This window comes from Phalangium opilio, unplaced genomic scaffold (genome assembly GCF_054372755.1).
Source record: "Phalangium opilio isolate 3A_F unplaced genomic scaffold, DU_Popi_V2 ptg000009l_1, whole genome shotgun sequence".
Taxonomy (NCBI): Eukaryota; Metazoa; Arthropoda; class Arachnida; order Opiliones; family Phalangiidae; genus Phalangium; species Phalangium opilio.
Genome location: NW_028324146.1, coordinates 6,739,951 through 6,884,129, shown reverse-complemented (window position 1 = coordinate 6,884,129; position 144,179 = coordinate 6,739,951). Strand labels below are relative to the sequence as shown.

At 38.2% G+C, this 144,179-nt stretch overlaps 7 protein-coding genes and 1 long non-coding RNA gene across 18 annotated transcripts; 5 read left to right on the top strand and 3 right to left on the bottom strand.

Moving 5' to 3' along the window:
• Positions 1-32,839: 32,839 nt before the first annotated feature.
• LOC149713582 (uncharacterized) lies at positions 32,840-43,669 on the bottom strand. Of its 3 annotated transcripts, none has more exons than XM_089849029.1 (3): positions 35,993-43,669; positions 33,700-34,936; positions 32,840-33,596 (listed from the first exon to the last, which is right to left on the bottom strand). In XM_089849029.1, exon 1 carries the CDS (start codon positions 42,476-42,478, stop codon positions 39,866-39,868), a length of 2,613 nt encoding a protein of 870 aa, XP_089705155.1. In that variant the 5' UTR covers positions 42,479-43,669; the 3' UTR covers positions 32,840-33,596; positions 33,700-34,936; positions 35,993-39,865. The 3 variants fall into 3 exon arrangements, with proteins under 3 accessions (XP_089705155.1, XP_089705156.1, XP_089705154.1); XM_089849030.1 differs by having other exon boundaries at positions 33,700-38,966; positions 39,057-43,669; XM_089849028.1 differs by having other exon boundaries at positions 33,700-43,669.
• A 539-nt stretch (positions 43,670-44,208) lies between these two features.
• LOC149713581 (uncharacterized) lies at positions 44,209-45,634 on the top strand. The gene is made up of 2 exons (XM_089849043.1): positions 44,209-44,547; positions 44,617-45,634. The coding sequence occupies exons 1-2, from the start codon at positions 44,209-44,211 to the stop codon at positions 45,373-45,375; spliced, it is 1,098 nt and encodes a 365-aa protein (XP_089705169.1). The 3' UTR covers positions 45,376-45,634.
• Positions 45,453-46,562, top strand: LOC149713580 (uncharacterized). Its single transcript, XM_089849042.1, has 2 exons — positions 45,453-46,280; positions 46,338-46,562. The coding sequence occupies exons 1-2, from the start codon at positions 45,453-45,455 to the stop codon at positions 46,560-46,562; spliced, it is 1,053 nt and encodes a 350-aa protein (XP_089705168.1).
• A 378-nt stretch (positions 46,563-46,940) lies between these two features.
• LOC149713579 (uncharacterized) lies at positions 46,941-49,325 on the bottom strand. 4 transcript variants are annotated; one of them, XM_089849032.1, is made up of 4 exons: positions 48,928-49,325; positions 47,832-48,865; positions 47,205-47,768; positions 46,941-47,118 (listed from the first exon to the last, which is right to left on the bottom strand). In XM_089849032.1, the coding sequence occupies exons 1-4, from the start codon at positions 49,172-49,174 to the stop codon at positions 47,038-47,040; spliced, it is 1,926 nt and encodes a 641-aa protein (XP_089705158.1). In that variant the 5' UTR covers positions 49,175-49,325; the 3' UTR covers positions 46,941-47,037. The 4 variants fall into 4 exon arrangements, with proteins under 4 accessions (XP_089705158.1, XP_089705159.1, XP_089705157.1 ...); XM_089849033.1 differs by having other exon boundaries at positions 47,205-48,865; positions 48,928-49,050; positions 49,132-49,325; XM_089849031.1 differs by having other exon boundaries at positions 47,205-48,865.
• Positions 49,326-49,333: 8 nt separating this feature from the next.
• LOC149713578 (nose resistant to fluoxetine protein 6-like) lies at positions 49,334-59,380 on the top strand. Of its 6 annotated transcripts, none has more exons than XM_089849037.1 (14): positions 49,334-49,866; positions 49,959-50,063; positions 50,185-52,643; positions 53,965-54,179; positions 54,308-54,463; positions 54,824-54,917; positions 54,985-55,077; positions 55,326-55,497; positions 55,737-55,816; positions 55,882-56,055; positions 57,304-57,427; positions 57,626-57,800; positions 58,254-58,396; positions 59,128-59,380. In XM_089849037.1, exons 3-14 carry the CDS (start codon positions 52,468-52,470, stop codon positions 59,284-59,286), a joined length of 1,761 nt encoding a protein of 586 aa, XP_089705163.1. In that variant the 5' UTR covers positions 49,334-49,866; positions 49,959-50,063; positions 50,185-52,467; the 3' UTR covers positions 59,287-59,380. The 6 variants fall into 6 exon arrangements, with proteins under 6 accessions (XP_089705163.1, XP_089705162.1, XP_089705165.1 ...); XM_089849036.1 differs by having other exon boundaries at positions 49,334-50,063; positions 50,185-50,791; positions 50,859-52,643; XM_089849039.1 differs by having other exon boundaries at positions 49,334-50,063; positions 50,185-51,090; positions 51,262-52,643.
• A 22,644-nt stretch (positions 59,381-82,024) lies between these two features.
• On the top strand, positions 82,025-82,881 carry LOC149713577 (uncharacterized). Its single transcript, XM_089843961.1, has 3 exons — positions 82,025-82,229; positions 82,294-82,613; positions 82,671-82,881. Exons 1-3 carry the CDS (start codon positions 82,188-82,190, stop codon positions 82,879-82,881), a joined length of 573 nt encoding a protein of 190 aa, XP_089700087.1. The 5' UTR covers positions 82,025-82,187.
• A 30,752-nt stretch (positions 82,882-113,633) lies between these two features.
• On the top strand, positions 113,634-114,644 carry LOC149713576 (uncharacterized). The gene is made up of 3 exons (XR_016369280.1): positions 113,634-114,210; positions 114,300-114,405; positions 114,472-114,644. It is a non-coding gene; the product is annotated as an uncharacterized LOC149713576 (long non-coding RNA).
• A 9,875-nt stretch (positions 114,645-124,519) lies between these two features.
• Positions 124,520-126,406, bottom strand: LOC149713575 (zinc finger BED domain-containing protein 4-like). Its single transcript, XM_089843960.1, has one exon. The coding sequence runs from the start codon at positions 126,404-126,406 to the stop codon at positions 124,520-124,522; it is 1,887 nt and encodes a 628-aa protein (XP_089700086.1).
• Positions 126,407-144,179: the final 17,773 nt, after the last annotated feature.

The following is a 144,179-nucleotide window of genomic DNA, read 5'->3' as shown; positions in this document are numbered from 1 at the left end:
ACTAGGGTTCTTGAGAAATAAAAGGAGAGGTCTCTAAAAACATTACGTGGAAACTCGATCGCTCATTGGTTTAAGGCATCCATGGCGATTCCTTTTACAAACAAATTACAATTTTTCAAGAATTTTTATGTCGTTTCATTAGTCTAATGGATTGATAGTCTGTAAGTTTCATTCTTTCTTTAAAATATAACATATTTTTTTCAGATTGAATAAATAACGTAAATATATAATGAGCGACTTTTCATAAACAGGGTCATGGTATCCTGTCGACAGGTAGTTTAATATTAGATATAAATTGGGGTTCGAAATGTAATTGTGACAATTTAACTGCCGAAAATAGTACTATAATGTCCAATTCCATACTCGTTCGACCATAATGACTTCAAAATATTTCATTACTATTAAGGATCCTGTTTTCGAAAAACGTTTCTACAATTCTTTTTCGAATATAACTATGCTGTAGTTCTTCAGCGCCACACGGGTTCGGAACGCAGAGACCCAATCTGAAACCACTGGATTCCTGAAAAGACATATACTCCCTATTTTTAATTTTTTAACATTTGAAAACGTCAAAACTTTGTCCAATGAACTATTCGGAGTAGGCCTAGGAATCAATTTTTCGTCAATTAGATACAGAATTATCATCTGATCGGTACTCGGTGTTAAAATATTCTAAAATAGTAACTCGTGCTATATCAGATTTTTACTGATCTATAGTTGAGATTAAGAATCGTAGCTGTGTTTCAAAATGACATCAAGACTCGCGTAGTTTTGGTGCAAAATGAGTTATTCAGAAAGCTTAGTATTAATATAATTAATAATTGATGAAATCACAAGTATATATATACTAAAAAAAGTCTCGATCTAGCAAGCGTTATCGTGCCAAGTCATAACCGTTTCCCCAATTTCCTATCCCCTTTTTAAGCCGTCTAGTAGAGGGATGTTAATACGAACTTTGGTTAAAGACAACTTAGACAAGAACAAAACGGCCAGTTGTTAAAAATAAGTCAATAAAGGCCGTAAAATAATTTTTTTTAAATGGCGTAGCTAAAACTGAATGTGATAGAACTTTTCGATGTAAAAAAAGGGGCAGACCGCCCTCAAAATCTAGACATACAAGGATCTTAACACATTTTCGTCTCTGTGCACTCCCTTGATACAAAGACTACAGGGCTGGCGCCAAAAAGCGAAATGGAAGGCAAAGTTTTAGGCCTACCTCCTTGTCTTTCCCTCTGTGCAGAACTGCAGACTGATACATTTTGCGCGCTCGCAACTTTGCTAAAGTTTGCTTTACATGTTTGCAAGATCGCGTAACTGTCCACATTGGGTTTTCGCTACTTTGCGTCCTCACCCCGCGAAGATACAAATTTCTTGCCACTAGTCCAAGAATTTTGTCCCATCGCGAGAAAAGCACCAATCACAGACAAGAGGAAAGGTGGGCTGTGGAGGGCTTCAATTAGTTTCGTTTTCGTCACTTTTTCGTGGCGAAAGCAGCGTGCAGCTCAGTCCAGTCACTATTAATAAATATGGACATTGTAGATGATTGCTCAAATTTCATTGGCTCTCAGAATAGGAATAGCAAAATGTTTCCGTGTATCTGAACAGTAGCTCAAATATTTTTCGTGATCTGTTGCAAAGATGCAAATAGACGAAGGCGCGAACACTCGAGCGCGAGCCTAATGTGGACCAGGCTTTAGTTACATCGAAATGGTCTATTGGGCTACGTTGGTAAGGTGGCAACCACATACGAAGGTGTGACACCGAAACGTTTTGTTATAACATGTGCTTTTGATGAAACATTATCTGAATTTGTAGTACCCCGTTTACTTCTGTTCCAAACTTGCAGTATCTCCCTTTTAATCCCGATGGAAATTCTGTGGATTTTGGCGCTTTTACTCGTACACATTCATCAAAACTTCCACTCCAATAGATGTTTCCTAATAAAATCCCACTCGGTGGTTTACCAATAGAATCCAACACTGAAGAAGAAAGAAACATTCTTGTTAGCTGTCAATTCTGCTTCTATGTCATACTGTCTAAGCTACCCGGCTTTAATTTAGCGTATTTATATACAAATTTCAAATTCAATTAAACGATGCATAATGAGGGATTATTCACAAAGCCAGAAGTCCATTAAATTAGCTTAGGAAGTATCCAAAAGCGGGGTTTGGAACTCCCCTCTTTTGTGTAACAATACTGAAGAAGGGCGACACATTCGCCACCTAGCGATAACGTTTCTCAGATCTCCAGTTTAGGTGCGACTCGTACGGCAAAATTTTCCCTATTGAGAAAAAACTATTGGCTGAAAATGAACACTGCATATCTAAAGGCACCACAAACGCCCTCTTCCACTGTAAAATTGAGTCCTCTTTAGCATAGAATCAGGAGAAGGGATGGGGGTATGAATTTTGGAGCACTCAAGGTCATTCAGTTTTTACAACTCTTCATAAACCTATTGAAAGTAAAAAACTATTTAACGACCGTGGCCGTTCCCTTTTTACCTCTCCGTGTGACGTAGTCCAGGAGAGGTTCTGTAACGGCCGTGTCTGTGTATGTGTGTGTCTGTGTGTCTGTCCGTTGTTACACCCACGTGACCGCGTTCGCAGTTTGCGAATCCGAGCAAACGTGTTCGCCATTTCCGAACTGCTTTCACAGTCACGGAAATGGCTCCTCTACTCTAGTTCTCACACCACCATCTTCTGGTCTTTGTTCATCCCACACGGACACCAGTCTGTTCTTACTGACTTCTAATCACCACCATCTTTTGGTCTTCGTCCATCCCACACGGACACCAGTCTGTTCTTACTGGCTTCTAATCACCACCAGCTTCTGTTCTTTGTCAATCCCACATTGACACCAGTCTGCACTGTATCATTGGCTTCTACTCCATTATCATCGTTTGGTTTTAGGATATACGCGTCGATCAGCTAGGGTTACGAGAAACGTCTAGCCTCCCTAAGGCTAGCCACCAAAAGTTTTCGCAAATGCGCTTTTTCCTTACTATTATAATGGAAACGAATCGTATATATACCACAAAATTTGAAGAAAGCGGGCAAGAGGGGTACCCTTCACTTTAAACGTCAATATTAGCAAAGTTTGAGATGATAATAGGTATAACTTTATTTTAAACGATTTAACTATTATTAATGTTAATAATTGAAGATTAAAATAATTATATTTATTTAAATATTAAAGATAAACCTCTCGTGCAAAGAGAGAGATTATCATCACCTCCTATATCTATCAAGGCCCGTGCATGCGATATATTTCCTTCATTGCCTCCTTTATCTATCAAGGCCCGTGCATTTCGATATACTTTTCAAAACAACAACCAAAATGGGAAGCTCCTCTCAGAAACATAATAATTTCTTTTCTCTGTATATGAAATGAAAATATGGATAATATTGCGCTCCTTCTTTAATGGTATGAATCCTTGCCTGTCTATTAATATTTTACGTAGGAGTAATACGTTTTTAGCGAAGTCTAGAGGATAAACATAAGCGAGATTGTTTCGGGAAAAATACTGCTTCCACTAATGCTTTCCAAAGCGCGGGAAAGGATGAGGGCAAAAAGGTCGACGTTTTCATTGGATACTTAAGTTTATATAATCTTCTCGACACGGAGAGGTAATATTTTGGTTTTCCCAACTTGTTAGTTTTTTATAAAGCAAACAATCTACCCTTTAGAGATCCAGCGTTCATGGGCTGAAGGAGTCACGCCCCGCTCACGTCAAGAAAGACTTCCCTAGAGAGGAGCTCGAGATTTCTAACAGTTTTGGGAAAGGGGAAAAATTTAACCATGGAGTTAAAAGGAGTTCTTATCCCAGCAGAAACGTACACGTTATACCAGCTATTGTAATTGTTTACTTCCTTGGCTAATTTAATGGACTTCTGATAAAGCTATAATAAGACGTTCCTAACGGGATCAAAGGCTAGGGGGTTGCAACCTTGCAACTAAAAGATTTCTAAAAACGTTTCCATGGTGTTGCTGATTTTAATCATGAAATTTCACCAAATTCTTTAACAAATTGTGTCTGTTTTTAAGAATAAACATGCAAACCACTCTCTTTACTGTAAACGAAATTCTAACCATACTTAAATCACAATGTTCTTGATTTTTTAACGATGGTTATGTTTTGACTTACTTTGCAGCACCCACATACTCTGTATATTCGTTGACATATATTCTAGAGATTTCATGCAGTTCAAGACTTTCTGGGGTATCGCAGTATCAATCTCTTCCGCATTTATTATTTTACTTCCGAAAGCTTTTGGAGGAGATATCTTTGGTACGGATCTCATCAACGAGGAAATGATCTTGTTCCTTAGGTTAACATCGTCGAATATTTCACTCATAACGTAGTTGACGTTATTTATACCATCTTCCATTCCCTCGGACCATTGAATCGATGTACTTGTAATAATTAGGCAAATCAGAACGGAGAAGCCCATATTTACCTAAGTGTAAAAAAAGCCTTGTATTATGAACACACGAAATACATCGAGGACAGTTATCGTTTGCTTTTGCGTAATATTCGAAACTCTGTTGTGTCATAAGTTTATCATGCCTCTAAGTACAAAAAATATTGGTTACGACTGGGCATTTTCCGCAGGCTACTGTGACGTCAGAAGTCGTATAGCGCCAAGATCCGAAGACAGAAAATTTTCAAATTCCTGTCGCGGTGCAGCCACCAAACGGTCGAGACGATCAGATAGTCGGTTTCAGCCCTGAAACACTCTAAAAGGGATAAAAGAAATGCTAGCCTAGGCAATGTAATTTTGTATTGAAGTTTAGGTGATAAATGATACGGAGAGAGTATAGGATTTCATTACAGGGAGCCAGACAAACACTATTGCCATAGTAGTAGCGGCCATTTCTTTACTTAGAGGAATGATAAACTTATTATAAGTGTCATATTAAAATCTTTTTACTAAAGTAATTTTGGTGAAAAAAAAACCAAGATAAGAATTTTTTCAAATAATTGATGTTTTATAATCATGTGTTCAAAAGTGAAAATTGAATATTTGTACTTCAGGCATTTAATTTTCTACACTTATCTCTCACTTTTTCCCGTCTTTGTTTACAAAGACAGTTTTTATTAATTTGTGTGTGATTTAATTATTAGTCTCTAAGGATAAGTGAAGAAATACTATTACACATTCTTAACAAAGCTCTATAAGTGTTAGTGTGTACAGTCGCCGCAATTAAAAACTTTCTCTCTCGCGACGTCTTGTTTCAATCATAAGCCGCAAATTATTGATCTGATACAATGGGTATAAAAAAACGTATCTTATATTGTTGTTTCAATAAATTTTTTACTAAGCGTTTTTTTTTCACTCTCCACTTTCCATTTCCAACTGCTAAATAGGGGGTTTTGAATGATTGGGATGATTTTAAAGAGAAGGTGAACAGTTGAGCATAGCTCGTCCGAATTACCGATTGACATTCCAGTAAAGGGAGAGTGATGTTAATTGCAATTTTCTGAATACACGTCCCCCACGGAATCAATGCCTTGAGCCATATTTTTATGGATAGAGATCCCCTTTAATGTTGCACAAATATATAATCAACAATTGTGGAATGAAACTTCAAATTTTCCTCCGGTGAAGATATGGCCACGGGTGCGACATTCTGTTCCACTATGGTTCGCAAATGCCAGGGGGTGGAGAATGATTTCTATCTAGATTAGTGGGCGATTCTTGATGTCAGTTTCAACATAAGTCTGCACGAACGTTTGGTTGAAAACGGCGCATTTCGGAGAGAACCATCTAGAAATTCAATGGCCAACCAATTCCCTCAATATGTCACCCATTGAAAACCGCTTGGTGGAGGAAATACAGGTTCACTGAAAAGGAGAATACCCTGATTCAAAGCATAGCATGGGTCACAAAGTGGTGCCTACATTTGAGGAAGTGGTTGTGTTCATTGTATTCAACTAATTGGGATTCGCCATAACGAAGATGACGAACCTTTCTCAAGAAACACTTTATTTACAATGCGAAATTAGCATTATACTAAAGTTCCACTAGTCTTAGCAGTGTATCCGATGGCAAATTATGGTCTTTTTGAGAATCAATGGAATCTGCTGAGCTGCACGAAGTATTAAATCCTTGAAGGTTAAGTAAGGACGCAATGTAGAGTGTGTATATATTTTATTGAGAACTACCCAACCAACATAACAAGTTAAATAAAGAATAAAGACACTTTGCTTATTACTATCGAACATTTATTCTTAATTATGAACATGGTTAGGATAAATACATTTATGCGTTTTCATTTTTAATTTCATTATGCGATTAATATTTGATCATCTTACCGTTGGCGTTTACAACCTGTTGCATTCTCTGCGGCATTGATGAAAACAGATTGTTTATATAATCGGGCCGCTCACCAACCTCTTCCCATGCGGCCTGGATGATGGTGAAAAGTTCGTCCTTATCATTGGGAATGATATTGTTCTGGGATACAATCCTTTTCATAATCGCCCAGACGTTTTCGATTGGAGATAAGTCGGGTGAATTTCTTGGCCAGGTAATTAGATCTATTTCCGGATGATTCTCCTTCAAATACGCCATGGTTGCACGTGACTTGTGTATACTCGAATTATCTTGTTGAAATATAAATTTACCGTCCGGAAAATGATTGTCTACAACATGAGGGAAAAACGTATGTTCCAATACATCAATATACTTATCGGAATTTAGGTGCCCTTCTATTCGTGCTAAGGTGCCAATTTCATGTTTTGAAATATAACCCCACACTGGCACAGAAAACCGTCCGCTATTCCGGATTGAATGAATGTTAGCCGCATCATATCGGGTCCCTTTCTCTCTCCACACTCTTACGTGATGGTCCGTAGATGAACAAAATGTTGATTCGTCGCTGATGACAACTTCATCCCATTCGTTCCTCCAGTGCAGGTGAGCGCGCGCAAATGCTAGGCGTTCTTGTTCGTGCTCTGGTTTGAGATATGGCTTCTCCGCGGCGATACGACTGTGTAGCCCAACGTCACGTAATCGGTTTCTAATCGTTGTTTCCGACGCTTCCAATTCCATGATGGATTTTACAGATCGAACCGTGGTGGTAGGATTATTCACAACAAGAGCAGCAATAACGTCGTCTTCTTCTGCAGTGGTAAGGCGTGGAGTTCCAGGTCTTGGTTTGTCGGTCAATCGCCCATTTTCACAATATAATTCCCAATGATAAGGACGAACTTTTCACCATCATCCAGGCCGCATGGGAAGAGGTTGGTGAGCGGCCCGATTATATAAACAATCTGTTTTCATCAATGCCGCAGAGAATGCAACAGGTTGTAAACGCCAACGGTAAGATGATCAAATATTAATCGCATAATGAAATTAAAAATGAAAACGCATAAATGTATTTATCCTAACCATGTTCATAATTAAGAATAAATGTTCGATAGTAATTAGCAAAGTGTCTTTATTCTTTATTTAACTTGTTATGTTGGTTGGGTAGTTCTCAATAAAATATATACACACTCTACATTGCGTCCTTACTTAACCTTCAAGGATTTAATACTTCGTGCAGCTCAGCAGATTCCATTGATTCTCAAAAAGACCATAATTTGCCATCGGATACACTGCTAAGACTAGTGGAACTTTAGTATAATGCTAATTTCGCATTGTAAATAAAGTGTTTCTTGAGAAAGGTTCGTCATCTTCGTTATGGCGAATCCCAATTAGTTGAATACAATGAACACAACCACTTCCTCAAATGTAGGCACCACTTTGTGACCCATGCTATGCTTTGAATGTGGGTATTCTCCTTTTCAGTGAACCTGTATTTCCTCCACCAAGCGGTTTTCAATGGGTGACATATTGAGGGAATTGGTTGGCCATTGAATTTCTAGATGGTTCTCTCCGAAATGCGCCGTTTTCAACCAAACGTTCGTGCAGACTTATGTTGAAACTGACATCAAGAATCGCCCACTAATCTAGATAGAAATCATTCTCCACCCCCTGGCATTTGCGAACCATAGTGGAACAGAATGTCGCACCCGTGGCCATATCTTCACCGGAGGAAAATTTGAAGTTTCATTCCACAATTGTTGATTATATATTTGTGCAACATTAAAGGGGATCTCTATCCATAAAAATATGGCTCAAGGCATTGATTCCGTGGGGGACGTGTATTCAGAAAATTGCAATTAACATCACTCTCCCTTTACTGGAATGTCATTCGGTAATTCGGACGAGCTATGCTCAACTGTTCACCTTCTCTTTAAAATCATCCCAATCATTCAAAACCCCCTATTTAGCAGTTGGAAATGGAAAGTGGAGAGTGAAAAAAAAACGCTTAGTAAAAAATTTATTGAAACAACAATATAAGATACGTTTTTTTATACCCATTGTATCAGATCAATAATTTGCGGCTTATGATTGAAACAAGACGTCGCGAGAGAGAAAGTTTTTAATTGCGGCGACTGTACATAGCAGCTGATAGCGCGTAGTGATGGCCCTATTTTGAACAATTTCTCAACGGTTTTGTAAGTCAGATTTTTCAGTACCGAATAAAACAGAGTGAACAATAGATGGAATTTTAATCTACAAAATTGAGCCATTAAGTATTCTTTTGAAGGTCCCAAACTTAAGTTATGACGATTTCAAGAAAGCGTTATAAATAAAACTACTCCAAGTTAAGGCTGCTGACTCTAGTTATAGAGGTATGGGCTCCCAAACATTTGTCCCTAAAACAAGGAAATGGTCAGATATGGGGAGTAAATAGCTTTACGTTCCAGCGTACGCACAATTCTACCCACTTCTTAGTATACATTGTTGCTAGATATAGGTTAGATTGAAGACTATTACTATACTGGCATTTATATTGCCCGAGTGGCTAGTCATTCGCAAAAATTTTGCACACCTGATTTCCTATTTCTGAATTTTTGTGGGCATTCCGTTAATTACTGAATGAATTCCTCGATTTCCGTGATTAAGATTTTCTTAGGTGATTTCGATAATCCTTACAATGATTTCCCGTTATTTCCGCAGATTATTTGTGATTCCTGTTTGATGTCCAATGAATTCCGGTGATTTTTTAATGAATGCCGTGATCACCACTGCATTCTTCGTGAATTACGATGAATGCAGTGATTATTTCTATTTCAACTAATTACGATTTTAATTTTGGATTTTCGAATTCCTCGAATGATTATGTGTGATTATTTTACGAAATGTGTGATTACCGAGGATATTACAAATGAATACTAGTAAATCATGTGAATATTTCTGATTTTCTCAAGATTTAATGTGATTTCCAGTGATTATCGGAGATTTCTGATTACCCACAAGAATGATTGTGATTACTTTTGATTTTTCTAAGAAATCAAGAAATCAAGTAATCGATTTCTACGGTTTTGTACACTTGATTATTTAAGTGACTAACCCTCTCGATATTGCCTTGTTTGAGAGTCCGTATCTCTGATGAAAAAACCTTGTTGACACTTTCCAGTCGGTTTAATCCAAAGAATACACTTATTTTTTTATGGCAGACTTATACTAATCTAAATTTTTCAAGCTAAGATTATGAATATGTTGAACATTACGAAATAGATCTTTTATTATAATGATTAAACGTAAGAAATCAAACTCAAAAGGTACTCACTTGTAAGAGAAGTGCCGGGAGAAGTTTTTGAAAACGCTTGAATTTTTTATAAATTTTCACCTATGCTGATACGTTTTACAAGTAATAAAGCAACTTGGTATATGAATCACACAATCTAAGCGCGAGTTTACGTAAGCAAATTATCCTTTACGAATTAGTTATTCCACTCGTGTAAAAACCTGTACATTATTCGGCGCTTTGAAAAAACTGTGAAAACTCATTTTCAGTAAAAAATCGTATGGTCGGATTTCATATTTTAAACGAGAAAAATTCGAATTCTTTTTCAAATTAGAATTTAGAAAACTATTTTTTTAACAAATTTCTGATTAAATTTGGCTAAATTGCCTATAAAACGCTCATTAAAAGTGATTTCATCTCAATCGAGCTATAAATAAGATTTTGGTGTAATTTTAAAAACCACTCAAAATCGACGTATCTCGGCGCGATAGGCACATTTTGAGATTTTTTTAATGTATTTTTAAACTTCCTAGAGACCGTAGGTGCGTTAGTACTTTTATACAGTGGTCAGCAATGTATCACACAATGCATTGCATTTACCTGTTAACACAAATTTATCCTAATGTCCCTTAGCATGATAAACCCTGATTTAATTTTAATAATGAGAAAACCACAGCATCTCAAAACCATATCTTAATTCTTAATACAAATAACAATTAATGTTTCTAAATCAGATATACCCACAAAGAGAATATGATTTTTGCCATATATTTTATATAACTAAGGAATATGTATATTTCCCGGATAGATTCAATTGGGATTTTTATTCAGTATATAAATACGTCGTTACACATTACAAAACACCCCTGGCTTTATGGACACACAATAATAATTGGCTCAGGTCTATACAACTTTCCCATTTTCATTCAATTCCTCATATTTCGGTTGTGTTTTGATTGATCTGCAAAGCTTGATTATTCTCGTCATTGGCAATTCGACGAGTAATATCAGAAAGAAAGATAAAATATACGACAAAGCAAAATATCCGAAGAAATCACTGAACTGAAAAATTAAGAACATATTAGCCGGGTGTAATCATAACCATAGCTATGCCTCTTCCTATTGTTTCACCTCTAAAAAAATTCTGCTAGGACTAAAAATTCTACTAGACGTGATGATGTGCGTGATTCAGTGTGGGTGGACCAGGGAGAAAAGAGGTAAGATGGAGCCTTCGGTGGGCGATTGGTTTGTGCTGGTGAGTAGCACCATTGCATCACAACTAGCTTCTTGTTTTAAAACAAAGGGTGCCCCTTAAAGATAATTTTTCAACTACACAGTGGCTAAGCTTGGTAAAGGTTAGTTTAGCCAAATTTAGGAACCAATCAGACCTAATGCCCTGGATCTGATTGGTTTCTTTCTTTGGCAAGATAAAATTCGTGCACAGAAGGTTGGCCAGAATGCTAGGCGTGATAATGCCTGTTGCTTTAAGACACAAGGGACACCCTACTGAAACTCTGAGGATGCTGGGAGGACTTCGTTGCCTTAGGTGGGGTACAGTCTTAAACGTTGTACGTATGGTGATTACTACTTCGTCTCTCTCTCCTTCAAGGGTGGACTAGTAAAGAAAGCTACTGAGATTATAAGCATCTTCCATGTAAACAAGAAGGAAAGATGGTGGGCAAAGAATGTCCCTTCCATCTTGTTTTTTGGGGCCTTAGATTGCCCAAAAATGACAATGGATCAACCCCCTTGTATGCCCAGACACGGAGTCAAAGAGGGTCAAAGAGTGAAGAGCTTAGCCGTTTCTATATCTCAAGGGCACCTGCCTCGGAACCAGACCTCACGTGATCCGTTAAGAATAAAGTTCAATAGGGCAAATAAGAAAATACCGTTAGGGAAGTGAGTCCTTCCTCGGGATTGTAAGCAAATTTCTATCTTTCGTGCTGATTGCGCATGTACGGAACTGTACGACAGAGCCAGTGTTCTGTACCAGTTTAGAAAGGGGGATGACGGAGAATTTGGTCTCTTTGAGACCCCTTCCATATATGCTCACTGCTACCGATACTGAGGGTTACTTACCCTTTATTTAACATTGAAAACGCGTATTGGAGCTTGGCTATTGTTTTAAAGCTAAATCTAAAAGAACTTGGATTAATTTGATTAAATGTTCTTACCGTTAAGCCATAACTAAAGTGATTAGGCGCGTCAGTCTCAATCTTGTACATCAATATTACAATAGGGTGAATCAAGTAGGAACAATATGTCAGCCGGCTTAAAGGAACCCAAACTTTCAAGGAAAGAAGGGCATTGACTGAGCCTGCATGGAAAGAAAATAATAATTTATTTTTAAGCTTGACCGTTCCCGGGCATGATAGTGTTCGGAATTCTACTCTCGTTTAGGTTAGCCGCGCGTATTTATCTTTACTAATATTGTTTAAACCTAAATCTGGCCATCAAGGAGGTCATTTGTTATGATTTAAGCAAAAATCGTTTGACTACACTGAATTGGTGACGTTTGTGAATTTCAGAAATTCATTGTTGACGTAAAACTTACTAGTATAAATACTGTATAAAAGTTTTTCTTTCATTCACGCGAATCTTTTATACCTCTGATTAAACTTACCGTGAACAATTTTGGCGAAATCTATGGTGTTATACCATGGTTCAGACTTTTACGAGCACTTTTCTCCAACCAATTTGTCAATCATAAAATACCTACCTCCGTGATTTGTTGAACAAGCAAAAATGACCCAAGCGACTCCAGTGGCCCATACACTCCTCGAAAATGTATTAAACAGCGTGTTTATTATTGGTCCATGGTCAAGAAAATAAAGAATATAGACAGGTAGAAGAAGAGCGAAACAAGAGAGTGTCCATCCAGACAGCATTTGCTTCTGGTAATTTAAAAGAGACGTTAACAGTCTAAAACAATTCTTCACTCATCGCATCGAAGGATAACTTTGTGAACTTAATTCTGGTATTGTAGAATACAATATTAAAGAAATTAATGCTTCAAGTAGAAAATATGTTAAATTGCACTTGTTCCAAGTTCGGATTCTACTTTCAGGATAATAGTAAATGCGTTAACTTACTCTGCTCAGTGTGGTCCCTGATTTTTCAACAAATAACAAAACATATCCTAACAAAGACCCAATAATGTACGTTGGAATACGATATTGTGGTTTAATGTAAACAGTATCAAAGTAATTATGTGCTCTAAAAAGGAAATTAAAATGTAGATCAAAATACTGAGAAATTTTGGTAATATTTAATAAACCGTTTATGCAACAATTTTATTTGACTTTGGATTGTTAGATCGCTTTTCATATAACAATTCTTAGACCTTGTGGGGATTGGTGTATTGAGGCAGAAATAGGAGGGTTTAGTGTCTGGGGTTTGAACAACTTGTTTTCTTGAGACGGAAAAGATCAGACCAACACCTTCCTTTGTGGACAACCCCAATACTGCCAAGGGGTGACTTCACCATACAAAATTATAGACCTCTAATAATAAATACGTTTTGGATTTAGGGTTTTATTGTATGCAAATGAAATGGTACAAAAGGTGTATTGGTGAATATGCCTAAATGGAACAAAATATTTTAAAGCACAGTCCTACGATTAGCCTTAAAATTAAGGCCTCAAATTGCAAACTCTAATCTGTTTGGTAAACACCTCGATGTATTTACCATCGTGCTGGAGGCGCTGTTGAAGACGACTGTCCGTGTCTTGCAAGCACTAAACTTAGTAATGACGCGGGATGTCCAAGTAAATGTCTCCAGTGATGTTTTCATCGAAGAATAGGGGTCCGCTAATTCGGTTTCCAAGTTTGCCCACCCAAACATCTACCTTCCATAGCATTTGATGGTAATTGTGTCGAAACCAATTAGGATTACTTTGGATCCAGTGATGTACGTCATCCCTGTGAAATGTAGCCTCGTCAGAAAACAGTACTTTTCTGAAAAATAATGGTTCGTCTTCATTTAATTCAAGCATGGTAAGACAAAGGTCTTGCCGTCTTAGGTAATCCTCGTCTGTTAAAGCTTGATGGAGGTGGATATAATAAGGCCGGTAATTGTGCTTGCAATTGTATTGCAAGACATAGACAGCCGTCTTGAGGAGAACATTTACGTTGAGGTGCTTAACAACCAGATTAGAGGTTGAAATTTTGAGGCCTAAGTTCTAAGGCAAATCGTAGGACTTTTCTTAAAGACCCTGTAGTTGAGGTCTATAATTTAGTGTTGTGACGTCATCCGATGTCAGGATCATTTCCTCTTAAAAAAGGAACTTAAATGGTGGTCTTTTGGTCCACATGAATGATGTTCCGTCTAAGCTTAACCCCAATATCAAGTGTCCCTCCTTTTTTGGTCCATAGTCTTCTAACTATAAATGTGTTGAACCTACTTGCGCAAGTTTGACGATATGTCAATAAGCACTCCGTAATATTTCGTCTATTATAAATGTAGCCTGCCGCTGTGAAATCGTTTTCCCAGGTTACAAAAAATGTAGTGAACCACGAAACAAGTATTATCGTTAGAGCGATAACAAAACCAATTTTTCTTTCGAACGTCTTGGGGCTATAGTAAATACACGCCACTAAAACCACTTAAGTGTCGAAGCATCTTCAAAAACAAGCGAACAAACCTTTTTAAGTATATTAAAAACAATGGAGCAATTACAAAGAATTGGACGTCACAGCAAAGGTACCACCCCCAAGTTAAGCACTAAAAATATAAATCATTCATCGGTATATATGAAACCAGTGTGAAATCGGTTAAATGCACTTTCGCTATTCCATGAATTATAAACTCTACAAAACTAGTCCTGACCGACTTATACCAAGTATTCTGTCTTAACCTTTTCGATATTGCAGTGGAGTGCTTTTACAATGCCTATTATCGTTTCCAAACTCATAGACAGACCCGAAGGCAGGTTTTCAAATATATAATTTGGTTATTAATTACTTGCTGTTCCATTGGATTAATATTGGAGATGTAGAGCAAACTCTGCCACCAGTTTTTATAGCATACTTCCCTCTGATGCTCGAGATAATTCCAATTTGCCGTAGTTCCAAAAAGTGGTGGCAATGCGATGAAGCAAAATAGAACCATCATGAGCGCCGGTGTCAATCTGTAAATGACAAGGTCAAAAATCATTTGGAAATACTCCTTAATACTCCGTTCCATTTATTCCATAAATTGCTTTCCCCCACTCTATTCGGGAAAGTAGGGCTTTCATACAACCGGGATGCCAGGCCTTTTGTGTGGTTTCTGATAGGAAACCGATCTCCATGATTATAAGCACTGAGCACATTTAGACTTGGCTTTTAAAGTTGCGAACACGTTTATCTAGCCAAAGCATAGCTCACTCGATCAGCGCTCGCGGACGCTGCGCTGCTCGCGCCATACCATAAATTAATTTATATTTAATATAGCGCGAGCAGCTTGCGTCGTGATGCGCGTCATCGAGTGGTCTATGGCTACTGCTACGAGTGATAGCCGGCTTCGGGAATCAGGAGATGAAGCCAAGGCATAGCCGATAGCCGAAACGCGGTGCACGTTACCAGCCTGCCGGTCCAACTAAATGTAAAATCCACAAAATAGTGAAAGCTTGACTAGTCCATTTAGATATTTTTATTTGATCTTTGTCGACTATTACGGTTTTCCTACCCCCATTAATGGAACGGTGTATTGTGGTTTCCAATTTGCTAAGGTAGTACAGCCCTGAATAATGATATAGGGTGTTTTTGAAAGGTCCATCACAAATTAAGGAGCGTGTTTATTGGGTCCAACTGAGTGGAAAGTATCTAAGAACATGGGGTGTACAACATTTCGTTGTGGAGATATCCCTCCGCCCAAACATTGGCCGCTAAAACATGGAAATATCCAACAATTCAGAGTACGACTTTAAACCGAGTAAACAGCTTGTTTAGAACTATTGGACAATTTCAATAGCCTTCAATCAAAAAACGTTTTGTACCTTTGCTCAGTAGAAAGGTATAAAATGTGTAAAAGTATGCCCACGACGGTAAAGTCAAGAGACGGTAGGTTGGAGAGACCACTTTTAGGAAGTATTTTACTGGTAAAATGATTATGATAACCGCTACGTGATTTTGAATTGGAAATATTTCTTAATTTTACCTCATATATCTGAGAATGTACAGTTTGCAAATATTCCATATTGAAATTTTGACGGTTTGTTCTTTCAAGAAAAGGTACGAAGTAAGAAATCCACTGGTAAAGTGAAAACCATTACTGAACATCGAACGCTAAATTACTTAGAATTTAATATTAACTCTACCTCATTAAGAAGAAAGTATCAATAGAGAAGCTTCCGTGCGTAAGCACACTAAAATGTGGCATAAATAACTTAATATACATATCGGGTGAGTTGTCTGAAAATTATAGAAAATTTTTTTTAGTTATGTCAAGGATAGATTAAATATTAGAAGCAGAAATGGAGAACAGAGTAATCTGGGCGCGCGTCAAAGTCCCGGACCCCTTCCACGGGACGGAGGGGTATGAAAAAGGAGGCGGATCATAGCGATAGATGTAAAAAGGAATTTCGTATTTTCCGCAGTCCCCATCAGCAACGTCATCAAAACGTAGTTTAAGCGAGCCAATAAGATAATTTAAACTTTTTGTTAGGTGTTAGAGGGAGGGGCTCTATGCTGAACTACCAGTCGGAATGAAGTAAGTACTAACCGTTCTCCATTCCTACTTCTAAAATTAAATTTATCCTTGGTTATGTATTAAACAGTTTAAACGTACCCATTGATGTGAAACCAAACATGATCGTATGACAAGCTATAACCCAGGCCATGGTAATTGTGCGAATTCCGTGTAAGCAACTGAGATCGCTAGACCTATTTGATGTGTCGAAGATGATACTTGAATTCTTTATTACGGAGAAGCATTGTATGATTTCTTTATACAATTTTAAACGTTATAAATAAGATGAGGAACATAAATCTTTCACGAGAGGAATTGTGAAATTTCCTCGAACAATATTGCGATTCTTTTCAAAATTAAACCATCATTTACCACTATATTTTCTGACTGCGCTTTGTTGTTTGGACACGTGTTCCTGAAGTTTTGTAGAACCAAACGTTTCATTATCGGGAGTTGAATGAACCGAAAGGTTCGGGAGCGTCTTAAGCTCAATATTACGTGATTGGCTCAATTTGAAATCCACAAATGTACCCACGATCAGTATAACAACCAATGGAAGTAGAAATAACCTGCAAAGTGGGACCTAGTTACGACACGTCGAATTATTGAAAGACATCTTTCGTGGAGTGTTATTAATTTATTTAGTTATTATTCAGCGAATAGACCATTTAGATGTATCTAAGAGGGAAAGACACGGGGGTGGAACCACAGACATATTTCATAGAGTATTATCAAAAGTTTACAAGATATGTTCCTTAAGTATGAAACTGCCTACTAGGCTCTCCTATGCTAGAGAGCAACTGAGAGGTAGTTTGAATTCCATCGCAGGCCATTTTGATAAGTCTGTACTAAGTCTCTGACAGCGTCTTACCAGGATCTATGACGTTTCACCTACGTCACTTCATGACAAGCTCTCAGTAACCAGTGACAAACTAATGAATCATATCTTATAAACTTCTGGTATTATTAATGATAGCGAATACCGCTATCCAGGCATAGAAAACCACTTCAGGCATCTTTCTGCGTTTCAAAAAGATGAACTTTAGTATAAAGTCTTCCAGTAATAAAAGGCAGGAAGTTACGCGATTGGTCAGAGGTACTTATTTAAAACAATCCGTGAAATTTCAAACTAATTGTAATTTTAAAATCATTCGATGTTATTTTTTGATGTTAAACTACGCAGATTGGTCTTATGGTGGCGAATGTATCGCCCTTCTTCAGTATTGCTACGCAAGGTAAGGGAGTCCCTAACCCTGCTTTGGGATACTTCTTAGGCTAATTTAAAGGGCTCTGCCAAGAGTTTGGACTACGCCTGACCCTTTTTGTTTTCGAATACTCTTTTGAAAATTAACTACTCGTTCCCGAAGTGCTCAATTCGTTCAATGAACAAAAATGACGAACGAAAAATTTGATACTGCCAAAGGCAGAACTGTCGCACTACTACTATCAGAAGTTTATGGCTTCTTATCCTGGGAAGTATTGGACTCTAACCACATCCGGAACCATCTCTGTTAGCCAACTTCTTATTAGGTCCGTTCACCGCGCCACCTACGGCATTTCCCTCGTTTTGAGTTGGCAGGCTGATTTGCGCGCCAGCAGCGGGCAAGAAACGAAACTTTAAGGTGTGTCCTGTGGTTTGAGGTAACGAATCAGAAACGGTGACAAGAACAGCAGTTTTAATAGACTGATAGAAATTCCGGTCTAACTAGTGTGGGGGTCCTAGGCCCACGGATTGTAATGCATTTTCATAGAGTTCTAGCCAGACGGCTTTTCAACGATTGGTGCTGAAGAAGTTTTGAACACGCCAAACAGTTTGAGTGCCACAGCCTCTCGGCGTGGGATTTTTTTCAGTAAATTAGATAGTTTTTTAGTGGGGAGGAAACTTTCGACCCTCTTTTACGATTGCCATAGGCAATTTTGACTTGCAGGGATGGATACTATATAATGTCTTAGTGTCCAATACTTCCCAGGATAAAAAGTCATCAACTTCTGCTACTATTTCTATTACTACTATTTCTACCACTATTACTACTACTACTACTACTACCACTATTTCTACCACTATTACTACTACTACTACTACTACTACTACTACTACTACCACTATTACTACCACTATTACTACCACTATTACTACCACTATTACTACCACTATTACTACCACTATTACTACCAATATTACTACCACTATTACTACCACTATTACTACCACTATTACTACCACTATTACTACCACTATTACTACCACTATTACTACCACTATTACTACTACTATTACTTCCACTATTACTTCCACTATTACTTCCACTATTACTACTACTACTACAGGGCAGGTCAAACTAAGAGCCTCATCGTAGATATCCATCATACGATGTGGTTAAACATTCGAGTTTTTCGTAGTCCTGGAAAATTGCGTTAATTTACGGTTTACTTACACGCATATGATTGTCCGGAAAGGTAAAGATTCATCAACTGGAGTGCATACAATATCATGCGTAGATAAAATATTCCCCAGAAATGAAACTGGGAGAAAGCTTTTTAGTACTACAACTGGACTACTACCTAAAAAAAGGTTATTAACATAGAATATGTTCCTTAATATCATGATGTTGTCTCATGTAGCAAGCGAGAAATAGATGTAATTTTTTTTGGTAAAGGGAGAATGAAACGACCAATGACAAATTATTAAACTACTGAATTAAAATATTTTTTAATATTAGTAACCTCAGGGATAGATTTAATTTCAGAAGTAGGAATGGAGAACAGAGTAATCTGGGTGCGCGTCAAAGTCCCGGGCCCCCTTCCAGATATAAATTTCTGTTCGAAATGTAATTGTGACAAAGTGACTGTCGAAAATAGTACTATAATATCCAAGCTCGCTCGCCCATGATGACATCAAAATACTTCATTACTTTTAAGGATGCTGTTTGCGAAAAACATTTCTCCTATTCTTTTTCGAATATAACTATGGTGTAGTTCTTCAGCGCCACACGGGTTTGGAACGCAGAGACCCAATCTGAAACCGCTTGATTCCTGAAAAGACATATACTCCCTATTTTTAAGTGTTTAACATTTAAAAAGGTCAAATCTTTGTCCTATGAACTATTCAGAGTATGACGAATTGAATTGAATCAATATTTTTTGTCAATTAGATACAGAATCTGATCGGTACCCGGTGTTAAGATATTCTAACATAAAACTGATGCTATATCAGTTTTTTCCTGATCTATAGTTGAGATTAAGAATCGTAGCGGTAGATTCAAAAATGACATAAGTTTTTCTCATAATCTATACTTTTGATGAAACATTATCTGAATTCGTAGTACCCCGTTTACTTCCATTCCAAACTTGCAGTATCTCCCTTTTAATCCCGATGGGAATTCTGTGGATTTTGGCGCCTTTACTCGTAAACATTCATCGAAACTTCCAGGCCAATAGATGTTTCCTAATAAAATCCCACTGGGTGGTTTACCCAGAGAATCCAACACTGGAAAAAAAGAAACATTCTTTCTAGCTGTCAATTCTGCTTTAATTGAGTGTTTTTGTATACAAATTTCAAATTCAATTAAACGATTCATAATGAGAGATTATTCATAAAGCTTAAATAAGACGTTCCTAACAGGATTAATGACTAGGGGTTTGCAACCAAAAGATTTCTAAAAACGTTTCCATTGTGTTGCTGATTTATATCAAGCAATTTCACCAAATTCTTTAACAAATTGTGTCAGATAATAAGAACAAGCATGCGAACAAAACAAACCACCATGCACTTTCTTTACAGCAAACAAAATCCTAACCATACTCAGACCACAATGTTCTTTTTAACAGTGGTTATGTTTTGAACTTTTGACTTACTTTGTAGCACCCACATACTCGGTATATTCGTTGACATATATTCTAGAGATTTCATGCAGTTCAACACTTTCTGGGGTATCGGAGTATCAATCTCTTCCGCATTTATTATTTTACTTCCGAAAGCTTTTGGAGGAGATATCTTTGGTACGGATCTCATCAATGAGGAAATGATCTTGTTCCTTAGGTTAACATCTTCGAATATTTCACTCAAAACGTCGTTGACGTTATTTATACCATCTTCCATTCCCTCGGACCATTGAATCGATGTACTTGTAATAATTAGGCAAATCAGCACGGAGAAGCACATATTTACCTAGGTGTGAAAAAACGCCTTGTATTATGAACACACGAAATACGACGAGGACAGTTATCGTTTGCTTTTGCGAAATATTCGAAACTCTATTGTGTCATAAGTTTATCATGCCTCTAAGTACAAAAAATATTGGTTACGACTGGTCATCTTCCGCAGGCTACTGTGACGACGGTCGAGACGATTACTAATTGGGTCAAGTGAAAAAATCATCCAATGGAATAAAGGAGATTTTTACGTTTCGTATAGGCAGGCATGGGTGGTGGGACGAATTTTCCTCAAGCAACACCAAAATCCCTCTCTCTCTTGTGAGATAGTCGGTTTCAGCCCTGAAACACTCTAAAAGAAATAAAAGAAATGCTAGCCTAGGCAATGCAATTTTGTATTGAAGTTGAGGTGATAAATGATACGGAGAGAGTATAGGGTTTCATTGCAGGGAGCCAGACAAACACTATTGCCATAGGAGTAGCAGCCATTTCTTTACTTAGAGGCATGATAAACTTATGATAAGTGTCATATTAAAACTTTTTTACTTAAGTAATTTTGGTGAAAAAAAAACTAAGATAAGAATTTTTTCAAATAATTGATGTTTTATAATCATGTGTTCAAAAGTGAAAATTGAATATCAGTACTTCAGGCATTTAATTTTCTACACTTACCTCTTACTTTTTCCCGTCTTTGTTTACAAAGACAGTTTTTATTAATTTGTGTGTGATTTAATTATTAGTCTCTAAGGATAAGTGAAGAAATACTATTACACATTCTTAACAAAGCTCTATAAGTGTTAGTGTGTACATAGCAGCTGATAGCGCGTAGTGATGGCCCTATTTTGAACAATTTCTCAACGGTTTTGTAAGTCAGATTTTTCAGTACCGAATAAAACAGAGTGAACAATAGATGGAATTTTAATCTACAAAATTGAGCCATTAAGTATTCTTTTGAAGGTCCCAAACTTAAGTTATGACGATTTCAAGAAAGCGTTCCAAATAAAACTACTCCAAGTTAAGGCCGCTGACTCTAGTTATAGAGGTATGGGCTCCCAAACATTTGTCCCTAAAACAAGGAAATGGTCAGATATGGGGAGTAAATAGCTTTACGTTCCAGCGTACGCACAATTCTACCCACTTCTTAGTATACATTGTTGCTAGATATAGGTTAGATTGAAGACTATTACTATACTGGCATTTATATTGCCCGAGTGGCTAGTCATTCGCAAAAATTTTGCACACCTGATTTCCTATTTCTGAATTTTTGTGGGCATTCCGTTAATTACTGAATGAATTCCTCGATTTCCGTGATTAAGATTTTCTTAGGTGATTTCGATAATCCTTACAATGATTTCCCGTTATTTCCGCAGATTATTTGTGATTCCTGTTTGATGTCCAATGAATTCCGGTGATTTTTTAATGAATGCCGTGATCACCACTGCATTCTTCGTGAATTACGATGGATGCAGTGATTATTTCTATTTCAACTAATTACGATTTTAACTTTGGATTTTCGAATTGCTCGAATGATCGTGTGATTATTTTACGAAATGTGTGATTACCGAGGATATTACAAATGATTACTAGTAAATCATGTGAATATTTCTGATTTTCTCAAGATTTAATGAGATTTCCAGTGATTATCGGAGATTTCTGATTACCCACAAGAATGATTGTGATTACTTTTTTCTAAGAAATCAAGAAATCAAGTAATCGATTTCTACGGTTTTGTACACTTGATTATTTAAGTGACTAACCCTCTTGATATTGCCTTGTTTGAGAGTCCGTATCTCTGTAGAAAAAACCTTGTTGACACTTTCCAGTCGGTTTAATCCAAAGAATACACTTATTATTTTATGGTAGACTTATACTAATCTAAATTTTTCAAGCTAAGATTATGAATATGTTGAAAATTACGAAATAGATCTCTTATTATAATGATTAAACGTAAGAAATCAAACTCAAAAGGTACTCACTTGTAAGAGAAGTGCCGGGAGAAGTTTTTGAAAACACTTGAATTTTTTATAAATTTTCACCTATGCTGATCCGTTTTACAAGTAATAAAGCAACGTGGTATATGAATCACAAAATCTAAGCGCGAGTTTACGTAAGCGAATTATCCTTTACGAATTAGTTATTCCACTCGTGTAAAAACCTGTACATTATTCGGCGCTTTGAAAAAACTGTGAAAACTCATTTTCAGTAAAAAATCGTATGGTCGGATTTCATATTTTAAACGAAAAAAATTCGAATTCTTTTTCAAATTAGAATTTTGAAAACTATTTTTTTGAACAAATTTCTGATTAAATTTGGCTAAATTGCCTATAAAACGCTCATTAAAAGTGATTTCATCTCAATCGAGCGATAAATAAGATTTTGGTGTGATTTTATAAAACACTCAAAATCGACGTATCTCGGCGCGATAAGCACATTTTGAGATTTTTTTAATGTATTTTTAAACTTCCTAGAGACCGTAGGTGCGTTAGTACTTTTATACAGTGGTCAGCAATGTATTGCAGTTACCTGTTAACACAAATTTATCCTAATGTCCCTTAGCATGATAAACCCTGATTTAATTTTAATAATGAGAAAACCACAGCATCTCAAAACCATATCTTAATTCTTAAATACAAATAACTATAACAACAGTTAAGGTTTCTAAATCAGATATACCCACAAAGAGAATATGATTTTTGCCATATATTTTATATAACTAAGGAATATGTATATTTCCCGGATAGATTCAATTGGGATTTTTATTCAGTATATAAATACGTCGTTACACATTACAAAACACCCCTGGCTTTATGGACACACAATAATAATTGGCTCAGGTCTATACAACTTTCCCATTTTCATTCAGTTCCTAATATTTCGGTTGTGTTTTGATTGATCTGCAAAGCTTGATTATTCTCGCTATTGGTAATTCGACGAGTAATGCCAGAAAGAAAGATAAAATATACGACAAAGCAAGATATCCGAAGAAATCTCTGAACTGAAAAATTAAGAACATATTAGCCGAGTCCGAACATAATCATAATTATGCCTCTTCTGTTTCAGGTCCAATTCTTTTTTACCTAATTCTATTTTCACCGTTTATTGATGTACTTGATTCAGCGTTTGTGGATTAATGGAGAAAATAGGTCAGATGGAGTGCAAACCAAAGTCTCCCACTGTAATCTTTTCGTACGCCCCTATACCCTCCGGTAAATGATTTCAAGTGCTGGCGTGAAGCTGAAGCACCATTGTATTTGTGTGACAACTAGCTTCTTTTTTAAAAGACACAGGGAGCATTCTCAACGTTTTCATACCATACGACCCTACCGAAACGCTGAGCATACTGGGAGGATTTTGTTGCCGTAGATGATGGTACAACCTTCTACGGTGTAGGTTTGGTGATAACCACTCCGTCCCTCTCTACTTTAAGGGTGGACAACTAATCTAAGCTACTGAGGTTATAAGTCTCTTCCATGTAAATAAGAAGGAAAAACAAGGGGGTAAACCTTTGCCTTTCACCTTGCTTTTTAACGCCTGGGCCCTATAGGCTTTTTGGGTCCTCCCTTACAAAAATGTTCTTAAGAATTCCAAAGGCCATTCTTTGGAACCCTATGGAGCCCTTGGGATCATTTTCTAAAGGAACAATTCCCAAGGACTTTCTTTGGAATTTCCTAAAGAAGTCTTGAGACAAATGTCCAAAGAATGTCTTGGGATTATTTTCCAAAGAAATTCTTAAGGAATTCTAGAGATAAATTTCCAAAGAAGGTATAAGGTTTATTTTCCAAAGAAACTGTTTAGGAATTCTATAGATTAATTTCCAAAGAAGGTATAACGAATATTTTGCAAAGAAATTCTTTAGGAATTCAAGAGGTAAATTTCCAAAGAATGTATAAGGTTTATTTTCCAAAGAGACTCTTTAGGAATTCTAGAGATTAATTTCCAAAGAAGGTTTAACGAATATTTTCCAAAGAAATTCTTTAGGAATTCTAGTGGTAAATTTCCAAAGAATGTATAAGGTTTATTTTCCAAAGAAACTCTTTACGAATTCAAGAGATTAATTTCCAAAGAAGGTCTAGGGTTTGTTTTCCAAAGAAATTCTTTAGAAACTATTGAGATAAATTTCCAAAGAACATTTAGAGAATATTTGCCAACGAAATTCTTCAGGAATTCTTGAGATCAATTTCCAAAGAACGTATGTGGAATATTTTTCAACGAAATTCTTAAGAAATTCTTGAGATAAATTTCCAAAGAAAGTCTAGAGTTAATTTCCCAAAGAAAGTCTAGAGTTAATTTCCCAAAGAAATTCGATAGGAATTATTGAGATAAATTTCCAAAGAACGTCTATAGAATATTTTTCAACGAAATTCTTAAGGAAATCTTGAGATAAATTTCCAAAGAAGGTCTGGGGTTAATTTTCCAATGAAATTCGTTAAGAATTCTAGAGATGAATTTCAAAGGACCAGATATATTTGCAATTATGCTTTACATATAATTATCTCAAAATATTTTTACCCAAATTGTTTAGCTAAAGTTTTCCTGCATAGACATTGACTTGATAGCTAAATAATTAAAAACGTTTCACAAAGACTTGTCCCGTAGCTTAGGCTCAGCAAGCGCTGAAATGGTTTATCATATTTAACTATTTTCGTTTTTTTTTATTTAATAATTCGTGAGGTGTTTATGCAAAGGATAAATTAAATTAAAAGTAAAATACGCGTAATTAAAATCGTAATGTTTAGATTTACAGGGAGTATAAGCTGGCAGCAAAGAGGGTAGAAAGAAGGGGAGTTGAAGCTAGCGGCTTTGTCAAAGCATTTTGGGTGTTCTCGCTTTTCTTCTTTATCTATTTGTTATATTTCCCTCCTAATATCCGGTTCACTGTATTTCAACCAATAAGAGGGCAGAGAAAGATGCGCGCGCACGCCGGAAGCTTAGATGTAAACTTTCGAAGCGAGAACACTCCAGCTAAGCCTTCTACTCCCCCTCTTTCTACCCTCTTTGCTGGCGGTCGAAACTTAGGCTTTTGAAAAGTAAAATTAATTCTTTTGTGACATGTTTTATCTTTATTTCGAGCGTAATTGGAGTCCCAAATAAATATTTTTTAAAAAATATTGTAGATAAAATTAGGTTAAACGTGTTTCTGGTACTCAAAAAACTCTCAGTGAAAATACATTATTAAACTTAACAACAACATCTGTGTCTACTGCTAGGCCATTGAAGCCTCCAAAACCCACTTAGTACCCCACACATTTGCACAAGGTTAAAACTTTCTGCCGTTTTCGGATGTTTTTAAGTCGATTAAATGTCTGACTTTATAAGCAGTTTCGCACTGCATGCGAAAACTGCCCGTGCTATAAGGGGTGTTGTTCAGCTTATAAGAACTGCACTCCCTGCATTGGGATATGGTTCTGCATGTGAGAACTATCCTCGTTTCTAGATGGCTAAATTAATTTACCAAATAATCTTCCCTATATTTCCCAAGAAAATTCCAAATATATTTCTCAAGAAAAGTCCAAATATATTCTCAAGAAAATTCCAAATATATTTCCCAAGAAAATTCCAAATATATTTCCCAAGAAAATTCCAAATATATTTCCCAAGAAAATTCCAAATATATTTCCCAAGAAAATTCCAAATATATTTCCCAAGAAAATTCTTAACATATTTCCCAAGAAAATTCCAACGATATATCACAAGAGAAATCCAAAGATATTTCCCAAGAAAATTCCAAAGATATTTCTCATGAAAATTCTTAACATATTTCCCAAGAAAATTCCAAAGATATTTCCCAAGAAAATTCCAAAGATATTTCCCAAGAAAATTCCAAAGTTATTTCCCAAGAAAATTCCAAAGTTATTTCCCAAGAAAATTCCAAAGTTATTTCCCAAGAAAATTCCAAAGTTATTTCCCAAGAAAATTCCAAAGTTATTTCCCAAGAAAATTCCAAAGTTATTTCCAAAGTATTTTCTAGAGAAAAAGAGGCCAATATTCCCCAATTTCCCAACGAACTCCTTAAGGATTTGTAAAGAAATTTCCCAAGGAATTTTCTAAAGAGTTCTAAAGAAGATTTTTGTAAGGGCTGAGAGTGATCAACCCCTTGTATGTCCCTTCACGGAGTAAATACAACAAGAAGAGTGGATGAGGGAAGGGCAGATCTGTTTCTGTATCTCACGCACACCTATCTCGGCACAAAGCGGAGAAGCCAGACGTCACGTGATTCGTGAATAAGGAAATTCAAAGGGATAAATAATAAAACACTGTTAGGGCAGTGAGAACTTCTTCCGTGGGTGTGAACAAATTTCTCTCTGTTGCACTGATTGCGCATGTACGGAACTGTGGGACAGAACCAGTACCGGTTTTGAAAAGGGCTGACAGAGAATTTGGTGCTCGATGGTCTCAATATTGAGGGTTGACTATTCCCTTTTTAACACTGAAGAGGCTTATTGGAGCTTGCCGATAATTGCTATCGTTTTTCTAGCTAAGAGATGTTGAAATAATTTGATCGAATGTTCTTACCAATATTCCACCTCTAAAGTGATTAGGTGAGTCAGTTTCAACCTTGTACATCGATAATACAATAGGGTGCATCAAATAGGAACAATACGACAGCTTACTTAATGGAACCCAAACCTTCAAGGAAAGAAGCCTATTAACTGAGACTAAAAATAAAATAATAATTAATATCAAATGTGGATGAGAGGGAAAGTATGACAATGGTCATAGAGTCTGTGTTAAAAAACGCGGACATCATAGTTTCGCCAATAACTACTTAGTTTACTAGTGACTGATGGACTTCCAAACTCGCGATTGAAAGTAGTTCAGACATTTATGCTCCTTAGTTTAACCATAGCCCACTCGATCACGTGCATCACGACGCAAGCTGCTCGCGCTATAGCTAAAATTACTGAGATTTGTTTTAAACGTATCTATAGTTTTATGTGTTTTTCTATTGCTTCGATAACCTTACTTAAATCCATATTATACCTTCAAATACCTCTTAAAACATTACCAGCTACTCTGTCCTGTCTACAAACACAAATCGAGGAAGTTCTAGCACACACAATAGCAGACGACGGTAACTGCGTAACCGCGAATTAACACAAGGCCTATTTTAAGGGAGTGAATATAACGCGAATAAAACGGTCAACCACGGCGAAACTCTGATGACTCGCGACTTTTTGGCCATTTTCATACTTTTCCTCTCATCGACCTTTGTTAATATTTAATCTTGACCGTCACCGTAAAAGTGCTAAAGCCTGAATCCGGCAATTATGGAGTTAGTGTTTAACTATAACAGAACTACCTACCTCCGTGATTAGTCAAACAAGCATATATGACCCACGCCACTCCAGTGACCCATACACTCCTCGCGAATGTGTTAAATAGCGTGTTTATAATTGGTCCATGGTCAACAAAGTAAAGACCAAAGACAGGTAGTAAAAGAGCGCAGCAAGAGAGTGTCCATCCTGACAGTATTTGTTTCTAATAAGTTAAATGAGACGTTAACAGTTTAAAATAATTTTTTTCATCGAAAGATGATTTTGTGAACTACTGCTAAAGTAGAATACAATATTAAGAAAAATAATGCTTCAAGTAGAAAATATGTTAAATTGCACTTGTTCCAAGTTCGGATTCTACTTTCAGGATAATAGTAAATGCGTTAACTTACTCTGCTCAGTTGGTTCCCAGATTGTTCAACAAATAACAAAACATATCCTAACAAAGATCCAATAATGTACGTTGAAATACGATATTGTGGTTGAGTGTAAACAGTGTGCAAGGAATATTGCCCTCTAAAAAGGAAATTAGAAAGTAGATCAAAATAGTGAGAAGTTTCAAGTAAATGTTGAATTAAATAACATATGGTTGCATGAACATTTAATGTTCATGCAGCCATGTTATTTGATTTTGGCTCTTTGGATTCCTTTTCATGTAACTATTATTAGGCCTTGTGGGGATTCGAGTATTGAGGCAGACATAGAAGGGTATAGTGTCTGGGGGTGGACTGGTAACTTTGTAGCCGTATCTAACGTCTTTGGGTCTACGTCCACGTGGTTCCGTCTTAACTCCAATACCAAGCAGACGATACTAAGCCCCGCCTTCTTTTGGAAAGGGTCTATAATCCTCGAACTATAAAAGTGTTGAACCTACTTGAGAATGTTTGATGATATGTCAACCATCAGTCCGGTTATATTTCGTCTATTATAAATGTAGCCTGCCGCTGTGAAACCGTTGTTCCAGGATACAAAAAATGTAGCGAACCATGAACCAAGTATTATCGTTAGAGCGATAACAAAACCAATTTTTCTATCGAACGTCTTGGGGCTATGGTAAATACCACCAGTTAAACCACCGAAGTATTAAGCATGTTCAAAAACAAGCGAACAAACCATTTTAAGTATATTAAAAACAATGGAGCAATTATATAGAATTGGATATCACAGCAAAGCTACTCTATACTTGAGTTCTCACACCCAGAAGTGGATCATATTACAGCTCCCTAGAAGTACTGGACGATATAACATAGCCGTGCATCAGTATTGTCTCCTAGCACTGAAGAGAAAAGGGTATATGCGAAACGCAGCGGCGAATTTGTGGACTAAACCAGAGGAATGATTTTGGCGCGAAGTAATTTTTAATAAGCGGGCTGCGGGCGAAGCAAACGGAAGTAAGTGGTAGCCAATGAGGAAAGGTTCGAGAGAGAAGAGCGCGGAAGGAAACAAGTTGTTCCATACAAAGTCCACTTTATTTTTCCGATTTTAAAAAATAATTGGCGGTCTATAGGTATTCCGCACAATTTTTAAACGCTTGTGTTGAAAAGGAAATTAATTTGAGTTCAAATGATCAAAATAGCCTTCATCATGCTATAATATTTTTAATGTATCCCTAGTACAGCACTGAGCTAAGCTTTCAACGATCGATTTAAAGGTTTTTAGCGGGGATAGTTGGACCGATTTATTACTAATTAAAGGTTCTGTGCGTCGACATAGAAATTTGTTTTCCTTTTTTAAGTGTGACAAATTTTTTCAATGCTTTGACGTTTTCCGTTTGCGAAAGATGCTGGTCAATATTTTCAGTTCTACAAAACGTTTTTTTAGTTGCTTGCGGTTAAGTGCTTTTAATATCACATAGATCGTGTTCAGATGTCTCTTTAATGTGGGCATGCAACCATTGCAATTAGTTACATTGATCCTAACATAAGTCATTCTAAATCAAAATTGTAACGCGATAATAAGCTTCACACTAATCACGACACTGATGGCGGTCTGACAGCCATTATCATCAACCGGAACTTCCGTAGGTTAACCTAACTCAAGATCCGGGTTAATGGGAAAACTATACTTGTAAAACTGAGCTATAGATGGCGGGCTTGGGTGTCTTGGAAGAAAACGCTGTTTACAAAAGCATAACCTACGTCCAGTACTTATAGGGAGCTGTAATATGATTCACTTATGTCACACCACCATGTTTGGTCTTCGTCCATCCCACATGAACACCAGTCTGGTACTTTTCTGGCTTCCAACACCACCATCTTCTGTTCTTTGTCAATCCTACATTGACACTAATCTGCACTTACACTGGCTTCTAACACCACCTTCCACTGGTTTTCCGTCTATTTCACATAGACACCAATCTGTATCATTGGCTTCTACTCCATTATCATCGTTTGGTTTTAGGATATACGCGTCGATCAGCTAGGGTTACGAGAAACGTCTAGCCTCCCTAAGGTGGGATCGGCCACCAAAGGTTTTCGCAATAGCCCTTTTCGTAATTTTATGCACGCATGCGCTTGTCGTGCGTCGTGGATAAAATATCAGACGACGCCATCGGCCTACGGGGAAATAGCTGGAATTGTAGATAACGGAGTAAATTTGAATCTAAACTGTGATAAAATAAAAATATTGGAACTTAAAGGGATACTTTCTTTTAATTTCATTGCAATAAATCCCTATAAGGTTAATTTATTTCGATAGATAGACAAATAAGGATTCTGAAAATATATATGTTTTTATATTTTAGTTTAATTAATGATTTTTAAATTACGATTAAAAGATCCAAAATGCTCTTGTTTTGCGATCATGAGGGCACCTGGTGACACAGAGCCGAACCACCGAAAAACGTTAGTAGTTCGTCTCTACCAATTTCTCCGTAGTGTTTTTCCTACTGGTAGGGGGATTCATTCTGTGAGCGCAGTATGATACAGATTGACGGGAATTGGTATGGCTGAACACCAAATTCTTCTACTTCAGAAGAACTACCCTCAGATTCGTTTATTATAAATTGTTCCGAATTTTCTGAATCCAAAGAATCAGAGTTCGAACTTTCATCCTCAGATTCAGGACCGGAATGATCAGAAATACTTTCTCGTCTGACATTCTTAAGCATATAAGCAGACGACGATTCACCAGGCAAGCTGACCTAGATTCTCGTTCCTACTACTTTTTACTCCTTAAACGACAGTTTTCATTCCAACTACTAACAACCAATCAGAGGCCGAACTTTACCTACGTAGGTAATGGGTTGAAAATGGTGGCCGATTTTAAATCTGGCGTTCAAAATTTCAATTTTTATTCACGTTTATTTTAATTAATAAATTTTTATCGCGATTTCTACTGACCCCCATGTTTTTAGGGGTGGTTAATTTATAGAAAACCAATGTTAGTGTGACCAACTCAGATAAAGCCGATTCTATCCCTTTAAAGAAGTTTGTAAAAATATGGGAATTATATTTAAAACACATGCTCATTGAAGCTTTGAAAAATGATAATATCGAAAATATTTCCCTTAATAACCAAGGCTTAGTGTCGGCTACATAAATAATGTCGGTATCCAAGCAGCGCCGGGCAAAACCACGAGAGCAACCCCTCAAAAAAAGAGCGCTTTCCCCGCGAGGGCCGCCGATTCCCGACCAGGGTCCGATACACACTAACGAAATGCATGTTACATATCCCCGTCTTTGGAGTTCCAACATTTTCGATTTATAACTCGTTCTCCTTTTCACAGCAATTATGTGAAATTTAATTTCCACTGTTTTACCATCCCTCTTTACTTTATACGACTGATTCTTGCATCCCACCCACTACCACAAGTCCACAACACAGCATCCAGGCATAGTGCAAAGGCTTAAGAATCATATGAAAAAAAAAATAATTGAACAATGCTACAAAATTGAACTAACTAAAAAACCACTGGCTTAAATGAATTTTATTACACTTTTTTTCCAAATTTCTAAGAAAAAAAAATCAAGAAAATGTATTGAAAATGATCAGATTTAATGGCAAAGTTGATGCCTCTAAAATAATGAGGAAATACGCGGAAGCTAAGACCGTAGTCTGCTATTTTATCCACGTTGTTACTAACACGCATGCGCCTCGAATTTTCCCTCACTTTTACCCTCCGACATGCGAAAAGGGCTATTGCGCTTTTTCCTAACTATTGTAATGGAAACGATTTCCATATATATACCAAAATTTGAATAGAATCTGGTAAGAGGGTACGCTTCAATTTAAACGTCAATATTATCAAAGTTTGAGAAGATAATAGGTATAACTTTATTTTAAACGATTTAACTATTATTAATGTTAATTATTGAAGATTAAAATAATTCAAAATAATTATATTTATTTAAATATTAAAGATAAATCTCTCGTGCAAAAAGAGAGATTATCATTGCCTCCTATATCTACCAAGGCCCGTGCATGCGATATATTTCCTTCATTGCCTCCTACATCTATCAAGGCCCTTACATTGTGATATATTTCATTCATTGCCTCCTATATCTATCAAGGTCCGTGCATTGTGATATATTTCATTCATTGCCTCCTATTTCTATCAAGGCCCGTGCATTGCGATATATTTTTTGCCGCTTCTTTTTGTGAGTATTTGATTTTTGTACGTAAAATGGAGGAAGATAATGTTGAGAGTAAGGATGAAATGCGGAAGCGCAAAGCGCGGGAAAGGATAAGGGCAAAAAGGTCGACGTTCTCATTGGATACTTAAGTTTATATAATCTTCTCGACACGGAGAGGTAATATTTTGGTTTCCCAACTTGTTTTTAAAATCCATTGGAAAATCACGAAAACTCAGTTTCGATATATAAATATTTTGTCTTGTCGAGCTTGTTCGTCTGGTTTATGACATCACTATGACGTTGAGGAAATAAGCGCGGGAATCCTATACGCGTCTCGAGCTCTGTCCATGCTTCTCCCCTGTCTAAACTCTGGGTCTGATAGCGGAGAGAGTGGCACCATCTCGCGTGTGTGACGTCAAAAACAAGAAAACGTTTTAGCCTTTCTTAAAAAGTGGATTTAAAATAATTTCATATGAAGCATTTTCAAATGCATATTGCCAAATATCCAGAAATCGGAGAATTAAAAGCTTAATATTTTTGAATTCACAGTAATTAGTTCTATCTTTTGCTATATATATCAGAGGTTTTTCAAACAAAGCTTCTCATACCCTTTAATTATAAATTAAAATCACATTTTGATTAAATTTAAATCATAATTTGATGAAATTTAGATTTTAATTGAATTTGAATAAGATTTTTCTAAAACTTTAATTAAATTAAAAGAAATTTTCAAATAGTTTTTTTTAATTTGAAAGAAGTTTTTCTAATAGTTGCATTAAATTTGGACAACATCATGCATTAAATAAAATTGGATCGGATCGAACTTTGAGTAAAATTGAATAAATTCCGATCACATTTAGTTTCAAATAAATTTTTAATCGTTTTTTTTTTGTTATCGAATTCAAGTATATTAATATTCGTTTATTTATCAAATGAAGACTTTTGTATGATCACAAAAAAGCCAATAATATTAGGGAAATACAAGCAGCCGGCAAGTATGATTGTCCTGATTTCGATAGTTACTTAGGATTACTATGAAAGAGTTCTGTAACATTGCTTCTTCCATTGTGTAGTGTTGCCGAGAAACATTGAGAGGAACCACCGTGGTCTTCCGCCTATTTTTCGCGGAAATTGCTTTCCGAATAATTTTAGAAATATGCCGCGAGTGCCGGAAATAAGATACTCCCGTGTTCCGCACACCCAACTCTCCCCCAACCTTCCCCGCTTCCATCATCTGGAATGGAATAGAAATACGGGCAAGGGGAAGTATTGGAGCGATTGGGACGAAATGTAGATTCGGTTATGGCAGGATTGCCACAAGTCAGAGATAATCAAGAGAACCTGAAAAACAGGGAATTGCAAATTCGGAAAAAATTATGAGGAAGAAATTGTCGGGGAATTTAAAATAGGCCAAAAATGTCATGGAAAGTTCAGGGACTTTTACCTCTCTGAGCGACAATGACGTCACGGAGAGGTATAACACTGGTCGTGTCTGTGTGTGTGTCTGTCACCGCATTGGCAGTTGCCAAATCGGAGTAAACGTATTCACAATAATCTGACCGCGTTCGCAGTAAGCAATTTTTGGCTTCCACTCCCATCGACAGGATTAAGACGTGTACGCGGTGATCGGATAGTATTAGGAAAAACGTCTAGCCAACCAAATGTTCGCGGAATTGCGGGTTTACTCATTTTTTATTGTGAATCTATCGCCTTATATACCCTTAATTTACCAAACATTGCTAAAGAGCCATACGCTCGATTTCAAAAGTCAAAAATAGCTATGTTTAAAATGATTTTGGGAATAAAGTTTCTTAAAACGATTTAACTAGTACTAAGGTAAATTAATGACGACTAAAATAATATCAATTATATCTATTTAATTATTTAAGAAAACCTCTGAATTGCGTCTCGACTAGGAGAGGTTTATTTTGGTTTCCAAACTTGTTATGTTTACTCTGTCGTCTGCGTGATGCACTCGAAAAGGCAGTTCACGCGACGCCATGGATATGGCAATCGTAAAGGGTACTGGTAAAAGTGACAGCTTCGATAGTTCAAAAATCGTGGCAGGAGGATCGTTTTGACGTTCAGTAAATGGCTAGGGTCGTAGATGGACTGAAGGAGTTGTGAAATGTATCTTATAATAGTTTGTGGAAGTGTAGAATCATTTTTAAACTCGTCGGAATGTCTGTCAGACCCTACTTCAACAGCTATTCTTGAATCGTTTCTCGTCCGAGAATTAAATTCACAGGCCACGCCTTAAAGTTTCCTTAGTTACCCAATGCCGGTAAGGAGATCACTCCTTAACACTCTTGGTCTTATACTTTCAATGATAGAATTCAGTAACTTTTGTCTCCACTGTGTAGAGCCTCGACAAATAGTCGCTCGAAACATTAATGTAAAGAAATGCTGGCTTATAGTTTTGAAGCGGTTTAGCTCGAGTCTCGAGAGACTGCCAGTTGTATCTTTATTGGTCTTTGCAGTTTTTCTGGATTTTCTTTCGTCTTTGCTCTTTTTAAGAAATCCACCTTTTTCGTGTCCAGACAAAATATACTGATGGGTATTATCGAGGATACTGGCGGAACTCGGAAGCGAAGTGATATAAGTTCATAAACTTGATCTCTGATTGGTCGACTAAGAAACTAGAGAGGAAATAAGATTTCGAGTGCGACGTTCACATCAAACTGGAAATATACAAAAGAAGGTTGGTTTTCATACATACAAGAAGCCATCATATAATTACTAAGCATTTGACTAGGAATCTGATTGAACATACACTATCAACGAGATATACAAGGCCCATGCATAATAAAGTGGTGGAGAAAGTTTAGACAAAATATTTTAGTTTTCATAATAAAATAGGTAATTTTTTTTAACTTATTTATAGGACTTTAAATGGCAAAACAATGATGTCATATTGGATCCTCTCTCTCGCTTTAAATATATCGAGCAAACGTAAAACACAATTCTCAATGTTTAACTTTACTAGAACAAATAAATCCAATTCTTAAATTTACTGTTATAATTCCCTTCCTTTTAAAATACACGAACGAAAAATATCACCTCGCCACAATTCTCTCCCATTCACTCTCCCTTTAATGACGATCGAAAAATTTTATACTTTCTAATAGCGTTTTCCTTTGGGTCCTCGCGGAGCGATCCCAAGGAGCAATAAAAATGATAGTAGTAGTTTTGAGCTTCGTTGAAGACTGTTTTTGGAGAATAGGATCTCCTAGTTTTATTCCTCCATGGGAGCGCTCCGCGAGGACCCAAAGGAAAACGCTATAAGGCAGTTCTCTTTCACGACGCCGCCGCCACCACCAACACCGCCAACAAACGCCGGGTCAAACTAAGACCCACATCGTAGATGTTCATCATACGATGTGGCTAAAAAGGAGGGAGGCAAACCGCAGTATGGACACATACAAGGGGGTTGATACATTTCCGTCTCTGCGCACGGTCATGATACAAAAAGACTACAGCGCAGGCGCCAAAAAGCCCCCTCCCATGTCTTTCCCTCTTAACTACAACGAAATGATCTATCTCGTATATTACTTTTAGTACTGTGTTAGAAAACATGGGTATTGAACTACGAAACTAAGATGCCCTCACAACCACACCTATCTATTAACTAATGGGAAAATATTGATTTTCGTGACTTGTTTTTACGTGTGTTTGAACGAGGTATTTCTTTGAAACATTTTCCTGATTTTTTTTTAAGCGAAAAGACCCGGATAGACCTTTATTTTTCTTTGACTTTTAGATTTGGTACTTTCAGGGTTTTTCCTCGTCACCGCCTGAACATTTTTATTCGTAAGTGCATGCCCATCAATGCTACCTTGTTTTCGAATAGAGCTGGTGCGTTCTTATATTCGGCGAGTCACCAGCGAATATTTGCCGAGTCTATAGTATAGGGGGTATGCTGCTTACCCTCTGCAGGCAAAAACAAACTAGAAATAAATCATTGGAGAAATCAAGATTTGAAACGACTTAATTTGTATTTACTCGTTTTGAACATGTTAAAAGCGGCCTTTACGATTTATTTTGAAGCTAGATGGCTATAGTGAAAATATCTTAATAGCAATGTCGATCCCCATTCATTTTTCCTATGGAAACCTTAAAGGAGAAGTTTTTAAAATATCTAAGAGTGGTTCTTGTGATTGAGCATTAGCGAATGCAATCACATCTCATTTGAAATACTTTAAATTTTTTTAGGTTGGGAAGTCACGATTAAATCGAAGGGCGTGTTCCTATTTTACATATTTTCAACTATTTCAAACTATCAAAACAATTTTAGTCGAAATGATACACTACTAGGCCTATACCTTCACAGATCCCTGAAGAGCCTATTTTCTTGCACAACTGAGAGCTAGAGTCAAGTATTAATCATGTTGGAAAATATTTTCTTCAAGTGGAATATTGGTAAAAAAAAAATAAAATAGATGACGAGTAGATATTTTATAAGTATGTCTTTAATATTGAAAATTTGAATACTGGACTTCAGCAAATTCATTTTGTCATCTTATGTTTTATCTTCAATGCTTTCTCTACAAAGTAAGTTTTCATTAACTTTTAAGATCTTAAAGGAGCACTTACGCCTAGAAATCTCAAGTCTTTCGTTGTGTTCCTTTTTATCGCTTACTTTTTAAATCAAAGTGTAAAAGTGCCTTTAGGGTGAAAAGTAGAGAATTGAAGGAGTTGGTGAAATGGTAAAAGAAAATCAATAGGCAAGCTCAGAAAATGCTATTACGCGACTCCAAGTCCCTCGAAAACGAAAAATTAGAGAAAAAAATTGTAATTTCCAAACTTTTGGATATAGAGAAAGTTGGCTAGGATGAAGTGAATTTGTCGAAAATTTTTAAAGGTCGCTTTTATACACTTTCAATTTAAAATCAATGATCCTTTTGAAGATTACGCCTCGAGCCTTCACCCTTTTCTCAATTCAACCAACACCATCTTATAAAAATTCCATCGAAACTTACTTTAAGAATAATTTCAAGGACCCCAACAAATATCGGTGGACTTTTGACACTCGACTCCCTACGTCACCTCATCGCAGCCAAATGGCTATGTATAGAAAATCATAACGCAGTAACTGCGTGGCTTTGAATTATTTCTAATCTAGAAAATATCTGTTATTTAAGGTAATTTAAGGTTGATGTTTTGACCATTGACCCATAGCAGGGAACCCTTTTTTAAAACCTATTTTTTAACAAGATACATTTTCCAACATATTTGTTGTTTTTAGTATAATATATAATGTACTTATCCCTCCACGTATGGGACTAATTATCTTTTGTTTTATTGGGCAACTGGCATATTAGCGTCTTTGCTATCTACTGTACTTTCACGTGTCCACTAACGAATTAAATATTTCCCAAGTTCCTTAATTTTATTTTCCCAATTCAATTGATTTTTATAAATTTTAACACAAAAATAGTCATACCATGAACAATTTTAGTCCTAAAATTATCCTATATAGTCTTGTTGACCCATGAATTGTACAAGACAGGAAAAAAAACCTATTTTTCCTATATGACAAAACTCCATTTCATAGCTTCTTCAATAATAAAATTTTCCTTTATTTCAACTAGGCCTACTGGCATTTTTCTCTGTTATGTCACTCATTTCGCTGCATAGCTTTGAACAATGAGTTCTCCGATTAAATCTTTTAACTACTAAAGACTAATGAGTAAATTAGGGTCCTAGCGAAACTGGTGTTCAGCTTCTTAGGGAGAGCAGTTTGTCTTCGAGCTGCATGGGCGTGCCAACTACGGGGGCAGCGGGGGCAAAGGCCCCCGCTCAAATTTTCAACTCTATGGGACTTAAACATTAGGCAGCCATTTGTCCCCGCTAAAGTAAAAAATGTTGGCTCATGTTGGCACGCCCCTGTCGAGCTGGGCTTTGACTGTCAGTCAGTCAGTAAGAACTTTTACTTAAAATTAAAGATAAAGATAATTATATTCCAAAATTTCCCTGCAGCCATTAAAGAATACTTGAAATATTTCAATATTTAATTTTCTGACCTATTAAGTTAATGAAATATTTGGTAGATTGAGGAACAAAGCCTGAAAAAATAAAAAAACACATTTCGCAGTATTGTATCGTATACATTTCGACTGAATTTTAAAATGGTGTCCCATAAAGCAAGGATTATTTAAAATTTTTATTTTAAATAATCCTTGCATAACGTAACTAAGACGTCTCGATGGGCTGACGAACCACACCAGGTGTCTTTTCTTCTAGTATCTTAAAAACCGTAAAGGTGAAAGGGAAACTGGACCCTTTATGGGTACATAATCCATTCTTTGGAGGAGCGATAGTATTTTAGTAAATCAAGGTCACTCAAAAGTTAAGTGAGCACTGATGATAGTAAGGTGAGAAGAGGAAGAAAATTGTATTAACATATTCCTCTAAGATCATTTTCCCCTGTCTTAATGCATCCTTTTTATGCTGGTCCATTTAGGACTATGACTACACCTGTGCAGAGGATGCTGGAGTTTTATCCGTTTTATCGTGGAAGCGTCTAACGTTTATCTTTGAAAATAATCTTTTAAAAGATACGTTATTTTTGGGATCCACATACCTTGGGCCATTATCGATTCGCAAACTCAATTTTAAATGAGAAATACACGGTTATTTGAATGATGTGGTTAGGTAAATGCGCTTCCAGTTAAGTTTGGAAAATTGTTTTATAAACCATTCCATTAAATACTGTAGGAGAATAAATTGCTTAAATTGAGTTGATTCCAAATTAATTTTTCACGTTTTTCAAAATATTTTAACTTGAAATCAGTCGCTTACCAAATATTTGCACCTAAGTTTCTCCAGGCTAGGTTTGGTTCGTTTGGGATAGAAGAATGTAGGTTAGGGTTAGTTAGGTCAAGTCAGAAGGCCCGTTCACATTACCCAACTTTAGTCAGCTGACAAATCATAGACTTGTCAGGCCGACTTGTCACCCGATTTAGTCTAGTCAGGTCACTCGTTCACACCACCCAACCAGTCGGGCCGACTACCTTTGAAACACTAGAGGACGTACAAAGCGGTACATAATGATAGGAATGATTTGTTTTGGATTATAAATGAACTCATATTGTCGAATAAATTCGACTACTTTACGAGCATCAAAGCTATTCCCACTAAATTTCTGCAGTTCAGAACATAATAAAGATCAATAATATCAGAAGTAATACATTTTAATATAAATTTATATACCCCATGCACCGTGTTTAATAACACTCTGGGAAACTTGCCTACTATATTACTTCTGATAATATTCAATGAGGAACAACCATCAAAACGTAAAAATTAACCCATGTTAAAAAATGGCCAAGGCCCGAAAAAAATTTTCAGGCTTTCATCGACAATTAAATAATGGGCGATACTCTCGGTTCTCTCTCTCGTGTCTCGAGCTGAAAGAAAACCAGCACGTGTCCCATGACGTAATAGCCAAGGCTTATTGTGATTGGTTTACTCCCTCTCTGACTTTAGTCGGCCCGACTCCAATCGCCTACCTACCCGATTAAAATCCGAGCTTGAACCTGACAATAGTACGGTTGGGTAAAACGTTCATATTGCCTGACAATCTGGCCTGACTGGTCAGATCGGCTTTGTCAGCTGACTAAAGTTGGGTAAAGTTGGGTAATGTGAACGGGCCTTAAGTGGGCTAAAGATGGAAGGCCAAGACTAATTAGTAACAATTGATAATCATAAGTGAGATTTCGCAAGAAGAACGTATGGGCGTATAATATAAATTTCCGTTGAACCGATTCTATTCTTTGTCGTAAATAGGAACTACATCCACTCCATGCCAATGAACCGTAAACAAGTCGCGATCGTACTAGACTGAGGTAGAGCAGTTTAAAATGTTTTAACGATCTTAGAGACCGACATAGTTTTAAGGACACGCCTAGAGTTCGGCGACAGCGATTAACTGTAATCGTCACTTGCTCGCGAAAAAGCAAGGCACGATCAAAAATAACGCCTAGATCATTTACCTGAAATTTCTGGGGGATAGTTGTATTTGCAATGGTGTATGTATTGCAGATTTCTCTGCCCACTCTCCTCGTGAAGGTTACCTGAGTCGATTTGGTAGGGTTAATTGGCAAGTTATTGGCGTCACACCATGAAGCAATAGAGTGCAAATCACTTTGGAGTTTAGTGCAATCTTCGCGAGAGTTAATAGATTTACAGATTTTATGGTCATCCGCGAACGCGATTAGCATGGAGGATTTAACTGAATATTGTAGATCGTATATATATATGTTGAACAATAAAGGGCCCAAGGATGAACCCTGTGGTACACCGCATGTTATAGGGTAAGTAAAAGAGCTTAAGGCACCATTACATTTAATCATGTTTGTACGATCACTTAAGTATGAGCGAAACCACCCAATAAGTTCACTGCCTACCCCCAAGATTCGCATCTTATCCAGCAGATAAGGATGCGAAACACGGTCGAAAGCCTTAGTCAGGTCGAGATAGATGACGTCGACCTGGCCACGATTTTCCACCAATGGGGCCACGTAATTCATGAACACAGCATGATTCGTGTCCACACTCCTACCCGGCACAAAGCCATGTTGACTTTCAAAAGGAAATGCACTAAACCACTCTTGCAGTTTAGCATGTACGAGCATGTCAAATAATTTAGCAAGGGTGCATAAAAGGGAAATTGGACGACAATTTTTAACGTCGCATGCAGAGCCCGATTTATAAATGGGGGAAACCACCGCTTGTTTCCAAATAGTGGGAAAGACCTGTTTACTTATCGATAAGTTATAGATATGAGCAAGTATTGGCAGTAAAATGTCGCCGCAACCCTTAATAATAAAAGCCGGTATCCTATCTGTTCCTGTAGACAACTTATTGGGCAGCTTTAAGATTGCGTTGTAGATGTCATTTTGCGTGAAAGTAATTGAGGACAACGGGTGATGTTCAGTATTGGACGAATCATAAGTGTAACGATCATGGGAAGGCGTGCTATCAATTGAAATACGTGAGAAATGATCGCCGAAATTAGTGGCAAGTATGTCTGTGTCAGTAATCATTTCGTTATTAATCTTGAGGGAGATAAGATGCGTCTTATTCTTAATGTTCCCATTAACGAAACTCCAAAATTTCTTAGGGTGGGCCAATGCTTCCTCACAAACACGTTTACTCTCAATATTTCTGTCACGCTTTGCAAATCGTCTAACTAAAGCCCTTTGTTTTTTATAATTTATAAAATCAGGTAGGAAAGCAGAACGCTTATATTTTCCAAAGTGGTACTTCTTTCTACGTATAGCAGTACGCAATTCAGAGGAATACCACTTAGGAAACGCAGACGAACTATTACCAATCTGCATAGGTATGGCAGCATCCATAGCGCACTTTAAATAACGTGGTAATATGGTAGCGCAAAAATTAACATCCTGGGAATTTAAAATGGTCAGCCAATTGGAATCGCGCAAAGTGGTGTAGAGTTGGTAATATTTCCCTTTCGTGAACTTATAAAATTTTTCCGGCGTGTTAGGCTGAGGACATGACGGAATCACATACTCTACCAGAAAGGGAGGATGATAGGCATCCGGGGCAACAAATGGATCACACAAAGATGAAATATCTAAGTTATTAACATTGGCTAGGCATAGGTCCAAAATATTATCACAAGAGTTCTTTAACTCATTAAATTGCTTGAGGTTATAATAGTAACATATTTCAAATATGTGACGCGCCTTATTTACAGTAGGGGTGGTGCAGCCCAGAGTGTCGTGAGTCGCCCAGTGCACACCAGGTAAATTATAGTCACCAAGAAGCAATAAATTAGTATCCTGGTCTGGTAAGTCCTGGAGAAGTCGTTGCCTAAACGTGGAGTAATTAGCGTCATTGGCCGATGGGGGAAAATAGACCGCACCGATCAAGAGGGACTCGTCGGAGCGCAACTTAACTTGCGCAAAGACGCATTCCGCGACGCCCTCAAGATCATGGCGCCTTATACTAACTAGTGACTTCTTAACGGCAATTAAGGCGCCACCACCCCGAACGTTTTTATATTCAAGATCCGGTCTATCTGCTCTATATACAATATAAGTATCAGGAAAATAGTTGGCATAAAAGTGTTCTTGGTTAAACCATGTCTCTGTTAAACATATAATGTCAAAGTCAAGAGAAATCGCATTATCCATAAATTCACTAGCCTTGGTTCTTAAGCCGCGGACGTTCTGGTAGGCAATCGACAATGTCATTATTGCTGGATCGTTGGAGACGACGGAGGGAGCTCACTACTGTGCTTGTACGCGTCACGGAGTGGCCCACCAAAGTCTGCGATTATACAATCCACAGGCCAGATATCAGGATCAGAGAGTCGGGAGAACTCATCTTCGTCTGAGCAGGTAACATAAAAAGAGGAGTGAGAGGCGTTGGGATTTTTCGGCCGCAGACGGACGCATATAGCCGACTGAATTCCCTCGTCCTCGACAAGTGTTTTACACAAGTCAGAAGAGAGCAGAGCGGGGTCGAGCCAGCTGACGAATAGGGCCTTGCGTTGTCGTTGAGGCTGTCAACTCGCAGTTTTTATTTTGGAGTTTACCGCTGAGCCCGATTTTGTTGGCTTGCGGACGCGCTGTTGTGGCTGAGATGTAGGTGGAAACACCACGGACTGTGGGCGTGGTGGCCCCGAAGTTGCTGATGTAGAGGGTGGAAGCAATCCAAGCATAGGGAAATGCGTGGCGGCTGCAGTGAAGGATCGCCCCTGAGGGAGCGTCGGTGGAGTGTCACGCCGGATGTTGGTATTGGATTCACGGAGCTCAGAAAGCTCCTTCTGCAACTGTTTATTAGAGCCTGTTAACTCGACAACTTGAGAATCCAAGGTCAGCACTAAAGTTTCGAGGGCGTCCATTTTCTGCAGCAATTTGTCCAAAATGGAGTTAGGTTCGCGAGTTAGACTGTCCGGGCGGAGCAGGTTCGTGAGTAGGTCATTGATATCAGCAACGGAAGAGCACGAGCAGTGGGAGCAGGGTTTCTTAGGACCAGGATTAGAGTCACTGATGTCATCGTTGTAGGCTGGAGATAGGTTACCTTCCTCAGATAAAGAGCTGAGTGACGTGCGTGATTGTTGCCGACTGCGCGATAAGCGGTTCGATGACTTACAGTTCGTGCAGGTAAAAGAGTCCCCATTGCAGGTCTTATGAGCACGCCTTGTGCAGCCACCAGAGCAGACCACAATAGCCTGCTTGCCAAATAGAGGTTTATTACAGCTAATACATGGGTCCTTAGCCGCAGGCATCAGTAGAATTAAGAATAATCGAGCCCGAAAGGCTCAAATCGAAAATAGCAGACGATGCTAGTAGAATTAGCAATTATTGAAGTAGGTCTGGTAGACAGTTATAGGAAATACTGCATCACAAGTCCGGCGGAATAAACGGCACGACTTAAGGCGCGACTATGGCAAACCGCTGCCGCGAAAAAATTTCGAAAAACTGCGAAAAAACGAATAAAAGTTAACTTAAGTAAAAATTAATTTTAATTACCGTTAACGAAAGACGTTATACGACGCTAGGTGCAAAAAACAGGATACAGAACGAACAAGGGACTGTAAATTAGGAGCAAAAACCGGAGCGCGAGCGAAGCGGCAAACTTATACTCAACGCGTCGTCTGCTAATAATAGTAGTAATAGTAGTAATAGTAGTAATAGAATAGAATAGAAGTTTAATGTGCATAAAAAGAATCACGGGGATTCACGGGATTATAGAGTAATTTCAAATGAGGAGGGGCCTATTTTGTCGTCTGCTTATAGACTAATGCAAGTACTCAATAAGATACTTGAGGACTAATCACTTGTAAAAATAGTATATAGTCTTTGGCAGCCGCCATTAGGAACGCGGTATGTGATTTTGTTTTGATGTTATGTTTTACTGTTGTTTTAGACTCCAAGCTCGGTTTTTTTTTTGATATTTTTCGATTAGCTTGTAAGAAATGGACATTCCGTCGCAGTCGGCGTATATAGATGGTTTAGAAATTCACGTGAAGAAAAGATATTTGCTTAAAATAGCATGCTTAAATGGGGTCGATCCATACACAATTAAGAATAAAGATTGTTATATGGTGAAGCCTGATCAACAGGACACTTTTAAGTATTTGCCGCCCATAGCCTTTTCGGACATTTATTGTTTTTTAATTGAGGGAATATCTCCTTATACCAAAGAGCAACTAAAGAACTATAAAAGCCTTACTGGATATAATCAATTTGTAAGCGGGTTTGTGAGGGACGTTATGGTCAAGACATTTGATGAATACGTACTAGTCAAAGGCATTGTAAGTATTTAGTTTTGGTAACGCCTATTGTTACATAAAATACTTTCTGACCTAAACATTCCATCCTAGGTAATGCACTCCCAAAGGCTAAACGAACCTCCTCTGAAACCATGGATTGTTGTTCACGCTAGTTCTGCGGCTATTTTAAGTGGGCATTGTAACTGCATGGCGGGACTTGATGAGTCCTGCTCACACGTTGCGGCATTGCTTTTCTACATCGAGTATGCTGTGAGGTTCAGAGAAAGAACCACTGTAACAGGTGTCAAAGCGTACTGGTCTGTGCCCGTTATGAAAGAAGTTGATTATGTTCCAATTGCTGAAATGAACCTTGATTCTGCTGCTGCAAGGAAAAGGACCCTCGATGATCATCTTGAGACAGTTGCCGATGTGAAAAATAACAGCATACAAGGAAATTCGACTAAAAAGCAATCGTGCATTTTAGTTCAAAAAGTAGTGCCTATGATAACAAATGAGGAACACAAAAAGCTAGCTGATAAATTGTTTAGCCGTGGGGTAAAGGGATCTTATTTTAGTATTGATAAAAACTACCAGGCTGATTACATACCAAAATGTATCAATGAAGGGTTCCCTATTTTATTAAGTGAACTTTATGATGAAAAAACAAAGGGGTTACCCTTGGAAGATCTCGTAAAACACTGTCAAAATGTAAAAATTGATTTTACTATTGCGCAAGCTCAGAAGGTTGAACGTGAGAGTAAACTTCAAACTAAGACTAAAACATGGAACCATTTCCGTGCTGGAAGAATTACAGCCTCAAATTTTTATCGAGCATGTCACAGCAATCCTGATAGTCCATCAGATCTTTAATCTCGGCAATCTGCTACCCAAATGCTGTTAGATTTGAAAATGACGCCACAAGGTGGGGTATAACCAATGAAGAAACAATGAGAATGGAGTATGTAAAAGTGATGAAGGAAAAACACGTTAATTTCAAGTGTGATCTTGCGGGACTTTCCCTGAATCCTCGATATCCGTATCTTGGAGCTTCGCCCGATGGTTTAGTTGGTTGTGATTGTTGCGGTAATGGCCTTCTTGAAATAAAGTGTCCTTACACCTTAAAGAACAAGTCCTACATGGAAGGGTTTACAAACAAAAACTTCTGTCTAACCGAACATTCCAAAATCAATCGGCAGCACCAATATTATTGGCAAGTCCAAGCCCAAATGTTTGTCTCAGAGAGGCAATTTGTAGATTTTTGCGTGTGGACGAATATTGATTTTCATATTGACAGAGTATTCCCTGATGAGAGTTTTTGGGAATTAGAATATAAAAAAGCCGAAATATTTTTTAAACGTGCTATTTTACCACAACTGATTGGAAAGTATTTCACTGATGATCCTGCACAGAAAGCAAATGAACCGAAAAAAAAGCGTGGGAAAAAGAAAGTCGCATCAGTCGAACCTTCAGTCTCTTCAGTTCAGGGAATTTTATCATCTGTTGGCAAAGATATCTTATCTCCAAGCAAAAATTTAAATCAAGTTCATACTTTCCCAAATAATATTGTCGGCAAACCCCAAATCCGAAAATCAAAAATGGTTAATAACCAAGAAAATAACAATGGAAGTCCAGTTAGTAAAGATAAACTCCAGGGAAACAATGGGATTCAAGATAATGAGGTGGCCAAAGATATTTTATCTCCAAGTAAAAAATTCCATCAAAATCTTGTTGCTCAGAAGAAAACTGATGAAAAACCCAAAAATAGAAGAAAAGTGGTAACTAATAACCAAGCAAGGAACAATAACAGACCAATTGATATTGATAAAACGCAGGATATACTTGAAGATAAAGTGGATAAACTCCTTAGTTCCAACAATGAGTCGTGGTGTTACTGTAAAGGACCTGAATCAGGACAAATGATATTCTGCGAGTCTGGAGTTTGTTCTTTTCAGTGGTTTCACGTTAAATGTTTAAAACTCAAGAAAATCCCCAAAGGAAAATGGATTTGTCCTAACTGTAGTGATGTAATCAAGAACAGAAGAAGACTGAATTTTTAATGAGTTCCTACTTTTTACCTAATTAATTGATTAGGATATAATACCTATTTAAATGAATGTGATAAACTAGCTTCCAAACGTTCAACATAATGTGATTACGAAACTAGCTCACTAAACCAACTACTTAGTTTTAAACCAGTTAATTAGAAAATGCATTAATTAGAAAAACTGAGATTTAATTTTGTGATAAAGAATAACTGCCTGAAATTTAATTTTGTGATAAAGAATAACTACCTCAAATTTAATTTTGTGATAAAGAATAACTATCTGAAATTTAATTTTGTGATAAAGAATAACTACCTCAAATTTAATTTTGTGATAAAGAATAACTATCTGAAATTTAATTTTGTGATAAAGTATTCAGTTTAAAAGTTCAGATGGTTGAAAAACTATACTACAAATAGCTTTATTAGTGGATGTTCCTATCAAACAAAAAAATCTTGTTTACATAAGGAGTTTGTTTAATTATTAAAATTTACATTTGGCAAATATAATTCCTATTATTATTATTATAATGAATAATATATTTTTTTAAAATTAACCGGTTCATTATTCGCTAGAAGTAACAAATTAAATTATTAAGTATTATTATTATTCAATGGAAACCACCGATGGAGTCAAATTAGTTAATGCACAACATACTCTAGCAATTTTGTCAATTGTGGCGGCTGATTCCCCAGGAGCTCGTTTAAGAAATTCAACCGGAATTTTGGAATGTAATATTGTATACTTCTGACGAAGTTGTCCTATCACTCTCTCTACGTGTATTCGCACATTGGCTAGCTTCCGAGTAGCTTCAACATCATAAGGGTCTAATTGTTTTTTACCATTTACGAAGGTCGGGTACTTTATGCTCGCACAATAAAGGCCAACAGAGTCATCAATGTCGAAACCTCTATCAGCAAGGATCAAATCGCCCGGTAATAGTTTTTCTAAAAGGCCAGAGCGTTCAGTTAAAAACTTGTCACTAACGCGACCACCCCATCCATGAGAGAGGAAACTTATAGACCCTTGTGGAGTTATTCCAATGAGGAACTTGACAGTATTATGGTGTTTATAGTTTGACCAAGTTTCGGCCCGACTTTTAACACTGGATGGCTTATCGGAAAAAACTTCAAAACAGTCTATGATTACAGAGCATTTTTTGCCAAATTTCTCGCGAAAGCACATTGGCATTGTCGCTTGTAATTCTTCTCTTTCAGGCCACTTTACAAATTTAAATAAGCGATTATACAAAGCGTTAAGTGTATTATAAAAAAATCGTCCTACCGAACTTTCAGAAATTGAAAATCTATATGCTAGTTCTTTGTTAGTAGAAGCTAGCCTTAATTTCATCAAAGTTAAAATTAACTGCTGAAATGAGCTTAGTTTACAATTTTTAAATAAATATGGTTCCATTTCCTCTAAAATATCATTAAGCTGGTCGGAAGATTCAAGGCCAGTGAAAAACAGAACTTTGTCCTTATCACCCTGAAAGAAAGACTGACTCAATTGTAGCTTTTCTATTTTCTCATCTCTCTTTTCTATGTCACAAGTTAGTTTCCTTATTTCCTCATCAGAACTTCTAATCATATCATTAACGTCTTTAAGTTGAGTTGTCAAAGCTTCAACTAATTCTTTATATTCTTTAATTTTAAATTCTAAAGCTTCCGCTTCAAACTTCGGGCAAACCCTTAAAATTGTTTGTCCGCAAAAGTCAGTTGTATTTGGCTCTATCTGACAGCAGATATCAACACCAACGGACTCTGTTTGTCCCCAAAAATCAACACCAACGGAATCTGTTTGTCCACAAAAATCAACACCAACGAACTCTGTTTGTTCACAAAAATCAACGCCAACGGACTCTGTTTGTCCACAAAAGTCAATGCCAGTGGCCCCTAATTCAGGTTCACTTAATTCTGTCAGCCCAGAAATATCTGTATCTATTACCTCCATACATTCACAAAAGTCAGTTTCATCTTTGTTAATATTTTGTGAAGTACGCGCAATAATATCTGATTCGGATTTATGGCTATCGTATTTGTTGATAGACGACAAGTTTTCCTCAAAAGCAACTGAACGGGAAAAATTATCCAACGGTGTTGATGTTGCTTCTGGTTGATGGGATACTGTCGAAGTACCCCTCTTTGGTGTTGAAAAATGTAGTCTTGACCTTTTAATTCTTCTTTCGTAACGTGCCACTTTAGCGGGTGTCTGAAACGTGGACGTATCTGATAAATATTGACTATTTGATTGACTATTTATATCGTCAAATGATGGTAACCAGTCTGGATTAGTTTTATCATAAAGTTTGGCTGGTTGTCCTATAATAGGCGTTAAAATTAACATATCTGAATGATTAAATGATAATATTTTGGCATCTTACCTGAATAAAAATGCCTCGAGCAAACTTTTAGCTTAGACTTAGAAGCTAAATCAAAATCGCTAAGCCTTAGCTTGATAATCCACTGTTTTCGTCTTTCAGTAGATAGTTCTTCAGTTTGGGTTCCTTGTCCAGATATTACCCCAGGAATACAATAAAATTTAATTTCCCGAGTGTCTTCGATGCTTCTAAATTTTCGCTTTTCACCTACGCAATCTTTTACACAACAACGCTGATGTTTCCTGCTCATTTTTATCGTTAGCGCGAAACGCGGTTCTAATGGCGGCTCTCTTGTTTACGTTTGAAAATCACATGGCGCCACCACGCGCCACCATCATTTCATCCCCTTCTTCCCCCCTCTACGCAAATGATGACGTTGCAGCCAATGCCCAAAAAATTACTCTATACACTGGGTGACTGGGAAGGGGTATATACATATATTAGAAACTATTTACAGCAAGTTAAGGAAACAATTAAAAAAAATGCCAGGTTACAATGATAAATGGAATATTTACAAAATTAACAGAATGAGGAACTATTACCAGTAAATTGAGAAAACATAAATAATATTTACAATTCAGAGCGAAATACACAAAATCTAACAGAAAAACCGTGAAAATTTTAAGAAAGATAATCAAATTACAGCAAGTTGAAATAATATTTAAAGATTAAACAAATCAAATTTAAGTTCACAAAATTTAATAGAAAAAATATCAAAATGTTCAGTAAATTTGTTACACGTGGCTTGCATTCGAATTAATGGGTTTAAGGTAATTTTCGGTAAATAAAAGGTGGAGCGGTTTCGCGAAGTCTGATGGACTTGAAAGTTCAATTTTTCTAGAAGGGCGGGGAAACTTACAAAGTGGTGGATAAGTTTATATACAAATTTTATTTCATTAAGATTTAAAAGACAGCGCAATGTAGGAAGAGCGAGAATTTCAAGTAGGGTTATGTAATCATAATGAGCTTTGGGTATAAAATACGTATGACAATATTCTACGAATTTTCTCTGAATGCGTTCTATTCTGTCAAAGAGGTGAGCGCTAACGCCACCCCAAGCAACCCATCCCTATACGGCACGCGAACGTACAAGGCTTAGGTATAAAACTCGGAAATGTACAAGAGAGCCAAGTTTACGGGTAAGTTTTAGGGCTACACCGAGGGTACGCCTACATCTATTTACAACTCCATGGACATGGTCAGTAAAAAGGAGATTAGAATCAAAGATAACACCAAGATCTTTGGTCTTATCTTTGATAGGTATGACAGAATTATCAATAACGTAACGAGTGGGAATTGCTCTACTTATGCGTCGAGTGTAGGTAACATGAACTGATTTTAATGGATTGATCGGTATATTATTATGAGCACACCATTGGGCCACAGCGTCGATATCCCTTTGCAAAAGCAATCTATCATGGTCTGAATCGACTATTTTAAAAATTTTGTTATCATCGGCAAATTGAAGCAGGTTGGAGTGGATAACTTTGAACTGAAGATCATACAAATATATGTTAAAAAGTAGAGGCCCCAGGGACGAACCCTGTGGGACTCCACAATTGGCGGGATATGAAACCGAAGTCATAGAACCATTGCACTTGATAACATTAGTACGACTGTGTAAATAATTACAGATCCAATCCAAAAGTACACCGCTCATTCCATAAGTAAATAATTTATCCCGTAAAAATCTATGAGGAACTCTGTCAAACGCTTTGGCAAGTAAATCACGTCGACTTGACCGCGAGTCTCAACCACAGGGGCGACGAGGTTCATGAAAGCAGCGTGATTTGTGTCCACGCATTTGCTAGGGACAAAACCATGCTGGCAATCATTAGGGAACATGGTAAACCAACGCTGGACGTGGGTATGCATCACCTTATCAAAAACCTTAGCTAGGGCACACAATAATGAGATCGGGCGGTAATTCTTAGAGTCACAAGCGGAACCAGATTTAAATACGGGTACCACAACAGCCTGCTTCCAAAGGGAAGGGAAAATGCCAGTTGAAAGTGATAAATTTAAAACATGTTTCAACAGAGGTAGGAGGATATCCCCGCAACCCTTGATGACAAAAGGGGGAACACCATCGACCCCTGTTGAGAACTTAGCCGGAAGTTTAATGATTGCCTGGTGTATGTCAGCGAGTGATATGGTCTGATTAGAGTAAGGATGTGTAACTAAGTGAGAGGCATCAAATGTGTAAGTGTCGGCAGGGTTCGTATTATCGACAGCAATAGCTGAAAAATGGGTCCTGAAAAGTTCCGCAAGCGTGTGAGGATCAGAGACCAATTCCTTACCCCGTTTTAAAGCAAGGGAATTGGTTCTATCCCGAAGGTTGCCCTTGACAAGTCTCCAAAATTTCTTTGGATGCGAAAGAGCATCTTGGCACGTCGACTTGAGCATAACGGCACGATCACGAGCGAGAAGTTGTCGAGCAATAGCACGAAGTCTACGAAATTCAATACCATCAGTGATCGCACCAGTACGCTTCATTTTCCTAAAGAAGTACCGCTTTCTTCTGAGAGTCAGTCTAAGATCAGAAGAGTACCAATGGGGATATTGCGATTTGCCGTGCTTAGGTTTTTTAGGGATTGCCAGATTCATGGTATCAACGAGACGATTGGTAATAATATCGACACAGTATTCAACATTTGTGGAAGTAAGAACGTCTGTCCAATCATAATCGCGAAGGGTGGTATAAAGGAGATGGTAGTCCCCTTTAGCGTAGGCAAAGGCAGAACCCCGAGGTGGAGACTCAGGGCCAAGGTCAACGGTAAGTGTAACAGAGAAAGGCGGGTGAAACTTATCAATCTCAACAAATGGGTCAGCAAGGGGGTCAACTAGTAATCCATTAATATTAGTTATGCACAGATCTAAGAGATTAACTGTGCTAGAAGGAATGTTAACTTGGGTCAAATTAAGAGTAAAGCTTAAATCAAAAATTGGGGCAGCTTTAGATCCTATGAGGGAAGAGCAGCCCTGACTGCTGCAAAGCGTCCAATTAAAATCACCAAGTAGGATAACATCGGTCTCGGAAGGGTCAATGTCTGTTAACAATCGGTTAGTGTACTGTTTATACTCTAGGTCGGATAGGCTAGGGGGAAAATATGTAGTACCAAGAATTAACGAACGACGGGAAGCTAGTTGAATTTCGACAAAGACGCTTTCGGAAGTAGACTCAAGGTCATGCCTCCGATGGCAAAAGATAGAACGTTTTACAGCAATCAGGGAGCCCCCACCCCTTACATTTTGATAGAGAGGGTCAAGGCGGTCGGCACGATAAACAGAGTAATGGGACGGAAAGTAATCACAGGAAAAATGTAAACTGTTCAACCAAGTTTCTGTTATACAAATAATGTCCAAGTCCAGATGAGCAATGTTATGTAAAAATGTCGCAGATTTAGTACGAAGTCCGCGAACATTTTGGTAAGCTATAGAAATTTCAGTCATAGAGATTAATCAGTAGGATGTTCAGATGTAGTAGTAAGTTCAGAGCTATGCTTGTAAGAGTCCCGGGGAATACCATTGAAATCAGTAAGTATGCAATGTAAAGGCCAGATAGAGGGATCCGAAAGTTTTTCAAAACTCAGTGGCATCGGTACAAGTCACGTAAAACGAAAAATGGTCTGCGTCAGGGTTCTTTGGTTTAAGTCGAATGCAATGTGCTGTCAAGATACCAACTTCATCGGCCAATGTCTCAACCAACTCATGAGAGAGTAAATCTTTGTCCAGTCTACTGACAAATAATGCTTTAGGGGCACGACCACCAAGGATGATAGGGGGTGGATACGAATTCTGAGAGAAATACGCGCCGTAACTCCGGACGCGATTGGGTCTGGTGGGACGCTAAAAATGGGGAAGGAATACTCGGGACGAAAGGCAGGTGGGCTACCTCAGAACTAGACCCTACTTAGCGCCATCGTCTTGGCCTAATTTTGCATGCATATTGCCAAAGTTATTTTAAACTTTTTTCTCATAAATAAAACTTGCAATTGAAACATTAAATTTTATAGACAGTTAATATTTAATAATTATTGTTTCGAAATTGTTCCTAAAATAATAGTGCACGTAGATGACGCTGCAATAGGGAAACGCCGGTAGGGATTTATTTGAACGCACTGGGCGTCACCTAGAGTTGTTACTTCCTATTTCAAGGACGATTGAAAAGATTAGTCATTTGATGAAAAATATGGAATTTAACTACTAACGCATTGTATTGAAACCAAACATGATTTTACTATGTTTGAAAAAACTTACATTGATTATTAAACCTTTTCTTCTTTCGCGCATAAAAATGATCATTTTACACCATAGTTAGAAGTTAAAACATTATTTAATGAAATATTTGATCTTATAATCCCTTCAATTCAATCCCCCTTGAAAGCGGAAGAAAGAACTCTAGCTGACGCCCAGCGCGTTCAAATAAATCCCTACCGGCGTTTCCCAATTGCAGCGTCAACTACGTGTACTATTATTTTAGGAACAATTTCGAAACAATAATTATTAAATATTAACTGTCTATAAAATTTAATGTTTCAATTGCAAGTTTTATTTATGAGAAAAAAGTTTAAAATGACTTTGGCAATATGCATGCAAAATTAGGCCAAGACGATGGCGCTAAGTAGGGTCTAGTTCTGAGGTAGCCCACCTGCCTTTCGTCCCGAGTATTCCTTCCCCATTTTTAGCGTCCCACCAGACCCAATCTCGTCCGGAGTTACGGCGCGTATTTCTCTCAGAATTCGTATCCACCCCCTATCATCCTTGGGACACGTCCCCCCTTAGTAATAGTAGTAATAGTAGTAATGAATGAATGAATGAAAGAGAAGTTTATTGTGCATAATAAAAGTTGGTTAACAACTCACGGGATTATACACAGTTTGGATGATACAAAAAACACAAAATTCAAATTATACTACAGGATAATAGTAGTAATAGTAGTAAAAGTAGTAGTGGTAGTAGTAGTAAATAAATTATTAATAAGACTCTACGTTAAATTATTCAAAGACATCTTTCTTCTTCTTTATTCTCACTTTCCAGGTTTCTTCTACTTTTCCTGTTTGCTATACTGATCGTGGGTACATTTGAGGATTTCAAACTAAGCCAATCCTGTAATATTGAACTTAAGACGCTCCCTAATATTTCCGTTAATTCAACTCCTGATGATGTAAAGTCTAGTTCTTCGAAACTTCTAGAACACGTGTCGAAACAACAAAGCTCAGTCAAAAAATCTGGGGGTAAAAAAGTCTTTACAGGTAAACTGGGTTTAATTTTGAAAATAATCGCAATATTGATTTAGGAAATTTGAACAATTTCTTCTCTCGTGAAAGATTTTTGTTCCTCAACTTATTTATAACGTTTAAAATTGTTAACCCAATTTTAGAAATCATGCGATGTTTCTCCGTAATAAAGAATACAAGTATCATCTTCGACACATCAAGTAGGCCTGGTGATCTCAGTTGCTTACACGGAATTCGCGCAATTACCATGGCCTGGGTTATAATTTGTCATACGCTCATTTTTGGTTTCACTTCAATGGGTACGTTTAAACTGTTTATTATATAACCAGAGATAGATTTAATTTTAGAAATAGGAATGGAGAACGGTTAGTATTTACGACAGTCCGACTCATAGCCCAGTATAGAGCCCCACCCCCAACATGTTTATCTTATTGGCTCATTTAAACTACATTTTGATGACGTTACTGATGGGGACTTCGAAAAATACGTAATTCCTTTTTACCTCTTTCGCTATGACCCGCTTCTTCTTTCATACCCCCCGTCCCGTGGAAGGGGGTCCGGGACTTTGACGCGCGCATACATAACTCTGTTCTCCATTCCTACTTCTAAAATTAAATCTATCCCTGACATAACTGAAAATAATTTTCTATAATTTTCAGACAACGCACCCGACATGTATATTAAGTCATTTATGCCACATTTTAGTGTGATTACGCACGGAAGCTTCTCTATTGATACTTTCTTCTTAATGAGGTATGAGTTAATATTAATTTTACATAATTTAGCGTTCGATTTTCATTAATGGTTTTCCCTTTGCCAGTGGATTTCTTACTTCGTACCTTTTCTTGAAAGAACAAACCGTAAAAGATTCAAAATGGAATATTTTCAAACTGTACATTCTCAGATATATGAGGTAAAATTAAGAAATATTTCCAATTCAAAATCACGAAATGGCTTTCATAATCATTTTAACAGTAAAATACTACCTAAAAGTGGTCTCTCAGACCATGAAACTTGGGATTGGCTTGGCATTTCCGACGTAGGCATACTTTTACACATTTTATACCCTTCTTCTGAGCAATTATTCAGTGCTGTACTACCTTAACACATTGGAAACCACAGGGAGTATTGCCAAATAATTTTTGAGCTTGTAATTTACAGGTTGACACCGGCGCTCATGATGGTTCTATTTTGCTTCAACGCATTGCCATGTGCACCACTTTTTGGAACTACGGCAAATTGGAATTATCTCGAGCATCAGAGGGAAGTATGCTATAATAACTGGTGGCAGAGTTTGATTTACATCTCCAATATTAATCCAATGGAACAGCAAGTAATTAATAACGAAAACTTGAATCCTAGTCTATGAGTTTGGCAACGATAATAGGCATTGTAAAAGCACTCCACTGCAATATCGAAAAGGTTAAGACAGAATACTTGGTATAAGTCGGTCAGGACTAGTTTTGTAGAGTTTATGAGAAACGTATTGTAATTCATGGAATAGAAACAAACCATTTAACCTATTTCACTACGCTGGTTTCATATATCCTGATGAATTATTTACCTTTTCAGTGCTTAGGTTGGGGATGGTACATTTGCTGTGACATCCAATTCTTTGTAATTGCTCCATTGTTTTTAATATACTTAAAAAGGTTTGTTCCCTTGTTTTTGAAGATGCTTCAATACTTGTGGTTTTAGTGGCGCGTATTTACCATAGCTCCGAGACGTTCAAAAGAAAAATTGGTTTTGTTATCGCTCTTACGATAATATTTGCTTCATGGTTCACTACAATTTCTGTATCCTGGAACAACGGTTTCCAACCGACAGGCCACATAAATAATAGACGAAATATTTCCGGACTGTTGATTGACATATCGTCAAACGCTCGCAAGTAGGTTCAACACTTATAGTTAGAGGTTTAAGGACCGTTTCCGAAAGGAGGGGCGTAGTATCGTCTGCTTAATATTGGGGTTAAAACGGAACATCATGCATGGACCCGATGACCTTAAAAAGGCCTACAAAGCTACCAGTTCAACAAAGTACTTCTGTATGAAGCCATATACAATGAGGAAAAGATCCTGAAATCGGATGACGTCACAACAATATATTATAGACCTCAACTACAGGGTGTTTAAGGACAGTCCTACTATTTGCCTTAGAACTTAGGCCTCAAATTTCAACCTCTAATCTGTTTGGTAAACACCTCAACGTATATGTTCGGTGTGTCTACCATCGTGCTGGAGGCACTATAAATATCCACCTTCATCAAGCTTTAACGGACAAGGATTACATAAGACGGCAAGACCTTTGTCTTACCATGCGTGATCTAAATGAAGACGATTCATTATTTTTCAGAAAGGTACTGTTTTCTGACGAAGCTATACATTTCACAGGGATGGTTTGGTAAACCGGCATGACGTACATCACTGGACCCAAAGAAATCCTAACTGTTTTCGACACCATTACGATCAAATGCTATGGAAGGTAGATGTTTGGGTGGGAACACTTGGAAACCGAATTAGTGGGCCCTTATTCTTCGATGAAAATACCACTGGAGACATTTACTTGGACATCCCGCGTCATTACTAAGTTTAGTGCTTGCAAATGTATTGCAAGACACGGACAGTCGTCTTCCACAGCGCCTCCAGCAAGATGGTAGATACGTCGTGGTGTTTACCAAACAGATTAGAGTTTGCAATTTGAGGCCTTAGTTTTAAGGCTAATCGTAGGACTGTGCTTTAAAATATTTTGTTCCATTTAGTCATATTCACCAATACACCTTTTGTACCTTTTCCTTTACATACATAAAACCCTAAGTCCAAAACGTATTTATTTACGTCCTGTATTAGAGGTCTATAATTTTGTATGGTGAAGTCATCCGTTGGCAGTATTGGGGTAGTCCACAAAGGAAGGTGTTGGTCTGATCAACATACCCGGGGTCCGTTTCAAAAAAAAAACAAGTTGTTCAAACCGCAGACACTATTTCTGCCTCAATACACGAATCCCCACAAAACCTAATATTAGTTATATGAAAAGGGATCTAACAAGCCAAAGTCAAATAAAATTTTTGCATAAACGGTTTTTTAAATATTGCCAAAATTTCTCAGTATTTTGATCTACATTTTAATTTCCTTTTTAGAGCACATAATTACTTTGATACTGTTTACATTAAACCACAATATCGTATTCCAACGTCCATTATTGGGTCTTTGTTAGGATATGTTTTGTTATTTGTTGAACAATCTGGGAACAAACTGAGCAGAGTAAGTTAACGCATTTACTATTATCCTGAAAGTAGAATCCGAACTTGGAACAAGTGCAATTTAACATATTTTCTACTTGAAGCATTAATTTATTTAGTAATGTATTCTACTATACCAGAATTAAGTTCACAAAGTTATCCTTCGATGCGATAAATGAAGAATTGTTTTAGACTGTTAACGTCTCTTTTAAATTACCAGAAGCAAATGCTGTCAGGATGGACACTCTCTTGTTTCGCTCTTCTTCTACCTGTCTATATTCTTTACTTTCTTGACCATGGACCAATTATAAACACGCTGTTTAATACATTTTCGAGGAGTATATGGGCCACTGGAGTCGCTTGGGTCATTTTTGCTTGTTCAACAAATCACGGATGTAAGTATTTTATGATTGACAAATTGGTGGGTGAATAGTGATCGAAAAAGTCTGAATCATTGTATAATACCTAGATTTTCGCCAAAAATGTTCACGATAAGTTTAATCAGAGGTATAAAAGATTCGCGTGAATGAAAGATAAACTTTTATATTTGTATTTATATTAGTAAGTACGTCAACAACGAATTTCTAAAATCCACGAACTTCACCAATTCAGTGTAGTCGAATGACTTTTGTTTTCATCATTTCAAATGACTTCCCATATACAGTATATAGTTTTTTATAATTGAACAGTATCTCCCTTGATTTCCGAATGGAGGTTTAAACAATATTAATAAAGATAAATACTTTATGAATATTGTTAACTAACTTTAACCAGAGAAGAATTCTGAGCACTATCATGCCCGGGAACGGTCAAGCTTAAAAATAAATTATTATTTTCTTTCCATGCAGGCTCAGCTGATGCCCTTATTTCCTTGAAAGTTTGGGTTCCTTTAAGCCGGCTGACATATTGTACCTACTTGATTCATCCTATATTAATAACGGTGTACAAGGTTGAGACTGACACGCCTAATCACTTTAGTTATGGTACATTGGTAAGAACATTCGAACAAATTAATCCAAGATCCTTTAGGTCTAGGGTCTAGCTTTAAAACGATAGTCAAATATTGGCAACCTCCAATAAGCATCTTCAATGTTAAATAAAGAGTGAGCACATATAGAAGGGGGGTTGGTCCATTATCGTACTTGTGTAATCTCAGGCCCCAAAAAGCAAGGTTGCTGGCAAGTCCTATCAGCATTCTCAGAGTTTTGGTGGGGTGTCCTCTGTCTCTTAAAGCAACAGGTGGCTCCATTACCACCCCTAGCATTCCGGCTAGCTTTCTGGACACGAATTTTATCTTTCCAAAGGCGGGAACCAATCAGACCTAGTGCATCAGGTCTGATTGGTTCCTGACTTTGGCTAAACTAACCTTTACCAAGCTTAGCCACTGTGTAGTTGAAAAATTATCTTTAAGGGAACCAACGGAGCCACCCTTTGTTTTAAAACAAGGAGCTTGTTGTCATACAATGGTGCTACACGCCAGCACATAACAATCGCTTACCAAAGGGTAGGAGCGTGCTCAATGGGAGTCTTTGATTGCCACAGGTCGCCCATCCTCTTTTCCACTCCCTCTTACCTCTATTCTCCTTGATCCATCCAAGCTGAATCAAGTACATCAATCACGATGAAAATAGTGTTAGCAGACTTTTTTTCGTGTTGAAACAATAGGAAGAGGCATAAATATGGTTATGATTGGACCCGGCTAATATGTTCTTAATTTTTCAGTTCAGAGATTTCTTCGGATATCTTGCTTTGTTGGATATTTTATCTTTCTTTCTGGCATTACTCGTCGAATTACCAATGGCGAGAATAATCAAGCTTTGCAGATCAATCAAAACACAACCAAAATATGAGGAATTGAACGAAAATGGGAAAGTTGTATAGACCTGAACCAATTATTATTGTGCACCCATAACGCCAGGGGTGTTTTATAATGGTTCCCAACGTATTTAATCAATAATATACTGAATAAAAATCAATTAAGTCTAAAGGGGTATTATATTAGTAATATTAATTAACGGATTTATATAAGAAGAACGTTGAACGTAGCAAATTCACTACCCATCCTCCCATACTTTATTGAGAAACTTCGTCTGCTTATATTTTGACTCCACCCACAAATTCTGTATATAGCGACTTCTAGAGATCGAAAATGTCATTCTTATCTCTATTTTCGTCAGAGCTGTGCTAATTAATTAGTTAGCTAATTTAATTTCTAATTAATTAGCAACATTTACTAATTGAAAATGGTAATTGAATTTTAATTACCTTAGTGCTAATTGAGAAGTAATTCTAATTAATTAGTATGAATAGGAAAGGTAATTATCTAATTAAAATGTAATTAGATTTAGGATTAACTAATTAGCCAATTTGATTTTCAATTAATCTTTTAATTTAGTAAAAACTAAAAATCGAGGATTTAACTCTTGATTCATCTATTATTTGAATATGAAAACGGCCTTATTATATCGATGAGGAAACCTTAGTGCTACTCTAAATATTTCAGCTCCTCAAAACATGAGAGAATACTAGTACTAGTAGAAAATTTCGTAAATCGTATCTGTCCCATTTCGAAATTTCGACTGTTTTTCCTACTCGAATTTATAGCAGTGCCCATGGATTTACTACTCAGAGTCCATTATAGGAACTGTGGCAAGAAAATGAAGAAATGAGACAAATTTTAATATGACGGAAGGCTCTAGGCCTGCCTCACTTTTCGTGAATAATTCACGGCTTCCGTACCCGTTTTTCAATGGCATTACCAAAGTACTAAATCCACGGGCACTTTTAAACTTTAATGTTTACTTAAGGTTTACTTTTTTTCCTTAATTAGACAAGTAATTAATTAGTAAATTAGTAATTCTAATTAATTAGTTTGATAAATAAATGGCTAATTTCTAATTGAAATTAATTAGTTTCCATGTCTAATTGTTAATTGGCTAATTAATTAGTTCATAAATATTTACCTAATTGCTAATTCTAATTCAATTAGTAGTCAGCTAATTAGCACAGCTCTGATTTTCGTGGTTAAATATTTTTATCCGATATTGCGCCAGTGGTAAAAAAGCAAAGTGGACAACAATGCGATATAACTCCCGATTTAGTGGAATTAAGTTTTAAAGTTAAGAATATAAATAATTGATGTTTCATTTTTACCTCTCCGTGTGACGTAGTCCAGGAGAGGTTCTGTAACGGCCGTGTCTGTGTGTGTGTCTGTCTGTGTGTGTGTCTGTCTGTGTGTGTGTCTGTGTGTGTGTCTGTGTGTCTGTCTGTCCGTTGTTACACCCACGTGACCGCGTTCGCAGTTTGCGTATCGGAGCAAACGTGTTCGCCATTTCCGAACTGCTTTCACAGTCACGGAAATGGCTCCTCTACTTGAGTTCTCACACCACCATCTTCTGGTCTTTGTCCATCCCACACGGACAGCAGGCTGTTCTTACTGGCTTATAATCACCACCATTTTCTGTTCTTTGTCAATCCCACATTGGCACCAGTCTGCACTTACACTGGCTTCTGACACCACCATCCACTGGTCTTCCGTCTATTCCACATAGACACCAATCTGTATCATTGGCTTCTACTCCATTATCATCGTTTGGTTTTAGGATATACGCGGCGATCAGCTAGGGTTACGAGAAACGTCTAGACTCCATAAGGTGGGATCGACCACCAGAGGTTTCGCAATTGCGCTTTTTCCTTACTATTATAATGGAAACGAATCGTATATATACCCCAAATTTGAAAAAAGCGGGCAAGAGGGGTACCCTTCACTTTAAACGTCAATATTAGCAAAGTTTGAGAAGATAATAGGTATAACTTTATTTTAAACGATTTAACTATTATTAATGTTAATTATTGAAGATTAAAATAATTAAAAATAATTATATTTATTTAAATATTAAAGATAAACCTCTCGTGCAAAGAGAGAGATTATCATTGCCTCCTATATCTACCAAGGCACGTGCATGCGATTTATTTCCTTCATTGCCTCCTATATCTATCAAGGCCCGTGCCTTGTGATATATTTCATTCATTGCCTCCTATATCTATCAAGGCCCGTGCATTGTGATATATTTCATTCATTGCCTCCTATATCTATCAAGGCCCGTGCATTGCGATATATTTCATTCATTGCCTCCTATATCTATCAAGGCCCGTGCATTGCGATATATTTTTCAAAACAACAACAAAAATGGGAAACCCCAACTCAGAAACATAATAACGTTTTCATTGGATACTTAAGTTTATATAATCTTCTTGACACGGAGAGGTAATATTTTGGCTTTCCCAACTTGTTGAAGTATCTAGTTTTTGTTCAACATCAATTACTTAGATTCTAAACTTTAAAACTTAATTCCACTAAATCGGGAGTTATATCGCATTGTTGTCCACTTTGCTTTTTTACCACTGGCGCAATTACGGTAAAAAACACTTAACCACGAAAATAGAGATAAGAATGACATTTTCGATCTCTAGAAGTCGCTATATACAGAATTTGTAGGTGGAGTCAAAATATAAGCAGACGAAGTTTCTCAATAAAGTATGCGAGTATGGTACAACAGGCTAAAGCTACGATCCAACGTTCTTAGTACATAAATCCGATTTTAGCCATATCGTAGTATACGATAGGCTCTTAGTTTGACCCGAGCCGTAGTAGTAGTAGTAGTAGTACTTGTGGCCGGAGTTTTCGCTTTCGTTATCGTCAGATTTTAGCTTAAAAGGAACTTTATATTACCACAACCCACCCATTGGGGTAACTGGGCTCGGTTAGAGATTTAATTTTAATTAAAAATTTTTCAGGTCAGACTTGGGAATCGAACCCGGGTCGCTGGCGCAATAGACAGACATTCTACCATTGAACCATGGAGACTTGATAGAAAGTTCGAGTTTTTTATTATTTATTTTTATCTCTAAAATGTCTGGGTGATGTGGGGTGGGGTACCTCTTAATCTGTGGGGTCGGATACTTTTGAATTTTTATCTGTGGGGTCGGATACTTATGAATTTGTATGTTTGGGGTTTTTATATTTATTTTCTTTTTATTTATGTGCTAATTAAATAGATAACGATTTCCCCGTTTCCTACCGCGCTCCTCATGTGTTTCGTTCTCGTTCGGTAGCTATCGTCATTTATGTTATGTTAGACTGGAACGTTTTGGCGGTTAATTTAAATGTGGGTTTAGATAGAGCTAACATAGTGTTAAATGAGCGTTATGCGTTTGATCATTTTAGCATTGCTAAAGGTAATTCGAGGGGATAATCACTAAAATGCGTAATCACTATAACTAAACTTTCTCTTTCAAAAGTTTCTGGGCATAAGTCCTTGTTAGAAATTTATAATATGCGATAAGTGTGAATCGGCATAAGTCTATGTTGTAAACTCATCGAGGGGATTATCACTAAAACTATCTGTTCTTCGATTCGCCGGAATATTAGAATTACAGCATAAGTAAATTTATACGGTTATAATTTTATCACTGTTTAGAGTAGGGAATCGAGGGGCTATTAACTCTGATTTTATGCACGGTACATCATTTAAGCACTGAAAAAGATAGCGCTATTCACTCATTAGGGTAAGGTATAGAGGGGTTATCCCCTCATTAGGGTAGGGTATAGAGGCGCTATTCACTCGTACGATATGGCTACTATTACGAGCCCTTGGGCCGTCTTGTTGGTATTATTAAAGTATTGCAATTCATTCTGTCTCACAGAATTAAGCTGCGACAGATCAAGCAGTTCCATAGTTTATCTAAGTCGAAAATCGAGCTAAGCTCATTATTTTGCATTACGTCTACAAATCTATACAGTTGTATTCAAAAATTAAGTTAAACAAGGCCATGACAGGTGTACAGGTTTTTACAAGAGTGTAATTACTAATATGTAAAGGATATTCTGCTCTACGTAAACTCGCGCTTAGATTGCGTGATTCATATACGAGGTTACTTTATTACATGTAAAATGTATCTGTATAGGTGAAAATTTATAAAAAATTCGAGCTTGAAGAAAACGTTTTCAAAAACTTCTCTCGGCTCCTCTCTTACAAGTACCTTTTGAGCTTGCTGGCACATGTTTAACCATTATAATAGTAGATCTATTTCGTAATGTTCAACAACATCTTAATATTAGCTTTAAAAATTTAGATTAGTTAAAAGTCTGCCATGAAATTGAGGGTGTATTCTTTGGATTAAACCAGAAGTGAGATGAGACTAGAAGTGAAGGGCTCTAGCATTGATAGTAGATCCTGGCACTAGTGAACAAATTTGAGGATTTTATGCCGCTTCCCACGCGCTAAAACTAGAGAGAAAAAAATTGGTCGAGTTCCAAATAATTTCCCACCCCCTTCCCCTCAACCTAAAGCGGCGGAACACTGGCCTGGCTCCTTGAATCTAGTTCGGCCGTCTACCACCGCGAGAGTCTCACGTTTTGGAGGGGAAATTTTGAAACCGTCACTAGATGGCCAACCGTTCTTGTGTTATCAAGAATATTCACTTTCGCCGAGTGAAGAATTTGGTTAGCTCAGTACTTCTTGTATCATCTCACTTCTGATTAAACTGATTGGAAAGTGACAACAACATTCATTTACGTAGATACGGGCTCCCAAACATTGATTGGCCCCCAAAAAACAATGCAATATTGACCCATGTTCTATTTTATCTTGATAAAACAAGATTTTAATGCAAAAATCTTCGTATTTGTAAATCAAGTCTTTGGTCTACTCTTTCACACGAGGCATATTAGAGGACTTGTTAACATTCGGGTTCGTCGCGAATAGGTTGATAGCTACCTTAGTGTCACTTCGCTCGTCCTAAGTTCAAATATAATGGGCGGTTTCTACATCTGCTCTTTAATTCAAGCAGAAAAGCACAGAAAATTGCAAGTTAAATAAAACTATGTATTGCTGATTATATATTTTAACTATAATGTCTATAATACATATATTAATATAACATATTTCGATTATACGCGCGCGAAGTCCCGGGTAACTACTCGTACTTAATTTTTACCTTTCCGAGTGATGACGACGTCACGGAGAGGGTATTGCAATGGACGTGTTAGTGTGTGTCTGACCGCGTTCGCAGTTGGCAAATTGGAGCAAACGTGTTCGCAGATAGCAATTTTTGGCTCCTACTCCCATCGTTAGGATTATGATTATGAAGTACGCGGCGTTAGACTAGGGTTACGAGAATCGTCTAGCCTCTCAGTGGCAAGGCTTCCACCAAAGGTTAACGCAATTGCGGGTTTTCATATCATTTATTGTGAATCAATCGCTTTATATACCCTAAATTTCCCAAAAATTGTTAAAGATAGAGGCATACGCTTGAATTCAATCGTAAACAATAGCTTTGTTTAAAATGATTTGAGGAATAAAGTTCGTTAAATCGATTTAACTAGAATTAAGGTAAATTAATGACAATTAAAATAATTATTATCAATTATATTTATTTAAAAATAACCTCTTGATTGCGTCTCGACTCGGAGAGGTTTATTTTGGTTTCCCAACTTGTTTAACTCTTCTTCGTGGGGTTTCAATGTAAATTGGGCTCTCACGTCCGCGACAAGGATGCGATTAATCAGGTTTCAGTGTGTGATTAATCAGGGAAGGAAATGAGCTTTACTTAGGAGGTGACGGAAGGGGTGTGGGGGTCAAGTAACCTCCGGCGGATACGGGGCAGTCGGCACCTACACGTTAGGATCACCGACATGTGTCTTATTCCCTCAAACTTTGCCGCCCAGAAGCTTGGCTTACAGGAGTGCGCCACACTCCCGGCATGACCTGTTTAACTCTAATACTCGTTAAAGCCTAGGCTAATTATAAGCAGACGATACGTTTTTTTAAAGAGAGGCTCCAGACGTGATTTCCCAGATCTCTTTTCGAGACTTTGCAGCCACGCTATTGGTTGGAAAATAAAGCTCAAATTTCCTACGAGAGGTGGCACTGGCGTATAGATTTTTGTTAATAATCGTGACGTTCACGGATCCCATTGCCCTCTACATTGTGGAAGCTAGCGTCGGAGACTCCTTTGTCATCTGCTCCTGGCTATGAGAATATAGGGTTAACAGCTGAGGCGTAGACAATTGGGCCTTTTCAAAGGGAAATAATTCTACATCAAGGTTAATAAGTTTGTGGTAGTAGTCCTCCTCTTGACACGGAGAGGTAATATTTTGGTTTTTACAACTTGTTATTAGTTGTTAAAACGCCTTGATAACACTCTGTGAGAGAAGTAGCGCGGTGATTAACACGCGTATCCCATACTGTGTGAGCTTTATAATTCTCTATCGCACCTGACTGATAAGAATATTCCCAAACTTAGGAAGATTCACGATCCCGTCTCCAGTTTCCTGCTCAAGACAAGGTTTTGTAACTGATATGGTTGACTGTTTCCAAAAGTTTGATATCGAAGTTATAACACATCTTTCGTTCCAGTATAACCTAAGAGGCTAAGACTAACTAATCCTCAACCCAACTTAATCCAACCGAACCTGAACCCAACATAATAGTAGAAACATTTTATCTTTCGTTAGCCATACCTATGATTGTAAAAACAACTGGTGTAACAACACCCAGCCTATACAACATTTTTAACCAGCTGTTATAATATCTAATAACTGGTTTCATTTCACTGGAAATCTCGTTGCGTGGTCAGAGCCGCGCTTTGCCAACCCTAGTATCTGAAGCGACTTAATGCGTCATCGATTTTTAAGCTAAGCTCCAGACGGGAAATATCATAATCTCCCTCGGCCTTAGTCCGCCCCGATTTAGACCATCATATTAATCTTAGCCTATCACCGGAAGCAACTCATTCACGAGCATCAAGACACCGTCATGGAAGCGTACAGAAATATGTGCATAAGGTCATCCTGCTCAGGGTTGCCTCAAAAAGAATATATATATAGGGTTGGTACTGGTAATTGGGAACACTTTTTACAAATCTTTGAATAACTTCGGTGGCGCTAACGTTAGACACCTGAAACTTTCAGGACATGAAATATGATTCTTTAGACACAATTCGCTATGATTTCAGCTTTTTAACTCTTTTAAATTTTGCACAATATCCTATTTCCAAAACCCCTTAGAGGAACCCAAATGTGAACAGTCGCTGGTAAATGTAAACACCCTGACCCTAAATAGTGAACGCGGGACCCAATTGGGAACACCAATGCTAATCAAATGGGAGGAATAACAAGTTGGGAAAGCCAAAATATTACCTCTCCGAGTGGAGATGACTATCACTACCCCTTAAACAACCTAAATATATGCATCTATCGCTTTTTTTAATTCTTTGCAAGTGCAGGAATTCAATTTTAAAATAGTCAATTGTTCAAGCCTTTTCAATATCTCTCAATTGCTGGGGAAACTCTACTCTCTTGCTATACCTCAACCGTATTCTTAGTCTACCAGTATGACTTGTAACATTTGTCCATATCAAAGCTGATACATACATCGCCACACAAAAAGCAAATGTCCCCAAAACATGGAAGCCACAACCCAATCACACATAAGCTAGGCTCGTACTTGTTCATCGCTTTCGATGATTTCACTAATATTAGCATTAACATTTTGTACATTATTGGGTTCCTTATTAATAGATATGCCTACGCCTACAGTACTTTCAATAGAACATTTATTTAATGCATTATCTTTCGTACGATCATGGCCAACTGGCCTCGTGGTAGGACCAACATTTTGCGTGCTAGAACCTGTTCCAGAAACAGCCTTCTCCTTTCATTTTCTCGTTTCCTAAATTCAGGATCTGACCTTTTTGCCCTCATTCTTTCCCTTGCCTTTCGTTTTCTGATTTCCTCTTTACTTAAATTATTATCTTCCTCCATTTACTTATTAATCAGTTAAATACTCACAAAGGTTGGCAAAATCAATCTCCTTAAATACTCACACAGGTTGGCAAAATCAATCTCCTTCAGTAATACGTAAGGCTTAATTATATTATTTGCCGAACAAAATTAATCGAGCAAATTTAACACTTAACTTCTTCCTTCGAAATTCTATTCTAGAGGGCCGGTAGGCCCTTCTAGATAAGAACCCACACCCTCCCGTAATGTTAAAGAAATAATTCACAGATTTTAGGCTTAGCGTCCCATTGTAAAAGCATGGGATTTTTGGTGGTCCACTCCATCGAATAACTCAGAAACTACTGCGAAGTTAAGGTTCGGAACACTTTTTAATTATCAAGCAACTATTGAATGTTGAACTTCTGAAGTTTGATTAAGAACAATTAAGTCTAAGTATTTTATTTTAATTAATTTATAAATCATGGTAAAACCGTTACATATATTACTATGTTTGCATAGCATTTTGTTCAGCCTCCATCGGGTTTGTGGCGCATAGGGTAACGCGTCTGCCTATGGAGCAGAAGATTGCAGGTTCGAGTCCTGGCAAGCTAGGTGTTTATTCTTACAGACCTTTTATTCAACATAAATGAAATAATCCCATAAATACAATGTTTGGATAATTTTTTGTTGCGAAGTACGGGCTTGTGGCGTAATGAATAACGCGTTTGCATTCGAGGCAAAACATTGCAGGTTCAAGTCTTGGAAAGCTCGTTGTCTATTTTTGATGAAGATTCTTAGTAAATAGAAGGGAAAATTCTTAAATAACAAACTTTCAATGAAATGTGCGCGTGCTGGCGCGTGGTTTAGAAATAACTTATATTTTAAATATATACAAAAAGGTCAACTAAACTTAATTGAGTCACCAACCGCCATTTTACATGAAATAAGTTACCACCCGCCTATCTATGGTGAATTAATTTACCACTCCCCTGCCAAATGATTTAAAATTTTAATCTTTCCCATAAAATAATGAGAGACACTTGGAGTGAGCCAATATGCTCACGAACATCTTACTGGAACATCGAATTAATGACGTTTGACAAGCATATTATTATTTTTATAATAGATTATTACAAAATAAGGCTGAAGGAACAGATATTATATAAAAAAGACTTGGTTTGCCCAAGCCTTAAAAACAAAACGATAAGAGTTTTTCCAGTTGTCTGAAGCGCGGATATTATTTTTTTCTATTGAATTTTAGAGACAATCCGTATTTTACTACTCTTTAGAATTTAATTCAATCACCTGATTTTACTGCTAATGGATTAGTTTCCTATAAATTAATTGAAATAAAAAATTACTTATCTCAGATTTTTCAACACCAATTCCATTTTCCTGAAACATTTTATCATGCATTTATTATTTTGAGGGATATCTTGTAAATTTAATCAAATTGACTCTTTCTTTTTTAATTTCCGAGAATTTTCCTTTCAAAAGGTTTTAAACACATCAAGTTTTCAACTAAATAGCAACTCAACCAACACAACTAAAATCTTCCCCACAAGTACTGATATACACAGTTCAATAATTGTGAGAAACGAACCCCTTTATCAAATATAAGAAAGGTGATAACAGCCCCCTTTTGTATTCGAAAAGACCGCATATAATACATTATTAATGAGAGTATTATTTGAAAATTAAAGTACGTTCTCCATTGAAAAGAAAAAATTTCATGATAAAATTTTTCAGGAAAATGGAATTGTTCTTGAAAAATCTGAGATAAGTAATTTTTTATTTCAATTAATTTATAGGAAACTAATCCATTAGCAGTAAAATCAGGTGATTGAATTAAATTCTAAAGAGTAGTAAAATACGGATTGTCTTTAAAATTCAATAGAAAAAAATAATATCCGCGCTTCAGACAACTGGAAAAACTCTTATCGTTTTGTTTTTAAGGCTTGGGCAAACCAAGTCTTTTTTATATAATCAAAGAATGAATCAACTGTTTAAAAAAAGGTTTTTTTTCGCGAATAGGGCGCTATCATACCAACAGCAATTCCGTCATATTTAAAAAATATACATTGCCAACACTTTTTTCAAATAAAGAATGATAAAAGTGCGTAAAAAAGGTCTTTCACAAATAGGCCTAGGGGGCGTATAAACTAAACAGCAACAACGCTCTACAGCTACACTAATCTTACACAAACAAGGAGTACTATAAACCCACTACTGGAAGCGGTATTTTTATTCAAACGTAAAACAATTTCGCTTAAGCTTAACATCTCTAGACATCGGTAAAAATGTCTCTATCACTCCTAGACATTATAACTCAAATTCATCTGATTATGTTTTAACAAGGTTAAATCTAACTGGGAGTAAGATGAAAGGAGTAGAAGCTTATCTGTCTAAGGAAATATGAAATTTTATCTTAACAGTTCGTTAAATCATAAGTTTATAACGAAAAAACGCGGAAGGGGAAAACGAGCAGACAACAGCGATTTTTGGGGGTAGAAGGTTAAGAGCGCCATCTGTCGTCCGTGCCAAAGTTGAACTTCCACTCGAAACGCAATGAGAAAGTGGATAAAATAATGCCATCAGCTATTTAACTGCGTCGATATATTTAACGACTTGACCCATGACATGCCCATAACACTGGCTTCTATGAATCCTATTTATTCTTGGATGCTAGGAAACTTGGTAGACGTAACAGTCTGTACCAAGTACCCAAGCATCCTTCAATAAACGCCTGGCAACATTGTGGTACGCATGGTACAACTAAAAAATAGGACGTGTATCTATCTTTCCAGTCACTCCAAGTCGTTAAGCCCTCATTACAGAGGATTTGAAACACTATCGTAATTCCAAGTGTCTCGAATCTCTACGTTCCTGTCCATTATGAACAGTGCTGAGAGAAAGATACATCAGAAAGAGCCATTCAAATCGAATTGCCGAAAATATTATCCATATTTTCATTTCATATAACAGAGAAAAAGAAATTATTATGGTTTTGAGAGGAGCTTCTCATTTTGGTTGTTGTTTAAAATATAACGCAATGCACGGGCCTAGATACATATAGCAGGCAATGAATAAAATATATCGCAATGCACGGGCCTTGATAGATAGAGGAGGCAATGTAGGAAACATAACGCAATGCACGGGCCTTGATAGATATAGGAGGCAATGATTTAACGACTTCGGTACTTGGGTTTATCTTTAATATTTAAATAAATATAATTATTTTTAATTATTTTAATCGCCAGTAAATAACTTTAAAAATAGTTAAATCGTTTAAAATAAAGTTGTTCATAATATCTTTCGAAACTTTGCTAATATTGACGTTTAAAGTGAAGGGTACCCTTCTTGCCCGCTTTCTTCAAATTTTGGGGTATATATACCTTTCGATTCCATTATAATAATAGATAAAAACGCATTCGCGTGAACCTTTGGTGGAAGCCCTGCCATTGGGAGGCTAGACGTTTCTCGTAACCCTAGCTGATCGCCGCGTATATCTTAAAACCAAATAATAGATAAAAACGCATTCGCGTGAACCGATGGTGGAAGCCCTGCCATTGGGAGGCTAGACGTTTCTCGTAACCCTAGCCGCTCGCCGCGTATATCTTGAAACCAAACGATGACGGTGGAAAAGAAGCCAGAATGTACTGACCGGCGTCCATGTGGAATGGACAAAAGACCTGAAGATGGTGGTGCATAGAAGCTGGTGTCAATGTGGAATTGACGAAGAACAGAAGATGGTGGTGCATAGAAGCTGGTGTCAATGTGGAATTGACGAAGAACAGAAGATGGTAGTGTATATAAGCTGGTGTCAATGTGGAATTGACGAAGAACAGAAGATGGTGGTGCATAGAAGCTGGAGTCAAAGTGAAATTGACGAAGAACAGAAGTTGGTGGTGCTTGGAAGCAAGCACGTACAGACTAGTGTCCATGTGGGATGGACAAAGACTAGCAGATTGTGGTCCTTAGAAGCCAGTTAGTAAAGACTGGTGTTGGTAGATGAATGACCAAATTTCCGTGAACCGCGAACGCGTTCCGGAAATCGGGTATTTGTTTGCTCCGATTTGTAAACTGCGAACGCGGTCACGTGGGGTCTGACAGACAGACAGACACACACACACACACACAGACACACAGACAGACAGACACGGCCGGTGTAATACCTCTCCGTGACATACGTCACTCGGAGAGGTAAAAATAGGTCCTAGGAAAAAAGCTACCAATACGTAGGGCCTAAATTCATGCACCTAGATTAAAGTTTACGCAGATTTCATAAGTAATAATTGGATAATATAGTTGAAAACCATACCTGAGTCAAAATGCTCAATAATACGTTGAGAAGTCACATTTTATTCAGTCCCTAGCATAACAGCTGACTCGGTTTGCCGTTTTCCCGCCCAATAAGTAGTGGTAGCTACGGCCCTCTTACGGATAAATTGATAACTTTACTAAAGGCGCGAAATTTGAGTATTTTTTTGGGTCAATGATGTATTTTGAAGTTAATATTATTCGAAAGTAGGTTTTTTATACCACTGTTACGTTTTATATTTAAGTAAAATTGCTTAAAAATGATTCTAATTAACATTGATATGTCGTGTTCACATTTGCAATTTTTACTTGGTTTTTTCCAACTCTATTTTTGAATCGAATTCCGAATCGAACTCAGAGATTATAATATCAATTTTATAGCGAAAAACGTGATCTATCTAATGGTTAAAGTTTTGCTATCGTGGGATTATTGTAACTCTTGCTAAAGCTTATTCCCCGATGGTACTGTATTAAGAAACACCTAAAATTGGCATCAACTTAAGTTGATTAGTCCGAGTTGGTGCGTATAATGGTCCGTATCTTTCATCCACGTATTCCTACAATATTCTAACCATTTTTATCGTAATCCTCGATATTCAATCTACAAATTGAGCCCTTTTAAAAGGAGTTTGAGCCGCTCAAAAATTAGTTACAAAATTTTAAAGAAAAAGTGTTCACATTTAGAATCGTTCCCAATTACCGGTACCAACCCTATATCAGAAACAAATTACTCGCCGACTTTTCCGTGTATTTCCTGATTCTCTTGATATTTTTGGCAAAAAGCTAGTTGTCAATGTTAAGAGCGTATTTAAAGCAAAATACTCCTCAGACAAAAAGTTAGTTAAATACTTAAATTCCACTAGCAGCAAAGTAACCCTTTGTTTCCAGTCAGCTCATTTTGGATTACCATTGTAAATGATGGCATAGAGCATAATTAACCCTAAAGCAGGTCCAGGGATAGATTTAATTTTAGAAGTAGGAATGGAGAACAGAATAATCTGAGCGCGTCAAAGTCCCACGACCCCTTCCACGGGACGGGGTATATGAAAGATAAGGCGGGTCATAGCAACAGAGGAAAAATGGAATTACGTATTTTTCGCCGTCCCCGTCAGCAACGTCATCAAAACGTAGTATAAGTGAGCCAATAAGATAATTTAAACTTTTCGTTACGTGTTGAAGGGCGGGGCTCTATACTAGGCTATGAGTCGGACTGAAGTAAATATAAACCGTTCTCCATTCCTACTTCTAAAATTAAATCTATCCCTGGCCGGTCTATAGGATGTAAATATCATCCAGTCGAGAGGAGGATTTTATAATTAGATGAGATCAGGATGAGTTAGAGAGTTTATTATTGAAAACATTGTAAAACTTCAAAAATTTATAAACTCTTTCTTATTATTTACTCTCTATAGAGAGCTTCGTTAGAACGTCATTTCGGTTACAAATATTATAACGCTCTGGATTTTCTTATAATATTTATAGCCCAGGACTTTTAGGGTTTGACCTAGAACATTTGAACATAAAGATGAAAATTGGTACATGTGTTGTTTTTGACCCAACAAAAAATATACTAAAAGTCCCCTGCTGTAGAGCGCGAGCTTTCGCCGCCATCTTGGAAAATGGCCGCCGGGAATTACAGCTACAATGTATTCCACGTTCTTCTTCAAAAATTATGAAAATTGGTACACATAATGATTGGATCCACATGAACATCATGGAAAAATTTTACAGCTCTGTGTTCAATAGTTTGGTCGCCATATTGGAAAATGGCCGCCGTGAATGCTAGGTACAGTATATTTCACCATGTTGTTGGAAAATTATGAAAATTGATAGGTATTATAATGAGAACTGTGTGAACCTCATACTAAAATATTGAAGCCATTCGTCAGATAGTTTGGCCGCCATAATGGAAAATGGCCGCCATCAATGTCATTTAGATACTGTATATGGTTCAAAAATTATAAAAATTGGTAATAATTATGATGAAGACCGTTTAAACATCATACTTGAATATTGAAGACGTGCTAATGTTAGTTTGGGCGCCATCTTCGAAAATGACTTCTGGAAATGCTAAATATATTTCAAATATTTAAATCTTTTTGAAATTCCTATTTTGAATAGATGATTTTTATTAACGTAATAAACAACAAAAATAGATATCTCGAAGTTGAAATTATCGACGCCATCTTTAAAAATGGCCACACGAAAATTATTGCCCTAAATTCTGAAAGAAAGAAAAGTTATTCAAAGCTGTTATTCTCAACATGTTGATTAGAGAATATTCTTTAATATATGGTTTATATATTCTAGTGTTGTTTAAGATTAGATTTTAGTCAAATCTCTAACATTTCATTCATATTCATCGTCATCCTGAAGATTTTTCATAATAATTGCATGTCAGAACCCTTGATTAGGCGCTACACTTAGCTGGGGGCCTTATCAGTGCCCCTCCCCATCATATTCCAAATTGAACCCGCGGAACCGCCGTCATGGCACACGGGATCGGCTAGTGGGCCCGACAAACGCCACTTGAGCAGGTGACAGAAGCTGGACACCGTCAACGTCGAGCCCAGTCATAAGGTGGTCGGTGACAGGGAAGGATTAAGGCAGCAGAAGACTCGAGGAGACGGGGGAGTTCTCTCCAAGCACAACAGTGCCATACGGCCCAAACAAATTGTGTATGCGCGACCCCTAGAGGGTTGCCAATAGCGGGGGCGAGCCGAGGCAACACCTGGGCGGGGGAAAAGCGGACGGGCAAAACCTTCACGGAATGGGGGCAAGGAACGGTCTGAACCAAGAGCGAACCTAAGGAACTCCCGAACCGTCACACCGAACTCAGGCCCCCTCCGCCACGACAAGTCCTTTGAGTTAAAAAGGTTAAAAGAACACTTCTTTCATTTACGTGCTGTAATTGGGTTTGGTTATGATAAGGCGTGGTTTAAAGTAATGACAGATAATCAACATTTTACTAATTTATTGGGCTTTTTAAATGACCATATTGCATCTAAGGAAGCCATTGCTGCCGAAGAGAGATTTCTTTTCGCTTTTCTTAGGGTGATAATTGACACGTCCAAGCTTCAACTATGTAGATATTAGACTTATAATGGAACCCTTGCCACACATACTGTCAAGTCCTCATTTGATCTCGCTAAGTTTCATCCAACAACAGACGCCGCAAAACTGCATTTTTTCCGAGCGTATCTTCAAGTCCAGCAATAGCTGGGAAACGATTTATTCCTGAACATTGGGGATTGGTTCGCGATCGCGAAAGTCGAAGACCCATTCACACCATTCTCCTTTCGGCATCAGATGAACTTATAACACTCATTATTTGTACCTGCAGTCTGCAGAACATCTTGTATAAAGAACTGTGAATGTAGACGATCTGGATTAGCTTGCTGGGCAAAGTGTGGTCATTGGCAAGGTATTAGCCGTAATATAAAAATCTTCAGGATGTAGAGAAATATGAACAAAATGTTAAAAATGTGTCGTAAATCTAATCCTTAACGACACTAGAATGTTTACACCCCATATAAAATGGTTTTTCCTAACCAAAATCCGAGTAATATGGCATTCCTTTTTTTCAGATTTTAGATAGTAATATTTCAGCGACCATTTTTGAAGATGGGTCAAAAATTTAGACTCGAAGATAGTTAATTTTACGACATTTAATCATCTACTCAATAAAAAAATATTGAAAAAAATTAATATATCGGTAATATATTTGGCATTTCAAACAGTCATTTTCGAAGATGGCGCCCAAACTATCAGTAGCACGTCTTCAATATTCAAGTATGATGTTTAGACGGTCTTCAACATAATTATTACCAATTTTCATAATTTTTGAACCATATACTGTAACTAAATGGCATTGATGGCGGCCATTTTCCAACATGGCGGCCTAACTAACCGACTAATGGCTTCAATATTTTACTATGAGGTTCACACAGTTCTCATTATAATACCTATCAATTTTCATAATTTTCCTACAACATTGTGAAATATACTGTACCTAGCATTCACGGCGGCCATTGTCCAATATGGCGACCAAACTATTGAACACAGAGCTGTAAAATTTTGCCATGAAGTTCATATGGTTCCATTCATAATGCGTACCAATTTTCATAATTTTTGAAGAAGAGTGTAGAATACATTGATGCTGCCATTCCCGGCGGCCATTTTCCAAGATGGCGGCGAAAGCTCGCGCTCTACAGCAGGGGACTTTTAGTATATTTTTTGTGGGGTCAAAAACAACCCATGTACCAATTTTCATCTTTATGTTCAAATGTTCTAGGTCAAGCCCTTTTTTGGCCTATCTGTCCTGGCCTATTAGGAGAGTTTGCTCCTCATCCTCTACAGTAGTTTTGGGTATTTTGGTTAGTCATAGGTTTTTACAGATTTTTCTTTCTATGTATATTTTTCTAGCTAAAATTTCAGTATATCATAAACCAAGACCGAATATTTTAGTGACAATTTTATTTCAAAGTTATATTTTTAAAGGGATGTTAAACTACTATTTTTAATGGTGTTAATAAAGTAAGCTTATAAAATTCATTACAAATTAAACGTATAAAAAAATTAAATAAATTCCTTATTGGAGTTCTAACAGAGGATTTCCACAAACATATTTACTAAATATGCAATTATGGCTAATGATGTCATTAAGATTTAAATTTACAATTTTCACTCGAGTGTGAACCTAATTATGGAACTTCTAGCACTGACTTAATTGTCTTACCTGAATCAGAACTGGGTTTAGGCAAAAAGTACGGTTGTAGTTTACCGATTTAAACTTGAAAATTACTCTTTTAGAATTTGAAATTCGTGGAAACGATCGATTACCAATTCAAATACAAAATGATACTTGATTTAATTCCCAGCTAATTCTCGAATTACACTTCATTTCACACTAGCAAAGTAAGTTAGGGATGTTGAATTTTCTTTTAAAAGTTGAAAGATTATATTGTAAATAAAAAATTTTCTGCTTCGTCAATATCCAAACTATATCATCTTACTTTCGTTTCAAACATTTGTTGATTGATTAGTTTGACCGTCGTCTTCGTGAACGCTTTGACTTGCACGACAAAATACAAATAACCGGCTGTAACATAAAACTACGCAGATAGAATCGAAATTTATTACAAATGGTCAATAAAATTTATTTTATTTTAATGTAAAACGTCATCTTGGATTTTAAAAACGAGTCATTTGACATTTCGAGCTAAATTTAAAGTTAAAACAAGTTGGGAAAACCAAAATATTACCTCTCCGTGTCGAGAAGATTATATAAACTTAAGTATCCAATGAAAACGTCGACCTTTTTGCCCTCATCCTTTCCCGCGCTTTGCGCTTCCTCATTTCATCCTTACTCTCAACATTATCTTCCTCCATTTTACATACAAAAATCAAATACTCACAAAAAGAAGCGGCAAAAACCTGCTGGCCCTATACAACCACTAAATTTGACTTAATGTCCAATTTCCAACAACAATAATATACCGGTAGTTTAATTGACAACCTACTAGCATCGAAATTCTCATTAAGAATGGCTCCCGCGGATAAAAAAGGGCAATTTTCAACTAGGTGGGTGTTATCTCATTAGATTTGAAAAATATCATTTGTCTTTTTTACCAATGCCTAACCGTTTGGATTTTTTAAAGCAATCTTAGCACCAAAAAATATTTTTTGATACAAAATAAATGTTTTATATTCTTATTAAGAATAAAACAAGAGGATAAAAAGGTCTGTCCTCTCGTAATTTTTTAAGCTTTTATCATGATTACTTTATACAACAGTAACAAGGAGTATAAACCCATTAGTGGAAGCAGTATTTTTTTTCCGAAACAATATCGCTTATGTTTATCCTCTCTAGACTTCGCTAAAAACGTATTACTCCTACGTAAAATATTAATAGACAGGCAAGGATTCATACCATTAAAGAAGGAGCGCAATATTATCCATATTTTCATTTCATATACAGAGAAAAGAAATTATTATGTTTCTGAGAGGAGCTTCCCATTTTTGTTGTTGTTTTGAAAAATATATCGCAATGCACGGGCCTTGATAGATATAGGAGGCAATGAATGAAATATATCACAATGCACGCGCCTTGATAGATATAGGAGGCAATGAATGAAATATATCACAATGCACGGGCCTTCATAGATATAGGAGGCAATGAAGGAAATATATCGCATGCACGGGCCTTGGTAGATATAGGAGGCAATGATAATCTCTCTCTTTGCACGAGAGGTTTATCTTTAATATTTAAATAAATATAATTATTTTTAATTATTTTAATCTTCAATAATTAACATTAATAATAGTTAAATCGTTTAAAATAAAGTTATACCTATTATCATCTCAAACTTTGCTAATATTGACGTTTAAAGTGAAGGGTACCCCTCTTGCCCGCTTTATTCAAATTTTGGGGTATATATACGATTCGTTTCCATTATAATAGTAAGGAAAAAGCGCAATTGCGAAAACCTTTGGTGGCGATCCCACCTTAGGGAGGCTAGACGTTTCTCGTAACCCTAGCTGATCGCCGCGTATATCCTAAAACCAAACGATGATAATGGAGTAGAAGCCAATGATACAGATTGGTGTCAATGTGGAATAGACGGAAGACCAGTGGATGGTGGTGTTAGAAGCCAGTGTAAGTGCAGACTGGTGTCAATGTGGGATTGACAAAGAACAGAAGATGGTGGTGATTGGAAGCCAGTATGTACAGACTGCTGTCCAAGTCGAATGGACGAAGACCAGAAGATGGTGGTGATTAGAAGCCAGTATGTACAGACTGGTGTCCGTGTGGGATGGACATAGACCAGAAGATGGTGGTGATTAGAAGCCAGTATGTACAGACTGGTGGCCGTGTGGGATGGACAAAGACCAGAAGATGGTGGTGTGAGAACTCAAGTAGAGGAGCCATTTCCGTGACTGTGAAAGCAGTTCGGAAATGGCGAACACGTTTGCTCCGATACGCAAACTGCGAACGCGGTCACGTGGGTGTAACAACGGACAGACAGACAGACAGACACACAGACAGACAGACAGACACACAGACACGGCCGTTACAGAACCTCTCCTGGACTACGTCACACGGAGAGGTAATTAGACTTCAGTTTTAAACTAGTAAAGTAAGTTTTGGTTTCTGATATCGAATTTCCTTACCAAAGTTCAAACGTTCTATTTTAAAGGAGGCTTGAAACCATTAAGTTAAACCCAAGCTCAATTGCTTATAAACTTACTCCATTAGGAGGATAATTAACTAACTTTGTTCAAAAATCATCCAACCGTAGTATCATTAAATGACATGTAATATGAACCTGCTTCTAATAGAACTCAATCTTGAAAGGGTGAATATTTCCGTACTTAACGGATTCTCTTCTATGTCCAACTCTAGCCAATCTCGATTCGATAAAACTTTTAGAACTATTAAACAGATTTTCCGGGTCTAAGATGTCGTTTAATAACTATAACAGTAATTAATAAATTTCATTGTTGAGTCAAGCTTCCAGATTTCGTCTAATTTTTCCGCGATTCGTTTTGAACCCCAGCAACAGTTTAGTAAGTGCGAGTGAGTAGTATAATAACGCGTTATACCAAAACTCTCCTACGGTACAAGTCGAGAATGATTTGATGCCATAATTGTACTTATTCTCTGAGATCTCTTAAAATATTATCGATTCTAGGTTTGTTAATTTTGTCTTCACCTTACCCTTAAGTTTCTAGCAAATTTATGAACACTTAAGGCTCTTTCAGACTATCCAACTTTTTGACTCAGCTCGATGGGTCAAAAAGTTGTATCAACTTGCCCATTTTTTGAAGGGAAAAGTGAATTAAATATTTCCTATTCACACGACTAAACTTTTACCGCCAAATGGAACTTTTTAAGCTCCACCTACCTTGGCACTTACGAAATAACCCCCGAAAAAGGCTTTTTTCTTGTAATTCAGTTCGATTGGCTGGAGAAATCAACTTAAAAAGTTGAGTCAGCAAAAATTGGATCACTGGTCCAATTTTTCCTTGCCAACTTTTTTGGTGATTCAACACATCCAGCGTCTATTCACACGATCCAACTAGTTGATTCAAGTCGAGTTGACCCATCAAGCTGAGTCGAAAAGTTGGATCGTATCTGAAAGAGCCTTAAGTTGCCTCTTATCAAATTAAAAGCGTTGATTGACCTCGACAGTAGTATCCTGGATTAAAACCGCGCACTTAAAAGTTTACGCGAAAGTTTATTCTAGAGGCTAACTTAAACCAGAAGAAGAATAAGTTCTCATCCTATTTCTACTAAAACCAACAATTAGAGTCTCTTACCGTGAGTTCATAAGATATGTTCAATAAGCTTGTCACTGGTTACTGAGAGAGCTTGTCATGAAGTAACGTTGGAGAAAAGTCATAAATTTCTCTTAAAGCGACGCACGGTGCGGCGCTGTCAAAGGATAGGACAGACTAAATAAAAGATGGACTGCGACCAGCGTGGGAAATAAGGCGGTGACACAGGGCAAATTACCAGTTTAAAAATTGCCTGGACCAGTTTAAAAATTAAATCGGAGGGGGGTCAGGGGTCCACGGGACCACTAAGAAAATTCAAGGGTAACCAGAGTTCAGACACTAACTCTACTATTTTAATTATCCATTTCTTTAGTTTAGCAGACAACGTGCCCTGACGTGTCATGGACCAGTTTATTTATTACAGGACAGGGAGGTCGCTGGCCTAATGTCCAGTTTAAAAAAGTCAGCAACACAGAGTGTAGTCTGCAATTGTCGCTTGTCGTTCTTGAACTAGCTCTTAGTAAGTCTCTAGCATTACGAAGTATTGCTAGCGTCATACTTATGGATCATATCTTATGAACTTATGCTGTTACTAAATCCATCAAGTGAATTAAATGTCCAAACAAAAAATAACATTTATTACATTTCTGTTTGAGTTTAGAGAGTCTAAGCTAATCCTATGTATTTTATTACGACTTAACACACTCTTTTTGTCGCTGTATGATAGTATAAACAATCGCTTATCAATCAGCTACACTTTGCAGCCTTCAGAGGTTTCGCAATGCACACGCTTGCATTTAAGTAGAACCCAAAATGACAATGAATCCATTTAAATTTCTTGGAAATAACCGATATTTTAAATACAAGTAATTCTTTGTCTATTAAAAATCTTAATGTGGTCGTCGATTGGAAAATAATTTTTTATAGGTACGCCGAGGAAACTCCACTAAATGTGACGACAATTACGGTGAGTTTATGGACATCCGGTGGCGTGTCTTGGAGAATGATTTTATTTCGTGGAAAAAAATGTTTAAATATTTCTTGTCAGGAATCGTGGGGGATGGAGCGTGCAAAGTCATCTTACATATTTATAGCTGAATATCTAAAACGGTCCTTCAACATGCGGTATTTTTCATATTACATTGAATTTCATTGAAATTTAAATTGTGTCGAGACTAGAGCGAGAAAGAATTGCGTTGCTAGCGTCTAAGTCCTCGCTAGCTAGTTCGGTCAAATTTGTCCACGAATAATCGACAAATTCTTTGCTTTGTGCGACTCGATTAATTTTGAATTTTTAACCTATAATCGAGAAGCTTTTGTTTATACTTTAAAAAATTTGAGTAATCTAATCGGTTTTCAACTCTTTTCGAATCGTAAACAAGAAACCCTTCATCTCACAAGCAACCAAATGCATGGTCTCTTATATTCTTTGAGATGTTAATTACTCCCTGAAAGGAATTTTATTTTAGATAATTTATGGGCAATTTTAAGCTTACCTTTATATCTCATAGTAACACAATTTTGTCGATGATTTAGACTATGTTACGAAGACCATAAAATTAGCTTTCACGATGTTACCAACCTATACAATGAGCCAAATGCTTTCAACGTAAGTGAACTGAAAGATAAATCAGATCTAATTTAATTTAACTGTACGAGTTTGCCTGTTAATCTATACTCTGGTTTTAGAAATCAAATTTTATCATGATTCCTGGGCCTCTCACGATTTTCGATGGCCGCCAGGAGTATTTCAGTCCTTCTCCGGTGTTCGAAACGGCTAGGATGATTATCGTGTCGGCCTCTCCCAAAAGAGTCGTGTCTACATCCTTGTCCTTCTTAAATATGGACACTCCAGTAAATTTTGCAATCGACTCGCTTCCCAATTGATTGAATTAAATTCTTCGCTTAATTAGGTGGTGATTTTAATGGTGTTTACCTTGATGCTTCTGTCACTTTTGCTCGTCATTCACTCCGTCGTAACAAACAAATACCAATCGTTGCCCACTAAGAAAGTTGTCAAGAAGCTGGCCCAAGAATCCCTGGAAAATGTCTGGGAGAACGCCTCGCTCTTGTGCGCCGAACGTAAGCAATCCAGCGCTCGTTTACATTTGATAAAGAAATTTCCCATTACTTCGGATTTCCACAATCCAATTAGCGAAGGATACCATCCCATTACGAAAGATGGCTAGCGCTTTAAACTGACATAAATACATTCCCTACAGCTATTCCCTCCATTTTGCCGCACGTTACTCGTCGTCTGCTCGCTTCGTCGTGGCTGATCGGAGTGACTTTCATTCTGTTTTTCTTGGGTTGTTTCTTGCGCACGGAGTTCACGACGGAAAGCTACAATTGCATCGACACTCTCTCGGACTTGATCAAATCGGGAATTCCACCTGTCATGTTCGAGGAATCTGGAACCCTCGAATATCTGAAAGTATTGGTAAATAGACGTTTCCGTGTTAAATTATTCTCCTTTTGGAAGTCATTGTTGCGTATTTATATAGGCAACGCGGGATCCAGTTGTTAAAGAATGGCTTGACGCGCTGGATAAGGAGAATATTTACACCAAGCCTGAGGAATATTTTGCGCTTGAAGCGTACATTCCTCTTCTTTCTGGAGAAAAAGCTCTGATCACGAGAGACACTTTTCTGATTTGGTTCTTGGGACAATTCTTGACTTTCGATTACGAGAATAAAGAATTCATTCTGAGCCACGGAGGACTTTACTTTTCGCAACAAGAACTGGCCTTCGAATACTTGCACCTCATGTTCAACGCCACTTGGATGAAAAACAACCCCATCATTCACGAGCTCGTCCAACTGATGTCGGTATGAATTTTATCGTAAAATAATTAAGGGGCTTGAGGAATGTTTTATTGCAGCGTGGAACCGTTATTCGAAACGCAAGCGTTGGACTATCTGGATCTTGAGATGCGTCATTTATATGGGCATGTCACTTGGAAGAGACCGATGAAAAGCGCGGCTGATTTGGACCTGAGCAGCGTCAACGTTCCCTTCTACTTACTTTTCACGCTGTTGTCGGGAACAGTAGCCGTGCTCATTACCGAAATTATCTTCAACCACTTTGTTTAGATATTTAATCCGTCACGAGACGAATTCGATTATGTTGAAACGCAAAAAATAATTTTCCACTTCAATATTGAACACCAGCAAAGTAACAACTCCATTCTACGTCACTTTCAATTTTACCTTTAACTAGGTGGTAGTTACGCAGTAAAAGATCATTAAGGTTTAAAAAATAATTGCAATCAAGTCTAGAATTAACTAGCAGTCCAATTCAGATTAAATGTCTTATATTAATTGACACTGGAATATACAGTCCATCAATAGTGAAGGAGTGTGTTTATTGGGCCCAACTGACTGAAAGTATCAGAGAACATGGGTTGAACAACATTTGGTTATACCCTTCTGTTGAGTAAAGGCAGGAGCAGATGACATGGGAGTCTCGGACGCTAGCTTTCATAATGTAGAGGGCAATGGGATCCGCGAACGTCACGATTATTAACAAAAATCTTTACGCCAGTGCCACCTCTCGTTGGAAATTTGAGCTTTATTTTCCAACCAATAGCGTGGCTGCAAAGTCTCGAAAGGAGATCTGGGAAATCGCGTCTGGAGCCTCTCTTTAAAACTACGTGTCGTCTTTTTATAATTAGCCTAGGCTTAACGAGTATTAGAGTTAAAAAATGGATTTCAACGGCGTTTTAGTCTTTTTTGGGACTAAAATTGATAATGAAAAGCCCAGCTATTAGTGTTCGTACGGGGACCCCGACCCCGACCCCGAAAACCGGGGATCCCCGAATTTTTCCCCCGACCCCGACCCCGGTACCTAACATGTAAAATGTAGTCGGGGTTTTTTTCGGGGTTAGATTTTGGTTAGGTTATTTTTAGCAAATTATTTTTTGTCCTGCGCCAAAAACAATCATCTCATTCGTCTCAAATAAGTGCTCCGCTTCTCCTTTATGGAAAAAAAGGGCAAAGGGGTAACTAACAACAAACAAAATACAGTAAAAACAGTCACCAAAATTCCAAAGTTCACCATCCTCCCTCGAATTTGTATATTAATAAAGCTTCTTTCCAAACACCCAGAAATTTAACGATTTTTTTATCATTTTTCCAAAATTTTTCAGCATGCGATGTCTTACCCTGACCCCGACCCCGACTTGTTTTTTTCGGGGATAACCTGCCCCCGACCCCGATTAAATTTTTACCCCGTACGAACACTACCAGCTATTATAAAAAAACTAAAATATGTTTCAGTGCCAAATTTTTCTAAATTTCTTCTTGAATTAATTGTTAGCTACGAGAGGTTGGGAAACGAAATCACTCACCCAAAATGTAAGAGATAGTCAGTGATTTCGTTTTCCAACCTCTTGTAGCAGTTAATTAATTCAAAAGAAATACGGAATATAGAGGCCCTAAAACACATGTATAGCATTGTGCTTCGGCATCTTTTATAACCATGCTTTTATCTTTCGAAAACCCGAATCCAATCACTCCAGTGGTCACAAATTGTTAATTAAGCCTTGGCTTACCTGGCTTTTGATATGTTTCTCTGCTAGTTTGGACGTACTTTGACTATTTTGTAGGTTTAAAGTCACAAAATGTAGTGTTATCTTTTATCTTAACACCAATGGTTACATATGTTTGAATAAAGTAATTATATTGTGTATATTTATGTCGCGAACGGATAAGACGAACCTCAGAAGCTATCGCTAGTCCGTTATTACAAAAAAAAATTCCCAGCAGCCTTTGGTGCTATTCTGTATGGCAAACGATACCACTACATTTTCGGCCGAGCTGTGACGTACGCGGCTCCCATTGCCCTCTACATTGTGGAAGCTAGCGTCGAAGACCCCTTTGTCATCTGCTCCTGGTAAAGGTACAAAACGGTTTTAGATAGTTCTAACACAAGCTGGCGCTGCTGGGCACTCGGTTTAAAGTCGTACATTGTTGGATATTTTCTTGTTTTAGGGGCCAATGTTTGGGGGCTGTACACTCCATGTTATTTTATACTTTCCACTCAGTTGGGCCCAATAAACATGCTCATTAACATAGCACCCTGTATATATCATTTTTAAATGTAATCTTTATCGATAATTTAAAAACATCTCCTCGAATTAGAAAAATATTTTCAAGTGCACGCCTACTTCTTAAGAGTAACGTAACTGCGAATTTTCAGCCCTGAGTTAAGTCAGGGCATCTATAGATTGAGCTGTACAACTAGTACCAGAGGTGGATTAGGGGAAGTTATGAACGAGCCATAGGGCTCACTGTGGGGGCATTTTATTTACGAGAGAGAGGAAGAGGAATGGCTGGGTGGGTTAAAATTCCTCCCCTCTATCAACGGAGTAAGATTAAGGTCTCTACCTGGTGGATGTTAAGAGAAGTAACACGGGAAATTGAGAAAATGGCCTCCGAAGTTAAGCTTGAAAACTCTTCGCGACCTATTATGAGTATTAAAAGCTCTAAAAGTTATGAAGAAGTATCAACTCAATGTAATTTTTATTTAATGGTCAAACAAAATATGAGAATTAAGTCTGTAGGTTCATAGGCGTAGAGTTTCGAAAATGTTTGGTGGGGCCCGGCCCAACCGGCCTGGACCAATACATAGATAGCATCATGCATGATGCATGCATCTGATGTAAATAAATTCCTAACGAAAATTAAGTTCTAAATTTATATATACTACAATATATAGTATATTTATTAAGTATATCCATGTACTATGTTTTCCTCTAAAGATAATCTAGGCCGTTTTAAAATAAATTTATTCGTATTTGCGCATTACAATGCGAATGTAAAAATCCTTACTAAAATTTCGAGACCACTTTCAAAACTCGGGTAAATCACCAACTTAGAAAACCATGAGAGCGACTTAACCCATAAGACTAATTTATACTTGTGCCTCGAAAAACATTTTGAAAATTGTTTATCAACTCTATGGAGTTTTACCAGCGCCGCGCCTTACCAGGGATACTAGATGTTTAAAGAGGGATTATCAACCCGAGCCTTTCACATACGTTCAGACGAGACTGCGGCAGAGGGTTTTTTTAACAGGGATCTATAATGCGCGCCGTCTTGTTTTTCCCTATCAAGGACAAATTGAATTCCTATTCCGAGTATTTCCCCCATTTATTGCGTTCCACCGGACCTAAGCCGTTCCACAGCGCGCCTATTTCTCTCAGATTTCGCATCCTCCCGCCATCATCCTTGAATCGGCTTTGATTTGCACTAAAATCTAAAAGTCCGGTAGATTGTAATGCGCATGACACGCCGATAACTCTGTTGCAATTTCCGTCTCCCTTCGAATTCCTCCCTGGCCTTACATTCGTCGCACTATTCCAAAAGCGGATTATGCTTCACACATAAAGTACGTAAGTCCCAATTTTCCATAGCTTTGGCCATATATTTCATGACATTCCCGAAGTAAAAACTAAACAGACGAACAAAAAAGCTTTTAACCAATCATAAGTCCCCTAACCGTAGATAGCATCTTTAATGCCAGACCAATCGGCGACGGCTATTACTATTTTCTTGCATGGGACCTCGACTCGACCTCGCCGGCGACATAACCGGGAAGCTTGAAAGGCAAATTTGCGGTATCGTTCGTTAGTCGTTATATTATATTCAACGTTTTAAAGCTCAAGTTTCGAAAATTTTCCAGTCATTTAATAAGTCTTCAACTAAATATTATAAGAATTTTTATAATTTCAACAGAAAAATAGCTCTGCGAATAATAGTAGACTCGAAAACTAACTAAGCCTCGGCTAGGTATCGGCGGTATCCCGATTCCCGAGCCTCCAGCGGCTGGGCTCGACGTAGCCGCGAGAACAGAAAAAAATCCTCGTAAAAAACAGATACACGGCGTCTTAAATAGTCTAAGCAAAAGCTACCCAGATTGATAAGATCTTCGTGCCTTACTCCCAAATAATCTTTGGTATTGTGTATAGTTTTAACTAAAGAATATTCAGTTTTTATAGTTGTTCCCTAATTTATGTACCTGGTAAATCGGTTCTTAAAGCGGAAGGATCGCAAGGATCCGAAGGAGCCGCCCTACCGAATTATATTCCTCCGCATAAGGGGGTTTTTTCCCAGGAGCTTGGAGAATATCGTGTAGCTCCTCCAGGCACAATGGCACATGTTACGTACTTCATGTCTAAAGCCTAATCGGCTTCAGACTATACTAGACAAGAGCATGCTAAAAACGGGTTATTTTCAGAAGACCAGTTGCACTTTTCAATCCCATCCCTCATTCCTTCCATTATTTGTGTCAACGGTCAACGAAATTGTTGTAGTATCTAAATTTATTTGACGTGAAAACCATGAAAACCAGCCAATCTGGTTAGGATGGGCTGCCAGTCGCTGCTGCCTTGACCGGTCAATTCACTTTTTCAACGAAATGGAAAAAAAATCTCTTAGAAACGACACTTTTTAGCCACATCGTATGATATACATCTACGATGTGGACATTAGTATGACCTGCCCTGTTGGCGGTGGCATTGTAGGAGTATCTCTGTACTGCCTTCTTTGTTCTGCCTTTGGTAGTATAAAATTTTTCTTTCCTAATTGAACGGAGAGTCAATGGAGCTGATGGGATAGGATTGTGGCGAGGTGATATATTTCGTTCATCATTGAAGTAAGAGTTAATATGAGATGATTAAGCATTGCATTAAATTTAACTAGTAAGGTTAAGCATTGTTTGGTTCACATTTGCTCTATGTTTCAAGCGAGAGAGAGGATTATGATATAGCCTTAAAATGGAAGATTAAATCTCCGTTTAAAACTCCTATCACCCGTCGACAAGTATTTCACGCTTTCAATCCCACTCCCCTATTTCAACATTCAAAGAAATCGTGGGGAATTTTAAAAGCAAAAGCTTCTCGGAACCGGGTTATTACAATTATAACATAAGTAAATTTCAAGTTTTCTGTTTATCTCGCACTATTACAAATATAACAGAAGTAAATTTCAAATTCTCTGTTTATGTCGCACTATTTCAATTATAACAAAAGTGAATTTATTGAAGTAAGAATAATTAAGTAGATACCGATGTGGCTACTATTATGGCCAGCCCTTGGGTCGTCTTGTTTACATTTTACAGATCAAAATAAAACTATTCTGTTCGGAAAACACTGCTCTGTAGTGGTTTTAATGGTTTTTTACAGTCATTTAAACGCAAAAATTATTTTTATGAGGTCACTATCTTCATGATTTCGGTATTATGGATGACAAATTTTTGGTGGGGCCCGTGGCCACTTCTAAAATTTTTGGGGGGGCTCGGGCCCCACGGGCCTATAGAACTCTACGCCTATGGCGGCGTTGAGTGAGAGTGAAAGCGTAGGCTCAAATATGCTCTTGATAAGGAGGGCAATTTCGTTGCTGTCACTTTGGTGGGAGAACCACTCAACTGAATTATATATTACACATCTACTGAAGGGAAAATTTCAGACTCTCTAATCGTTATTCGACGCAATGTGGACAACACCGTCTCGCGCACGGTGTTTCATCATTTATATTACTCTAAGCTACCTAAAGGTCAGTTGAGAAGAACGTTTTTGAAAAATTTACATCAATTATGGTGACCAGAAATGTAGTAACGTTTATACTAGAGATGTGCGAGCCTTCAAGTCGAGTCTCGAGTATCGAAAATTTTTCTTATCGAATATAGAGTAAATTGAAAATTTGTTTCGAGTATTTTTGGTGTAAAAGGAAATTTGTTTCGCGTGCTCGAATCGAGTAGTTGTTAAGCTTGTTGGGAATTGTTTTCAAGTATTTCCACATTTTCTGTTAATTTATGGCTCGTATTATAGCAGGGATAGATGGACTTTTTTAAGACGGAATGGGTAACAGGGTTATTCGGGTGCGCGTCCAAGTCCACGACCCCCTTACCCGTGACGGAGGGATATAAAAGAAGAGGCGGGTCTTATTTTCGTTATGGCGTTGTATGTATTTCCGGGTCAAATAATCGACGTCTGCCCCTTCGTCTGCCAAGTTGAAATGGGCTCGGATTGTAATTTTTGAAATAACATTGTTTAAAAATGGAAGTTACGCAAGACATAGGGCTTGCAAGTGAAAAAAACTGGGAAGATCCAAGAAAATTAAAAGTGAGTTAGAATTGAGTAAAAGTCTTCATAGATATTACAGCACGAACAGGTTTTAACCAAACACTAAGCTCACAAAACTCCTGCCCATTCACTAAGCCTTGGTTAACTTCATCAAATTCGTTTACAAAATCATGAGGATAGTAGACATGCTTGGCTTAAGAAAGAATTAGCGAACACTTTTCACCCTTACAGATGTACTCCAAATCCAAAACACCGGCACCAAATTCACTAACTACCTTCTTAATTGCTATTAAAAACAATTCCCAAATAATTACCGGACCCTCGCATTTAGACGGCTCCATTTTGAGCCCCTGTGAAGACGCTTATCTGGACAACCATAGCCCACTCGATCCGCGCTCCCGCTATAGCGCGAGCAGCTTGCGTCGTTACGCGCGTGATCGAGTGGGCTATGGTACAACGCAAGAGGGGTCGTAGTCATAGCGACAAAGGTAAACAGGAATTACGTATTTTTGGCCCTCCTTTTCAGCAACGTCACCAATACGTAGTTTTAGTGAGCCAATAAGATAATTTAATTTTTAGGTTACGTGTTGAAGGAAGGGACTACACTGTTAAAAAAAATGGAACTGTTTGACACCTAATGCATCCACAGCAGCACCCCTATTGGTGTTTAAAAGGGTATCGTTCCTTTCAACCGAATTCCCAATGGACCGAAATCCCATTCGACAGAATATCCCGCAATGATTTTAGATTTCCAGCCCAATGGCTATATTCCCGATGGACCGAAATCCCAATCGTCCGAATATACCCCTAAAAAATACATGAATATAACTTGAAACACTGTAGCCATCAGCGATTCGGTGGTGTAGTGGATACGATGTTGGACTACGAAGCGATAGGTTGTTGGTTCGAATCTCCGAAAGGTATGTTGATAATATTAAAAGTAAATGTTTCGTGATACTAATTAAAACGCTCACTTTCATTCCTTTCAAGGCAAGAGATATATAGAATTAATAAACAAATTGTGCTTAAAATGACGTACAGTCTTAATGATAGTTCCATCAATGTCTTTAAATTTTAAATTAAAATTTTAATATTTTGGTTTCGGGTGGGTTAGGTTAGGTTAGGTTAGGTTAGGTTAGCATAGGTTAGGTTAGGTTAGGTTAGGTTAGCCTAGGTTAGGTTAGCTTAGGTTAGTTTTGGTTTGGTTTGGTTTGGTTCCAATAATTCGTTGACACCTTTTCCAAAATATTCTCCCTTTAAATAGCTACCACCTTTTCCAAAATATTCTCCTATTAATTAGCTGCCACCTTTTTCAAAATATTCTCCTATTAATTAGCGGCAACCTTTTCCAAAACATTCTCCTACTAATTAGCTACCACATTTTCCAAAATATTCTCCTTTTAACTAGCTACCACCTTTTCCAAAATATTCTCCTTTTAATTAGCTACAACCTTTTCCAAAACATTCTCCTATTAATTAGCTGCAACCTTTTCCAAAACATTCTCCTACTAATTAGCTGCCACATTTTCCAAAATATTCTCCTTTTAATTAGCTACCACCTTTTCTAAAATATTCTCCTATTAATTAGCTGCCACCTTTTCCAAAAGATTTTCATATTAATTAGCTGCCACCTTTTCCAAAATATTCTGCTATTAATTAGCTGCCACCTTTTCCAAAATATTTCTATTATTGCTAATAAATTATTCGTGTTAAGAGGCGGGCTTTTAATACTCATAAAAATAATCTTTTTACCTCCAAACAAGGTTGGGTTGGGTTACGTTAGGTTAGGTTACGTTTGGTTAGGTTAGGTTAGGTTAGGCTAGGGTAGGTGAGGTTCGCCGTAATTAAAACGTAGTTAAAATAAGTGCAGTAATACATTTTCAACTCACATTTATTTTAACAATAATAAGTTGTGAAATTAAAAATATATTTAATGCAAAACCACGCAGTATGTCTTCTTCCAGTTCAATAGAATTTCGGTCCAATGGGACTGTAATAAAATCGCACCTTTGGCTACGTTCGGTCGAATGGGACCCCAAAAAAAACCCCTTCTGTCGAATGGGAATTCGGTTCAATGGGACCAAAGCTTTAAAAGCACCATTCGAGAGGATGTCAATACGCACCTTTGAAAACGGTGCTAAATAATACCTTCTCTGAAGGTGCTTTTTATATCCTGTGAGGTGTTTTAATCACTTTGAATAGCGGTGTATATTAATACCAGAAAAAGTGTTAATAAACCCTTTAAAAAAAGGTCTTTTTGAGACTAATTTGGTGTTTTTAATTTTCATTGACGTTGGTGCTTTTTAATTCTTGTTAGGTTTAAACCATCACCCTTAATAGAGTATTATAATTATACCAGAAAGGTGTCTATCAACTCTGTAAATGGTGTTTTTTGAAATTTTTTTTTAAAAACACATGAGTTACCATAGATTAGTCTTTCAAAATAGCTGCTCAAAATCTGCTGCTCAAATCCAGTGGATTAAGGGTAAACGTTTTTTCTGCTGTAAGCCTTATTCAACCGTGTAAGAATTGATATGCGTGTGAAACGGTTACGTTTAACCTTTACTGTATATCCTCAATAGTTCTATTTAAGGACCTGATTTACATCATTTAAATGTGTATTTAATTTTCGGCTCACTGTGAACTGTCAAGACCTCCTCAAAGACACACGAATTCAAGGAACCAATCCGAACAACGCTTGCCAAAATATTTTGAAGTAAAATTTAGTGAAACTAGGAAAGTTAAATTTCATGTTTACACTGTATATTAATGTAGAAAAGCTGAATTAAAAAGTAAACACCAAATTTGATATATTAATATAAAAGATCTTCTTGGAATATTGAAATGAAACAGAGCTTTATAGCTACAAAACAACATAAAGAATCGTAATGCCGAAACATACTTAACAAATTTTCATTTAATATTCTACAATAAGAAAATGTTATGGTTTTGTAAGAGATAATTTTATCCTACTCGCTTTATATTAACTTTGATATGCGTGCAGTATTTCGACTCAGATGCAATCTTCATTACTCGTTCTATATAAACTTTCACTTGTGTTGTTCCGAAGAAAGAAAATTATCTTAAATATTTAAATAAATATAAATGATATTATTTTTTTAATCGTCAGTATTTTACCTTAATTCTAGTTAAGTGGTTTTAAGAACCGTTATTCTTAAAATGATTTTAAACATATCTATTATTGACGTTTGACTTCTAGCGTAAACTGTTTTCACAATTTGTGGAAAGTAAGGGTAAATAAGGCAATTGACTCAGAATTGGTAGGAATAACCGCTATTGCGTGAACCTTTGGTCTAAGCCCTGAAATTGGGAGGTTAGTCGTTTCTCGTAACTTAACCCGATCGCGCGTACATCTTAATCCCAACGATGATAATGGAGTAGAAGCCAACGTTTCAGATTGCCGTGTATGTGGTATACACAGAAGACTATATGACGGTGTTGTCAGAAGACAATAAGTACAGATTTGCGTGTATGTGGTATATACCATTAGAAATAGTGCGGCGATAGCGTAATGAAGTAGAATTTTTACCTCTCCGAGTGACGATGACGTCACGGAGAGGTTTTGTACTGGACGTTTCTGTGTGTCTGTCTGTCACCGCGTTCGCAGTTGGCAAATCGAAGCAAACGTGTTCGTAATTTCCGGAACGCGTTCGCAGTATACAAAAATTCAGAAAATGTTACTTCGTTGCTACATCCATCTTATTTAACGTCAATCACTAACTATCCGTTACACCTTCATCTGCTGTCTAACAACCAGTTGTTTCACCCATGCTAACCGGTATTTAATGGTTTCGAACAACAACACCATGCACTAGTCTTTCGTACACCACATACGCCACACGTGAGACATGAAAAACGTCTAGCCTCCTAATGGCAGAGCTTCCACCAAAGGTTGACGCAATTGCGCATTTCTTATCTCTTAATGTGAATCAATCACCTTATATACCCAAAATTTACAAAAGTTCTGATATAGGTGTTTCCTAGAGGTATAACTTGATAGATAGCTATGTTTAAAATTATTTTAGGAATTAAATTTCTTAAACCGACCTAATGATAATTAACGTAAAATACTGACAGTTAAAATAATTCATAGCACTTATATTTATTTAATTATTTAAGATAAACTTCTTTCTATGTAATGACACAAGTGAGAGTTTATATAGAACGAGTAATGAAGATTGCATCTGAATCGAGACACAACACGCATATCAAAGTTAATATAAAGCGAGTAGGATGATAAGATCTCTTGCAAAACGAGAACATTTTCTTTTTGCAGAATATTAAATGGAAATTTTTTAAATATTTTTCGGCATTACGATTCTTTTAGTAGTTGTGTAGCTATAAAGCTTTGCTTCATCTTAGACACACAGATACGTCCAGTGTAATACCTCTCCGTGACGTCATCGTCACTCGGAGAGATAAAAACCTGTGTCAAGGGGAAATTCAAGTGATAATTTTATGAATTACTCTTAATTCCAAGACATTCCAGCATATTGAATTCTTCGAGAATTATTTTCCAATGATTAAAAAATCAAAATAAGTATAAATTCCTTCAAATATTAGAATAAGCTAGTCCTAAGAAATGTAAAATAATTTAGATTTTTAAAATCTTTGGGTTATTTTTAGGATGCTTCACTGTGCAGGTAGAATTAGTAGATTATTTCCCTCTAAGCTCATATCAATAACCTTTCACTTAAAAAAAACACCATATCAGCTAAAATGTGTAAAGTCAAGCCCAAAGGTGTTTATTCGCACCATTCGAACAGATTTTTATTAAAAACACTATTTCCGTTTAAAAACCATTTAATAAGGGTCAATTAACACCTAAAGGTGTGTCTACGTACCAGTGAATCACAATTTCTTTAAAAAATACCTTAAAAGAGTCAACTAGCACCTTTTTACGGAGAAAACACCATCTCAGTTAAAAAACACTCCAAAAAGAGTGTATAAACACCTCAAGGTATTTCCGAACACCCATGAAACACCTTTTTTTCTAACAGTGTATATACTCGTCTATGAGTCGGACTGAAGTAAAGGCCAAACATTGTTTATTCCGTCTTAAAAAAAGTCTATCTATCCCTGATTATAGACATTTAGAGTAATCTTGCTCATCAACTACTTCAAACAATTCTCAAAGGGTTTTAGTTTTGTTCCTTTTAATTTGACAATCAAATTACGTTATCCTCTATGACTTTAAACTTTCGGTCTATAATCGGTTTACCTTAGCAAAAGTAATTAGCAGGAGATCTTGATGAGCCCCTTTTCATATCAGTTATGTCTAGGATGAATTAACTTGCTTCATAATTATAACGGAACTCTCCTCTATATTTGTTTAAGTTTGTCCGTTAGCGTAATTACGTCGATGGTATTTAACGCAATTCAATTTACACTCGGGAGAAACGTCGTCAATCACGCGCTATTATGGTTCTATTAAGTTCCTGAAAAGACTACCTTGAATAAATGCTCCTCAATGATATTGATTCGCCCAAGTATACACTTGCCACCATCCAAGTTCCGGGCCATTTCCAAACATACGTCTTTGACGTACATCAACATCCATAAGTGACAGCTTGCGTTCGCCAACACCCTCTCTACCCCAACCCCATCCTCTCTCCTTGTCTATATTTCCCCATTCTGTAACTAAATATTGATGTTGGAACCATTTATTCACTGTGTCACCACACTAATTATATGTCCCCAAAAATTACTACTTAAATTTCAGTTCAAAGGGTAAGCTAGCATTCCCAACGTTAATTTCAAAGTTGGAAACTTTTTAGTCTGATCGAACAACAGCGTCCCTTCAATCGCTCATATTCTCACTTTGAGCGGCTTGCGATAATTTATGTTTAGTTTAGATAAACGTTAGCAATCAAGCTGACTATTTAAGAATATCGTTGCGGATTAAAAAGAGAAAATAGTAATTACACGACAACCAAGTTGTGAGCAAACTTTTTATAGCCTTTGATTAACTGTTATCACCTCTACGATGATGTAGCGAAGAAGTATTACACTGGACGTGTCCGTGTTTGTGCCTGTCTGTCTGTCTCCGCGTTCGCAGTAGGAAAATTGGAGCAAACGTGTTCGCAGAAAGCAATATTAGCTTCTGCTCCATTATCATCGTTAACGTTAAGATTTACCAAGTGATCAGCTACGATTACGAGAAACGTCTAGCCTCCCAATAGCGCTATATCTTATCCCGGAACCTCCTAAATGAACTGGGCCCATGCGTGTCGCGAAGCGAGAATATTTTTTTAACCAATTTAGTTCGCCGTGGTTTTACGCTTGGGCGCTTATATTACCGTAAAATAAACAAAGTTCAACCCCGTGACCCTGTCGACTGCTTAAGTATTTGGGCTAAGGTCGCGGATTGTATCGTTTTAATTACCCTTACTGAATTATTTTAATTGAAATAATTTAACATCTAATTTTATTTAAAGAATCATAGTTGTTTGCCTGGTTCCAAACTGTTTACAATACAGTATTAACAAGAAAGGGAAGGAATTGAACAATGGCTCAAATTCTGAAATGAAATGCGATAGCATAAGCGGAGTGTAAAAATAAATCTGATTTTTAAACTTCAAGAAGTTTCGTTTTATAAAAAATCACAATTCAAAAATAAAATAATTATTTTGTTGTTATCCATATAATCTAACCAAAAGATTCAATAAAAAGTGAAAAGCCCCAAAAACATTTACGTTAATTTTAGGATGAAACTATTCTCTATCATAAAACTTTTATGACTGACCCCTAAAATATCAACGATATTTTAAGGAAGACCCCTGTCCCAACCGAATAAAAGCGCCATCTCGTACACATATATGGTGAAAAAATTTTCCTTAACAAACTGGATTTTCCCCACATAAAATTTGACATGCATGGGCCGAGTTCATTTCAGAGGCTCCGCTTATCCATTAAAGGGAGAAGACCAACATTTATACCCTAACTTTCCAAAAATTGTTAAAGAGGCATACGCTAACAATAGCTATGTTGAAAATGATTTTAGGAACAAAATTTTGTTAACACGATTTAAATATAATTAAGCTAAATTAATGACGATTAAAATAATATCAATTTTATATACTTAATTATTTAAGAAAAACCTCTTAATTGCGTCTCAACTCGAAGAGGTTTAATTTCATAAAATTAATTTCATTTAATTTTCATAAAAAATTATAAATATTATTACATAGTGCTTTTGATTCGAAACTATTAATATCTTAAACTATCTTTAAAATGAAATTATTTTAGCATTCCAAATTGAAAATCTTAGTGATGAGCTTTATTAAGTGGGTTTATTGATGTTTTTTTATAGTGGGTAAAACCCAATAAAACCCGTTGGTTTTTTGAGCTGGGTAATCTTTTATTTTTAATTCGAACTCTGGTTTCATTACTCCTTCAACACGCATTCACCTTTAAATGGTGCTCAATTTGAAATTCAATTCGAATGGCCTTGATATACCTGAATACATATTCTTAATATTTACACACGCGAGATTAGTTTTTAACAGTGAATTTGAAATCAAATGAATGACCTTGAAATTAGGAGTCTTAACGCCACCCTTTTTAAGTATCTATAGTAGGTTTTGTATCGACCCGGTTTTCTCATATCCTATCGGGTTTAAAAGATCCATGATTTAAATGACAAATTTTGTCCATTCTTGATAATTCATTACAGTTCAGATTGGATCAATGAACTTTTGAATGACATTATTAAGCGATTTTTCAGTAAGAAACCAAACAATTTATTAAACAAGCTACAAGTAAAATAAAGTCAATGCCAGGCATTTTGAACTAGTTTGTTAATTTAAAATTTAGTACCAGCAAAGAGGGTATAAAGAGGGGGAGTAGAAGGCTTTGAAAGTTATCCTCAAAGCTACCGATGTGCTCTGCCCTCTAATGAAATACGGTGAACAGGATATTAGGTGAAAATATAACAAATAAAAAAGAAAAGCGAGAACTGAAAAAATATATTGCCAAAGCTGCTAGCTTCAACTCCCTCTGTTTATACCCTCTTTGGTACCAGCGTTAACTAATAAATTTTTCAGTTTTTAGCAATTATTTTTTATTCTAGGAGAGCGGTCGCTCTCTTAGATAAGACTTGATACTCCCTCTAATGCTAAAGGAGGGTTCTTTGATTGGCCTTAACTTTTTTCGTATTGTGTTAGTAGTCTCGTGGACCCCCCTCCGATTTAATTTTTGAACTGGACCAGGCAATTTTTAAACTGGTCATTTGCTCTGTGTCACCGCCTTATTTCCCACGCTGGCGCGAGTTGCTTTGCGTTGTCAAGTGCGTGATGGAGTCGGCTATGCCTGGAGTCCCAGCCTTGAAGAAGAGAGGAATGGAGTGTAAACCCCCATATCTATAGCATTGCCTGTGTACCCCCACCTACGGCACCATAGTCCTCCCAGCATCCTCAGCGGTTAGGTAGGGTCGTACTGGACGAAATTGTAAAGGGCGCTCCCTCTATCTTCAAAATAGATGCTAGTTCTCATAAAAATAAACTGCCGCTACTCGGCAGCACTTAGCAATCGCCTACCGAAGCGTAGGGGCGTGCGCGAGGTACATTGGGAGAAATACGGTGCCGCAGGTCGCTCATCATCATTTCCAATCCATCTCAACTCCCTTATCCCTGTCCCAGCCCCCGCGACTTCCAACCACTAGCATAGCCCACTCGATCACGCTCTCTTTTCCCCGGCTACATATTTTGAAGATGGCACTTTTTAGGCGTTTTTACAATCTTGGATCATCTTTGTGAACTTTTAGGATAGCCCTGACTATATTTTGTTTAAGGTTTTAAGTTAAATATCAAACAGACGTTAGTTTATGCTACAAAAAAGTTTGAAATTGACTATCTCGGATCGTCTTTGTGAAGTTTTGAGGATATCCGAATTTCATATTGGGCTTATGACAATTTTGAGCTAAATGCTAAACGGACATAAATCAGCATTTTTAAAAATTTTGTAAAATTGTCAATTTGGTCCTATTTCTGGAATTTTTAAGGGGGCGCCTAGCGTTTCAATAAATAATTGTAAAAAATTGTATTATGTTAATTATAATAAGAATTAAGAATACAAACTTTTATTGATTTACGTTTTTTTTGAAGTATCATTATAAATTATTGTCTGATTGAGCTAAAGTTATGGTCCCTTTTATATATGTTTCTGTTTAGTACAGATTTTCAAATGTAAAACAGTTTCTTAACATTCTTAATTAAAATGAAGACTGAAGGAACAGATATTAATCAAAAATGTCTTGATTAGAATAAAGACCTAAAAAGTATCGATAAGACTGAGGTTATCCCTTGTCTGAAGGATCAGATATTAATTTTTCTTTTTAATTGAAACATAAATGCGTGCTTAAGAAAAAACAACGTTCCATTACCGTTTTCCGTTGAAATAAATTATTTTACTGGTAATCAATTTCAAAAATTTACTTATCTCGGCTTTTCGACCACAATTCCATTCCCCGAAAACATTTTATCATTACATTAATTACTTTTGGGAGATATCGTGTCAAAATAACCTATAAAACATTAAAAAAACTGTAATAGCGGTCTGTTTAGCCATGACAACAACCTTTTAAAAGTTACAAGGACTGTATAACCCTTTCGAGACTAACAGGACCTGAGCAAACTATAGCTTAACCTGCTACTAGTACGACCAGGGAGAATTGACGTAAACTGGACTTGAAATTTCATCATGTGCGACCTGCGGCCCTGAAACTCTCCCATAGTCCCAGTGTGTGTAGAACATAATTTTTTCGCTGTTATCTGCTAAAATCAATCTTTCTAGGTAGTGCCGCCTCCTCACTCGAATTTTTCAAGAAATATTAAGGTTTGAACGAACAAAATTCTAAATTACTATTTTCACTACCATGTCCCTCTGCTAACTTGAAGAAAATTTTCCTCTTTTTTTGCAGCTCATTACCGGTGCTATTCCCTTGACTTTCTGTTCGTTATAACTACTATCATGAGTTTATTTATTTCAAACCAAAATATAAAAAAATGGATTCTTTTTCCTTTTGTGCTACTTAGAATTTACAAATGTCTATAACGTTGTGCCGTTCCATATCAAATAGTCTCTAACCATTGTTAGAAACTAGAGAGAGAAATTGGGCAGTAACACTGATCATGCCCTGAACTATGAGAAAGAACAATACGACGGTTGACTAAAGTACACTTGATATTACATCATTTTGCAAAACCGCGAGTAAAAATCTAACTGTCCCTATTGAATTTGGTGCCATTGGTTTTAGAATAATTAAAATGTTCCACTGCGAAGCGTGCCGGTCACGAATGGGGATGTAACGTCTTTAGGAACCTTTTACAACGCAAAACCATACACGTACTCTTCCTAAAGTAATTAATGTAATGATAAAATGTTTTCGGGGAATGGAATTGTGGTCGAAAAGCCGAGATAAGTAAATTTTTGAAATTGATTACCAGTAAAATAATTTATTTCAACGGGAAACGGTAATGGAACGCTGTTTTTTCTTAAGCATGCATTTATGTTTCAATTAAAAAGAAAAATTAATATCTGATCCTTCAGACAAGTGATAACCTCAGTCTTATCGATACTTTTTACCTCTCCGTGTGACGTAGTCCAGGAGAGGTTCTGTAACGGCCGTGTCTGTGTGTGTGTCTGTCTGTGTGTCTGTCTGTCTGTCCGTTGTTACACCCACGTGACCGCGTTCGCAGTTTGCGTATCGGAGCAAACGTGTTCGCCATTTCCGAACTGCTTTCACAGTCACGGAAATGGCTCCTCTACTTGAGTTCTCACACCACCATCTTCTGGTCTTTGTCCATCCCACACGGACACCAGTCTGTTCTTACTGGCTTCTAATCACCACCATCTTCTGCTCTTTGTCAATCCCACATTGACACCAGTCTGCACTTACACTGGCTTCTAACACCACCATCCACTGGTCTTCCGTCTATTCCACATAGACACCAATCTGTATCATTGGCTTCTACTCCATTATCATCGTTTGGTTTTAGGATATACGCGGCGATCAGCTAGGGTTACGAGAAACGTCTAGCCTCCCTAAGGTGGGATCGCCACCAAAGGTTTTCGCAATTGCGCTTTTTCCTTACTATTATAATGGAAACGAATCGTATATATACCCCAAATTTGAAAAAAGCGGGCAAGAGGGGTACCCTTAACTTTAAACGTCAATATTAGCAAAGTTTGAGAAGATAATAGGTATAACTTTATTTTAAACGATTTAACTATTATTAATGTTAATTATTGAAGATTAAAATAATTAAAAATAATTATATTTATTTAAATATTAAAGATAAACCTCTGGTGCAAAGAGAGAGATTATCATTGCCTCCTATATCTACCAAGGCCCGTGCATGCGATATATTTCCTTCATTGCCTCTTATATCTATCAAGGCCCGTGCATTGTGATATATTTCATTCATTGCCTCCTATATCTATCAAGGCCCGTGCATTGCGATATATTTTTCAAAACAACAACAAAAATGGGAAACCCCAACTCAGAAACATAATAACGTTTTCATTGGATACTTTAAGTTTATATAATCTTCTTGACACGGAGAGGTAATATTTTGGTTTTCCCAACTTGTTAGGTCTTGATTCTAATCAAGACATTTTTGATTAATTCACAACGATGTGATTTTTTACCTCTCCGAGTGACGTATGTCACGGAGAGGTTCTAATTTCGACGTGTCTGTGTGTGTGTCTGTCTGTCTGTCTGTTGTTATTGACTTACACCCCAGGGGACCGTGTTCGCAGTTTCCGAATTGAAGCAAATGTGTTCGCTATTTCCGGACCGTATTCACAGTTCCCGGAAATTTCAAAACTTGAATCTATCCACAAATCAACTGGCCACTATTACTTCATCTGACTAGTCAATTGTCTATTCTACATGAATACCAATCTGTACTTATTGGCTTCAAACACCAACATTTTGTGGTCTTTGTCCATTCCACATAGACACCAGTCTGCACTTACTGGCTTCTATCACCATCATTTTCCGGTCTTTGTTTTTGTCCATCCCACATGGACACCAGTTTGTACACCTGGCATCTAACACCACCATCTTCTGGTCTTTGTTTTTGTCCATCCCACATGGACACCAGTCTGTACACCTGGCTTCTAACACCACCATCTTCTGGTCTTTGTTTTTGTCCATCCCACATGGAGACCAGTCTGTACACCTGGCTTCTAACACCACCATCTTCTGGTCTTTGTTTTTGTCCATCCCACATGGACACCAGTCTGTACACCTGGCTTCTACTCCTTAAGGTTAAGACATACGCGGCGATCGGCCAGGGTTACGAGAAACGTCCGGCCTCCCAATGGTGGGGCTTCCACCAAAGGTTCACGCAATTGCGCTGTTCTTATCCATAGCTGCGATTCGACACCATTATATACTACCTATTTGATGAAGGCGAAGCAACCGGCGTATGCTTCATTTCAAACGCCAATATTAGTCAAGTCTCTCAAGAATGTTTAATTGTTCTTTTTCAAAACGATGTAACGTTCAATAAGGCGAATAACTAACGAAGAAAATATTAAATATTAATTATATTTATTTTAATGTTTAAGATAATCTTGTTTCTCAATTCAAAATTAATACGGAAAGAGTTAAAAGCAGTCTATGTTTTTGTCTGTATGTGTCCGTCCGTTGTTACAGTAGTGCGCTGCGTTAGAAGTTCTTTTTTTTGATGTGTAAAGAAACCATAATATTCCCTTTATCCTTAATATAAAGTGAATATGTGGAAATATTTTTCGTAATTATGATGCATTTAGTACTTTTGTAGCTTTAAAGCTCTATTTCATTTTGATATTCCAAAGATTTTTTTTAATATTATTATTTAAAATGGATGTTTATATATTACTTAAGCTATACTACATCTGTTTATAGCATAATCCTTTCTAAAATCACAGTGAATACAAGCACAATGCTGCTATGTTGGTCAAATGACTTCTTATTTGTCAATAGGCCTAGTGAACCAAAAAGTAAACGTTTGGGTTTGGTTTTCGTTTCTGTATGCAGAGACATTAACGGTTCAGAGTGAGCCGAAAGTTAAATACACTTTTAAATAATTAGGCTTAAATTTTATTATCATGGTGGAAATCTGGGCCGCGTTCAGCAGAGCCCAGCGTTGCTGAACGCGGCCCAGGGATTTTGTTTTTGAATTTTGACGTTACGGTGCTTAGCGCTGAGCTAGCGCGGTCTTCAAAGAAAATAGTCGGCTTTTTGGATAACGTGACGTAAAACGCGTAGTTCTCAGCTTGGCGAAAAAACTATGGAGGAATTAATACAAATAGCTCTATGGGACTATAGCTATTTAATTGGCGTGAAACCAGTTGATCACGCGAGAATTTTAAGAGATATGTTAGTTTCTAATTTTAATTATAAAAGTTGTTATCTATCTCTATAAATATGTTATCCTACAATTTTTGTTAAGCCTTGGTACCTTGCACGCTTTATTAGGCTAGCGTCATTTATAAAACGCCGATGACCCGTTTTTCCCCCATCGGATGATTTTAATGTGTACAAGTATATCATTATTGGATGTAAAATGTCGTCTGATTTACAGTAAATTTGCTATGCTTTGTATACTGCTTTAATATTTCATAAATTTTAACTTAAGAAACATTTCCATATCTGGGTAAATAAGTTTGTAAGTAGTCGTCTTGACTCGGAGAGGTAATATTTTGGTTTTCCCAACTTGTTTATTAATGAACATGCACCGTCAAAATTAAAAAAAAGGCATTACCTAAAAACATATTGATCTAAACCATCTCTTTTTAACGAAGTTGGTCAGTTGGGTGAGAGGGTGACAGGGTGTGCTGGTAGGAGCAGTGTGTAGTTGGGAATTGGACTCGGAGAGAGAGGTAGCGTACGGTGACTGGTTGCCGGCGCACTTCAGCTTCGATCCGAAACCATCCATTCCGGTATTCGGGGCTTAAGATGTAATAGTCTTACAACGTGACTCTTAGCAGACGGTCACCGGTACTACGCTCCGGGATTGCTTCGATTGAGGACGACCCCGAAACACCAGTCCCGCTTTTGTCTCGTTGTAAACTGAAGTCTCTTTATTCCATTGGTGTTTGCGGGTATTAACGTCAATGACGTTTCAAGAACTTACGGAGCTGCGTGTCACGCGACGATCGAGCTCTTCAATCGTATTCAGCAATGGATTCAAACGTGTCGTTGTTCGGCGAGACCGGCTAGGAAGATTATGTAAGACGCGATGACAGACAAGATGTCAGTCTTGCAGGTAGTGACATCGTGGTGGTTCGTCATTACTGTTGTTCTCTTCGTCGGACAGATGTTGTGCAGCGTGGATGGTGAGTTTTTATCTTTGCTTTTACTGGTGTTGTGATCTTGGGTTTCGGTTTCGTTGAAAGGAGTTTATGCTTAGGATGGGGGATATCTTTTTGTTTTGGGCACCACGTGCTTTTGGTTATGTTTACTAGTGTTGCTCTGGAATACCCCTGAAACCGAGATAGTCTAGATATCTTAAAGGGAATGCGAATTTACAATTTCAGATCATATTTTACCAACGAAAGTGGTATTATGTTACACTTTCAAGTCTCTACATTCAAAATATCAAGTTTTTAATATAAATGAACCAAAGTTTCTATTTTTAAAATCCATTGAAAAATCACGAAAAGTCAGTTTTCACATATCAATAATTTGCCTTATCGAGCTTGTTCGCCCGTTTGATGACATCACTATGACGTGAGGGGGGAGAAAGGGCGGGAATCCTATACGCGTCTCGATCTTCTCTCCAGTCTGGGTCTGATAGCAGAGAGAGTGGCACCATCTCACGTGAAAAATATATTTGTAACGTTAGCCTACGGGAAACGTTTTAGCCTTTCATATACAGTGGATTTCAAATAATTTCCGATAATTTCATATGAAGCATTTTCAAATGCATTTTGCCAAATAAGCAGAAATGGGAGAATTAAAATCTTGATATTTTTGAGTTCGCAGAAATTAATTTATATAATCTTTGGTTAAATAAATCAGAGGTTTTTTTAAACGAAGCTTCTCATATTCCGTTTAAAGTTGATGTAAAAGTGAGGGAGTTTTAAAGTTGTCACATAAGTCAGGGAATATCATATTCGTAGGGTAATTTTAATTGAATTCTAACTTGAACTAATATATGTTAAGGTATTTGTCCTTTTAACCGCACAACAATCTGACCATTCTTCGAACAAAAGTGGCAATTAAATTGGTCTGGGAGAGGCCGCAAAAGTCGTCAAATTTTATTTTAATTAATATATTTTTCTGTTGCACTTATAAAATGAAGTAACATAGTACTAATCATTTTAAAAATCAACAATTTAACCTTTCTACAATTTTTAAATTGTAAAAATGACCATAGACGCTCAGGTATAACCTGAAGAAGCCATTAAATTTTGAAATGGAATAATCTTTGGCACCCTTTGATGTAAACTCAGTATCATTTCGAGAATGCTTAAGTCAAACAACTTTGTTTCAAGTTCAGGGTGACTGAGCTTAGATAAAGACTTTGATGTAACATCACCGTGCTTAGAGTTTTATATAACCTTAAGACATAACATATTAGCTTGACGTTTTGAGGTCATTTATTCAAATTGTCTTGAGGTTAAGCGGTTTTTTTTTAATATGGAAAGTCAGCTGCCAGCTATCTAAAGTTAATTAGCGGTGCTTTGAATCGGTAAGAAGAAGGTTTCCTTGTTATGTAAGAATTATCAAACCATTTTGTCTTATCTGTAGTATCATCGGGAAACAATTATTGCCTTTCTTCGGTAAACATCGTAAGTTCGTAACTCTTACGTGTTTTAACCGCTCCATTAAACGCTCGATACTGTTCAAGCTTCCGTGTACGGTGTAAAGCGATAGCTTGCTAGTGTCTCTCTCTCTCTCTATAGTCTACAGTCAATAGTGGTGGTGATGGCCGCGTTAACCAGGCCTCAATGGGAACTCCGCAGAAACTTTAATCCGATATGCATTAGTAATGATGAAGCGCCCGACCTTAAATGAATTGCTTCCAATAATAGTTGCCAGCCAGCCAGTGTGTTCTTAATTCAAGAATACCTCGAGTCGGTAAATAATTAAAATCTGAATTTAAAATGCAATTGAACTTCGTATTACGGGGATTGCCTGTTTCGTCTTAATAACCAAAGTTTTAATTCCTGTTATATAAACAATAAGCGTAAAGAGTTAGCGCATTCCTATCCTCTTCTTCGACATTCTGATAATTGTACGAAATATAAGTGAACGAAAATGGATATAACAGAAAGTGAGGAATGCAGTAAAGAGAGCGCTGGAGACAATCATGTGATTCGTAATCATTGCATCTGAGCCAAAAAAAAAGAACATTTACTGCCGCTCGAGGTATAATAGGGGTAGAATTTCGAGTAAGAATACAAGCATGAGTACCTTTTCCAACCAGGTTTGCGAGCTACAAAATCTACGATAATATCCAAGAAACAAAAATATCATAACTAACACTTTCTGTGAATGTCGCTTAAGCTGAGTTGGCTATTTTCTTCAGAAGGATATTAATAAGTCACGTAAATAAAGATTTTCTTATTAACTACGTGGGGTTGGGGATGGCGAGAGAGAATTTTAGTGTCGTAGGCGCTAACATAGTGTAGTTAATATGTTATAGCACGCTTAAGTAATATACGAGATGGCGAAACGGTTGGAGTACATTTTAGTAATTATATTTACTGACTTACAAAACTAAATCAATCTTGTTAAAAATTATGAGCGCAATAGCTAGGCTGGTTGTTCGTACATGCTATAGAAAAAGTATTACATAAGTTTTTTAAGAAGAGAGTATATCGCAATTCAGCGTGTTTTGAAACTAGTTTAATATTTTTATTCCGTTTTCATAGTTAATTAAAATATAAGCCAGCAAAGTGAGCATACGTTCCAAAACCTTAGGCAAAGGAATAAGATAGGCAGCGGATTGAATTACCCCATTTGACTGTAAATCAGTTGACGGCGCTTGGAACCAAGGGGTAAAATACCTTCTTAAGGGGGGGGGACAAAATTTAGAATTTTTATAGTTAATGGTAAATAGTTTTTCACTGAAATTGTTAAGTATATCCTCGCGCTCCTTTCCAATCTTTAAATTAGTTAGTATGAGGTTTTATTATGTTGTCCACCAACCAACAAACACACACAAACAGTGGAACGAACAAGACATGATCGCAAAGCTAGATGTGTTACCACACCTGGCAAAAATTACACGGTAAACAGGAAACTCTTCTCCGTTTCCAATGACTTAAAACACTATAGCCACGCCTGGTATCTTAGCTATTTATAGTGTGTTTTACAATAGTGTACGCGTTTATAATTCAACTTCTTAACCTCTCTAATAGTGAATAGCAAGAGGAGAGCTTGTTTGTGGGCGAACACCTTGGGCGGATAATTTGGAGTATTTTGAATGGAGACGCGTGCGAAATGCTCGTCCAAACTCTTATCATTTATTTGGAAAGTTTTGATGGCCCAAAGCACTTTCCCAAATCAAAGTTATATTTCGGTTGACTGCTTTCTCTGGCGTGTAATTTATTTAGCACAATTTTGCATCTCGTCTTCCATTCAGCGTTCTTCCAAGACAAAATTTTATAAAAATACAAAGAAAACATTAGTACACTAATTAGCTATAGAAAAGTAAAGCCCTTTTCCCAGATGACGATGTATTCCAACATTTTGCTTGTCCCTTCATCTATTAGTTACGCTTTTGCGTGGGAAAAGCACGGGTGGGTGGTCACTTGTTAAAATTTTATCCATAGAGTTACAAATATTTATATGGAATACCTCAATTTCGGCGACAGTTTCGTTATCTACAAGTTCTCCTTTACAAGTAACTGATTGTTCGAGCTTCAGCGCCACCATCGAGAAAAATATCAACTATCCACAGAAACATGAAGTAAAAAACCTAGCTAAAAATAGGAGTAGACGAGTTCGGTGATAACCCGGACCAAAAGAAGTAAATTAGACAAAGTTTTCTTGGAATCTTGGAAACTGGTTAAGGCCATTTTAAAGGGTATGAGAAGCTTCGTTTGAAAAACCTCTGATTTATATAGCAAAAGATAGAATTAATTACTGTGAATTCAAAAATATCAAGCTTTTAATTCTCCGATTTCTAGTTATTTGGCAATATTGCATTTGAAAATGCTTCATATGAAATTATTTAAAATCCACTTTTTAAAGTTTTTAAGAAAGGCTACAACGTTTTCTTGTTTTTGACGTCACACACGCGAGATGGTGCCACTCTCTCCGCTATCAAAGCATAGACAGATCACGAGACGGGTATAGCTCGCGCTCGCGCGTATAGGTTTCCCCGTGTGATGTCATAAACCAACCGAACAAGCTGACAAGACAAAATGATTTATATATCGAAACTGAGTTTTCGTGATTTTCCAATGGATTTTAAAAATATAAACTTTGGTTCAATTATATTAAAAACTTTATATTTTGAAAGTAGAGACTTGAAAGTGTAATATAATACCACTTTCGTGCTGAAATATGAAATGAAATTGTAAATTCCCATACCCTTTAATGATAATATTCACAATAAGACAACTATTTTGAATCGATAAGAACTTTAAAAGTACATCGCTTTATAAAAGGTTTATCTGACGAAATAATTCTCCCTTCAAGGTTTCTTTTATCCAGAAATGTAGTGAATAGGTATAATATCATTTTTTTAAATATACCAATTAAATCAGGTATTCATTTATTTAAAAAATAATTTATACAATTATTCAGATGTATAGAAGGCAAAGTATGTGGTAAAATCTAATTAGAGTAGTAAATGAGAGACTCCTTGCACTTAATTAGCGCAGACTATTAAAAGGGTTTTATTGAGTGTCTACCGTGGAGATTCAAAGTAGAGAAGACTCACAATGCAGACACGTTCCAACAGTCAAGTTCAACTTTAGAACTTAATTAGAATTCATATTTACAGACATTTTATACAAAATGAAATCGTGCCTTCAAGACGAGATTCAATCCAAGCCTAACAGATATCAGGACGCAAACCCAATAGAACAATGGTCCATTCTGAAATGTCCTGTCTCTCTTAAATTAAGTGTTGTCGACAATAATTCGTAGTTAGTCTACGCATTGGGGAAAGCTCCATTATTAAGCGGTTGCAATGTATTTTTTCTAATATATTCGTAAACAACTTTTATGGTCGGTGGAGAAAGAGAGCGCGAAACCCGCACATCTCTTGTTGAAGATAAGTCATCAAAATGAAGTACCTTCAACCAATTTCATTAATATTAATATAGTGGTTAGACATATCCTTTAGACTAGCCTTTGGGGTAGCACAAGTCGCCATCCTTTCAAATGGCGAGTCGAAAAGCAATAGGTAATAATAATATAGGTCTATTACAGGACAGTTGGGCTACAATAGGGCCTGACATATTTCGGTACAATATTTGAACATAAGATGAAAATTGGTTTATGGGTAGTTTTTACCTCTCCGAGTGACGTATGGCACGGAGAAGTTCTAATTTCGACGTGTCTGTGTGTGTGTCTGTCTGTTGTTATTGACTACACCCCAGGGGACCGCGTTCGCAGTTTTTAAATCGGAGCAAAGGTTTTCCCAAATTCCGGACCGCATTTACAGTTTCCGGAAATTTGGAAAATTGTATTCCACTTACAATGTCTATTATCCATTGCCTGTCTAACACCACTATCCTCTGGCTATTTGTCCATCTCATATGGACACCAGTCTTTACCCACTGGCTTCTACACACCACCATCTTCTGGTCTTTGTCCATCCCACATGCACACCAGTCTGCACACACTGGCTTCTACACACCACCATCTTCTGGTCTTTGTCCATCCCACATGGACACCAGTCTGCACACACTGGCTTCTACACACCACCATCTTCTAGTCTTTGTCCATCCCACATGGACACCAGTCTGTAAACACTGGCTTCTAATCACCACAGTCATCTGCTCTTTGTCCATCCCACATGGACACCAGTCTGTAAACACTGGCTTCTAATCACCACAGTCATCTGCTCTTTGTCCATCCCACATGGACACTAGTCTGTACACACTGGCTTCTCACTTCACCATCATCGTTAAGGTTAAGACATACGCGGCGATCGGCTAGGGTTACGAGAAACGTCTAACCTCCCAATGGTGGGGCTTCCACCAAAGGTTCACGCAATTGCGGATTGTCTTATCTACGATTCGAATCCTTTATATACTACCTATTTGAGTAAGGCGACGCAACAGGCGTATGCTTCATTTCAAACGTCATTATTAGTCAAGCCTCTCAAGAATGTTTAACTGTTCTTTATCTAAACGATGTAACGCTCAATAAGGCGAACAACTAACGAAGAAAATATTAATTATTTTTATTTTAATATTTAAGATAATCTTGTTTCTCAATTCAAAATTAACACGGAAGGAGTTAAAAAGCAGTCTATGTTTTTGTCTGTGTGTGTCCGTCCATTGTTACACTAGTGCGCTGCGTTAGAAGTTGGTTTTGTTTTGATGTGTAAAGAAGTCCTACAGAACCTTAATATTCCATTTATCCATAATATAAAGTGAATATGTGGAAATATGTTTCGTAATTATGATGCATTTAGTACTTTTGTAGCTTTAAAGCTCTGTTTCATTTTGATATTCCAAAGATTTTTTTTAATATTGTTATTTGAAATGGCTTTTTATATATTACTTAAGCTACATCTGTAAATAGAATAATCCTTGGTTTAATGATTTCATGATGAAAGCTAAGACCTAGACTCCGGCGGGTATATCTAGTATTACCAAAAAGCGGATTATGCTTCAAACATAAAGTATGTAAGTCCCACTTTTCCATAGCTTTGGCCATGGATTTCAAGATATTCCCGAAGTAAAAACTAAGCAGACGAACAAAAAACCTTTTGACCAATCATGAGCCCCCTAACCATAGACCTCTTTAATGCCAGACCAATCGGCAACGGCTATTACTATTTTTTTGCATGGGATGGGACCTCGACTCGACCTCGAAGTCGAGATAACCGGGAAGCTCGGAAGGCGAATTTGCGGTATCGTTCGGTAGGCGTTATAAAGAAATTCAACGTTTTAAAGCTCAAGTTTCGAAATTTTTTGAGACATTTACTAAGTCTTCAACTAAATATTATAAGATTTTCTTTAAATTTCAACATAAATATAGCTCTGCGAAAACTACACTAAGCCTTGGCTAGATATCAGCGGCTGAAGCCGAGCGGCGCATCTCGAGCCGCCGGCGGCCTGGCTGGCCGTAACGGCGAGAACAGAAAAATACCTCGTTAAAAAACAGATGCACGACGTTTTAAATAGTCCAAGCAAAAGCTACCCAGATTGATAACATTTTAACGCCTTACTCCCAAATAATCTTCGGTATTGTGAATAGTTTTATCTAAAGAATATTTTGGACACCCTACTCAGTCTTTATAGTAGTTCTAGAATTTAGGTACTTGGTAAATCGGTTCTTTAGGCGGAAGGATCGGATGGATCCGAAGGAGCCGCGTTACTGAACTGTTTCCCTCCGCGTAAGGGGAGGTTCTTTCCTAGGAGCTTAGAGAATATCGTGTAGCTCCCCCAGGCGCTTGTTACGTACTTCATGTGTAAAGCCTAATCGGCTTCTGGTATTACCCGCAATAGGTTTAGTGAAATAAAGAGTAAATAATTGAGGCCTGAGGTGAAGTAAACTTTGGGTTTTGATTTTTACCTCTCCGTGTGACGTAGTCCAGGAGATGTTCTGTAACGGCCGTGTCTGTCTGTCTGTCTATCTGTTCGTTATTACACCCACATGACCGCGTTCGCAGTCTGCGTATCGGAGCAAAGTGTTCGCCATTTCCGAACTGCTTTCACAGTCACGGAAATGGCTTCTCTACTTAAGTTCTCACACCACCATCTTCTGGTCTTTGTCCATCCCACACGGACACCAGTCTGTTCTTACTGGCTTCTAATCACCACCATCTTCTGGTCTTCGTCCATTCGACTTGGACACCAGTCTGTACATACTGGCTTCTTACACCACCATCTTCTGTTCTTTGTCAATCCCACATTGACACCAGTCTGCACTTACACTGGCTTCTAACACCACCATCCACTGGTGTTCCGTCTATTCCACATAGACACCAATCTGTATCATTGTCTTCTACTCCATTATCATCGTTTGGTTTTAGGATATACGCGGCGATCAGCTAGGGTTACGAGAAACGTCTAGCCTCCCTAAGGTAGGATCGCCACCAAAGGTTTTCGCAATTGCGCTTTTTCCTTACTATTATAATGGAAACGAATCGTATATATACCCCAAAATTTGAAGAAAGCGGGCAAGAGGGGTACCCTTCACTTTAAACGTCAATATTAGCAACGTTTGAGATGATAATAGGTATAACTTTATTTTAAACGATTTAACTATTATTAATGTTAATTATTGAAGAGTAAAATAATAAAAAATAATTATGTTTATTTAAATATTAAAGATAAACCTCTCGTGCAAAGAGAGAGATTATCATTGCCTCCTATATCTACCAAGGCCCGTGCATGCGATATATTTCCATCATTGCCTCCTATATCTATGAAGGCCCGTGCATTGTGATATATTTCAATAATTGCCGCCTATATCTATGAAGGCCCGTGCATTGTGATATATTTCAATAATTGCCTCCTATATCTATCAAGGCGCGTGCATTGTGATATATTTCATTCATTGCCTCCTATATCTATCAAGGCGCGTGCATTGTGTTATATTTCATTCAATGCCTCCTATATCTATCAAGGCCCGTGCATTGCGATATATTTTTCAAAACAACAACAAAAATGAGAAGCTCCTCTCATAAACATAATAATTTCTTTTCTCTGTATATGAAATGAAAATATGGATAATATTGCGCTCCTTCTTTAATGGTATGAATCCTTGCCTGTCTATTAATATTTTACGTAGGAGTAATACGTTTTTAGCGAAGTCTAGAGAGGATAAACATAAGCGAGATTGTTTCGGAAAATAAACACTGCTTCCACTTATGGGTTTATACTCCTTGTTACTGTTGTATAGAGTAATCATGATGAAAGCTTAAAAAATTACGAGAGGACAGACCTTTTCTATCCTCTTGTTTTATTCTTAATAAGAATATAAAACATTTATTTTGTATCAAAAAATATTTTTTGGTGCTAAGATTGCTTTAAAAAAATCCAAACGGTTAGGCATTGTTAAAAAACAAATGATATTTTTCAAATCTAATGAGATAACGCCCACATAGTTGAAAATTGCCCTTTTTTTATCCGCGGGAGCCATTCTTAATGAGAATTTCGATGCTAGTAGGTTGACAATTAAACTGCCGGTATATTATTGTTGTTGGGAATTGGATATTAAGTCAAATTAAGTGGTTGTAAAGAGCCAGCAGGTTTTTGCCGCTTCTTTTAGTGAGTATTTGATTTTTGTATGTAAAATGGAGGAAGATAATGTTGAGAGTAAGGATGAAATGCGGAAGCGCAAAGCGCGGGAAAGGATGAGGGCTAAAAGGTCGACGTTTTCATTGGATACTTAAGTATATATAATCTTCTCGAAACGGAGAGGTAATAATTTGGTTTTCCCAACTTGTCGTGTCTGAAATGAAGAGACATCAACGGTTCAGAGTGAGCCGAAAGTTAAATACACTCTTAAATAATCAGGTTAAGATTTTATAATAGAAGAAAAGATCATGGTGGCAATTAGATAAGTAGGGCTAAGCTATCAGTGCGTCTAGCTACAATTTAGCTTTGGTATTATTTAACGTTAACACTCATGTTGGCAAACTAAGAATATTGTTGAGGTGAGACGAGACGATAGTGTTTACACTGCAAACCAGTTGTGAATGTAGTTATCAGAATATAGGGTAAACAGCTGAAGCGTAGACTTCATTTCCTGTTGTTTTCCCCGTCGACTAATTTCCATGTGTCTAAGATTTATCCTTATTGTATGTAAAATGTCGTCTGCTTTACTGTATATTCGCTATGCTTGGAATACTGCTTCAATATTTCGTAAATTTTTACTTCAAAAAAGAGAAATAATTCCATATCTAGGTAAATAAGTTAGTACTAGTAGACCTCTTGACTCGGAGAGGTAATATTTTGGTTTTCCCAACTTGTTTATGATCTAAAAAATATACTTAAGTCCCCTTCTTCAAAAATAATAGTAATAAGAAGCTTAAAGGGACGGTGAAATGAAAAATCAAGTTATTTAAATTGATTATTCTACTAGTTATAAGACCAATCTGCATAGTGAAACCTCCAAGAAATAACACCGAATGATTTTAAAATTCAAGTTAGTCTGAAAATTCATGGATAATTTTAAATAAGTACCTCCGACGAATCTCGTAACTCTGCCTTTTAATTAATAAAATCCTTGTGGCACGCTCCGTGTCAAATGAAATTTATTGCAAGATATGATAAAATTTCAGCGCATTGTGACAGTCGTGGCGCGAGTCAAGAATGTCCTGATGGGAACACCGAAATTGCTGCTTGTTTTGAATAATATTTGTTATCCAAAATCGAATTGTCAATTTGAAACCAGCTTATCAAATATTACAGCAGTCTAAAAATAGCAAACTCCAAAATAAAGAACTAAATGTGAGCATTGCCTTTTTATTATCAGTGGAAAATAATACAGTCCTCAAATAGTTAAGAACTCAAACTTTTAAGGTCAAATATAAATAAGTTGTGATGCATCATAATCTTCCCAGTCTGTACTACAAGCTAAGGGCCGACCCGAGTTTACATACCTTTATTGATATACAGGGTGTTTCTGAAAAGTCCATCACAAATTAAGGGGCGTGTTTATGGGACCAAACTGAGCGGAAAGTACCAAAGAACATGGGGTGTACAACATTTTGTTACGGAGATATGGCCTTCCAAACATTCGCCCCTAAAACAAGGAAATATCCAAAAATGAGGAGTAACACTTAAGACCGACTAACCAGCTTGTTTAAAATTACTAGACAATTTCAATAGCCTTTAATCGAACAATTGATTTCTACCTTTACTAATCAGAAGCGTATAAATGAGTAGAAGTATGCCTACGGTGGTAATGTAAAATTAATCCCAAGTGACATGATGTTTCAAGATCTTCCCAGCACCAAGTAAAATGGTTCTGATTGAAGGGACTTTTATTAGCACAGCGTAAACAACGTTATTTTCAGGAATTAGTCCAAATGTCCACGGGCGGCATTACAAAAACGAGGCAGTCTTTCGAATGATACTTGGACATGTTGGAAGATCCCTGGCTTGTTCCTGTTATCTCAAACCGTAAAAAGCTACGCAAATCTTCATCATCACGGACAACACTCTTGTACGTTAGGTATGACCTTGAGAAAACCTAAAAGGACATCTCGAATGTATTTGAAAAACCCATCTCCAATTAAGGGGCGTGTTGTTTGTTTCCAACAGAGTAAACTCGCCCAGAGAACAATTACAATGCAGAGCCACGTTTCGGCGTTAATGGCCCACAAAGGTGGTCCCAAACAAAAGAACAAACTTTAATTTGTTTCGTTCAGTAAGTGTTTCATGTGTCATAGATAAAACGCCATGATTAATGCACAAAGAAAATGTTATTGACAAGTTTTCGGACCGCGATGCTGAAATGTGGTGGTGCACCATCGTGCATGAACCACATTCTGTTTATTAAACCTAAGGGTACGTCTTCGAGTAGTTCTGGTAAATCGTCCCGTAAGAACTACAAGTAAGCCACACCGTTTAACCTGGGCTCTAGGAAATATGGCCCAATTAAATTGTCACCCACAATACTACACCACACGTTTAAGCTGAATTGTACTTTGTGAATTCTAACGCGATGTTGAAGAGCTACGTCGACGAATAATTCACGGCTGTCAAACAATTCGCGAAACTCCAGGCATTTTTCAACGTGTAAGGGAATCATTTGTAAGACGTGCTAATGTGTGCCTTAACGCGGGTGGTGAACACTTTGAACAATTTTTGTAACTAGTTGCAATTAAATGTTAAAACTTGTCAATAAATTCATTTTCTTCGTGCATTAATCATGGCGTTTTATCTATGACACATGAAACACTTACTGAACGAAACAAATTAAAGTTTGTTCTTGTTTTTGGGACCACCTTTGTGGGCCATTAACGCCGAAACGTGGCTCTGCATTGTAATTGTTCTCTGGGCGAGTTTACTCAGTTGGAAACAAACAACACGCCCCTTAATTGGAGATGGGTTTTTCAAATACATTCGAGATGTCCTTTTAGGTTTTCTCAAGGTCATACCTAACGTACAAGAGTGTTGTCCGTGATGATGAAGATTTGCGTAGCTTTTTACGGTTTGAGATAACAGGAACAAGCCAGGGATGTCCAAGTATCATTCGAAAGACTGCCTCGTTTTTGTAATGCCGCCCGTGGACATTTGGACTAATTCCTGAAAATAACGTTGTTTACGCTGTGCTAATAAAAGTCCCTTCAATCAGAACCATTTTACTTGGTGCTGGGAAGATCTTGAAACATCATGTCACTTGGGATTAATTTTACATTACCACCGTAGGCATACTTCTACTCATTTATACGCTTCTGATTAGTAAAGGTAGAAATCAATTGTTCGATTAAAGGCTATTGAAATTGTCTAGTAATTTTAAACAAGCTGGTTAGTCGGTCTTAAGTGTTACTCCTCATTTTTGGATATTTCCTTGTTTTAGGGGCGAATGTTTGGAAGGCCATATCTCCGTAACAAAATGTTGTACACCCCATGGTCTTTGGTACTTTCCGCTCAGTTTGGTCCCATAAACACGCCCCTTAATTTGTGATGGACTTTTCAGAAACACCCTGTATAGTTAAGTTCAGTCTTGTTATATTTTGAATCTACCATTACGTTCTGTTAGTTTCGTGGTATACAGAGATTGTAAAAGAGCGTATGCATGTTGTCAGTTTTATCTCTGTGGAAAATGGCGGAGTTAACGACTGAACCTTCATAAAAGAGGTGTTTTCGCATGGGCTGACCACAAAACTGGCCATAGGGGAGACTTTAACGCCGAGAGCAAAAACCTCCTTATGGGACAATAGCACCTTAAGTTTTCCACTCTTTCTAGAAAACACGGTATTCGTGGATATAAAATTGTAAATGGTAACATAAACACAGTAGAAACAAGACGGCCCAAGGGCTCGTAATAGTAGCCATATCGTACGAGTGAATAGCCCCTCTATACCCTACCCTAATGAGTGGATAACCCCTCTATACCTTACCCTAATGAGTGGATAACCCCTCTATACCTTACCCTAATGAGTGGATAACCCCTCTATACCTTACCCTAATGAGTGGATAACCCCTCTATACCTTACCCTAATGAGTGAATAGCGCTATCTTTTTCAATGCTTAAATGATTTACCGTGCATAAAATCAGAGTGAATAGCCCCTCGATTCCCTACTCTAAACAGTGATTAAATTATGACCGTATAAATTTACTTATGCTGTAATTCTAATATTCCGGCGAATCGAAGAACAGATAGTTTTTAGTGATAATCCCCTCGATGAGTTTACAACATAGACTTATGCCGATGCACACTTATCGCATCTTATAAATTTCTAAGAAGGACTTACGCCCAGAAACTTTTGAAAGAGAAAGTTTAGTTATAGTGATTACGCATTTTAGTGATTATCCCCTCGAATTACCTTTAGCAATGCTATAATGATCAAACGCATAACGCTCATTTAACACTATGTTAGCTCTATCTAAACCCACATTTGAATTAACCGCCAAAACGTTCCAGTCAAACATAACATAGATGACGATAGCTACCGAACGAGAACGAAACACATGAGAAGCGCGGTAGGAAATGGGGAAAATCGTTATCTATTTAATTAGCACATACATAAAAAGAAAATAAATATAAAAACCCCAAACATACAAATTCATAAGTATCCGACCCCACAGATAAAAATTCAAAAGTATTCGACCCCACAGATTAAGAGGTACCCCACCCCACATCACCCCGACATTTTAGAGATAAAAATAAATAATAAAAAACTCGGAGCTTCTATCAAGTCTCTATGGTTCAGTTGGTAGAATCTCTGCCTATAGCGCCAGCGTGCCGGGTTCGATTCCCGGGTCTGACCTGAAAAAATTTTAATTAAAATTAAATCTCTAACCGAGCCCAGTTACCCCAATGGGTGGGTTGTGGTAATATAAAGTTCCTTTTAAGCTAAAATCTGACGATAACGAAAGCGAAAACTCCGGCCACAAGTACTACTACTACTACTACTACTACTACGGCTCGGGTCAAACTAAGAGCCTATCGTATACTACGATATGGCTAAAAAGTTAGGCTCGACCGCTTGTAAAAACCACGTAACTTTAAAGCCGAGATTGTGCTAAAGTTTTATTGAAAGTTACAATCTTGTTAAAATAGAATATATTAGAGTTCTAGACGTCTATAAATTGGTTCTAACTTCTTTATCCAATCAAAGGGCCGCATGGCTAAGCTTGTCAATTTCATGGCAATAAAAAATCAATTTTTGTTTTACATTTTTAATATGTTAGAGATTACTAATTAGCAATTTTAGTAGTTTTTCTGCGTTCACAATTTCATTTATTAAAACTATCCAAATCTAAGGGTAGTCAAAATTATTGCTACTATAAATTTTACGAAATACAAATAAATTTTAGGTCCAAATTCATACGTAGTTTTAAAATAGGCTCAATTCAAAAACATTTTCAGTCACCAAAAAGAGTTTACGATGATTTTGCCTCGCCAGAAACGTGCGTTCAGCCGCAAGTACCGAAATTATATAATTATAAGTACGTGATCAGTTTTCCTCGCTGAACGCTTCCAACGTATGTTACTAACAATCCTTTTGAATTATTGTATAAATTACTATCCAAAGATATCACTCCATAGAAAATGTCTATGAAAGATGACGTTATGGGTATAACAGATCAGCCTAATACTTTGAGCACTATGTACTACTGGTCAAAATAGATCCATAGCTTTAGATGCGGTTTGGAGAAATAATGTGAGTACGGGCAACATTTACGTAAACGTTTCAATAAAGTGTTTCCCAAGTAATTGCATTGGTTCGTAGTACGTGAAGTCGGCCTTCAGTCATTAACCCTATCAATAACAAGTTGATATTTCTGGCTTGGCTATAAGCCTTGCTCGATAAGAGATTTCAGGCCAAGATTGGAACATTGAACTAGAGTCGACTTAAAACGCTTCTCGTGTAACTTATTTTCATGGCGACGAATAATTTGCATAGGGCAGTGGTATTTAACACCCTCTTATATTTCCACACATCCGACCTAATCGCTCCCGACGTCGTGTTCTAGCAGCTCTCGCTAACAAAACCCGGCACCGTAATTTCTTCTTCTCGGCGCCTAATCCCTAATGGCAGGCCGAAATGGAGTGTCCGCTATTTCCAACACACTCAGAAAGAACTTATACACCGAAGTCGGGAGTGACATGGTTATTTGAGGTGCTTTTATGGTATGATTGTCGTACACTTCAAACAACGCTTTAAAAATTTGTATACATGTAATTTTAGTACATGTTTTAGTTCAAATCCTTGGAAGACGTCTTGAAAAATGGCTTCCAGGAAGTCTATATCTGACGCGATTTCGGCTAAATTGCCTGTTATTTTGCATTTTGATGCCTTATATTTAGGAAAACTTGAGATTTTCATTTTAATCGTAAGGGTCTTTTCACCATTCCCAGATTCTAGGCGTGTCTTATTATGCTGTATTTATTTTTCCGTAGATGTCTGAGAAAAACATTAATTTCAGCAAGTTACGGTGATTATAGCGATCCTTATAGCATTAACGTTGGAACCTAAAACTACGAACGGTAAAACCACGTGAACTCTAGCTATTTTAAGTTGGTGGTGAATATCGAGAAATATATAATGTTGTCAGTTTATGAAAGAGTGAAACGTAGAAAAGAAGTTTTCTTGACGACTCTAATTTTAGGAATAACTGTGAAGGGAAGTTTCGCGAATGCTCAACCATTTCTTAAAAGAACCCTTTGAAAACAGTTATGTACTAAATTGCGAAAGGGTGTTATTAAAAAGACACGTTATGAATCTCGTGCGAAAGAGAGCGTGAAGGAGGAAGGTTACGTGAGGAACGACACACCGATTAGTCCCAACTTCGCGCTATGGATAATATTTTTACATTATTGGGGACTTTCCTGAAACGAGAGTGAAGCGAACATACGTCTGAAATTAGAAATAGATTTATGGGGCCAGTGACGCGAGAAGTTTCCAAGTCTTAATATAATCAAAGCTAACGCTGATGAATTCGCAATATTATATGGCATTGGAAAGAAAGTAGTGTTGATCAAGTGCGATTGAACATTAATAAAATTAGCAAAGACAGATAGAAATAACGGAAATTTAGGTAGTGATGAGGAAGTATATAGGAGTAGACGAGAACCATGTGATTCACAATTATTGCATCGGAGCCAATGAAAAGTGTATTTACTTCCTCCACGGCATACAAGGGGGAATAGCGTATGAATACAAGAGCGAAAAGATGGGTTAGCCGAACTCCATTTAGCAGTCAGGTTTGTCAATGAATGTCATCCAATTTCGATGCCAAAAGTTTTAATTGTTTTGAATTACGTATTTTAATTTGGTATTATTAAAAGAGAAGTGCTGCTAATGCCCAAAAAATGTTTGCAGTTTAATTAATCAAGGAAAAGGTTTATGACTGTTAAAATATCCATAGCATTTTAGTTGTAAACTGCAGCAATTTACTACGACCTGAATTAACATCTACGATTACATTTTATCCCTGTATAGTATCTTTCCGTCGGACAATTTAGAGGCTTGTACGCTTTTACATCTAAATTCCTATTAATACTTTTAAGTTGTATGATACTTTCCTTCTTTTTATTTAAACAAATAGCAAAGGTTTCCGTGGGATCATTTCAACTTTTTTTAGAACATTCCTTATTGAATTTTAATTTATAATTTGAACGTTTTTTGATTATTTTTTTCACTTTTAAAAATGGAATTTTTTAATTCACGGTAATTCCAGTAGTACGTTTCAGTCTGATTATATCAGTGTTTCTTTGATTGTTTTTACTATTCTGATTTTGTTATTTGCCTTAAAATTATGTAAATTAATGATTTCTAGTTCCCTTTAGGTATTCAATTAAATAGTTTTCACCGCTTATTCATTCGAATTAGTGGTTTCTTTGAGCGCTGTTCTACTGATTAGGCTTTGATTTTGCGATTCAATTTTTGTTGCCTACTTTCCCTTTCTGATAATTAATTTAAAAACAATACTAGGGCCTAATTATACGCGAACGTTCCGACCAATTTTTACCTCTCCGAGTGACGTATGTCACGGAGAGGTTCTAATTTCGACGTGTCTGTGTGTGTGTGTGTGTGTGTGTCTGTCTGTTGTTATTGACTTACACCCCAGGGGACCGCGTTCGCAGTTTCCGAATCGAAGCAAATGTGTTCGCTATTTCCGGACCGCAATCACAGTTCCCGGAAAATTCAAAACTTGAGGCTATCCACAATTCAACTAGTCACTATTATTTCATCTGACTAGTCAATTGTCCATTCCACATGAACACCAATCTGTATTCATTGGCTTCTAAAACCACCATCTTCTGGGGGTTGTTTTTGTCTATCCCACATAGACACCAGTCTGTACTTACTGACTTTTAACACCACAATCTTCTGGTCATTATTCCCACATGGACACCAGTCTGTACTTACTGGCTTCTAACACCACTATCTTCTGGTCTTTGCTTTGTCCAACCCACATGGACACCAGTCTGTACACCTGGCTTCTACACCACCATCTTCTGGTAATTGTTTTTGTCCATCCCACATGGACACCAGTCTGCACACCTGGCTTCTAACACCACCATCCTCTGGTCTTTGTTTTTGTCCATCCCACATGGTCACCAGTCTGTACACCTGGCTTCTACTCCATCATCATCGTTAAGGTTAAGACATACGCGGCGATCGGCCAGGGTTACGAGAAACGTCCGGCCTCCCAATGGCGGGGCTTCCACCAAAGGTTCACGCAATTGCGCTGTTCTTATCCATAGCTGCGATTCGAAATCCTTATATACTACCTATTTGACTAAGGTGAAGCAACCGGCGTATGCTTCATTTTAAACGCCAATATTAGTCAAGTCTCTCAAGAATGTTTAATTGTTCTTTATCAAGACGATGTAACGCTCAATAAGGCGAACAACTAACGAAGAAAATATTTAATATTAATTATATTTATTTTAATATTTAAGATAATCTTGTTTCTCAACTCAAAATTAATACGGAAAGAGTTAAAAAGCAGTCTATTTTTTCTGTCTGTGTGTGTCTGTCCGTTGTCACACTAGTGCGCCGAGTTAGCAGTTCGCTTTGTTTTGATGTGTTAAGAAATCCTACAGAACCTTAATATTCACTTTTTCCATAATATAAAGTGAATATGTGGAAATCTTTTTCGTAATTACGATGCATTTAATACTTTTGTAGCTTTAAAGCTCTATTTCATTTTGATATTCCAAGGATGTTTTTTAATATTGTTATTTGAAATGGATGTTTATATATTACTTAAGCTATACTACATCTGTTTATAGCATAATCCTTTCTATAGTCAGTTCAAGAAGAACGCAACGATGTTGGTCAATTGATTTGTTATTTGTCAATAGGCCTAGTGAACCTAAAAGTAAACGCTTGGGTTTGGTTTTCGTTTCTGTAATGCAGAGACATTAACGGTTCAGAGTGAGCCGAAAGTTAATACACTTTTAAATAATTAGGCTTAGATTATATAATCATGGTGGATACCTGGGCCGCGTTCAGCAGAGCTCAGCGCTGTTAGCAGTGTCCTACAGGACGGGATTTTGTTTTAGACTTAGACGTCACGGTGCTCAGCGCTGAGCCAGCGCGGTCTTCAAAGAAAATAGTCGGGTTTTTGGAAAACGTGACGTAAAACGCGTAGTTCTCAGCTTGGCGAAAAAACATGGAGGAATTAATACAAATAGGTCTTGCTCATTCTGATGGGACTATAGCTATTTAATTGGCGTGAAACCAGTTGATCACGCGAGAATTTTAAGATACATGTTACTTTCTAATTTTAATTATAAAAGTTGTTGTTATCTATCTCTTTGAATATGTTATCATACAATTTTTGTTAAGCCTTGGTACCTTGCACGCTTTATTGCGCTAGCGTCATTTTTAAAACACCGATGACCGGAGAAAAGCTATGACGACAGATCTCACCGGTAAACGTTTCGTAATCGAATTATAGCTTCGTGTTTTCATGCTTTTTATGGTACGCATTTACTTTCAGTGTGTGTAGCCACAAATAAGCTTTGGTGTTATGTAACGTTAACAGTCATGTTGACAAACTAAGAAAATCGTTGAGGTGATACGAGAGGATAGTGTTTACATGGCAACCCTGTTGTGAATATGCCTTTGAACATAGAGGGTATACAGTTGAGGAGTAGAAAATTGGGACTTTACAAAAACGTAAAGGTAATATCCCTCCAAAGTTTTAGCTCTTCATTTCCCGTTTTTCCCCCATCGGATGAATTTAATGTGTACAAGTATATCCTTATTGGATGTAAAATGTCGTCTGATTTACAGTATATTTGCTATGCTTTGTATACTGCTTTAATATTTGATAAATTTTAACTTCAGTATTTGTTCTTAAAAAAAGAAACATTTCCATATCTGGGTTAGTAAGTTTGTAAGTAGTCCTCCTCGGAGAGGTAATATTTTGGTTTTCCCAAACTTGTTGATTTTTTAGTTTAACATGTATAATAATATTTTGTCATTCAGCCAAAAATATTTCTTAAATGTTTCATAATAAATATATCATAATTTGAAGTTTCTGAAAATATAAATTAACGTTTTCCATTTAGTTTTGGTTAATGCTTTAAATTAAGTTCAGGTTTTGCATGTATAATATTCGTTAGTTCCTTCATTTTCAGAAAGTTTTGTTGCTATCTAAACTTCTGTTTATTATTCCGAAACACGCTAACTCAATTTTAAATAACCTCGTTAATCGATAGTTATAAAGTTTCGTATTTTTTTAACGAATATTCTGAACTATAGTTCTTTAGTTTAGGTTTTGTTGTGTAACGAGGGGACAGTCACTCGGCGTAATCCGTTTAACGCGCTGTACCTTCGACTGTACTACCCTTGGCAGTGCTAAAATGATGAAAAAAACTAGCTTAAAATTTGATATAGAAAAAATCGAAGAAGCATCATTACGCATGGAATCCGAGAGTGATTGTACCCTCGTTCGTAGGGTTATGTCATTAGAGAGCAATCGCTTAATTAAATTTGATAAGACCGACTGAAAACTCTTTCTCGGGTGACTTCTATCCAATTAGCGTAAGTTGATAAGATATGTTAAATAAGTTTGTCACTGGTTACTGAGAGCTTGTCATGAAGTGACGTAGGTCATAGATTAACTCGTCAAGTGACGCCTGTTGAGGCGCTGTCAAAGTGTTAGTACAGACTAAAGAGGAAGATGGCTGCAAAACCGAGTGTAATAAATTCTTGCTTGTCGTTTTCGAACTAGCTCTCATTAAGTCTCTACCATTACGAAGTATAAGAAGTGACATACTTACGGAAAATATCTTAAAAACTTATGCTATTAGTAATATCAAAGTTGGGAGTATAAATATTAAATCCAAAAAATCTCGATCAAGCTCGCGAAAGAGAGCAATTTAATTCCCAGTCTACCGCCTTTTAAAATTAAAGTTTCGGAAGTTAAAGGACTTCTCGAGATACTGTGATCGTTCAGTGGAACAATGGCTGCCAGCAGCGAAGGAACTCTTCGTTGCCGGTCAATATATAGTTTTATTTTCGGGTCACCATGTTAAAAGTGGTGGAGGGTATTTCCAGCCCCAAATTTACCATCTGCAACAAAGGAAAGTAATTCTTGAATTTCTTAATTACTAGGGGCCTGCTAATATTCGCGATTAGGTAAATTTACGAATAATATTTCGAATATATATGTTCGATTCGAGGATAATAAGAGATTTACGAATCATTTACCATTCGATTATCGTTTCGAATCTCGAATCAAATCCCCTTGGCAATGTGGGGTCGAATCTATGTTTTAGGGTTTGGAATTTGTAGCATTTCTTCGAATATTCGATGCGATTCGAAAGTGCAATGAAAAGGGACCAACACAATCGAATATTATATTAAATAGGCATTTTGGTTTGTGGTACCCCTCTTTCCATCAACTCTACAGTGGGTTTGACAGGACTAGTACGTATTTAAGGGCTTGATAATTTGAGTGCTAAATGGCGGATATGAGTCCATAAAATACATTAAATTACAAATGAAACTACATCAAGTCGCGAACGGTGAAAACCAATCCTCAAAGTACTACTCTTTAGTGACTAAACACTCAAAGGCATTACTTGTACAGCGCTTCAAAGTTGAAATGCACGTTTTACTGTCAATGTCTGAGTCTCAATCACATAGTATATGGAGGAATTACTCGACTTAAACTGGGTTCTATTAATAAATATATCACATAGTATATGGACGAATTACTTGACTTAAACTGGGTTCTATTAATAAATATACAAGTACACATAAATCATTTTATTGGCCCTTGATTCGGCTCTTACAAATGGTATTAATACATTTCTGATGAATAACAAATTACAATATTATTACTATGAGAACATCAAGTCTTTGTTCTTTTTGGCCCAGATTAGCGTTTCAGCGTTGTGATTAGAGAGCGAATGGCGAGAATTGGTCAGTACTTGAGAACCGACGGAATTAACTCTTTCTGATGCGCAGTTGGTAGCTTGAATAGAAAGAATATCTCGAGCGGCTTTGGCCAGCAGAGGATAAATACTGCATTTAAGCCCCCAGAAAAGCAAAGGGTCACCGTTACGATCCATTATCGGCTCTCTTGAACAAGCAAATATTTCGTCATTCAGTTGGTGAGATGCTGTTTTTTCATTTGACGATACGCTTTGATGATTTAGATTAACCTTTTGGAAAATACAATCCAGTAAACTACCCCCACTTAACGATCTGTGGCTTATGGTTCTTGAATCGTCAGTCGTGTTATCTTGGAGAGTATCTCGCTTTGCAATCTGGTCAGGTAAGGCCTCGTCGTTACTGGTGCCGTTGAGATTTAGGATAACATTTTCCAAATAACGTTTAATTTCTTTGGTTTGAGTATCATCAAATAAGACCTTTTTAAATCGTGGATCCAGAAACGTTGACACCAATAAATAGTCCATAGATAGGTCAAATCTTGAGTTGAGTTGCTTTAAAAGCTCGTCCTTGAATGACTGTATACCCCGCGATGGTGCTTTCAGTACCTCTTCTTTTAGAACTGAAATACAAGGAATGATGAGACTAACGCTGACATGTGAATCGGCGCTCAACATTGTGGTTGCTTCAGCTATGATTTTGAGGATCGGGAGAGACGCATCTAAGGTATCTTTCAACGGTTTGGAAAGAGAGGCGGGTGGACCTTTAAAGCACCTTTTCTTTGCTTGGCATTCGATTAGTGCTAAGGACACAGCCACCTCATTTTTGTGCAGCCAGTCTAATAGCTTAAATGTGCTGTTGAACCGCGTTATAACGTCGAGCGGTGGCCTTGAATCGCTTAGTCCTGAATCCATTTGATGTTTTGTCAAAGCACTCTGACCAACTGTTGAAGAATGGAAGAATCCACCAATTCGATGTGCTCCTTTAATTAAATGCTTTACCATAATTTGAGCGTCTAATGCAGCGTTTATGGCAAGTTGCAATACATGTGCCGAACAACCGTGCCATTTCATACCAAGACGGCGAGCAGTACACGGCATCGTATTTGTAGTATCGGTGGTAGCAAACAGAACCATGGGTAGTTCAATTCCAAAATACTCCAACTGATTCTTTATTATGTCTTCCGTTGTAGCGGCTGCGTGATCGGCATTACGATCTTCCAGGTTTACAACAGATAAACACCGGGAAAAGAGGTTCCAGTTCGCCTCACTAATGTAGTGCACGGTTAAAGCCAAGAAGTTACTTCCGTTATCACCTTTCCAGTGATCTAAAGTAACGGAGATTCGAGAAGTATTAATATCTGACTTTAGAGTTGATCGCAATTTAACTTCAAGGTGATCCTTCATATCATCCAGCCTACGGGAAAGTGTTGTTGAATGCGGAGGACAATACCGGCCATCAGTGAATTCCGAGCACAAGTGTTTAAAACCTACTCCCGCTGCCGTTTCTAATGGTCTAGCGTCAGCCACCACGAAATATAATACTGCTTTGTCATATCTATCCTTGGTTAAGTCACTTACTGATTTCGACTCGCGTCTTGATTTTTTGCTTGTAGATGGTTCCGATTCAACGGCGTATGAAGTCAACGCTCGCTTTGCCTGTTGCTTTTGGGAATTAATTTCTTTAGCTTGTTCGTATTGAGCTTTATGTTTTCGTTGCAAATGTGTCCATAAGTGGGATGTGGTTCGACTCGGTTGCACTGACAACATTTGCAAACACAATTTACACCAGTAACCATCGCTTCGTTCATCAAAGTATGCTTTGGCAGATGACATAATCGTTGACCACCAATTATTTTGACTAATGCAGACGTTAAACGATATAGTGACGGAAACTTTCAATACTTGCTTACACTCCAGTAGTATTTTCTAATGGTATTACTGATAAGCAAATGAAACACGCTTCAATGGTTTCGGTTAATTGAAGCTTAAAAAACACAAATATGGGCGACGCCCCCAATACATCCCTCCTTTTTTTAATTCTATGACAGTTTCCATGCGTTAAAAAACCACTTTCAATATCTTAGTTACATTGAACGTTGGCTTACGATTGGCGCTTGAAACTTTTCTAACAATGTGGGGTCAATGTTCAAACTTCATTCTACGTTTTCAGTGCTATGAACTTTGGTATGCCATTCATTGCGGATAAGTATAAACACCGTCAAGCACAGCTTTGGTACATTGAGAGTCTTCAAGATAGATAAACTCAGATCTAACCATTTCCGTATCAAATACATTATAATTATAATAAGACGGCAGATGTGATTTCGCAACGTTACCGGCTTCCAGTGTTACCTCGGTGTCGTTCCCCTTTTGAGGAACTAACAGTATGCGCGCGTATACCAATCTCCCTCCAGAAAGACATGCCATCTGAGGTTCTTTCCGTCCCTAGGAATTGCCGTCTCCCTATACTTGCCGCGTAACGTCCTGTACATCATTGAGACCTGCCTATTCGATTTATTTGAAAACATTTATCGAATCCCATAGTATTCGACTCACTATACCGTGAATTCGCTTGCGATATGCCGTTTAGAACCAAAATAAAATTTGATTCGACATTTCTTATTGTTTCTATTTATTATTATTCGAATTCGAGATTCGACACACTGTTCACCTTATTATTCGATTTGGTTTTGTTCTCGGAATATAACCGCTATTCGATTTGAGGTTCGATGACGTCGAATTTGGAAGCTTCGCAGGGCCCTATTAATTACTTCGATGTCTTATCGGTTCGGAATGGACCGAAAGGTTCACACGCCCAAGGCTCAATCTATGAGAAACACGGTGAATATTACCGTTGATACGTGTACCGCTTGCTTGTACTCTTTGAAGCTCTCTGAAAAGCTCTAACGGTTCAGAGAAGCGACAGTTAAATAAACGATTAAATAAATTGTATTCGGTCACTTTATGGAACTAAGGATCATGACCGTAAATTGATTGCCGTCGTTATGAGGTCTGATCAGGCGATATCATCAATTCACTTATGCGTATTCTCACTGTTTGCGTCTCTTTCAGGGCAGATATGGCGAAATCTAATGTTACATGACAGCGAATATTACGGGAGAATAAGATTTTAGTTTACGGTGTCATGGAATATAAAATGTTGCATAAATGCGATGTTTAAGTTTTGGGTACATTCAAATTTAACGGGCCCACTAAAATTTAATATATAAAAGCTTTAAAATCAAGTGTATGGTAACTGTTTCATTTGGCGAAGATGTTATCTTAAGCTTTATATGCAATATAATTTAATTGCAATTATTTATTAAAAATTAATTTTACTCTATCATATTATAAAGCTGTGAATTTACATTCCTGTCAGTTGCGTCTTTTGCTATCCTTCTGCATTGTTTTCTAATTATCATTAGACATTTTTTCACTCTCATACTACTGGCTACTAGCTGTTATGAATAAAACTCGTTGCTCTATTGGCGTTTTGGCGTTTAACCAAACTGACCCTTATTTCGGAACAGATCAGTATTTCTTCAGTGGACAGTCACTTTTAGAAATGAATGTAACTAATAGCAAAGAATGTGCCACGAATTGTTCACTCGAATATAAAGACTACAAAGATGCGTTAGAAATTTCTTCTGGGTTTCAAAGTTTAAAATTCAAAGTACCTTCATTACTCGAAAAAATTATTTAACACAGCACGTTTAGACTTTCTCAACGAATTACGCAAAAATGGAATTGTTAGTGCATACCTAAACGTGAAAATTCCCTTCAGATTTTTTAACTATTCCTGTGACAGCAGTCTGGTGAACATTATTCAGTTATTATTGAAAATTACCTAAGATCGATAATGGGCTTAGAAAGGCTCTCAAGCATGAAGTATAGAACATGAAATTTCCAACATGTTGAATTGTAACGATGTCATTCATGATTTTGCTTAAAGTTTTTAATTTAAGGTTTTCATATTTATATACAATTTTGTCATATTTCGATGCATCAAACATTTCTCGGCCCTGGGCGCCATTCTCTCTTGCTGCGCTCTCTTAATGAGAAGAAATTAAACACTTCATCTAATACACTTCTTGGAATTCTACTGAGAGTGTAGGGGAGCTGGAGTCAGTCTGTTAAAGTTCCCTTATCCGTGTAATTGTGTATCGGGCGTGCAATGTCGGCCACTGGTGATTAATAATTTTTAATCGGTACCGAGAAAACACTAGAGACTTCACAGTCGGCAGGGAAAAGGAAGAGTCGTTGTTTGTGTAGTTAGTTAGACGTTGGGTTGCGCACCTTTGCTCGCGTAAGAATTATTGAAGTCGTCGTATTCGAGATGTACGCCCGGCCGGTAAATGTAAATATTTGTCCTGGCTACCCAACCCCGTTCCCCCTCAGCAAAGGCATTAATTTAAAAGGGTTACCAGTCAAGCTAGATGGGAAAATGGTGAGGATGCTAGTGATGGTGGTACTGGTAGTCGCTGTTTGAGGGGCCGCGCACGAGAAATATTATTCCGAGATCGTAGTTAATAAAATTAAAATAACACGAAGTTGGAAATTGGTTAAAAATTTCGGTAAGAATTCGCAAAACGTCACACTGATACAAGAAATTCTATGAAGCGGTTTCATTGAAATCTCAGGAACGATTTCAGAATTTTCAAAAATAATTTGGGTGGATTATTTTTCAACCACTTCAAAATCCTCTGAAATCGCATTGTTTCATAATCTACCGATATTAAGAATTTGACATAAATACTTCTGTTTCTAAATCTAACAATATCAAGGTAAATTTTAGAAAGTACTTTTTGCTTTAGACAATTGTCCAACCCCTCAATGTTACCGAGTTTCATACTGAATTCGTTTTGTTTGATTTCTCGGATTCAACGAAGAAATGTTAAGGGAAATTGAAGTAGGGAATCCGTGTTATTATACAAATTGCATCACTACGTGGCTTGTTAGGCTTTGGCTGTATTTGAGTGAACAAAGTGTAGATGTCGAGGGCTTTCTCAGGAAGGAAATGGTCAAAGCCGTCTTTTGGGTTTTCGATCCTACATCCGACTTTTATACAACTTTTCTTCCAAGTCGCGATCGCATTCAGATTGCAAAAGGGTCAAGTTTGTTTGAAAATAATCTAACAATCAGCGTTGTACAATACTAATAAGTTATTCCTCCCTCAGAAAATAGACAATTCGCCTTTCGGATGGGAATGCGTTAGAATAGGTTTGCTACTTGGAGATAATCGTGGATTATGTTGTGCAAACTTGCTTGGTAAATGTAATTCGGTATGCCCGCCTACTCACGGTAATATTCATACGCGACTTTTTATATCCAAAACATATCGCAAGGGGTGGAAAACATTTTTCCCTTGCCTCCGTGGTAACGTGAGTCACGTGATTGTTTTCGCCTACACTCTAAGAAATTGGGGTGTGCTTTAACACCTTTAAAAGTAGTTTATATGGGTCCAAATTTGACACCGTTACAGGTGTGCATTTACACCCCTGAAAGTGTTTAATAACACTTATTTGAGCAATTGGTGGCAAAGATAAGAATAAAATGGTGCAACAGAGGTGTAGTTTAACACCTTTTTAACTCTTATATCGCACTGAAAGTGAATTTTTACTCTCATATTAGTGTTGTGCAACTCCTTAAAGGGTGCGGCATAGCACCTTTCAGAGTGTTGCTTCGCACCTTTAAGAGTGGGTGATTTTTTGGTAGGATAGTAGTTGAAATTCTAGTACTTTTCCTAGACTTAAGAGCAAGACCGATGACGTAAAAAACACTATAGCTACATTTTGACCACTCATGAGGCATAACTCAAATATCGAGTATGGTTTTCCTGTTTAATTAAATTTTGATTATCCGCCATTCGGCAGTATTATTAGCAATCAGTGCTATATTCATAGCAGGGTTCCGTCTTGAGAGAACTTCATCACCTATAGGGAGGAAAGTTTTCACATGCAGAACTATACCTCTTTAAGCGAGGGTTGTTGCATATAAAGTCATTTTTACGGGTTTATAAACTTCTGAAAAAGGCAGAAAGTTTTTAATTTGTACAAATGCATAGGGTATTAAATTAGTTTTGGAGGCTCTAATATTCAAGCAGTAGATATAGACGTTCTTGTTAAATTTAATAATCTCTTTTCACTAAGAGTTTTTCGAGCACCAGAAACGCGTATAATCTAATTTGCACTACAGATTTTACAAAAAAAATCCATTTTGAACTCGAATTTTTCTCAAAATAATGATAAAACATGTCACAAAAGCAAGTGCCCCGCTTTGGCTTCTCAAGCTGGCCCTACTGTGAGGCCAGTACCAAACCTAGTCTCGTTTTTGCTTTCGCTGTCTATAGACTGCGGAAGCATTGCAATTACCCCTTGCGGCTGGGCGTCTTCTCTCCCCCCCTTCTCCCCCCAATTTTTGGTGTAACCTGAGAGAATCCATCATAAATAAAGTTACTTTCAATTCAAATTTCCCGCTAGAAATATGAATTTCAGTGACATCTATACTCTATGCAACGTACTTTACTTTATTTATTTATGAAATTATTTTCCGCCTCGACCGGGTATCGAACCCGCATCATCTCACAGAGTTTGCACTCCACGGATTGACGCCTTTACGCTCTCGGCTGTCTAGACTTACTACTAAACTCGAGTTATGTTGCCGAAACCTAGTATCTCTAGCGGCGGGCGCGTTACTCTCGCCTCTCCTGTTGGGGGGTGGGCCGTTTCCATGGTAGCGCTCGTATACGAGAGGTAAACTAACACGCAGCGCCTCTGAAATGTAAACTCTTGGCGGGAAATTCACGAATGGTAGATTAGCAGTAAACTTTGTCGCGTTTTTAGCATTAGAAGGTTTACAAAATTATTTTAGGGATTCTACTCGTTGAAAAGTCTAAAATCTAATTTAAACTAAACACATTTTTAACGTAAGAGATATTTGATTTGTAAACCAAACGAAGTTTATACCGTAGTCTCTAGAGAGTGTATCAGGGAAACTTCTGTAACTTAGCAAGTTTATGATATTACCATCTATTAAGTGTTTATATTTTAAGTTTATTAAATTAACTTGCAAGTGCTTCCAGATAGACACATTTTTGTGGTTAAACTATAGGGAGCTAACAGTTCTGACCCTGAAACGTCACACCCTTCTATCTCTTACTGGAGTTTCATCCCCCCTAACGGTTGGAAACAGTATTCTACGCGCAAAAATTCCAACCAGAGAGGGGCTGCGTGACGTCAGAATATCTCTTCCCCCTAGCCAGTTGTTAGCTCCCTATACCTGTACATTTAATTTGGGTGTTGGGATTAGATAAGCTAAAGCCTAGCTAAAACTTTCTTATGATAATTTGATGTTTAATTTGAAGTATTGGCATTCGTAATAAAATCTTTCTATAAAAGTTTGATTACTCAAATAATCCTAATAATAAATTTTACCAAGCACAAGCACTTTCTAAGGTTCTTTTCACTTTTAAGTAACAAGTTTGGACAAAGAAAAATTATCATTTCAAGTTTAAATTTGCCTATAAACGTTAATGATATATCAATATCGTCATCCCATTCTTAAATGCAACAGTTATGAACCAAATTTTAAAATTTGCTCAAACCATCTTCAAATCTACTTCCTTGCAGAGCAGAGTGCAGACGCTTTTCTATGCCTACAGGCTACCGGGCAGTACCAGGGATAAGGGAGTCAGATGGATTGGAAATGATGATGGGCGACCTGCGGCACCATATCTCTCCCAGTGTACCTCACGCACGCCCCTACCCTTCCGTAGGCGATTGCTAAGTGCTGCCGCGTAGCGCCATTTTATTTGAATGAGAACTAGCTTCTATTTTTGAGATAGAGGGAGCGTCCTTTACAATTTCGTCCGGCACGACCCTACCTAACCGCTGGGGATGATGGGAGGACTATGGTGCCGTAGGTGGGGGTACAAAGGCAACGCTTAAGGTATGGGGGTTTCCACTCCATTACTCTCTCCTTCAAGGCAGTACCGGCGTTGCCCTATTGTAGCGTCATCTACGTACATACACTACTATTTTTGCAACAATTTTGAAGCAATAATTATTAATTGTTAACTCTATATTAAATTTAGTTTTTTAATTGTAAATTTTACGTATGAGCAAAAAAGTTTAAAATAACATTGCCATATGCATTTAAATTAGGCCGTCTTGATGGCGCTAAATATAGCCTAGATCTGACCAGGGAGGAGGGAACTTTAGCTCTGCACTGCGAGCGATGTACTTTTTCAAAAATAATAAAAAAAAACCGTTTTCCAAACCTCTGTTGTTGTGCCACAAGCGAGATTTTCTGATTACCCTGATTAATTCATGATTTAAATATTTGTCTTCCAGCTAAGTATTATTTTTGTGTTTTAAGGAAAACTACTCTTTTTATATTTAATATTTGATACTTTTTTTAAAATACTAACTTTTTGTTCGTTAAATAAGGGGTTGTATAATTACTTGAAAGCTTAAGTCTTTGCTAGATTTGTGTATCATTGTAATTATATCATAATTCATAGTTAAACTAGTGCGTGTTGCTTTTAGTTGTTTAGTTTTAGTTCAAGGTAAATTTTAGCCAAAAATCTTGTAACATAATTTGCGGCTAATTAACTCTCATTCAATAGTAATATTAGTAGTAAGATTTCACATAAATTTGTGCATATTTTTCAATATTTTAATATCCAAAGAATATTTTAATCAACAAACTTTTAGTTTTGAGACGGCTTCATCTGTAAAAGAGTCACCGAAAGAAAAAATGAGAAGATTACGTCAAAATCCAGACTTCCGATTAAGAGAAAATGCACGTAAACGAGAAAGATACGCTGAGAAAAAAGGAGTACCGAGCAGTCCTTTGACGGCTTTTCTGCTGTAGCATGTCAAAGCAAATCAACGTTTCAAGGCATTTTAACAACTGTGGACCCTACATCTTTTGAGGGGTCTTTAGTTAGTCAGAACCCATCACATTTTGAGGGTTCTTCAACAAGTATGAACCCTACAACTTTTGTGGTTCTTTCATCAAGTTTGAATTCATCACATCTTGAGAGTCCTTCGACATCTTTTCATGGGCCTTTAGCAACTCAGAACCCATCGCATTTTGAGGATTCTTCAACGATAGAGGACCCTACATCTTTTCATGGGCCTTTAGCAACTCAGAACCCATCGAATTTTGAGGATTCATCAACGATAAAGGTCCCTACATCTTTTCAGGGGCCTTTAGCAACTCAGAACTCATCGCAATTTGAGGATTCTTCAACGATAGAGGACCCTACATCTTTTGATGGGCCTTTATCAGGTCAGAACCCATCATATTTTGACGGTTCTTCAACATGGGAGGACCCACCAATTTTTGACGGTGCTTCAATGAGTGAGAATCCAACTTTTGAAGCTCATTCAGCTAGTGAGGCTCCTAAAACTAATCAAAACCTGTCAACTTATAATTCTGCTCAATCCAAATTGAAAAGGGATAATGTTTCTAAAAAAAAAGAAGAGAGAATGAAGACTATGCTAGAAATGAACTACAGCGAGACAATGTTACAAGACAAGTTCGACGACTTGATGAAAATTATGCTCATTTGGAGCTGATAAGAGATAGAGCAAGAAGAAACAGTAATAAACAACATCCACAATATTATGAAAACATCTATCTCCAAAATATATCAGATGGTCCAGATCATAAATGCGAATGTTGTTCTGGATTATTTTTCCGTACTTCTGTTAAGAAAACAGAGTCGGTTAAATACTTATCAGTTGAAGGAATAAATCATAGAGTGCTTCCGTCACTTATTTTGTTGTGTGCTTGTTGCTACAACTATGTTTCTCGAAAGAAAGTACCACCCTTGTCTAAAGAAAATGGCTTTTGTTTTCCTGATTTGCCTCTAGAGTTGAAAAATCTAACGGAACTGGAGTGTAGAATGGTTTCTCCTCGATTACCGTTTATGCAAATAAGAAAACTAGGAGTTGATCAGCAAAGAGGCATTCGAGGTAATGTCGTAAATGTACCAGTTTCAATCGACTCTTCGGTTTCTATTTTACCAAGGAGTCCCACTGACACCCAAGTTGTTCAAATTAAACTCATGAGGAAGAAGGAATATCAACACCACTATATGTTTGAAACCGTTCGTCCCAGAAAAATTATGGATGCCTTAAAGTTCCTAATAACAACTCCGCTATATTTAAAACATGAAGTTACAGTTCCAGATGACGTGGCTTTGGAATTCAGTCAATCAAATAGCATAGATTTCCTTTTAAATGAAGAAGATATGCCAACTCAAGTAGAGCACACGCCCTCTATTGGTACAGATGTACGAGAGAGTGCCGTTGCAGAACCTCAACACGTACCTGACAGTGACGAGGAATGGGAAGAAATTTGTGAAGAAACGCAATTAAATAATGGCATAAAAGATACCCTATTGCTTTCGTCTGAAGATCAAATTACACCTCAGATTGAAAGTATAGCTTATGCTCCTGGAGAAGGGCAGACACCACAATCTATTCTTTATGATGAGGGCTCCGAATACCTTTCTTTCCCGGGTATTTATGCGGGCCAAGCTTTGAGGCTTCCACCTAAGGCAACGTACACACAGCAAATAAAATGGGAATTCAGATGCAGCGATAGGCGTTGTGCGTCTAGTATTCCGAAAATATTTTATTCCTACGTTAAATTAGTATCGTCAAAACTAAGAAGCGCTACTAATATTTGCATGAGAAAAACCAAGCATTTGGCGATGAAGCATTTTCCAACATTTTCAGCGCTACTTATCGAGAATGTTACTATTCTTATCATAAAGGAATATGTGTACATTTTAAATAACCTAGAATCTATGGCATCATCTGACTTTTCAAAACAATTTTTGCAATTGTACCCGGACGAAACCACGAGGTCTACGGTACCCGGACGAAACCACGAGATCTACGGTACCCGGACGAAACCACGAGATCTACGGTACCCGGACGAAACCACGAGATCTACGGTACCCGGACGAAACCACGAGATCTACGGTACCCGGACGAAACCACGAGATCTACGGTACCCGGACGAAACCACGAGATCTACGGTACCCGGACGAAACCACGAGATCTACGGTACCCGGACGAAACCACGAGATCTACGGTACCCGGACGAAACCACGAGATCTACGGTACCCGGACGAAACCACGAGATCTACGGTACCCGGACGAAACCACGAGTTCTACGGTACCCGGACGAAACCACGAGATCTACGGTACCCGGACGAAATCACGAGATCTACGGTACCCGGACGAAACCACGAGATCTACGGTACCCGGACGATACTACGAGATCTACGGTATCCAGATCAAACTACTCGATATACAATATCCAGATTGCACTACGTACAACTGTCAAGATCAACAGTGGACTTGGGAACCCAGTAAAAGAAACCCCTATTTGGCTTGGGAACCTAGAATAAGAAACCCATATAAGGCTTGAGATCCTTGAGAAAGACACCCTTTTTAAGTTTCAGATACTAGAAACGGTACCCGGACGAAACCACGAGATCTACGGTACCCGGACAAAACCACGAGTTCTACGGTACCCGGACGAAACCACGAGATCTACGGTACCCGGACGAAACCACGAGATCTACGGTACCCGGACGAAACCACGAGATCTACGGTACCCGGACGAAACCACGAGATCTACGGTACCCGGACGAAACCACGAGATCTACGGTACCCGGACGAAACCACGAGTTCTAAGGTACCCGGACGAAACCACGAGTTCTACGGTACCCGGACGAAACCACGAGATCTACGGTACCCGGACGAAACCACGAGTTCTATGGTACCCGGACGAAACCACGAGATCTACGGTACCCGGACGAAACCACGAGATCAACGGTACCCGGACGAAACCACGAGATCTACGGTACCCGGACGAAACCACGAGTTCTAAGGTACCCGGACGAAACCACGAGTTCTACGGTACCCGGACGAAACCACGAGATCTACGGTACCCGGACGAAACCACGAGATCTACGGTACCCGGACGAAACCACGAGATCTACAGTACCCGGACGAAACCACGAGATCTACGGTACCCGGACGAAACCACGAGATCTACGGTACCCGGACGAAACCACGAGATCTACGGTACCCGGACGAAACCACGAGATCTACGGTATTCAGATCAAACTACTCGATATACAATATCCAGATTGCACTACGTACAACTGTCAAGATCAACAGTGGGCTTGGGAACCCAGTAAAAGAAACCCCTATTTGGCTTGGGAACCTAGAATAAGAAACCCATATAAGGCTTGAGATCCTTGAGAAAGACACCCTTTTTAAGTTTCAGATACTAGAAACGGTACCCGGACGAAACCACGAGATCTACGGTACCCGGACGAAACCACGAGATCTACGGTACCCGGACGAAACCACGAGATCTACGGTACCCGGACGAAACCACGAGATCTACGGTACCCAGACGAAACCACGAGATCTACGGTACCCGGACGAAACCACGAGATCTACGGTACCCGGACGAAACCACGAGATCTACGGTACCCGGACGAAACCACGAGATCTACGGTACCCGGACGAAACCACGAGATCTACGGTACCCGGACGAAACCACGAGATCTACGGTACCCGGACGAAACCACGAGATCTACGGTACCCGGACGAAACCACGAGATCTAAGGTACCCGGACGAAACCACGAGTTCTACGGTACCCGGACGAAACCACGAGTTCTACGGTACCCGGACGAAACCACGAGTTCTACGGTACCCGGACGAAACCACGAGTTCTACGGTACCCGGACGAAACCACGAGTTCTACGGTACCCGGACGAAACCACGAGATCTACGGTACCCGGACGAAATCACGAGATCTACGGTACCCGGACGAAACCACGAGATCTACGGTACCCGGACGATACTACGAGATCTACGGTATCCAGATCAAACTACTCGATATACAATATCCAGATTGCACTACGTACAACTGTCAAGATCAACAGTGGACTTGGGAACCCAGTAAAAGAAACCCCTATTTGGCTTGGGAACCTAGAATAAGAAACCCATATAAGGCTTGAGATCCTTGAGAAAGACACCCTTTTTAAGTTTCAGATACTAGAAACGGTACCCGGACGAAACCACGAGATCTACGGTACCCGGACAAAACCACGAGTTCTACGGTACCCGGACGAAACCACGAGATCTACGGTACCCGGACGAAACCACGAGATCTACGGTACCCGGACGAAACCACGAGTTCTAAGGTACCCGGACGAAACCACGAGTTCTACGGTACCCGGACGAAACCACGAGATCTACGGTACCCGGACGAAACCACGAGTTCTACGGTACCCGGACGAAACCACGAGATCTACGGTACCCGGACGAAACCACGAGATCTACGGTACCCGGACGAAACCACGAGTTCTAAGGTACCCGGACGAAACCACGAGTTCTAAGGTACCCGGACGAAACCACGAGTTCTACGGTACCCGGACGAAACCACGAGATCTACGGTACCCGGACGAAACCACGAGATCTACGGTACCCGGACGAAACCACGAGATCTACGGTACCCGGACGAAACCACGAGATCTACGGTACCCGGACGAAACCACGAGATCTACGGTACCCGGACGAAACCACGAGATCTACGGTACCCGGACGAAACCACGAGATCTACGGTATTCAGATCAAACTACTCGATATACAATATCCAGATTGCACTACGTACAACTGTCAAGATCAACAGTGGGCTTGGGAACCCAGTAAAAGAAACCCCTATTTGGCTTGGGAACCTAGAATAAGAAACCCATATAAGGCTTGAGATCCTTGAGAAAGACACCCTTTTTAAGTTTCAGATACAAGAAACGGTACCCGGACGAAACCACGAGATCTACGGTACCCGGACAAAACCACGAGTTCTACGGTACCCGGACGAAACCACGAGATCTACGGTACCCGGACGAAACCACGAGATCTACGGTACCCGGACGAAACCACGAGTTCTACGGTACCCGGACGAAACCACGAGTTCTACGGTACCCGGACGAAACCACGAGATCTACGGTACCCGGACGAAACCACGAGTTCTACGGTACCCGGACGAAACCACGAGATCTACGGTACCCGGACGAAACCACGAGATCTACGGTACCCGGACGAAACCACGAGATCTACGGTACCCGGACGAAACCACGAGTTCTAAGGTACCCGGACGAAACCACGAGTTCTACGGTACCCGGACGAAACCACGAGATCTACGGTACCCGGACGAAACCACGAGATCTACGGTACCCGGACGAAACCACGAGATCTACGGTACCCGGACGAAACCACGAGATCTACGGTACCCGGACGAAACCACGAGATCTACGGTACCCGGACGAAACCACGAGATCTACGGTACCCGGACGAAACCACGAGATCTACGGTATTCAGATCAAACTACTCGATATACAATATCCAGATTGCACTACGTACAACTGTCAAGATCAACAGTGGGCTTGGGAACCCAGTAAAAGAAACCCCTATTTGGCTTGGGAACCTAGAATAAGAAACCCATATAAGGCTTGAGATCCTTGAGAAAGACACCCTTTTTAAGTTTCAGATACTAGAAACGGTACCCGGACGAAACCACGAGATCTACGGTACCCGGACGAAACCACGAGATCTACGGTACCCGGACGAAACCACGAGATCTACGGTACCCGGACGAAACCACGAGATCTACGGTACCCGGACGAAACCACGAGTTCTACGGTACCCGGACGAAACCACGAGTTCTACGGTACCCGGAAGAAACCACGAGTTCTACGGTACCCGGACGAAACCACGAGATCTACGGTACCCGGACGAAACCACGAGATCTACGGTACCCGGACGAAACCACGAGATCTACGGTACCCGGACGAAACCACGAGATCTACGGTACCCGGACGAAACCACGAGATCTACGGTACCCGGACGAAACCACGAGATCTACGGTACCCGGACGAAACCACGAGATCTACGGTACCCGGACGAAACCACGAGATCTACGGTACCCGGACGAAACCACGAGTTCTACGGTACCCGGACGAAACCACGAGATCTACGGTACCCGGACGAAACCACGAGATCTACGGTACCCGGACGAAACCACGAGATCTACGGTACCCGGACGAAACCACGAGATCTACGGTACCCGGACGAAACCACGAGATCTACGGTATTCAGATCAAACTACTCGATATACAATATCCAGATTGCACTACGTACAACTGTCAAGATCAACAGTGGGCTTGGGAACCCAGTAAAAGAAACCCCTATTTGGCTTGGGAACCTAGAATAAGAAACCCATATAAGGCTTGAGATCCTTGAGAAAGACACCCTTTTTAAGTTTCAGATACTAGAAACGGTACCCGGACGAAACCACGAGATCTACGGTACCCGGACGAAACCACGAGATCTACGGTACCCGGACGAAACCACGAGATCTACGGTACCCGGACGAAACCACGAGATCTACGGTACCCGGACGAAACCACGAGTTCTACGGTACCCGGACGAAACCACGAGTTCTACGGTACCCGGAAGAAACCACGAGTTCTACGGTACCCGGACGAAACCACGAGATCTACGGTACCCGGACGAAACCACGAGATCTACGGTACCCGGACGAAACCACGAGATCTACGGTACCCGGACGAAACCACGAGATCTACGGTACCCGGACGAAACCACGAGATCTACGGTACCCGGACGAAACCACGAGATCTACGGTACCCGGACGAAACCACGAGATCTACGGTACCCGGACGAAACCACGAGATCTACGGTACCCGGACGAAACCACGAGTTCTACGGTACCCGGACGAAACCACGAGATCTACGGTACCCGGACGAAACCACGAGATCTACGGTACCCGGACGAAACCACGAGATCTACGGTACCCGGACGAAACCACGAGATCTACGGTACCCGGACGAAACCACGAGATCTACGGTACCCGGACGAAACCACGAGTTCTACGGTACCCGGACGAAACCACGAGATCTACGGTACCCGGACGAAACCACGAGATCTACGGTACCCGGACGAAACCACGAGATCTACGTTACCCGGACGAAACCACGAGATCTACGTTACCCGGACGAAACCACGAGTTCTACGGTACCCGGACGAAACCACGAGTTTTACGGTACCCGGACGAAACCACGAGTTCTACGGTACCCGGACGAAACCACGAATTCTACGGTACCCGGACGAAACCACGAGATCTACGGTACCCGGACGAAACCACGAGATCTACGGTACCCGGACGAAACCACGAGATCTACGGTACCCGGACGAAACCACGAGATCTACGGTACCCGGACGAAACCACGAGATCTACGGTACCCGGACGAAACCACGAGATCTACGGTACCCGGACGAAACCACGAGATCTACGGTATTCAGATCAAACTACTCGATATACAATATCCAGATTGCACTACGTACAACTGTCAAGATCAACAGTGGGCTTGGGAACCCAGTAAAAGAAACCCCTATTTGGCTTGGGAACCTAGAATAAGAAACCCATATAAGGCTTGAGATCCTTGAGAAAGACACCCTTTTTAAGTTTCAGATACTAGAAACGGTACCCGGACGAAACCACGAGATCTACGGTACCCGGACGAAACCACGAGATCTACGGTACCCGGACGAAACCACGAGATCTACGGTACCCGGACGAAACCACGAGATCTACGGTACCCGGACGAAACCACGAGATCTACGGTACCCGGACGAAACCACGAGATCTACGGTACCCGGACGAAACCACGAGATCTACGGTACCCGGACGAAACCACGAGATCTACGGTACCCGGACGAAACCACGAGATCTACGGTACCCGGACGAAACCACGAGATCTACGGTACCCGGACGAAACCACGAGATCTACGGTACCCGGACGAAACCACGAGATCTACGGTACCCGGACGAAACCACGAGATCTACGGTACCCGGACGAAACCACGAGTTCTACGGTACCCGGACGAAACCACGAGTTCTACGGTACCCGGAAGAAACCACGAGTTCTACGGTACCCGGACGAAACCACGAGATCTACGGTACCCGGACGAAACCACGAGATCTACGGTACCCGGACGAAACCACGAGATCTACGGTACCCGGACGAAACCACGAGATCTACGGTACCCGGACGAAACCACGAGATCTACGGTACCCGGACGAAACCACGAGATCTACGGTACCCGGACGAAACCACGAGATCTACGGTACCCGGACGAAACCACGAGATCTACGGTACCCGGACGAAACCACGAGATCTACGGTACCCGGACGAAACCACGAGATCTACGGTACCCGGACGAAACCACGAGATCTACGGTACCCGGACGAAACCACGAGATCTACGGTACCCGGACGAAACCACGAGATCTACGGTACCCGGACGAAACCACGAGTTCTACGGTACCCGGACGAAACCACGAGATCTACGGTACCCGGACGAAACCACGAGATCTACGGTACCCGGACGAAACCACGAGATCTACGGTACCCGGACGAAACCACGAGATCTACGGTACCCGGACGAAACCACGAGATCTACGGTACCCGGACGAAACCACGAGTTCTACGGTACCCGGACGAAACCACGAGTTCTACGGTACCCGGACGAAACCACGAGATCTACGGTACCCGGACGAAACCACGAGATCTACGGTACCCGGACGAAACCACGAGATCTACGTTACCCGGACGAAACCACGAGTTCTACGGTACCCGGACGAAACCACGAGTTCTACGGTACCCGGACGAAACCACGAGTTCTACGGTACCCGGACGAAACCACGAGTTCTACGGTACCCGGACGAAACCACGAGTTCTACGGTACCCGGACGAAACCACGAGATCTACGGTACCCGGACGAAACCACGAGTTCTACGGTACCCGGACGAAACCACGAGTTCTACGGTACCCGGACGAAACCACGAGTTCTACGGTACCCGGACGAAACCACGAGATCTACGGTACCCGGACGAAACCACGAGATCTACGGTACCCGGACGATACTACGAGATCTACGGTATCCAGATCAAACTACTCGATATACAATATCCAGATTGCACTACGTACAACTGTCAAGATCAACAGTGGACTTGGGAACCCAGTAAAAGAAACCCCTATTTGGCTTGGGAACCTAGAATAAGAAACCCATATAAGGCTTGAGATCCTTGAGAAAGACACCCTTTTTAAGTTTCAGATACTAGAAACGGTACCCGGACGAAACCACGAGATCTACGGTACCCGGACAAAACCACGAGTTCTACGGTACCCGGACGAAACCACGAGATCTACGGTACCCGGACGAAACCACGAGATCTACGGTACCCGGACGAAACCACGAGATCTACGGTACCCGGACGAAACCACGAGATCTACGGTACCCGGACGAAACCACGAGATCTACGGTACCCGGACGAAACCACGAGTTCTAAGGTACCCGGACGAAACCACGAGTTCTACGGTACCCGGACGAAACCACGAGATCTACGGTACCCGGACGAAACCACGAGTTCTACGGTACCCGGACGAAACCACGAGATCTACGGTACCCGGACGAAACCACGAGATCTACGGTACCCGGACGAAACCACGAGATCTACGGTACCCGGACGAAACCACGAGATCTACGGTACCCGGACGAAACCACGAGTTCTAAGGTACCCGGACGAAACCACGAGTTCTACGGTACCCGGACGAAACCACGAGATCTACGGTACCCGGACGAAACCACGAGATCTACGGTATTCAGATCAAACTACTCGATATACAATATCCAGATTGCACTACGTACAACTGTCAAGATCAACAGTGGGCTTGGGAACCCAGTAAAAGAAACCCCTATTTGGCTTGGGAACCTAGAATAAGAAACCCATATAAGGCTTGAGATCCTTGAGAAAGACACCCTTTTTAAGTTTCAGATACTAGAAACGGTACCCGGACGAAACCACGAGATCTACGGTACCCGGACGAAACCACGAGATCTACGGTACCCGGACGAAACCACGAGATCTACGGTACCCGGACGAAACCACGAGATCTACGGTACCCGGACGAAACCACGAGATCTACGGTACCCGGACGAAACCACGAGATCTACGGTACCCGGACGAAACCACGAGATCTACGGTATTCAGATCAAACTACTCGATATACAATATCCAGATTGCACTACGTACAACTGTCAAGATCAACAGTGGGCTTGGGAACCCAGTAAAAGAAACCCCTATTTGGCTTGGGAACCTAGAATAAGAAACCCATATAAGGCTTGAGATCCTTGAGAAAGACACCCTTTTTAAGTTTCAGATACTAGAAACGGTACCCGGACGAAACCACGAGATCTACGGTACCCGGACGAAACCACGAGATCTACGGTACCCGGACGAAACCACGAGATCTACGGTACCCGGACGAAACCACGAGATCTACGGTACCTTGACGAAACCACGAGATCTACGGTACCCGGACGAAACCACGAGATCTACGGTACCCGGACGAAACCACGAGATCTACGGTACCCGGACGAAACCACGAGATCTACGGTACCCGGACGAAACCACGAGATC

What these genes read in the sequence shown, in the direction of transcription:
- LOC149713582 (XM_089849028.1), bottom strand. Translation starts at nt 42,478, where the DNA reads ATGACATTGTCGATTGCCTACCAGAACGTCCGCGGCTTAAGAACCAAG.
- LOC149713581 (XM_089849043.1), top strand. Translation starts at nt 44,209, where the DNA reads ATGGACATTCCGTCGCAGTCGGCGTATATAGATGGTTTAGAAATTCAC. An exon ending in ACGTACTAGTCAAAGGCATT is followed by an intron (nt 44,548 to 44,616) that starts GTAAGTATTTAG and finishes ATTCCATCCTAG; the next exon opens with GTAATGCACTCCCAAAGGCT.
- LOC149713580 (XM_089849042.1), top strand. Translation starts at nt 45,453, where the DNA reads ATGAGAATGGAGTATGTAAAAGTGATGAAGGAAAAACACGTTAATTTC. An exon ending in CCAAAAATAGAAGAAAAGTG is followed by an intron (nt 46,281 to 46,337) that starts GTAACTAATAAC and finishes GATAAAACGCAG; the next exon opens with GATATACTTGAAGATAAAGT.
- LOC149713579 (XM_089849031.1), bottom strand. Translation starts at nt 49,174, where the DNA reads ATGAGCAGGAAACATCAGCGTTGTTGTGTAAAAGATTGCGTAGGTGAA. An exon ending in CTCGAGGCATTTTTATTCAG is followed by an intron (nt 48,866 to 48,927) that starts GTAAGATGCCAA and finishes CGCCTATTATAG; the next exon opens with GACAACCAGCCAAACTTTAT. An exon ending in CAATTGACAAAATTGCTAGA is followed by an intron (nt 47,119 to 47,204) that starts GTATGTTGTGCA and finishes TGTTACTTCTAG; the next exon opens with CGAATAATGAACCGGTTAAT.
- LOC149713578 (XM_089849037.1), top strand. Translation starts at nt 52,468, where the DNA reads ATGCAATGTAAAGGCCAGATAGAGGGATCCGAAAGTTTTTCAAAACTC. An exon ending in GATACTTTCTTCTTAATGAG is followed by an intron (nt 54,918 to 54,984) that starts GTATGAGTTAAT and finishes TCCCTTTGCCAG; the next exon opens with TGGATTTCTTACTTCGTACC. An exon ending in TTAATCCAATGGAACAGCAA is followed by an intron (nt 55,498 to 55,736) that starts GTAATTAATAAC and finishes TTACCTTTTCAG; the next exon opens with TGCTTAGGTTGGGGATGGTA.
- LOC149713577 (XM_089843961.1), top strand. Translation starts at nt 82,188, where the DNA reads ATGTTCGAGGAATCTGGAACCCTCGAATATCTGAAAGTATTG. An exon ending in TCGAATATCTGAAAGTATTG is followed by an intron (nt 82,230 to 82,293) that starts GTAAATAGACGT and finishes GTATTTATATAG; the next exon opens with GCAACGCGGGATCCAGTTGT. An exon ending in CACGAGCTCGTCCAACTGAT is followed by an intron (nt 82,614 to 82,670) that starts GTCGGTATGAAT and finishes GTTTTATTGCAG; the next exon opens with CGTGGAACCGTTATTCGAAA.
- LOC149713575 (XM_089843960.1), bottom strand. Translation starts at nt 126,406, where the DNA reads ATGTCATCTGCCAAAGCATACTTTGATGAACGAAGCGATGGTTACTGG.